We start from the raw sequence: 121,896 nt of genomic DNA, 5'->3' as shown, positions 1-121,896 counted from the left end.
CTTAAAGCTGATGATTTAAAGAACTGTAAGTGTATATGGGTGACACGTGATGTGTCACCTGTATGCCCTCAGCTGACCGAGCTTCAGCACTGGAGGTGTAAATGTGTGCACAGAGAAAGGTCTACACTCACTTTTCATACAATTACAGATGTTGTCTTAAACCTTGAAGGTCTCTTAGACGCAATAAAATGACAATGGTGTGGATCAAAGAATGGAGACTACTTTCTTTGATCCTGTCATAGTCCCCAGGTTGTTGAAAACTGTCATTACGCTTCGTACACCCACATCTTCAAGTGCACACCAGCCTTTCTTCTGCCACACAAGTGCTAACTATAGGTCCAAGGTAAAAATGCAATCCCCGGTTCAGTCTTTAATAGAGGTTATACCACTTCTTACAATTATCTGCTTGACCATACAATGTACCTTTTCATATCACAAGCCGATTACCTTCAAAGACAACTTTAATGTGCATGAGAAGACATGAACAACAGATGACACATCAAAGCATACAAAGTGAGTCAATTCTAAAATAAAGATGTAAGAAATGTAAAGGATGCAAACGATAGCAACAACCTATAGAGACATGCCTGTACCTATAAATATACAGTATCTCTCAGACTAATAATTCTCAATATCTAATCAAATGTCATCTAAATGTTTGGTTTTTGAAAATTAGACAATGCTTTTGTGCAAACTGTACGGTTGTCTTCTTGAAAAGCATTAAAACGCAAATGAATTTCAAGAGGATACAATAAAACATTACACGAGAAGATATACATCAAAGATCAGATCACTGACGTGATGAGCAAATGATGAGAATCATGGCTCCTCAATCCTGGAGGAGAAAAGAGGATATAAAGGAGGAGACCCCCTCTCCCATTTTCCTCTGCTCTTTCTGGGTGGAGAAGTAGAATGAGCTACTGTAGTCTTGTGCAGAAGGAAATGGGTGTTGTCTGTAGTCTTGCAGCTGTTGAATCTTTAGGTGTTCGCCACAAATGGCTCACAACAGCTTTTGCAATTGCAAATCATGATACACGGGTGTTTCCACTGGCCACTGGCTCCAAATTGGGCTGCAGGATTAGCTGGGGGTTGGTTATTGGTCCTTTTCCTGTCTGTGTCCAAATTAAACTGTCTCTTCGGTTCATTGTGTGAACTAGTTGCTCACTTCCTTCCCCTTCATGTCCTTAAAATCATAGGACTGTACTAGGCCATTTGAGGCTCAACATGGTCCACAGGACTTTTTTCATCAGGTTTATTTGACAGTCCTCTCCTTTAAGATGTATGAGGGGAGCAAGGTGGAGAGACGACATGAGTGAGACAATACACTCCAGCCTGCAGATGCTTAAGTCGGAATGTATCGAGAAGTGGAGGCGTATTTAAAAAAAAAAAAAACATGGTGCTGTTTTGGACAGGAGCTCCCATTTTTCTGTAATAACGGTGCAATTAGACAATAATTACACTAATTACACTGATGCTAATTAGACTGAAATTACAGAAACTGGGGGGCAGTTATTTTAAACTGTAACTCAATGATTTCTTTTTTTAGAAGACAGAGATGAGTGCAAAGACCCCATATAAGAGAGCGCAAGGGTAAGCAACCAACAGCTGCTGCCCATCCATGGCCAACGCTGAGATGAAGATCTTTGAGGCTGACAAACTACACCAGCCAATGATTGCAGCCGTTAGTATAATTCCCATCATGCCCCTAAAGAGGACGAAAAGGAAGAATTAAATTAGCTTTAATTATTTTAACCGCTGCCTGTATGAAAGCAGCATTTATACAGATTTATTAAATGTCCAGCTATTTGTGAAACTCCTATCCAACATCAAACAAAAGTTATATAGTCCTACACATAAATATCACACTTTAGCTGAGCTCATATCTTAAAGTTGTACTATACTAATATAAGTAGTGGCGCTATCTATGGGGGCGGCATTGGGTTTTGTGTCTCCATAAAGTTAAAGATGGGCGGCAAGGCCACCCCAATCCTGATGTAAGGCAGGAAAAAGACAGTCTGGTAAAGTGGTCATAGCCTAATGAATTCTACTAGCGTTTGAAAAACTTAACACCTGACCAGGCAACTTTTTAATAAAGTGTTTGCTTGCTTTATAGGTTCAAGTTTGTTATGTTCACTATTTCCTGTATACTTACTGTAAAGAGAGGAGGACTCCAAAGCTGGAGAGGAGGATCATCGGGAGGAGGCAGTATCCCAGCACGCTGGCCACACAGCCGAAGGAAACGCCCGTCATACTCATTAGGTTGAGAAGGCAGTACATGCCGAGGCAGCCAATGGCGCTGATACCATACACATAGCCAAACTGGATCTTACCTGACTGTGAATGGTAAGGACAACAATCCACACAGTCAGACAAACAATAGATATGAAAAAGCATTATTACAGCTGTACAGATATATGTGTTTGCACCACAAGGTCCAAGAAGGACGTCATTGCCTGTTTTTATTATTATTATTATTATTCACCAACATTAACCAAATGATTTACCAGGAGTAGTGTTGCTCCGAAGGCCAAACAGAAGACCATGGGGCCAGCCAGGTCTGTCTCGTTCATGATGCTGCCATCTGCTACCTTCATTGGATGGAGCACCGTCAGAGTCTTCTGCCAGATGTGGTCAAAGTTGATTCCTAATTCTAAGACAGAGAAAACACACATCAGACACGTTGGATACTACAACTATGATCATTCGCAGCTGGAGGGAAAACATGACACAAAATAAGTAAACAAGTTGTATTCATTGTAGGCAGAGATGCAATAGGATACAGTGCTCCTGGGAAACATCTCCCTTCCAGGAATACTCAGACTTTTCTGTCAGCGCTTTGCATAATAAACTTTCATAAAAGTGTGACTTCTTCTGAGAATAGCCTTGAGCTGTGTCTTTCCCTTTTTTTTTTTTTTTTTAGGTCAAATTAATTTTATTCTAAAGAGTGTGAATTAAGTTTGAGCATTTTCATTTTTATGGTCTCGGCACATTTACCAGAGCTCTGCTGCTAATCTGAGACTGAGACATAGCTGTGTGGTGCCACACGTCTTTAGTATATACACGTCGTTGGTCAGTATGAACGCTGATCGGCACAAGCTGGTGTGAATAATAAAGGGTTGTGTATTACATTCGACATTTGATGTGGTGATGTCTTGTAGTTGTATTACCGGGTGCCACTAATTCTTTCATTCTAACTTTTATTATGAATCTGTTGATAATGGTTATGACTAATCAATTGTTTGTCTACAAAATGTCAGAAAATAATCAATGATCACAATTCTCCAGAGCCCAAAATGCCTTTTTGGAATTGCTTGTTTTGTCAGACCAACAGTATCAGATCATCACCCAAAGTTATTCTATTCATGATGATGTACTACAATCGTATGACAAGCTGGGAACAGCTACAGTAACTATTATTTTTCTGTTACAAATAGTTTTAATTAATTAATAAACTAATTATTTCAGCACTCACTGCATGCAACTAAATAACTAGCAGCATTTCCCTTCACAAATGGCTACTTACATGCAATACCTTCGGTCTCAGTTACTGGTATTCACTCTTAGTATCACTCTCTCTCTTTAGAAATATCACTTGTAAGCCCTTTCCTCTAAATGAGCATGTAGCTAAATCTTAAAATACAGTATAGAGAACAAAATACTATCCAAATTTAAGGACATAGTCTCTTAACATCACTCACAGGTGAAGCTCCACCTGATACAACGCACACTTAGAGACAATTAGAGCATCTACTCCATCTGCTCCATTTTTTGAGGTATCAGGAATAAAACCACTGGTTTATTCTTAAAAGGCAATGTATTGAATCTAAAAATATTCTGCTAAGCATGACTATAAACCGAGTGGACAATTTGGCTCCAACCATAAAACCATTTACTGTAACTTCAAATTAGTATTGTTTCCTCAGTGCTGGTTTGTGTGCAACTTCCTGGGATGTCTGCCAATGAAAAGGTTTGTCATGCATGTAAGCAGAAGGAAAAAGCTAAAGTTCAGAAAAGTCAGGTCTGACAATTTTGGTCAGGTAGCAAGCCTTTGATCCGTTACTCCTTTCTATTCCAATAAAATATCCGTGAAGCCATGAGCTCTGACTGCTAGCGACTGCAACAGGCAAATGAAACTTTAATTTCACGCCTTAAGAACAGATCTTAGGTTCATGTCAGTGATACTGCAGACGGATTTCAACAGGAACACCATAACTTTATGTTTTAGGAACTTAACTGGTGCTCTTGTAAAAGTAACTTCCAAAAAAAAACAGTTCAACTTATAATTATTTTTATGAACTGATTAATTATTTATCAACTTTACTCCAAATTAATTGAGCAAACAAAGGAATTCAATTTGCAGTAATATGAAACAGAGTACATAAAGCAAACCCTAACTTTTGAGAAGCTGTGACCAGCTGTGACTTAAATGTTTTATGAAATATTAAAAAAATATATCAATATCAATCAACTGATAACTAACAAAACAATTTAGCACAGTTCACGATACACATAATGAAATGTGCTATGTGTATTGTTGACTGTGGTAAACTGTGCCATACTAGTCAGTTACCATTTCATATTCCTGCACTCCTAAATGAGAAATATTATAAGAAGAGTGAGAGGAGCTGTATAGAGGCCAAAGAGCCCGGCAGAAGCCTCCAGGTTGTGGTTTACCTACCTTCTAGCAGTGGCGGCTCGTCGTCGAAGCTGCTAGTATACAACGATTGTGATGGGGATGGAGTGTACGTCTGTGTGGGCTGGAAGATTTGGCCTGTGTATTGCTGCTGGGGCTGCATCACCCCTGGGGAGGCGTAGCCCACGGGCTGGGAGTAGTCGTACTGACCGTATGGCCTGGGAAACACATGATAATAATTCTCAACAGTGCTCTTTTACTGAAAGGGGCATTACATCACTTCTTAAACTGCCCAATGCTACTAAAAATGCTTCCCGAGGATGTTGTGTCAGTTAAAAAAAAAGTATTAACATTTTTTTAAAAGCATTTTAAAAACACTGCACACTTGTCCTACAACTTTTCCCATGCTTCTTTAAAGAAAGCATTCTCCCTTCCTTGCAACAAAATGCTGAAAAGGCACATATAAGAGTAAAATGGCTTTCTTCACTTACTTGTTGTAGGGGTTTTCAGCATTGCCATAACCATAGCCGGCCTGGCTTTGGTCATCTACACTGTAGCTGGACTGGTAAAAGTCTGTGTTGAAATTGTCAAACCCTGACATCTCTCACTCTGTTAGAAACACAAGGGCAGAAACAGGACCACAACCTATTAGCAAGGATGATTATTCAGGACTACAGCGAGGCGGCACAACAGCTGTCAGTATAAACAGGATACTTTCTTAAGTACACTGAACATCTGCTCTGTGAAAATAACGTTATCGACAGCTGAAATCATGTTATACATTAGGCATCCTCTTACATCTCGTTAACTTACGGGCTGTGGCCAAGATACTAAGGTGAAAAGTCCCTGTGTCCTATAATCGTGTGAACCAAGTATTTAACTTACTGCTCTGCGTAACTAGCGGTGAGCTAAAGCAGCTAGCCAGCTAACGCAGCCCCACACACGACAAAACCAAGATAACATTGTTTATATCGTTGCTCTATGATTATTATTAACGATATAAACAATCCAACTATTCAACGACCACAAGCACCTAAAAAGGATACGTTAACTAATCTTGTCAAAATGCGGTGAAAGCTACCAACCCTTGAGGTGGCTAACGTAACGTTACCGTTAGCTGCTGCTAGCTCTAAGCGTTGTGGAGACCGCGGTGGCTTCAATATCCACGTAACCTTTCCTACATCACCGCTATTCTCGAGCTATGCAAGCATCGCACATGTCAACACCTACCTGTGATGTTTGACAGATCTACCCAGAGCCCTGCCAACTTGGTTCGGGTTGCTACGTGTCAGGAGAAAGGCAAAATCTTCCGGGATGGTACGCAGCCGACGGGAAGCCGTTGTGGACATAAACTGTCCTCTGCAGAAAATGCGGCGCACTCTACAGGCGACTGGTAGTATTACAGTTGGTAGTGACCAACTGCTTTAACAACAAGCTGGACTAGACTACTGTATGCATGTATAACAATAGTAAATATAATTTATTTGCATCGTTGTACAGTTTTCCGTGAAATAATTGCAGTGCAGAATAAAGTCCTCACAGTCTTGTCTGTTTTTAAAACGCGGGTTTTTATATAGGGAATGGGGAGACATTATGCAAGCAGAAATATTCTTATTCTTGAGGTCAAAACACTTGAAGAGCTTAGACCTTCCAGTGTTATTGATAACCCTCATGAAAAAAGAACATTAGCATATAGTACAATTTACAAGATTATGGGCAAATATAAGAGGAATAGGCCATTAAGTGATTTTATAGCGATGCATACGCAATGGAATTAAAGTACCAATAAAGCACTAAAAGGTCACTTGCTACTGTATAAAGATGCATAATAAGTTCTTATTAGAAATATACAGTTCTTATGATAAAAAAATATCATAATGTGCAAATACAATCATTGGAAAAACATGTTGAATTCAAAAATATGGTTATACTCTCAAACTACAGCCTGTTTTGCCCACCGCTGGTAGATATGAGACCCCACTGGGTTCTGACCCATAGTTTGAGAAAACCAGTGTCTAATGGTAACAAAAAGAGACAAAGATGGTAGAAGGTGATTTAATGGGATAAGCGCAGGGCTCCCGGCAAGAACAAAGGTAGTCTCTTTCATTAGGAGGCAAAGGATCAGATCAATCACTAGGCCTGTGAAGGAGAACTGCACCCAAACCAAATACTGCAGGTGGATCCATCCGCTTTGATGATGACAGATAATGAAAAGTAATAGGCTGATGACCTCTGCTGAGAGGAAATAGTGATGGGAGCGGATGTGAGGCAGAAAGAGCATCACAGATGGAAGAGAACAAATGAGGGACAGTAAGAAAAAAAAGACTGTTGCTTCTCTTTGCTATTTAATCTATATATATTAAAAGTAAAGAGAGAACAACAAAAATAGCCACCAGGAACAACAAATTAGATATGAATTCAGATGACAGAGATCATAAATATAGAATGATCAATTTGACTTTTTATAATCCTGAAAAGTTCATATAAATGTCACTCTGTCACATCTGTAAAAACGACCGTCTTTGTTCTACCCAGGGCTTATTAAGAGGTTGTTTCTGCCTGACTGCTAAACAAAAACATCTCTGGCATCCGTAACAATAAAATGTTAGAATTTTAGCTTTAGATTAACTGGTGTGGTGTGAAAAGGAACTAAATTATATAGACTTGGCTCTGCTCCCAGCCTGGAGTTAGAGAATTCTTTACAGAATGAGAAATGGGAAAAATAATAGCAGTGGGAAAATGGCATGGAAGAAAACGTTGTCATTATTCATAGGAGACATATTCAGTCTCTGCTGTCTTTGACAAAGAAACACTGATTGAGTTATGGGTCTCGGGGCAAAAATATAAAGGGAAACCTTTGGGTCAGTGCTGCACAAAGCAGTTGCCTCAGCAAGGTTGCACGAGTTAGGAGGGAAATTTCTTGCCAGGAAACTTTGTGACCATCTGTCACATTTTGTTCCCTGTTGAAGGCAATGCTTGCAACAAGATTCCAGCATTTATGTTAAATCACTTGTTCCACGATAGCTCCAAGACAGCACTCTTACATTTTATGTTGAATGACAGACAAATGCAACTCATAACACATGAAACGTTGGGATGGGTGAGCAAAAAATACACACAAAAAAATAACCCCAATAAACAAACAAACAAACAAGCAAGCAAAGCAATTAACGAACCTTTCAACTGTGCAGACCCGACATGGATCAATCATCTGCCTCATGATAAACAAAATCAATTTACCCAACATGAATTCCTACAGCACACACCCATGACTAATTATAAGCAGAAATTAGTCGCCTCCCCTCCATTGCCTCTCATCTTCCTTTAGGCTTTTAATCATTTCTAAACTTGAAGAACACGTCTTTCTTCTTAATCCACTTAATGAAAGAAAATTGAAAAGTGCCAGAGAGGGTAATTGAATTTAGGGCAGTGTATTGCCATATACTTTCATAATTGCCTTCTTTTATATAAGTCTCTACTGTAATCCTGCTGTCACTGCCTGGGTGGATGAGTGGATTAAAACTACTGAATTTCCTATTCTGCAGCAACCCCTCGTCTCCAACCACCTACTGTAGCCTCAATTAAGATTTTTCTCCACCTCTCCAGTCTCAAGGAGAGAGCATAAAACAAGGGATCAAGCTATCTTATTATATGTTCTTCTTGCAGATGGGAGATAATTTTGTTCCCTCTGCAGATATCAAACATGTGAATGAGCACAACACACACACACACACACACACACACACACACACACACACACACACACACACACACAGCTCTATTCTTAGCAGAATTGGATGCGCACATTTCCTCAGCACATTTACAAGATTAAATAAATTCCTTTAATTCATCTAATTCAATTTCCTGCCACCCCATTGATATGACTGCTGCACAGATCGTAAATTAGTAGGCATCTGGTACTTGCAGGGTCCTTTCTCTGAAGCCGCTTTCTTCCCTCTGTGAGTGAGCTACATGAGGACTAAAATAACAATCAGCAGATGAAGAGTTTGTGAAGTTTGTTTGTTCCAAAATGAGATTTCCACCCACTTGATATTTAGCAGCTTCTGACAAAATGATAGTCAACAAGAAAATACATCTTAATCTGAAGTATTGTGATACTTGTAATGGAAAAGCACTTAAATGTGACACAAATATAATATTAGGGTGCAATTGCTCTTATGTAAAAATATTTTGGACTGCAATCAGCAGCAATTATGAATATGGTTTTGTTTTCTTCAGGAATGAAATTATTTTGAGCAATTTGTACTGGAATATAAGTAATTGTATATAGAGTATATGGTATAGAGACAAAAACTGTAAACAAATACACAATAAAGTACATAATATAAATTATAAAATGTGCTTTACTGAGGTGTCAGTGCTTCATTTGTTAGTCTTTATTTTATCTAAAATGAACAAATGCACCATTAAATAAGTGTCATTTCATCAACCTTTGATTCGGAAATGGTTTGGTAAGGAGTACCCTTATACAGGACTGCTGCTTTATGACAGAGAGCACTGTGGAGTTTTGCCATCCTTGTCTTATCTACTTCTGGTTGGCATCAGGGACAGCACCAGTCAACCCACGAGTGTTCTACCTGTCAAAACAGATTTAGAGGCTACTAAAATAAGTCTCATATTATAAACAGTAGCATGGCCTTGGCTCTCCCTCTTCTTCCATCCTACCCTAACAGTCACTCTGCCAAGTTTCACTTCCCAGCTCCCTTAACTTCTGTTACAGGCTTTGGCCATACCGATTCTATTCACTGCAAGATATTTCATACTGAACACAAATTAGTTTTGGACCAGTGGGTTAACACTGCAGTATTATTGCAGATCAAATGGAAAAAAGTCAATATTTTTTTTCCACATGACAGCATCTTGGGAGTTGCTGTTTATAGCATTTCTAGAGTGCAGAATCAACATCTTACAATTAAAGTCCCATATCATTCAAGTTCTTAACTTGTTGATGCAAGGATCAATTGAGATTGATCTCGCTATCAAGGTTGATGCCGAAATCAATTTGTTTGGATTGAGAACTGCTAATAAGCAAAAGGAATCAGTCTTCCCCATATTTTGTCTTTGACTTCAATACATGTACATCTACAGTGCTGCTATTGCAGTTAATGAATTCATATTCAGTCAAAGAGAGCAGGCTGATAAAAAGGCCAGTATCATCAGCCTAATTATGAAGCTCACAATCTGAAGTATTCCCCTCTTCTTTAAGTGTATTATTCCACCAAACTGAAACTAATGATTTGACAGAAAGAAGAGTGGGTCCAGGACAAAGAGGCAGAGATTTCTTTTGGGACTTGAGTGGAATTGCCAACTTACATTATCTGATCGTCAGACTGGCCACTCAGTGCCAGAAAATCCTCCCTCAGATGCTCTCGTATGGTTTTATATCATCAGTTTATCCTTAACGCATTTCAGAAGATTCAGAAGTTATGATGAAGTTCTGCAACTTCTTTTGTGTATTTTGTAGGCCTACCCACTTTTCCTTCAAACTGCCTCCTCTGTTTCTTCATCCTATATTTCCCAGAATGCCTTTTGACAATCCTTTGAGAACAGGTAAGATTTTGCCTTCAGCTGTGTTTTCTTCTCTTAACCGAACGTTAGCTAAGAAGAGATGACAGCCATGTGTCTCTTTCACTAGATACACAGTGTTCTGAGGCTTCACTGCATTGTTGCATTATTAAAATGACTGCCAATGTAGGAATAAATACAAGTTGTTTAATGATGGATTTCTCCCTGAATGACTGCTCTGACTCTTTGGACTGACAAAAAACCTGAAGTTTACTTCTTTTATTTTAGATAACTGCAATACTTTCTGCCTATAACACCAAAACTGGTAATGAGATGGTATTTCATTATTAATGAAAATTAGATAAAACAAGGAAATTAGCCCACATATGCAAAAAACTCAAAATGGGAATGCACTGGAAACACAACCAAAACTTGTATTCCTGTCAGCTGTCATTCTTCTTTTGGGGAGATGCCCCACTGGACGTCCTGCTTTCCTGATGGAATTACTGATGGCAGGAGTGAACAGAGACCCACCACATGCTCAATTATACATCTTGGACTCACTGTCACCCTCACTTTCTCACATAGACAGATATTATTAATTTCCACTGTGTGTGCAGATAGCTCCATACAGCCCTTGACTGTTTATTTCATTCATCTTACTTTATACTGTGCTGTATCTCAGTTTGACATGGCTGAAGTAGATAAAAAGGATGCAAGTTGTGCAGATACATTCTATGAGTATATAATTAGATAAGGAGAAAAACTGTTATATTATTTTTTCTGGTAATTCAGCAACACATTTGCAGCATTAATCATACAGTATACTGAACATATTTTAAGGCATTTAAAGCAAATTGCTGATGGTATTAGCTGAAGAGTAAAATTGGATACTACACCTTTAAAGGGGTTTTACAGTTCGAAGGACTTTTGGAGATTTGGCCCCATCAAGAGATTTGTCACACATTGAGTACCTGTGGAAACCACCCTTTAATCCCAAGAGCCAGGGAGTAAAGCACGGAAAATACCAGAGGGAGGGAGAGAGAGGGAGATGTAGAGCCGTAACACACACACACACACACACACACACACACACACACACACACACACACACACACACACACACACACACACACACACAAACCCTCTCCTACACATTCACAGAGACAGAAACACACACTGCAGGAGAGCTGACTGTGGCAGTAATAGCACAGCTATCTACCCCTTCACAGTGTTCCCACATGGCCTTTACGCTGGCAGAGGGAGAGCGGGTGCTTAGCAACATCTCATCTGCATGGTTTGCCAAATCAACAGGGTCAAGATCCCTTTAGGGTTGCAGAACTTGACTCTGCAGCCGTGGAGTGGCTTCAGAGATGGAGAGAATGGCACAGATATGGGCTGACTCTTTTTTTTTTTCTTGGCAAAAATCCCTCCTTGAGTTGTTTAGTCTCAGTCTTTAGCCTTCGGGATTTATTCAGATAAAAGGCTGCCAGTGTGAAATGATCTGTACACCTGTTTCAAGTGCAGTTTCTCTTGTTTCAGGAAGTTTGGTGTCAGAATTTAGATTCTGAAGCAGATTTCAGCCTGTATGAATACTTGAATACTTGGATCAATTAAAAAGAAAATGGGACTTCATGACTCATTAAAAAAACTGGTTAAGATGTTTTTTTTGCCCAGGTAGTGCTCTTCCTATATATGTTTATTTATTTTTATATATTTTGGAGGGAGGCGGGGTTAGTTAAGTTATGTTCAATATGAATGTGCTTTCATATTGTGAAATAAATCCTAAAGCACCACTTTAATATTAAAGCATGTACACTGTGTTTTATTTTGTTACTGAAAAGAAAACCATAAAATGCCACAGATGTCATTTCACCTTTTGGCAAGTTTGTCCACTGAGTATATACGATTTGACAAGGACCTGACTGAATGGTTACTCTGTTCATGCTCATCACGGATCATCTGCATCTGATGCCATCCGGATAGAAAGATGAGTCAGTATACACTTACACACACTCTGACTCAATGGAGTTTTTTTTTTTTTAACAAATAAGATTTTTTCCTTCGCTGTAGAGCTGTCAGATCCTCCGCCCCCTCCCATCCTTTCACTACACCCACATCTTGATCTCGGCCAACTGCTTTCTGAGTCCCACATAGTGCAAATTGAATCAAACGCCAGATACAGTAAGATACATAAAACCTCCTGGTTTTAACACTGCGTACAAGTTGGATTGTCTCTGTGTGTGCAAATGGCCTATTTCCTTTGTATCAAAGTGGAAAAGAACATTAGGAGAAAGGTCTGGCTGTAATCATCCCTTTCACCAATATTATTGTTTGTCTCCATGTGGAAATAAAGACTTAGTTTCCTGGTTAATCAGTTCTGATTTATTTCTAAAACGCACAATTATCATTTTACTAAAAAGCTGCAGAGAGAAAGAGTAAATCGGAACGACTGATTCATCAACTACCACTTATTATAACATTTGGCTGATACTTTAAACCCCTGGAGACCAAATCATTGTATGACAATCCATCTTTCATGGGCATGCAGTCATTTCACATAATCACATTACTGTTATGTCAACCCAGTCATTAACAGTCCTAGATGTTTTTTTTAACCCACGGCTGGTAATCTTAAAAATTATAACATGTATCTAGTTGTCATTAAATTATATGCTAAGAATTTTACATTTTACTTTTACATTTCTTCCTCATCATGGCTTAAATACGAGGCATAAAACATTTTAGAACTTGTCTGAACTTTTTACATCATCATCTTGTATCGTCCTTGTTGTCAGCTCCACAAATTAGAGGTAACATATAAACGAGTAACCCCTTCCCTTAGCTGGCTGCATCCAAAATAGCTTTGGATCCATATTTCCCTGTTCTGTTTAGACTCGGCTCCTAGGATACAGCCTCTTTCTTGATGCCTTCAACAGTACACAGTACAACACACACACACACACACACACACACACACACACACACACACACACACACACACACACACACACACACACACACACACAGAGACACCTGCAGAGTCAGTGTTAGTGACTGGTATGACAGCTCTGCTGCTGTGTTGCTGGCCATAAGACGTTCAACTTCCAAGCTCTCAGTGGTGTCTTGCAGGGTTGTACTTATCCTGGCTCTAGGAGTCGCTCATCGGTCCCTCCCCAGCCAGCTCTGCTCCAGCTGCCAAAGCCCTTAATGTTTAGTGGGCTTCCTGTTAAATAGCCTTGTCTCCAGGGAGAGCAGTGGACCTAGTTTAGCAGGGAAAGCTGTCTCGGCCTGTGCAGAGAGTGGATGAGGAGGGGATTGAGGGGCAGAGCAGCGAAGCAACACAAACCAAGAAGGAACTCAGTTTTTGGACCCGCTGAAATAGGCAGAAAATCTGAACTTTGGTAATTTTATTGCTCAGTAGCCAAGAGAATATCGCACCGTAACATTCCCAAGAAATATGCCCCCAATTTGTCACTCTGCTGGCATCTAGTCTGTGTTTTGAGCCATGGAGAAAATTTATTTCTAGTAGAAACTCTTTGTAGATCATAATATTGATGCCATCATTTGAGATGTGATGATTGTACAATGAAGCAACTAGATATACTTCCTCAGTTCAACTGACTCCTGTAGTAGATCTGAGTGAAAGTGGTAAGAGGCTCTACATTTGCTTGGATCAGCTAAAAATATCTTGTTTTGATACCAAATCTGGGGCGTTGGGACTAGCTGATTTCCACAAGGACTTCATTGAGTTTATATCTAAAGATCAATATTGCAAGGATCCATATCTTCCATATCAAGCTGAAAACCTTGCCAAGCAGTCTTTGAAAACACATTTGAGATTGATGACTCATTGCGTTAGTAGCTGGAGGTGTTGAAGTGTACCTGCTCAGTAGGACAGTAGGAGTTCAATCCGGTCACCAGCCTGCTAAGATGATCTCATGAAACACTGAGCATCAGCAGCTATTTTTGTATTCATGCAAAACTGAATAAATAAATAAATGTAAAAAACAAAAAAACAAATGTATTTTTCAAGAAAAATGTGCGGTTCATTCGTGGACTTACTAGAACAGTATATAATAGTATATATATATATATAGTATATATTGAAATACAGAGCACTGGCTTATTGTTATGTGGTAAGTAACTGTAAAATCTTTAATGATTATCTAAATATTTATTCATTTTGTTGTTTTAATCAGTGCTGGAAATGGGCCAGTACTCACCAGTACTGAGTACCGGCACTCTTGATTTTTGTCCACATGAGTACCACCACCTCTGGTGAGCATGGCTGTACCCACAATTGAGGTCACTGGTATTTTTAACAAGAGGTATACACTAAAAGTAATGAATCGTCTAAAAATAACTACTTTGATGCTTTGATGCATGCCCCAACCTCCCCCCAACAAGACCTCTGTATTTCTAAAATCCTGCGTACTGGTGAGGTACTCCTAAACAATTGGCTCTCTGTGCAAACACGGGTTAGGGTTGTGTTTAGGGGTAGGGTTGAGCTGAATTGGGGTACTGGCCCCTGTTTTGGTCCAGTTCTTTCACTGGTTTTCATTGTTTATTTTGCTTTATTGTATTCTTACACATCTTACTGGTTTTCTTCGAAAAGTTTCCCTTTTGCAGGACTGATCACGCACATTCACATTTTGAACCTGCTCAGTACAAACCCAGTCTGATTTGATGGCTCCACTGGAGAAGGAGGAATTAAGCCTCTAGCTCAAGGGTAACAAAACATGAAAGAAAAAGTGTCTGTGTGTAGTTCATAACACAGTATAGTGACATTTACAACAAAGGGGTAGTGAATAGGTATACTGTACACTGAAAGTACTCTGAGTCCTACAGAAAACACATTACTGTATGGGATTGGTTTGATTTGGATATGATGGATATGAAGTATTTTAGTCACTATGGACACCAGAGCTGAATGTGCAGACAAATATGAAATAAACAACATACTGATATAACTGATGACTGCTGCGTGATGTCACGGTCCTCATTATAGGCTCCCTCTCTCTGCTCTCCTCGGAAAGCTCTTATGCAAACCAGGCGCGCGTACACACACACACACACACACACACACACACACACACACACACACACACACACACACACACACACACAGAAATACAACCCTTCCAGCTTGCCTTCAACCTATCTAATCACACAGTGACTCACTATACTTGATGGCTCCCTATTGGCAGCACTGATGTGTTTCAAAACAAATACGCAGAATGCTATCAGCGATGTCTTTTCCATGACACCTGTAATCACTTAAATAGCATATTCCAACTGTCAAACTCCATATTCTGCCATAGTCTCTTCCCTCTGATTGGGTTTATGTTACATATTGTGGTTTCTCACAGAATTTGTCTACTTTTTACATTCAAAGTTGCAGCCTGACGAAACTTTTGAAAATTATAAATAGCTGACCAAGTTTAAATAAAAAATAATAATCTTCCAAGTTTGGGGGATAGCTGAGGCTTACATAGAAAATCATTTTGGTAAATACTCTCTGAGTCAACTGAATTTATGCATTGAATGTCTGCCTGCTGTACTTGCAGATTTCCCATCTAAGGCCTGGCATCATTCAGTGTGGCTGTAATGAGAGATGGAAGTAGTATGCTGTTTATTTCAACCATCTGTGACTGGCCTGAAAATTCCCTTTAACAGTTTTCCTTGCTCTGCACAGGAAGAAAATGACTGTGCTGTGAGTTGATCTGTGACAAGGAAGTAAAGTGGTTGTGATATTACTTGGAGTTGAAGAAGTGGATTTCTTTTGCAAGTGAAAAATTAAAACTCTCTCTGATATTGTGTGTCTCTTGGAAGAACGATCAATTATGAATGTTGCTGCTGTGCTTCTGGAGTAAATATTTCATCATATATTTTGTATTGACTAATATGAAACTGAAATGAATTTTCAGCAAAAGAAAAAACAACCAATAAATTACACCAGATGTCACAGCCTGTTTCATGTAAATTGTCTCTTTTTAGTTCTGGGATAATCTGTCACTGGCTGAATAAATGGGAATTTTAAAAACATAATTTCTTAAAAGTCTTTTCTAGAATTTCGCTCTTACATAACCACTAACTACGATGTTGATATATTTGGAAAAGCATGCATAGAACAAAAACCATGAAGGAATGTGTCGCCTGCTTTGGTGATGGTCCTGCTGTGTGTTTTGCACGCTTTTATGCCATTAACTCAAGTGCTCTTTGGGGACAGAGAAAGCTGAGTTGAAATGAATTATGTCAGCCCAAACAGCTTTAACTCCTTACAGGTGGTCAATCATCTGGTTTTTAAATAGCAGCGCAGCAGGGAGAGGTATAGTGGCTACATGCATTTATGATGAAGCTCCCAGCATGGCCTACTTCTGGGTGACTGCTCAGGTCCCAGCCAGGCACACCTCCTCACTCTCTCTCTGTCTCTTATTCAATTTGTTTTATATCACTTACTCTCTTGTCCCATTTATCGCCTGTAGACACCACAGAGCTCTCTCTGAATGGATAGATGGACTTGACGCTGATTGACGCAGACTTTACAAATTCAATACAGTGCATGCTGCGTACTGTATTTAATGGTGTAGTCATTTGCGAGTTAGTGTGCAAGAATTTACTATATGTATTGTGCATTATGATGCGTGTGTTGGTGGGTGTCATACTGAGCTGCAACTTTTAAAGTTGAAAGTGTCACCAATAGCAACTAAGAGAATGTTTTTCCTGCCTTTTTATGTTTCTCTGAAACATGACATTCCAGATAAGATTCTAGGAGGCATATTTGGATTTTGTCTTTTTTGGGGGGTTAAATGTATCCAGTGTGACAATATTCACATTAAAAATGCGGTTAGAATTAGTATTACAGAAAGTACAAACTTGGGACCGAAGTGAGGAGTTTTTTATAATTCAGGCTGCATACAGGCAGAGCTGCTTGAGAGGCTACACAGGAGTTGTGATCTTGCTTGCTGATTTACCAGTAGCCTACAAGTGATGCAAAATATTGATGAAGTGCCTCTGAGCAAGAACAACAAATTTCTACTGATTCCTGTACTTATGCAAAGCAAGTGACTGCCTCGATGTAATTCTAATTTTAAAGCAGTGGCATCACATCTTCAGAGGTAGAACACATATAGTGAAGGAATGCTGAAAAAGACAGTTTTGCTCGAGGAAAGGTTGGTTAAGAGTGGACGGATGAAAGCCAAAGGAAAATATAAGAAGCATATGCGTAGAAGGCTGTAATAAGAACACTGGTTGGTACGAATACACTTTCTGAAATACAGCAGACTTTGTATATTTTATAAATTACTACACTATTTGCATGTAATACAACCCTGATTTGGCCCTGCAGCTGGAGCATGTGCAGATGGTGTGTGTGATTATACTGGGCACTGGTTGTCTTGTTTTTGATTGATTCTACAGTAATGTATCCTGTACCTGGTACGTCAAGATCATCATTACTTTTGTCTAATGATCTAAATGAGTGTTTATTTTTATTTTTGGATGTGAAGGATGCTTAAGCAGGGGGAAAAAAATCACTCTTAGTTCCATGGAACAATTAATTGAAAAATCATATAATGTTTTTAATTGTTCTCATTCTAGCTACAATGCAAATTAAACGCCAACACTTGAACACACACATACACACAATCTCTCTCTCTCTCTCTCTCTCCACACACACACACACACACACACACACACACACACACGTATGACGACTGTATGAGAATTAACGCACCATTTCTATCGCTGTTCTGTGTGAGGATCTGTCCATGGTGCTAAAAGAAGTCTAGGCTTGTTGCAATACAAACAGGGGGAGGCGCTGTTGCTCATCTTACAAAGCCCAAAACAAAATCTCACATAATGTAACAACTCACTGGCAGTTAGAGCTATTTATCTGGGTCTTGAAGATAGCATTGTCATGAAGAGATTCCAGAAAGACAACAAACATGTTGCTATCCAAATGTAAAACTGGGAATAAGGCACAGTTTGTACCGTGGAAACCAACCATGTATCTTACAATTATGTGTTTAAACTACAAAGTCATGCACGTTGTTCAAGCAGTGGGTCCAATTCAACCCTTGAGATGGATGCAGCAATTCTACGAGCATGCACTGAAACCGTTGTGAAAGTCTAAAACTTATTTTTTTTTAAACAGGGGCATGCGGCTTTTGCAGCCCCATAAGCCTTCAGTAGCCTGTGTGTGTGTGTGTGTGTGTGTGTGTGTGTGTGTGCGTGTGGAAGACGGGGGAGCAGCCATGAAGACACCACCCAGCTCTGTAGGGAAGGGAGGCGGTACGAGAGTGTGGAAAGGAGAGGGGGGTGGGGGGTTGATGAGATGCTCGTTTCAGCACCGCGGACAGCTCCAGCAGCAGCGGGTCGCTTTTCTCCGCTGCTCTGGGAAAAAAAACATCCAGACTGAGATTATTATTTATTTTACATCTCTCGAAGACAGCAAATAAGATGTGTTTTTTCTAAGGCGGGGTTTTTGTGTTTAATTCAGTCCGGAACATGCGACATATTTGTAGTGGCAGGCTTACAGACAAAACCACAGGACTCCCGAGGATTGCTTGTGCAATCTCTGCGAAGTTTTTCGCCACTGAAAGGCATTCAGCCTCCTCCTCCTCCTCCTCCTCCTCCCGCTGGTCTGCACAGCCTGCAAAAATCTGAAGGTGTTCAGGGAGAAAGTTGAAGAGAAAACTAAAGTGACAACACCGTTTCAGCACCTTCTTCTGTTTGGACTATATCCTAAAATAAGTTGTGGACTTGTGGTTGTGGGCAGAAGGATTTCTATTTGTTGGATAAAACTCCAAGAAGCGAAAAGGCGAGCAAGACAAGTTTATTTTCCATTCGGTGCTAAAGGCTTCTTCTTCCAGCCTCGAACCACCCCCTCTTCCCTCCCCTCCACCACCACCCCCTGTAATGGTCTTACATTAGCCACTGATGCAAGCCTTTTATGCGCCCGGATACATTTCTCCTCTCCCGCAGCACTGATTCTTTCCATCTCAGTCTTTTTTTGTAAATGTAATATTCACAGAGGGACGCCCCGGACTGCTATCCCCCCCCCCCCCCCCCTTACCCGCTTTCACATTTTCGACAACTGCTAAAGACTGGTAGGTGATAACGACCATGGATCGATGAAAAATGCTCATCCACGTTGTTGTGAGATGAAGTTGGAGCCCCCTGCGTAAACGCAGAATAACCGATGACACAGCTTAGCAACTTTTGACACTGATCATCGTTTTTTTTTCTTTCTTTCTTTCTTTTTCGAGACTTGCTGTAGAAATAGGTGTGTAGCCTGTGTGTAGCTGTTTCATGACGGAAACGATGGCGCTGAGTGGTAACTGTAGGACTAACCCCAAAGAGCAAGCATCAGTTCAGAACAGTTTCCCAGATGTGGTTGAATTAAACGTAGGGGGGCAGGTATACTACACGCGTCACTCAACTTTGGTGAGCACCCCGAGTTCATTACTCGGTAAGCTATTCTCTTCTAAAAAAGACGCATCAAATGATTTGGCGAGAGACCCGAAGGGCCGGTATTTCATCGACAGAGACGGGTTTTTGTTCCGGTATGTGTTGGACTACCTCCGAGACAAGCAAGTCGTCCTCCCGGATCACTTCCCGGAGAAAGGGAGGCTCAGGAAAGAGGCGGAATACTTCCAGCTGCCCGATTTAGTGAAGCTCCTGACCCCAGATGATCTGAAGCACAGCCCGGACGACTACTTCCACAGCGACTATGAAGACGGGTCCCAGGGCAGCGACCACCGGCAGTGTCCGCCGCCGTCCCTCGTCCCCGCGGACAGAAAGAGCGGCTTCATCACGGTTGGATACCGGGGGTCGTGCACCATGGGCCGAGAGAGTCAGACCGACGCAAAGTTCAGGAGGGTACCTCGGATACTGATATGCGGGCGGGTGGCCCTCGCCAAAGAAGTTTTCGAGGAGACCCTGAACGAGAGCCGGGACCCGGACAGGACCCCGGATCGTTACACCTCCCGGTTTTACCTCAAATTCAAGCACCTGGAGAGGGCTTTTGACATGCTGTCGGAGTGTGGTTTCCAAATGGTGGCCTGCAACTCGTCGGTCACAGCCTCGTTTGTCAACCAGCACACAGAGGACAAGATCTGGTCCAGCTACACAGAATACGTATTCTACCGTAAGTGACAACGCCCCCCTTTTTTAAAACTTTTTTTTTTTTTTTTACAGCAGGTCAACTTCACGTGAACACGCACACGCACGCACACGCGCACGCACACGCACATAAAGTTGGAGTTACCGCTAGAAGGCGCACTTGGTTTACTCCTCCTGTGTGTGTGTCTGTGTGTGTGTGTGTGTGTGTGTGTGTGTGTGTGTGTGTGTGAGAGAGAGAGAGAGAGAGAGAGAGAGAGAGAGAGAGAGAGAGAGAGAGAGACATCTGGTTATTGGGATGGATGGACCACCCATCTTTTGAATGATGTGGGTGTGGTGTTCAGAGCTGCTTCCACCTGTTTCCATTACATATAGTTCCGGAAAAAATCCCACTTGGACAGGGTTAAACAGGGTTAGACATGGTACACACAGAGACTACAAAGCTGCACTGTAGGAGTTCAACTTGTCCCCGAGTAACCGGCATCACCTCATGCAAGCACAGAGTCAAACTGATACGCTCTGTTAATGTCTGAAGTTTTGTCCGAGCCCTGTGGAACAAAACCAATTAGAGATCACTCCTGGTAATTGGAGGTTAATCCAAGGTGTTGCCGTCTCTCCCTGGAAGCAATGCAACCTTAGCAGCAAACACACAACTGACAATCTAGTTCACATTTTAATCTAAGCGTGTTCAAGCCTATTACAGCATGTTGCAGCATTCAGTGCAATCTTGCAGGCTAGTTTTATATTTCACAAGATTTAGCCAGATTTGAATAATTTCACTCCCATCTGAGCCACGGCAGTCGTCAGAGCAATGATTTGTCAATGCTTGCCATTTCTCATCTTGGTGCAATTTTCTACTCCACCTCCTCTCAGCTTTCATCCATCCCATCCTTTCAACTTCTTGCTTTTCCTTCTGGCTCTCCCATTGCTTTCCTTAGATTGCTCCATCTTTGCTGTTCACTGGCTGGTGTGAATCTGGCAAGAGTGGATGTGAAGGAGATCATCATCATCATCACGACTTTTGTTTTAGCTTTCGTGAGAAAAAAATCAATATTCTCCGATCTGACAGTGTATAATTTATCCCAAACTCTTTGTTACCTGCCACAATGAAGCTGCCATAAAGGAATCAGTGATAATGTGAATGTGCTTAAATTCTTAGTACCTGTATAAAAAGGTAAAATCTACTCTGAAAAAAAGTCCCTAAAAATGAAACAAAACTATTTATTTTCCATGCTTAGAGTAAAGAGAAGTTAAATTTTTGGAATTCTGATTGGTGTAACCAATAAAACTGACTCAGATTAAAAGTGTCTGAACACATACTACAATGAATAAGTGCCAGACATATTATTTTGAATTGTGAATCACAAAAAGCAGAATAAACTTTTTTTTCTGTAAATATGACCTTATTCCCACTCCCACACTCGCCCTTTGAAATGGGAATTTCAGGAAGTATGCCATGGCTTTATGAATATTTGCAATCACTACTGGACCCTGTTTCAGTTGTAAATATAGTTCTCATAGCTACTATAGTGATACAATTTTAATACATGTGAAAATCTGTTAGTCGTTTTCTATGTTAAAATCCCAAAAGATTAAATCGAGGCTTGTTACATAAGTGAGATACAGTATAACAATGCACAATGTGCTGCAAATACAACTGAAGATGCTGCCATCAGTACTGAGTTCAATGTGTCAAGGCAGCTACCATAATATTCCCTAATAACACAGAGTAAGAGTGTCTACTCTTATAGTGGAAAATATGGTTTATTTGTCCCAAAAAAGACTACAATTAAAAAAAAAGAGCCGTGACTTATCCCTCTCTTGTAACAGTTAACTTTTTTTCAAGCGTTCAGTACTGAGTAGGTTTGGGTTTCATTGATATTTGAATACGATATAGACTTTATATGCAACATCCCTTGTGGTCCATCCTCATTTCCAAATTATTTATGATTACAGAGCAGACAATTTTGGTACTTTTGGCGCTCATAATGAAGCGATCGACACTGCTACATATTCATAGGAAACATTTTTCAGTTCATGAAAAAGGACATCTAACCCAGTTCTTGTTACTGCTGGCTTTGCTGTCTCATTTCAGTGCCCAATCGTCCAGATGTTTGGCAAGTAAAAACAGTCATAGACCGATATGCAAACATCCTTAAAAGGCAACATTTTTAGTTTTTGATGTGATTTAAAGAAAGCTGAAGTTATATTTTATGCTGACATTTTTGCATTATGTGTAAAATTCTTTACATCCCAAAAATATCTTTTATTCAACTTGTTCTAAGATTTCCTTGTAATGACTAGGGATGGGGGCCAGGACCACTGGTTAGAGACCAGTGAGCTGTGCATCCACCACCACCATAGGGAAAACCACTGCCAGCCCCATAAATCACATAAGTCAAATGAACACATAGGAGTAAAAAAATAAATAAATCACATGAGAGGGATTTGCTGGGCTTGTTCCAAGCTAAATGAGCTCTGCATTAATGGCCTGCATGAAGCAGCTACAGTGACTGGATGGCTCTTGGCTCTCATAACCCCCAGAAGTAGCACTAACAAGCCAAATCAAGTGCTGGTGGGGGCTGCTCAAACACACACACACACACACACACACACACACACACACACACACACACACACACACACTCACACACTCACACACCTTGCTTATGCCATACAGTATCTGGCAGTGTGTCTGTGGGCTGCCTCTGCAGGCCTCTTCTTGCTTACTGACAAACAACAACTGCTTCCTGGCTTTGTTGACAAATGTTCAGCTTGTTAAAGGGCATACACTCAAAGGCAAGGGCACAAGTGGTGGATGGCAGATGTGTTGGGCCTATATCTGAGCACACACACAGCCACACAAAACGCCGACATGCAGCCGCACAAATAAATACATGCACACAAGAGGCAAGAGCGTGCATACACACACATGTAACCAGGCATAATCACAGCGGCAGGTGTGCACACTAACACACACATATGCACACAGGTTAGCATCCATACACACACAGTCATGCAGGGAGTTTGTTAAATGCTGCAGTCACCCAGTGGATTAAATGTTGTCACTGACAGTCTCTTGTTTATCTGCCTGTCACATTTTTGGCATGCTCATTTTTCCCCTCTCCCCATCCTCCCTCTTCCTCGCCTTGCTTGTCTTTCCTCTCCCTCTTCTCCTTTCATGTCTTCTCATTTTGCTCTAGTCAATCATACCCGGCTTTTCTCTCTTGTCTCACTTCCCGCCCTGCTTCTCTCCAGCTTCATTTTGCTCTATGCGCCACAGGGGCAAGGAGAAGTGCGGCGGCACCAGTTGCCTTTTCATGCCTCACTGCACCGTCACGCCTCCTGTCTTGCTTCTTATTCATATCTCTGTCTGTCTGCCTGTGCATCTCCATGATTGTTTATTTACCTTCATCTTTGGCTGTCTCATTCTACATTTTGTCTGGCTTTTTCTGTCTGTGCCTTTTCTTATCACACATATTCCAGCAACTCTGTCTCTCTTATTTGTTAGCCCTGTGTTGACCATATTAGAGGTCCCAAAGTCTTAGGGCAACAGCAGCAACTGATTGTGCCTCTCACAGCTCAAGCTCAACAGCTTGTAGTATATAACAAAAGAAAGTCCACATATTTTGTGTACTATTGGTCTTGGGCTGTTTCCATGTTCTAACATTGTACCGACAGTTTAGGGAAAGAAAGAAAGGTCCATAAAGAAATGATTTTGCCAAATTGGTGTGGAAAAACTAGCCTTCAAGGAGCCCTGACCTTAACCTCATTGAACATATTTAGGATTAATTGGAACATCAGCTGCGAGAAAGGGCTTATGCTGACATCAATGGCCAACCTGTGGCTGAATGGGAGCAAATCCCTGCAGCCAGAGTGGAGGAATTTAAGCATCATATTAATGCCCATTGTTTTGTAATGAGATGTCCAACAACCACATGTAATTTTTTTGGGCCCACATACTTTTTTGACAAATTTCTTGCACATTTCAAGGTAACATTAGCATTAGCAGGGGTTTATGCTAAATCATTTGCAATTAACCCGGACATCAGTGATAGAGTTAGCAAACTAATATGACCAAAACCTAACTGTAGACTCTTGAGTACAGGCTAAACTTTACAGAGAAACACTAGTTCACTATCCATTCCCAGTTTGACTGACACAACTTTGGCTTCCACTTACAAGCTTTATGTTTTTCTTGCCAGAAGCCTGAACCTCCTTTATCTCTTTCAATCCTCGTTTTACTTGTTATCTATTGCCCTGGATTCTACACTCGTCTGATTGTACCTATCAATCTCCTCTCTCTTTGTGGCTATTCAAATTCTGGATGGCCTCTGAAACCCCAGAAGGCAAATATATTTACCAATTTGTTGCATGGCTGGAGTGACTGATAATTAATCATCGGTGTTGACAGTTGGTTCTGTGGTATTCACCGCAGGGCCTGTCAGAGCCTTCGCAACAGAACCATCCCACAACACAACATCCTCCGTACAGCAAAAAAGGAAACATTTCTAACTTCTGCTGAGAGGATAGGAAAATCATATTTTTTTGGTTCAGGATGTATTTCCCCAGGCTTTATTTTTACCTCAGCTGAACATGCCAGAGTGAAGTGGGTTTCATTACAAATGGCCATTTTCCTATGACCGTGTGTGCTGGCGTGTGACACACTGTGCCATTAGCTTGTTACACACAGATGAGTAACTTCTTGTGTAGCAAATGTGTTTTGGCAGGTGGGAAGAAAAAGGGTTATGGTAATGGTTATGGTTTCTGTGTGTGTGTTAATGCGTGACCCATGTTGCACTACCGGAGGCATTTGCACACCCGTTGAGCCGCTAGCTAAACACACCTGCACTCCCCCTCACAAACACATGCACCCACTTGCAGACACACACACTCATCACCATATGAAACTACATCACGCTCACCCTGCGAGCGTCTCCCAGCCCAATCGGTGACGACATTAGCAGCGGCGGTCCCATGCTGCAGGCCTGTAGGAAGTGATTAGCTGAGGAGCAGACAGGCCGTGACAGCTCTGAGGAGAGTCTTGATAGGGACAGCTGCTACCCTGGCCTCAGCTCCACAGGGGAGTCCACCACCACACACCTCAACTCTACATTATTCAGACTGAGACAAAAAGGAAGGAAAGAGGAAGCAGGTGGAGATCACTGTTTGATGTATGAAAGAAGAGAAAAACACTGCTATTGTTCTTACTAATGCTTTTGTTCCTATGACAACTGGTGATGCTACTGACTACCAGTACTACTATTACAAGTTCTACTAGGACTGTCACTGGTATGAAGCTGGATGCAACTACTGTACAACCAGTAGTACTTTGTTAATCCAACACTATTATATTTAATACTACTACAGACACTAGATTGCTACAAGCACTGCTACAGTACCATTAACAATACTACTGCTACAACCACAGGCTACTACTTGTCTTTATTTTTGTTGCACTTTTCAAGCACACTTTAACAGCACTTTAGAAGAGAGTACATGAAACAAAGCCACATAAATTCAACAGAAAATGCAATCAAATCAAGGCTAACAGGATTAAAGCAAGGCCAGAACCATAAAAGCGACACCATTAAGACTTTATTTCAAGTTATTTACATTTCAGGAAGGCTTCACAGAAATTACAGTTTGAAGAGATGACACCTATTTCGCTTTTTTAAGTGTTGACCCTATCAAAGGTGCAGAGCTCTCAGCTGCAGTTCCGTAGTCTCTGTAGTAGTCTTAAGCAAAATAAATAAATAAATAAAAGAAAGAAATTCTGGAAAAGATCTGCACTCAATAAAAATCTTTTTTTGCTTCTTGCTGCCTTAATATAGCTAGGTAAAACTGGCGCAGGCTTTTTTTTTTCAGTACAAGTTGGAGCTGCTGCTTTTGTACAAGCTGTTGTCCAGACAGTTGTAAAGAAATTAAAGCACAGATGAACCTTTCCCTACCTTATCAAAATGTAAAAAGAAATAGCCGCTTCACACTGGGAATATTCTTCGGTTAGAAGAAACTAACATTTATAAAGTAACTGTCCTGTTTGTCAAAAGAGGATGACTAATTTGAGGCAGCAGTGGGGAGGGGATAGGAAGAGAGTGAAAAGAGATATGATCTACTGGTTAAAGCAACTGAAAGAGTGAGCGATTGAAAGTGAAACCCTGGATGTAGCTGAGGGTAAACAGAAAATGAACTCAATTTTCACTTATGAAATAGAGTTTGCTCACCTTTTCAAGATGACTGAAAATAAGTTACAGTATATGTTAAAGGCAGTGAGTTTGATGATAATGAGTTGTAGGAAATAAATATAGAGTAACCCTATCCTGAAACAATATATTTATTTGCATTTATATTGCTGGTTTTTGATTGATTGTTCGTAAAAACCTGCAGTGGGAGGTGCAGGCGGGGTTGAATGAAAGTAAGGGGAGGACAGTACAGAAGAAATGATGGATAAAGGGCAAGCGGGTCATATGGAAAGAAGATAGACTTTCTTGTTTGTCTAGCCTCCCCTTGACCTTCTCCCCTGGAAGCTTAGTGTAGCTACGTAGTGTAGATTCCCATAATACCCAGCCTCTGGAGGATATGGGGAACTACAGAGCTTTGGGAGAGAGAGAGAGAGAGAGAGAGGGAGAGAGAGAGAGAAGGAGGGCAAAAGAAAAGAGAGTGTATACTGGAGCGTCAACAACAAGCTCCCCTAAGCCCCCTGTGACTCCCTCCTCTCCTTGCCGTCTATCAGCCCATTTTCTCCTCCTCTGTGACTCTTGACACTCCATTCTCTCTGTGGTGGTAGGCACAGTTGATATAATGCTGATGCTCTTTCCCTGTTGTGTTGGAATAAGTGCTCTGCGGTGCGACGAGGTGTGCAGCGTTGCCATAATGACAGAAACTGCAGCTGGAGAGCCTCTTCACTTGCTCAACCCACCGGCTGGCTGCTGCAATGCATCAATGCTTTAATAGCCCCGCTACGTACGAGTCCAGATTGGCTGGAAACACAATGGAAAGCATGCACAGGATTCCTATCACATCAGTAATTGCATTGCCTAATCATACCAACGGCTTTTTCCACTGCTGGAGTGCATGTCACAGTTCAGATTAATGGCTACTGCCATTTGTTAAAATTTCTCAAATAGATGATCTGATACCAAAGAGAACCTACTTCCTGTTTGAGCAATTCAGAAAATAATAGACAAGTTCCAAGACCTAACGATTGTAGTGCTGTTCAGTCTAAGGAAATCAAACATACGAATATCGACTTGAGCAGACGCTTGACTATTTGTTTGGGTTTTACCTAATTTAAATACAGTTAGAAACATTTTACCTCCTACCAATGCATCTTAGAGGCAAATGTTGTACTTTTTACTCCAATAGTTACTTTTCAGATTACAATTTTTCATCCCCCTCTTGTCCAGTGAAAACTATTTTTATGGTTTAGAGTGTTCCTGATATATTGACACTATATATACTATATTTTCTTATGTTCTTCTTCTTCTTCTTCTTCTTCTTCTTCTTCTTCTTCTTCTTCATGTCTTTCGGGTCTGGTCCCACAGGACTGGTCCATCCCTCAGGTTGGGTCCCTCTAGTGGCCTGGCGCACTTCCGTTTTGTCGAGCGAATTTGCAGCGTTTCTATCTGGCAGTTGTTTTGGGGTTTTGTGTGTTTTTGATATTTGCAGCATTTTTCTTTGGCATTTGTTTTGTGGGTTTGTAAGTTTGTGCTTCTGCTTCATTTCTGTGATTGCAGCATTTTGCTGTTGCTGCGTTTTTCTGTTGGATTTGTTTTATGTGTTTTTGGATTTGCATCATTCCTGTGTTTGAAGCGTTTTGCCGTTTGCGGTGTGTTTGCCCTTGTAGGCCACCGTAAAAATTATCCTACTTCTGCAGCCAAATAAACTATAAAAAAACTCTTTGGATTAGATGGAAAATGCATTGTCACAGGCTGTTTTTCTGAGCTCATGACCTTTTAGAGATATGTGGTTCTTATAGGACAGTGACACCACAAAGAAATGATGATCTTATAGAATATGATGCAAAACTACCCAACAATATATCAAGTAGTTAGAATTAGCTCAACCTTAAACGGGCACAGCAGTTAAATGTGACATACACATTAAAGCAACAGTAATATTAATCCAAAAATATCCTATATAATAGGGAAACACTGAATGGGACCATTTTTACTGCAGAATGAGTTATTTTACTCATAATTTTGATGATAATTACTAAGGTTTTTAATGCAGAACATTTACTTGTAATGGAGTATTTTCACAGTCCGGTATTAGTACTTTTACTTAAGTAAAGGAGGAATACTTCTTCCACCACTGTGTAAAAGTCAGCATGGCATCATGACAGGCCTACAAATACACAAAATAGACATCCACAGTGGGTTTTTCCTTATGTGCCTGCTTTGGGACAGTCTTCCCTTCACTAGTCTGTGTTTTTTTTTTCTGGTTTTCTCCTCAGTTCAGGTCCTCGTTATAACTCTACCTGCCTCTTCATTTATCTTCTTCAGTCTGAACTGACTGATAAAACAGTCTGTCAATATTCAGACTATTGGTACTTAAACTTTGTGATGAAACTTAACAATTTTTACTGTGTTTTGAATCATTCCTTATTCCTCTGTGCCTCATTAGAATCACACATTGTCAGTCTCACAGCAGTGGTCCACAGCTTGATCGAGCATATGGTCATACCGCTATAATTTCATTCCACAGTGCTTTATGGCTTCGGAGGGCAGAGTGTCAGTGGCATTTCATTTGTAAGTGGCAATGAAGTCTTTATGTCCATTAAGAAAGCCAGAAGCACTAATGTAGCAACTCCAGAGGAAATTAACTCCGGAGGAAATGACTGAAACCACCAATGGCAACTTGTGATAAAAGCCTAATGTATCTGAATGTTTCATAAAAATATAATATCATGGTTCTTGGTTCTTCATTTGTAGGAAAGCAGAGAGGACCTACAATGTATTAGTTTTATTGACACAGGAACATTTAAAATTTTTGCCTGTGTGTAATAGGCAGAAGAAAGAGAATGGAAACAAATGACGCAGAGTTGGGAAGGATTTGTCAAATAATTGATCTCAGGCTGTTGCAGTTAAATTGCGTGCTGGCCAACTGAGACCTGAGATTGATTATTAGTCATTACAGATTTACTTCCAGAAAACAGTGTACAGGCACACATTTTGAATGGACTGAAGGACTTTATACTGCTGTAAAACAGTACACAGTATATATATAAGTCTTTAACATGACATCGGACTATAGCTGAAGCTATGCTACTGCAGAGGATTATTCCAAACTCCAATGCTGTGTCTCATTAGTAATCCCTCTGTGTCATTTCAGAATACTCAGCTGTTCGCTAGAGCATACTGTCATCACCATTTCATTCCTAAGTGGCTGTGAAGCTCCCTGTCCATTAAAACACACACACATATACTTCAGGCATAAGCATGCTATGCAGGCACACTCATGCCCCCTCGCACACACACTTGGAGGTGAACCTAAACAAACTGCTAACTGATGAAAAATGACTCTCATTAGAAGGAAGATTATAGATCCGACTGCTCACTTAAACACACTTACTCTGTCCCCAGATATCTGCAGTATCCATCACTGTTGTGTTGAATCCCTTAATGTAAAGCAGGGAGAGGAGAGAGAGAGAGAGAGAGAGAGAGAGAGAGGGAGAGAGAGAGACAGAGAGAGATAGAGAGCTTACAACCCAGTTTTACCTTGATGGATAAGATGGATGGATAAGATTTTGTTGAATTCTTCTGGATTCCTGGCAAAGTCATTCACATCAAGCCTACAAAATATTAGGGAAACCATGCTATTACTGAGCTGCACCTAAAGCCACTTTAATCTGTTTTCCTCTGCTTTCATCTGTAGCTCCTTTTTAAGAATGACTGCGCAAGTATATCAGAGTTCTTATCTGCGCCCATGACTTCAGCCCTCACTATTTCCTAGAAAGTGCATACACTGCTGTACTTTATGACCTGGTACCTAGGGGACCCTTCACTACATGTCCATGGTGGTTTTTGAAAACTTAGCATGGATTTAAAAAAAATACTCCGATTTAGCATTGTCAGACTCACGATAGACTGTTTTCAAAGAAAGGATCGAAATCAAAGCAGCAGAATCAGATGGTTCCATGCATTATTTTTCCTTGGTCAAAACCTGGTGCTACATTCCATTAAGAAAATGCAACTGGAGATTGACGTGTGTTATGTTAGCAGTGGCTAATGTAGCACCAGTCTCAAGCAGAGATGAGGAGTAGGACACCCCACTTTCTTTAATTTTCAAACTTATAGTCTTCATCCCAAACTGACGTTGCTTCCAGTAACATCATTTGAGACAATTCTTTAAATGTTGCACAATTTACTCTGAGCAACAAAAGGCTTCAAACTACTAATATTACAACAATATTAAGTTGAATAATTTGTGCAAAATGGGAATGTCCTGAAGATACTAAATACCCACAGACAGTACTAGGGTTTTTCACAAACAAAAAATTGGAATGAACCAGTATGTATGATGCACAACAGGGAATGCAGAGTCAGACGAACAGTGCATTTTGGGTTTTGCTTACACAGTTTGAATTCGAAACAGATAATTACAGATAGAATATTTTTTTCCCTCACATTTGAACAGTAGTTCCAATGTCACATCTTGCAAATGTGAAGAACTTAGAGATGCTTCTGCATTGATATGCAAATATGCCAGCACTCACAGGGAGTTGGCTGGACTACAACTATTGTTTCCAGAATAGAGAAGGAAACATCAGGTTCAGATTGGATGGTGTCACCTGGCTGTGCTTCATCAAGCATCCAGTGGATCTGAAGAGTTTGTGGTTAATGACTCAGTGTTTTCTGTCTCATAACGATAATGATTTATACAAATCCAGAGTGTCCGCTCTCTTCCCACTTCCGCATTCCTGTTTACTATTCACGCTGCAATGAATTATTGAGTGCTGTTCACAGAGGACTGCAGCAGCCACACAAAGGGCCCGGCTGTTTGTTTGCAAAAGTAATGGGTTGCTACCTGGGGTTCTATGTACACATACTACCTGTATAATGGTCTCCTAACCACACATGCTTGTATAAGCTGTGTGTAGATAATGATTTGCTGGCTGTGAACCTGTGTGATTATGGTCTGCAGACAGGAGGTGTGTTGGTAAATTGGTTTTGCAGGACAACAGCAAACGCATCAGGAAGTAAGCACTCAACAGTTCACATACACAAACACTCACACGCACACACACATTATGTAGATAAGATCAGACAGCACAGGCTAGCCTAGAGACACACTGTTTACTAAAAGATTAACCTGGCCGAAGCTTTAGAGGGATTTGTAAGCTGTGTGTGTCTCTCATATGGCAACACAACCAATATGACAACACAAACCAACAGTTTTACAATCTTTAGACCTATGTATGTGCATACAGGCTCCAGCCATACCGTACACTGAAAGTCTATATCAGATCTCTGGAGTGCAGGGGCTAGGCCTCATTTGTGCTTAAACATGCTCATGCGTTGGGATGAGAAACAAGCAAATGGAGCAAGACGATTATCAACATCCATCACCTCAGAAACTCATTTAGCCAATTAAAGCCGTTACAGGCTGACATTTAGGCGCAACGATCCCCTTTAATCATTAAGGTTCTCTCTTTCATGCTCACACACACACTACACTTGCAAGCTGTTAAAACGGTGGGATCAGAGCAATAATGTAGTTGTCTCATAATATAATGGCATGTCCTCGTTGAAGAACAAATCTCATTCATCTTGATTAGGACTTTGTGTGTGTTACATGTGTATGCACTTGAGTGTGTGTGAGGTGGAATAGAGGACACTGGCCTTTTCAGATCTCACTCTCCTGGTTTTATGCAACACCCAATAAGAAATGTCACTTTGCACTACACCCTCAGACATCACTTCCCCTTTGGAGAATCTCTTCTACTCTCTTCTTCTCTACTTCATCCTGCTTCACTTCTCTTTCATAAATGTCACTCCAGTTTAAATTCCCCACACAAATACACTATTAGCTATGCTTTGTTGTGGGGATTTTATTCAAAGAAAAAGTTTGTACGGTTGGAGAGATGTGCCAGATTGTGAAGACAAACAAACCAAAAATAGGCTTAAAAACAGACAAAGTCAAAGAAAAATATGCATATTGAGTTAGTCAACCAATGAGACAAAACTGAAGAATCAGAATAAATATTCAGGTTGTGTTTGTCGAAGAGAGTTTGCTTTGGAACTCAGAGTCTTTTCAAAGTTTTTCTGGCTCATCTGTTAATACCTTAACTCCTCAAGGGCATTGGAGGGCTTTGCCTTGTTTGGTTTTTGATTCCCAGCTCGTTTTACTGATCAGGTGGTTTGTGTTCTCACTGTAACACATAGAGCTTCGCAATCCTGTGCCTGTTAGACACAGCACATGGGCCTTCTGGGAATTCGTTAATAAAGTGTTCAACATACAGCATGTAATATATTAAATTACACCAAATGGCACATTATGTGCGATGTGAGAGAAAACATTAAAAAGCGCAGGCTGGAGAACAGGAATGATGGTGAAAGGAGAACACACACACACACACACATACAGGATATCTAGTTTGGGGCACAGCTTAATCGCTAGTGATGCTATCAGTGTATCTCTGTGCCTGTTGGCGTTGCAAAGTTATCAGTTCTCACCATTTTAAACGCTATGGGCAGTGGAGACAGCTGAGTGTGAACAAATCTATAACAAACAGGTTTGTAAAAATACAAGTAGATGCTTAGATTTGGCTCGCTGGCAACACAGAACTATGATTTGGATTGATATCTACAAGTGGGCGTCAAGTATGTATGCCACGAGCATGTTTTTTACGGATTGTTTTGTTTTTCTTCTTGGGTCTCACCCTTCCGCTCTGTATCTGATGCTGCTTTGAGCATTTGATTCTCTGCCAGTTGTGCATATAAGATGTTTTTTGCTTTTCTCTGGAGCATTTAAAGCATCAAGGTGTTGTGCCGAGAGCTCAGCCTTCTGTCTTCCGTAAACAATCCGTGGATGCTGTTTCACTGATTTCAAACATCTCTCCTGGAGTGCACAGAGTGGTAAAGCTGCCAGTGCTGAAGCTGCTGGCAGATGTTTATGATTGTTGCTGCTTTTGCGGCTCCTACTGCTCTGAGCTTCTGTTTCACTCTATAGACCTTTCTCCTATTAACCCTCCTCCATCCCTTTCTGCCTTTGCCTCTATGTCCCTATCTGACAGTTGGAGTGGAGTGTTTGGTCAGCGGGGTTTTTGCTGCTCCAGGCCTTTGTCTACTTCTGTCTGTCCCTCTTTCTGTATCTGCCTCTTCTCTGTGTTTTTTTTCCTGCAAGAGCTGGAGTTGGCTGTGTTTTCACCCTCATTTTTGGCAATGTTTTCAATGCTTTCATTGCTCTGTCTTTATCTTCCTGTTCCTCTTTATTTGGTTGGTGTCTCTATCTCCTTTTCTCTCTAAGCACCTCAGGAGTAAAATCAACAGGAACCAAAAAAACCAGAACTAGTCCTTTTCATTCTGCTGCGTTTTATTTTCTGCTCCTATCTGTCACTCTACACTATTGGCTCCACTTGTTTCTTGACTAGATTCTTCTAGATCTTCTAATTTCTTTTTACTAAAAGGGAGGTTGTAAGAGAGCCTCACACCAAGTTAGGCCGTTTGCTCCTCTTATAAGACTATGTAACATAAATACTCAGCCTAACCGACTGTACATTTTCAGTTGTCCACGAGACCATAAAATAAACCTCTAAAGGTCAGCACAAGAAGGATGAGTGGGACTGGGAGTCATTTGTAAGTGAGGCTGGGTGCCTTGTTAGGTGTATTCTATACTCAGTTAGGAGGCACCGCTGCCGAAGTGTGAAAAGAGAAAAGTTGGGGAAAAAAGGTCACATTTTGAACAATTTCTCAGGTCCCTCTGGTGGCTGTTAAAGTTTCTCTTATTGTATTGTAGCTTATTTGCTCCCTAAGGCACTTTTTACTGCGAAGTGACTTCATCAGCTTTGCTTTCTACTACATTAATCTATTGTTTTGATGGAGAGAAATCTGACCTTATAATCTAGTGACCCCAGTGTGATCTCTGAGCCTCCATCACCCAATAGCTGGTGTACACCCAGCCTACATAGGAACATAGGAAAGATAATTAAAGAAAGCAAGAGGTTGTGTGCCTCTACTACATCTTCTCCCTGTGGAGTTTCTGCTGCAGAAAACAATTCCTTGGCGGCTATCTGACCCTGTAAGAAAGTGACCCCTGCCTGCCTTTGACCTCCAACCTTTGACATGACAGAGGTAATCATGACCATAGGCATCAGTCTTTTCACATGCAAGCATATAGTTTTATACTCTCTGTTATTTCTCTGTTTTATTTTCGATCTCTCTCTCTCTCTCTCTCTCTCCCTCTCTCTCTCTCTCTCTCTCACACACACACACACACACACACACACACACACACACACACACACACACACACACGCACACACACACACACACCTTGTATGCAACTGATAGGCCAAGAAGGCCTAGCATGCATCTCAATATATCCTTCCATCCATTCAGTGCAGCTGCAGCAAACTATGCATGTAACCCAAATGCCCTTTCCCCCACCCACGTCCTCCATCTCTTCCAGGGAGATCATGAGGTGTTTCCAGGCCAGATGGGATATGTAATCCCTCCAGCATGTTCTGGGTCTGCCCTGGGGTCTCCTAACACAACGTGCCCAGAATATCTCCACAGGGAGGCCTCCTACTGGCATCCCAATAAGATGCCCAAACACTTTAACTGGCTCCTTTAAATGTAAGGAGCAATGTCTACTCCAAGCTCCGTTTAGTTTTCTGAGCTTCTCACCCTGTTCTGAAGGTTAATTCCCAACACCCTGTGAAATTAAACTAGTGTGTCATGATGTACTTCAGGCCCACCATGCCTCTGGGGAAAATATGTTGTTAATTGTCAAGCTATATTTTGCTTTTACACATTTTATACATTCTAAGAAAGCGAGTAGGTGGCCTTGCTAGACAACAACAACAATGTCTGTTGTATGTTGTCATCTGAAACGTAAGAGGAACACAAGCATCCCAAGGTGATCAATAACAATTCTTGCTGTCTTGATATGACACATAGCTCCAATATGTACACATATAGGCTCCAAAGCAATGGTGTGGCTCCATAGATCGAAGATGTGCTGATTTTGCAAACTAATGTCTAATAACAGGTCTTAGACAGTACTATTGCATGTGTATTAGTACCTTTTTGAAAGTCGGATAAATAGCCTCAAGTGACTGAGGTCTCAAAAGTCGGTTTGATCTCAAGACTACAGACCTCTGTAGGCTATACTCATCTCTGCCTGAGGCTATTGGCTCGAGGCTACATTAGTCAATACTGGCATAACACACCCAAAACTCTGCCTGGACTTCTCGTGTGGTCAAGTTTCTTTGTGGGTAACATAGGTGCCAGGTCTTGACAAGGAAAAATTGTGTAAAATAGGAATAAAAAAGACAATGTCTCTGGTTTTGCTGGATGGATTTTCTTGCTTTTCTAAACTGTCCATTGCAAGTCCAACATACAAGCACAATGCAAAATCAGTGGAGCAGTATTTGTAATGAAAAAGAAAGGCACAAAATTTAGATTTAATGTTGGCTGTTAGATCTTCATCTCATTCTTCTGGTCACAAGCCAAAGCCTGTGATCCTTGATGATGATTGGAATGTAAATTGATTGTTTATTTAAAATCTTTGCCTCATTCCTGCTTAGCGTGAACAGGTGTCCCACTTTATGTGGGAATACACAGCATTTTTGTTCTAGGGAAAAGGGAAAAGGGAAAAGGGAAAACAAGCAATGGACATTTAGATGTAATATGATGGAAAGTACCCAGAAGAATCAAAATGCAGCTACAACAAAACTGGGAAACTACTTATAACTGCGTGAAGCTGGTGGATGGCGGCTGTCACATAAGACTGTACAAACTGTGAACCTTTGGCTTCCTTTTATGCTTACTGTATTTACTTAGCATGGGAGTTGGGGAAGTTGCATTCAAATAAAATGTCCTTCTGAGAATGCACACAAATGTCAGCTTCTAAAGCACTGGATGGCTGTAAATATCCTGACATTTCTGTTTTATTTTGCTTTGTGGATTTTGTTGTGTTATTGCTCCTATGATTTTTGAGATTTGGATTGTTTAACTTTGTGTGGCTGTTTCTTCCATTCTGTCTCTGTGGCAGTGATTTATTCCTGTCTTTCCACAAACACAGATAGAAATGCCTCCTGCTGTAACCTTCAATCTCAGGATGAAATTGTCATTGCCTGTGTATTTGCATGCAACCGTCTGTAGCATACACCAAATAAGTGACCAGAGATTGTGTCTGTCATGTTTCAGGCCTGTCTGTTTGTATTTTCTACGTCTCTAGTTTATGTTTCTGTTTACATTTGTGCTCGCCTGCATTCATGTGTGTGTGTGAGTCAGGCACTGAATGACCACGGGAGGAGTCAAAGTGACATCCATATATTGAAATCAAAACACTTTACACTGCCATCCAAACATCCAGGAAATGAGGCAGGACATTTGGGAACACATTGCTTTACTAAGCACACACACACACACACACACACACACACACACAGACACACACACACCCTAATGCTTACGGTAAGACAGGAATCCATTATCAATATGGAGTAGCCCAGAGAGAGTGTGAGTGATGTGGTATGAGTGGGTGGGGTGCTAATGTGAATGGATGTCTCTCATATACTGCATGCAGCTACCAGCCAACTGAAGTGATGACTTTGTGCATTCACGCTGAGCGGAGGACTTCCTGTGATCAACTTGGTTACGGTGTGATGAATGCGACTCAGTTCGACTTCATTTTGGGGAGGCGAGGTGCTGGAAGCCTCTGCGGCGGGATATGATGACTTTGTTCTTGAATTTCGATGAGAACAAGTTTGAAACTGACAGGCTGGTTGCAGGCACTTATTTCACTTGTATGAATACACACCACGAAAGTTCAGTATAACTAATAATATCTTTCATGACTTGGTTCAGCTAAAAGCATGAAATTATTTCTGGTTTTAAATTAGTTAAGTTAAAGAGATTTAATCATACAGTGGTGCTTTTAGCAAAAGACTATAGTATTTCCCACAGTGCCTTTAACTCAACTACTCAACCACTAGTTAGTTAAAGGACCAGTGTGTAGGATTTAGTAACATCTATCAAAGTTGCAGATTGCAACCATTCAAATATAGCTAAGCCTTCCAAGCATGTAGGAGAAACTATGGTGGCCGTGAAAAAAAACCCAACTGAAAACCAGGTCTAAAACCAGTGTTTGATTTGTGTGTTCAGGGCTAGTGCAGAAACATTGTGGGGGGAGAGGACCTGCTCACAAAACAGCTCATTAAAAAAAACCTATAAGTATTTTCTGCCAATAGATCCTCTTAAATGTTACACACTAGACCTTTTAGGCCTGTGGTCCATTTGACCTGCTGTCATTCAGCCTCTTGGCCAATAACTTTCCAGCACTGTCGCCTAGCAACTCCATCCAAAATGCATGATGGGATGTTACTATTTAGCTAGATGTGCCTGGGATTTTGTGGCTATTAGTTGTGCACAGTTTTGATGTAATATTTAAAACCAAAGCAGCGCCATGATTAAGTCTTAAGAACATGATGTTCTTTAGCGCGTTTACTAAAAAAAAAAAATAATTTCTCCACATTGCTTTTTGTTTTTGCATTAGCTGCTGGGTGCAAACACTGTACTGCCATTTGCATCTGAGACACTCCACTGGGGCAGTTATACGTTCCAAGCATTTCTCAAAGGAGCAGCAGTGAGGGAGAGAATTACTCATTCACTTCCACCCTTTAGTTGTTTGTTTCCAGGTCACACAAACATCTGCCCAAGCTAACTTATATAATCTGTGTCTCATCTGGAAGTTTCCCCTATGCATCATTCCCCTATGCGGCATTATATGAATCATAAATTGCAAGGTCCCCTATGCGGCATTATATGAATCATAAATTGCAAGGTCATGTGTTATGAAAGAGGGGCTCTGATCTGGTATTATCAAGTGATATTCTCACTCTTTGGACTGACTTTCACTGCTGCCTCGCGCTCTCATGGATCATCAGATAAGGCAGCACTCTGACAGGGATGCTATTGGCTGGCAGTGCCTCTGGAGACTCTGCCGCTCTATAGCTAACACTGGCTGCAGAAATGGCACACATACAGTATGCACACATACTGTATGCACAGACACACACACACACACAGACACACAGACACACAGACACACACACACACACACACACAAGGTATAAATACATTAGAGTTTACATATACAATGTATAGAAAAAGACAGAAATGAGGAGACACATGCAAATGTTATTTGACACTGTCTATATAATGTACATATAAGTGCGATGGCTGGCATATGTCGAGGTGTACTTGACAAGGGAACTGGAGAGACGTGACCTTTACACCTGTGATATCTCATCTGAAACTCCTAGATTCACAGTTGAGACAGTCATCAAATTTGAAAATTACAACTTCATCAACATGCTGCACACAAAGGCTGCTTAGAGATTTCTCCACTTCGTATTGTCAGAGGGTAGACCACATGTTCAGGGACACAGTAGGAAAAGAGAAAATAAAAAGAGCAACTGATGAGTCTTGGTTTCAGTGTTCATTTTAAGACAGAAACTGAAAGCATCCAAAAGAAACTGCATTCAGCATAGAACCTCTGAGAGAGATATGACCTTGAGGTTTGCCTCAAAAAGATTTTTCACAGTTGCTTTCAGGGTGGGGGCCTTTGAAGTCGTGATTGTTCTGGCTGGAGTGTACTGGGTGTCTTTTGTACATTATGATACCAGTGCTGATGGCTCCAGGAAATGTCTGGTCCCAAATGGAATTCTCTATTGAATTCAATTTATGTGTGTCTCAGTGTGCTCTGGGGACCTTTAGCTCCATAGCATACAGTGAAAGAGATATATTGTACGGATGTTTCATCCTGATTTTGCAGCACCCACCTTTGGGGCTCAGAATCAAATGAAGAGAAAGGAGATTGCTTGGTGCATAAGTAAGCACACTGTTAGAGTTGTTTAAAGGAGAATTTAAGTTTTTACATAATTTTAATTGTAGTGTGTCTCATAATATTTAGCTTGAGTGTATTAAACACTGAATTCAAAGAGACAAAATCGGATAATGTCATAGAAGCACTACGAAAGAAAGCACGCAGGAAATTAGTTCCAGTCACACATGCCGTTGTGACTGCATGCACGCTTTCAAATTCCTGAGCCCAACATGTGCTGCAGGTTAGCAGCAGAAATTCATGGAAAGCTGCAAACAGTGCAATTGTGTTGAGATGCTCTAAATACCAGTGAAGTAGCTGGCTAGCAGTCCTTACACTGGTTGATATCTTTTAAACCTCAAGCTAACTCACTCTGCCAGTAATGACAATAATGCTTTCTTGATTTTCATAATCAAGTTGAATACTGACATTTTAAGACAGCATTCAATAATACAATGTCTTTTGCAAAAAAACACATAAGCATCAGCAAACTTTATATAACCGCCATTCTAATAGCACCATAGGGGAATAGGTCCTTCATTATTTATTTGAATAGGAAAGCCTGTTCTGCTCTCATTAATTCAGTGAACCATTTTGACCTGCGGTTTTGTATAATCGATTGCAAGGTACTCTGTAAGGAAAGAGAGATTCAGGGAAAGAGACAGATATTGGATTGAGAGTGCATGTTTTATTGGATACTCCTGTAGAAAAAGTGCAATACTTCATCCTAAAACATACAGCTGTAATCAGTAAGGCAAAATGGAAAGTTATTATGCACTCTGACCGCTCTCATATATTTCCATTTTTCGACACATTTCTTCACATGGAATTTGCAGCTGATTAGGTAGGCCATTAAATTCACTGCTTGTCTCATGAATTAAATAGTTGGTCCCACAGTGAACATAATGTACTGTATGCTGTTAGCCTATTGCCTCTGTCATTCTATGTCATCAAGAAAAATGCAAGCTGTAATTACTGTATGTGACCTCACCTCAGTATTTGGTGATTGTGCAATGTCGGATGAACTAAAAGTTCAACAGACTTCAACTTATGAATTTCATGTGAACTTGATTTGCATAAAAGCACACAATTACACAAGCCACCACCGTCAGTGGACATACTAATTTGCATGTAAGTACATGATTGGATAAGCACTGACTACTTGACATCAATGAGTGACTAGATGACCATATTTGAAAAATGTTAGCCCACAGTATAAGTATATAGTGCCAAGACATGATTGAGACATTTTTTGCAATTACCTGACCATGTTGCCCAAAGTGCTCTCTTACAGACAGAGTCTAACTTTTAACAACACTTGATGAAGGGTAGTTAGACTGAACATGAGGCTGTCTCTTAAAGAACAGCCTAACCATGCTTTCACCCTGCCACCGTGATCAAGATCTTCTGTCAGGCTTTGCAATTAATTTGTAGTTTTGTGTTTCATGTCTTTTGCATTTTACTTCGACTTTGTTATTGAATGCCCTTTTCTGCTTTTCATATAAACATCAATCTGACTCCACCTCATCACATTACTTTTAGTAAGGATTTAGGGGGTAATTTTGCTTGGGAAGGCCAATATAAATTTCCCAACAATTGGCATCTCTCTCAGTGAAGGAGCTGCAGTGCACTGCTCTGGGGGCAGGGACTGCATTGACAAAAGTAGTCAGGTAGAACGTGGAAGAGGAAGATGTGCTTAAAGATGTGCATAGCAATGCAAACCAGCAGTGAGTAACAGCGATTAGTATACACCGATTAGCCGTAACATTGATAGGTGAAGTGATAACACATTATCTCGTTATCATGGCACCTGTCAGTGGGTGTGATAGGCAGCAAGAGAACATTTCCTGCCCTCAAAGTTAGAAGCAGGAAAAATGGGCAGCAGGATCTGAGCGACTTTGACGGGGGCCAAATTGTGATGGCTAGTTGACTGGGTCAGAGCATCTGCAGCTCTTGTGGGATGTTCCCAGTCTGCAGTGGTCAGTACCTATCAAAAGCAGTCCAAGGAAGGAAAAGCGGTGAACTGACGACAGGTAATGGGTGGTCAAGGCTGGCCTGTGTTGTACGATCCAACAGACGAGTTACTGTTGCTCAAATTGCTGAAAAAGTTAATGCTTGTTCTGATAGAAAGGTGTCAGAACACAGAACACAGTTTGTTGCATATTGGGCAGACCAGTCAAGGTGCCCAGGTGGTCATAATGTTATGACTGATCAGTGTATGTATACCATACTCTAAGATATGTATGTACATAATGTATATGTGTATATATGCATTTATTTCCCAGTATGATATGATTCCATGTGACACTTCTTAATTACTTACTTAAAAATAATCCCCTCAGAGCACTCTTTGTTGCAATCATTACCTGAGGAGTTAAGAACCATTTGGCTATAACTGAGTCAGCTTGTTTGCAGACATCATATATTTATCGGCACAGGATATCATCAATTACAAAATGGTGTCTGCTGCCCTTATGGCTACGTATCATCTTCAGACCATCACAAAGGTGAGTGGTGAGAGCAGATTTAGTGAATATGAAAAATAGTCACAATGATATTGTACAGTACCACACAGATTTCAAAGTGAACCCCCAGCTGTTTTTAAAGATGTTGTAGAAAAATACTTTTTACAGTGTTTAGTTTATCATCTGACTCTGCAGCTCCACTCTGCTATACAAAGCTTTTACGTGTCTTTCAGCTCATTGATTTTATTTTATGTCCCGCAACTTTAGTGTTTTGGTTTACCCTCATTGCTCTCATCAATGTTGCCAATCAGCAACCATCAGCGGTTTTCAGCCAAAAAGTCTCTGATTAACCCAGTGTAAGCTACCTGCTCAGCACCAAACCGAAGAAAAACAAAGTTAGCGACTACCTGGTGAATATGAGGAACATTTAACAGCTAACAAGCTGGATATTAGACTATTACACTAAAACTGGGATAAAAGGAGGATATATATTGGAACTATACTTAACAGGTGAGAAACATCAACTCTCTAAATAAATGCTATTGTCATTCCAGGTCTGATCACCATATCAACTTCATCAGGTAATAATAAGTGAGTTTTGTGGCTTGTTGCTGTGGCCCTACGTAGCCAAAAATCTATTACTGGAGGTTTAAGTGTACCTCCACCGCACATTTGCATACACACATGTGCACACGCGAAACAAGCACTTAGCATAATAGACAATATGAAAGCTTTAAAGATGAATTAAAAATATACAAAAGAAAGCAGTTAATGTAATAACTATGTAGCTAATTCACAATCATTTCTCTGACAATACCAGAGAAAATATAATTGCTACAGAGACTTGGCATGACACACAATAGAGAACTCTGGGTGGAAGCAATTTTACAGTCGCATGCTATTAATTAATTAGAGACTGCTCTCAACAAGGAGAGAGACACACACAAAGACAGAGAGAGAAATGTATTTTAAGCAAAATGCCACTGATAGCCTTTGTGACTGGAGGGTGAATCCTCTCTCTATAACAGTGATGAGTGAGCGAAGCCGTTGTCCCTTTATAATCAGCAACCCTCATTTATCCAGGAAATTAATCTTAATTTTCTTCCTCAAGGATGCTCTTTACAGCAATATGCTTTATATTCATATCAGCACCTCAGGGAGTTTTCCAGAACAACAAGTCGTTACTGAGCAGCTTCACTGGAGCAATTTGAGGCAATGTGCCTTGCTCAAGGGCACTTAGAGTGTAACGACCCATCTAACCTTTAGGCTACACCTCCAGATAAAACAAACTACAAATGCCAACTGGGTGGGTGTTATTATGATCAAGGGAAAGGCTAAATGGAACAATGAGCTATTGACAAAAAAACATGCAAATCAGATATGTAATGAAATAAGTCCCTGTTTTTATTATGAATTTCATTGAAAAAAAAAAAAAAAACTCCACATATGATTATGTCTTGCAATCCAAGACTAGTCACCCCCACTTTCACCCAGACAACAGTAAAGCTTTTTTTTTTTGTTTCAACTCATATAAAACTCAAAATTATAAAACTTCAAAGACTTGGACTTGAAAGACAGTTTGAGGCTTTGAGGCTTAATTTGATATATTGCATGTCTTGGAATTTGTTTGCTTTGCTCTAAATGCACAGAGGGAACTTTTCTAGAATGTAGATGAACAAGCTTATAGCCTTTCCCCGATGTGCTTTGCAAGAGACTGATGTTCTGTTGAATCGAGCAACATGTCCTGAAAAACTGCATCTGAAACAATCAAACAGTAGGTCTGATGTCTTACTCCTTTTCTTGCATTAACCATGAGTATGTGTTTCATATAGAGGCAAATAGAGGATTGCAAATTCTTGCTCCCTGAGCCTGAATTTCCACTGCTGCTATTATTAATGAATTATTTAAATTGACCATGTTTGAGACCTTTTCTTTATACATACCACAGAGTCTACAACAAACTGTATGTTTGATAAACAAAGAAACACATAGAAAAAGTCCATTTCAGAATTTTCTGTTCTGCTCTTTATGTAATGTTTATGGAGCTTAGGTCACTGTGATGCCAACAGATTTCAATCTTTTGTAGGCCACAGTTAGTCTCTCGGGTAAACTGGCGTGGTGAGTTGCCAAGGTGAGTTACCAGGGTGGGGTTGTAAGAGCCCAGAGTCCCATTTTGATAGACAGGGATGCAGATTATGCAGAGCATTCTTCAGTGACAGTTCAGTGCTCTCTGGTATGCTGCCTCCAAGCAAATATCAGGTATGGCAAAAGGGACAGCATAATGACACACAACACTAAGCTGACCCAAACCGGAGGAGAGTGCACTGACTCCCAAAGGGGACAAGCACGTTAACTTGTTCCCTGTGTAGGCTGAAGGCATAATGAACTTAGACATATGCGACCTGGCAAAGCATGAAACTTGAAGTTACTACTGGCTCATGTGTACTTCAGAGGGACATATCTGAAGACTGCATTTATTCACTGGAAAGAAAAGATTTAACAACCAACCAAGTGGAGAGGATGCATCCAGAAAGAGTGATCCTTACTATCTTCCTTGTTTATTTATTTCTGAGTCATAGTAGACAAGAATAAGGCACAAGTGCCCATAAAGACCACAATGCTTCATAGCTTTATTAGATGAATGAATAACATAAATATATGGCCATTGTTAAAAATAATAACAAACTTCTGGGAGTACGAACATTTCTATTGCTGTACAGCAGTCAGTTACATTTCCAATTACAATGTTGTTATTTGGATAGTGACACTTTTTGTGTGTGTTGGCTTTGTCCTCCAGAACATTTGATTTGAAATGAGGCAATGACTGTGAAGTAAAAACAACACTAACGGACTACACTGGATGGAAGAACAGAAGCACTACTTTACATAAACAGTGAGGTTTCAGTTGCTTTTCGGAGTTTCTGATGCTTAATGTAAACACAGTGAGGACATCTGAGACACAGTGGGATGGATGTAAGTAATGGTAAAACCCACTTTTTTATATTTTATTAATTAAAAGTAGAGTGGTATCTCATGGGGAGCGGGTTATGTCATCGATGAAATCACATCATCACACCAAAAAAGGTGCTAGTACCCTAATTCAACACAACCCTAATCCTAAACACAACATAGCCATAACCATAATTTCCGTTTTTTTAAATACATTTTAACGAAGAAGCATTGACACTAACAGCTTAAATAAAAGTAATTTAGTGTATACAGTATGTTTATTTCATCTTTGTATTTGAACTATAGAAATGTTGCTCAAACACTGCATAAACTTAACAAAATGTGTGTTATAAAATATTATATTTTTACAATAATACTTTGTTATTACACTTTTATTATGCTAGGTGTTTGTGTTGTTGTTAAATTGAGCCTATAGGTTCCGCTGTACTGTACTAAAGAATACAATATATGAGGTAATGACATGAATTGAATTAGATCAGGTCTATGTTTTTTGTGTTGAACAGCAACATCTATACAGCATCTCTAAGGCAAAGTTATTTTAAGGAAACTTTCCAAATTTCATTACACACCTTGGAAAAAACACCTCAGCGGAGGGTATGGCAGAGGTGGCAGTACGCAATAAGATGTAAGGGTCATAAATCAGAAGTGCTGGTACACCATAGAGTACCTGTTGTGTGAACTATATTACTCTAAACCCCAGTTGAAATTAGGCTATGCTATAGTTTGGAATTGGGTCACGGCTCCTTTAACTCTCTGTCTCTCTCCATGGTGCTGAAACATTCAACAGTCTCTCTCCATGGTGCTGAAACATTCAAATGCTGTCTCTCTGTAGTGTCTAAATATTCAAACCTATCTTTCTTCCTGTGTCTTGGAGTGTCAGAGTGTGTGTGTGGGAAGGTGTATGACCATACATATACACACGTGTATTATGAGACATTTACTGTTTCTTTTAAACATCCTGAACCTCAAGCATAATGTTAAATAATAATAGGTTACAGATGAGCAACACAATTATATCATGGATTTCTCTGCATTTATATTACAGAATAAAAGATCTTTTCACTTTTACAGGATCTGTGCTTCCCACTCACCCACACACCATTAGGCAAGTTTGCCTTCTCTCTCTTCAAACGTTTCTTCCCTTGTTTGGGGCCTTTGGAAGGAGCCAAAGTTTTTTCCTCGGAGTCTCACACACATCAAAGTAGTCAGGTTACATGCAGATAGAAGAAGAGAGAGAAAGAGAGAGCACAGAGGAAGAGATGGAGAGAGAGAATGTGCTGCAGATCTCATCAGTTGGATGTATTTCTGTTTCCACATTCACTTACATGCTGAGGAACGGCACACCGCCTCTTCATTCCACACCATCCACTCCTCCACTGTTAAACACATGAGCACACTAACACACACACACACACACACACACACACACACACACACACACACACACACACACACACACACACACACACACACACACAAAATGAAGCTGTATAGTAGCTTAAAAGAATGCAAAGCCATCAGTAGTAGTGTGGAAAGAAAGTAGAGTATAGCTGAGGGAAAACATGTCTAACTGCCTTCAGTGATTTAGGACTAAGATGATCTTGCTAAAAAGAATAAACAAACCTGCAACTCATTTATTTGTCATTTGTCTTCCCACTTCTGTTAACTTTTCTTTTTTGCTCCCGACCTAGCCTTTTCTCCACTGCCACTCCCTTCTTTCATCCCACTTCTCTCCTCATGTCTGTTTGTTATTTTACCCCGAGTTGGGCCACCCCTTTTCCAGCTCTGTATTACCCTATCATCCTCTCTATCTCTCTATCTTTTTTTGCCCCTCTTTCCCAATGTGTCCGTCTCCTCATTATCCTTTCTCCTTCTCCATCACCCATGATGCTCAAGTTCAGCCCACAGCAGCAATTTGCCCTGACAGTGAATTGTGTTGAAAATAATTCCCATTGCTGAGCGGCCTGTCCTGGGCTGGAGTTCAGACAGATAGGACATGATGGGAAGAGCCGTCAGCCTAGAAATTGTGCGGCAAGGGAAAAGCGAGCGAGCTAGTGCTGGACAAAGAAAACTAATGACACCACTGGCTACCAGAACAATACAATAAAAAAAATACAGTTTTCTGCATGAAAACAAAAAATCAGCTGACTTTATCAACTGTGTATAGCAAACTTTAAAGCGACATATCTGCTTATTAAAAATAACTACCAAATGCATAATGATTTGATGTTTGCTTTGCATTCATTGAGTCTTTTACAAAAATACAAACTGTACAAGACCCCCCTTTGTAATATTAATAACACTGAGCAATGAATAAATTGAATTCTATGGTACTGTAGCTATTTCCTGCAAATTTAAGAACAATGTATTCCACAACTAGCATCTTATCTCTTTTTATACAAGAGCATTACAAATACGCTAAACTAATTTATATAATCCGCTAATCTCACCAACAGCGCTCTCATCTCACAACACATACACAAATACAAAAACACAGAGGCTCACAGGCACACACACACGTGCACACACACACACACACACACACACACACACACACACACACACACACACACACACACGACTGGTTTCTGGGGTGCTCTTCTTGTGTTGTCTGGCTGACACAGATCCAACTGTACCCGGGTGTTGGAGGCTGAGTGTGTCTGGTTGTACTGAAGCCAAGACGGCTTCGGGGCCAAAGTCTAATTCCTGCACATTCAATAGCAATCTGATTAGAGCTCTAAATGGCTTTTCCGCTCAACCTCTTAGCGCTTTCACAGTTTCTCTCTCCCCCAACACCCTATCTCAGTCCCTTTCACCGTCTCTCTTTTTCCCTCAACTGCCTTCTATCTTTATAATTACTGTTCGGCTTTCTATCTCTCTCCCTTTCTTTCCTTATCCCTCTCACTCTGTTACTACTACTATACTGTCTCTAATACTGCTGCGCATCTCACTTCCTTTTCCCCTCTGAATCTTTCAATTTCTTACTCTTGTCACTTCATCTCACTCACATTGTCTTTCTTTCTCACTCCATTTCTTTCTTTCTCAGATTTTCTCCCCTTCTCTTTTATCTTTTTTTTCCCACCACCACTACCTTTGTTTCTCTGGATTTTGCCTTATCCAGTCAGAGTGGAGGCTCCAGTTCTCCACTCTTTTTTACACTCACCCCATTAGCCCATTAGAAGCTGGAGCAAGATGTACATTTACTGGTCTCAGGGGACAGCCTATCACTTTCACTATAGCCAGAGAGCCATAGAGAATGGGGTGTACTCAAGGCGAGGGGCCGGGCATGCCTTGTTAGGTGTGTCTCAAGCTTGAACGATTAGCAATTACACTGTCTGGCTAAACTTCTCGGGACTTGATGGAGTCAGCACTCTTGTCCAATCAGATATCAGAAAGAAGCTGTTTTCCCCCCCAGAGTGACTAAGCATTTGGTGGAAGGCTTTACTGTGTTTTAGCATGGAAGTGCAGTGGATAATGCAGGTTGTTAAAATGTGTTGTTGTTTGTCTGAAGAAATGTAGAACTTGGCCTTGCCAGCCTTAATCCAATTCTCAAATGTAGTGGTGTAAAACCACAGTATGCGAAGGTGAGGGAAGAAACACTCAATGTTTTTATCTGTCTGACAATATCAAATGCCACGTCTGTATTATCTTGCTTTATATGCCTCCTGTCTATGCTGTACAGCACTCCTATTCATTTGTTGCAAACACACATTTCCTAATAATGATTTATAAACCATTTCTGCTTCATCCAGCAATACACAGGTCGTAGAATGGTCAAATGATCACTGTTCTCCTTTCACCAGACGTTCCCCAGCAAGGTCAGAGCTCCAAGTATTCAACAGTACACACGTTTTAGAGATGCAGCTTATAGTAAGTTGTTGGTCCACATCTATACAATCTCTTTGTTTATGACTCACAACTGCCAGAATTTAGCATCATGCTCAAGAACATCTTAACAGTCCTGTTTTACACATAATCTCTGGTAGAATCACTTTGCACTGCCTTGAGCCATTGTTTTTTTAATGGCAATTGCGATGTCGCCAAACCTCTTGGCAGCATTATATAGTGTCACTCTAGGGACTCTAGCTGTACAATGAATCTATAAAAAGATGCTGAGACATTGAGCATTGATGTGTAAGACCAATGTTTGAATGTCTGTCCTACTCTTTGATCTTTGACAGGCATAAATGTATTTTCTGCACAACTATGACAATGTGTGATGTGCATTCGAATAATATTGCAAAGCATTTTTGGTAATGTTTTTTCTTATTATCCCAGATTGTGGGTTATAGAGAACTCTCATCACAGGCAGAAGAGGGAGGCCTGGCTGTGATAATCTCTATCCCTCTTCATCTCTGACTCCAAACATCCTCAGCCGCTGCCTTCTCTGGCCAGCTCAGCCTCGCTTAGCATCATCCCATCACCACACAAACACAAACACGCACACACACAACTTCCTTTCATCCCTGTCCATCCCTCCCCCTGCCTTCGTAACCTAAAGCTCTTCTGCACCCCGGCAGCCCTTCAGCTCTCTCGCCTGTTACCCGGCCAGCAAAGTGATGGATTTGTTTTCATCAGACCTTCTGACCTCCCCTCTAGCCATGCTCTGGCTACACTGCCCAGACTGTGAATGACATTTAGCCCTCAGCCCCCCACCCCCACCCTGACTCTGCAAGGACTGTAGCTGACCTTTAAACTCTCAATCACCACCGGCATATTTACTCTGCTGATACAACACATATACTGGCAGAGCTGGGGGGGGGACTGAAGATAGGGGAGGGTGGTAACTTTAGAGGCAAGGGTTTATGAGCGAGGGCAAGTTCATGCTTTACCCATAGATCACTGTCAGCAGTTCCCTGGTATGATAGAATCAGACAGCTAAGTATCAACTGAAATACAAACAAGTAAAGGGGTATAAGCATAAGTTCTGCATTCATGTGATCTCCATAATTTGCTTTATATTAAGGTTCCAAGGTTACATTAATTCAATTTGGACTGTAACCTTTGATGACTGTGATCCTACAACACAAGTCACCCAGTCCTGGTGTTCTCCCTGCATGTGTGTCCAACTGTGATGAATGATCTTGGGGAGGCACACAAATTGTTTGAGCATCTCCTGTCCAACCAGTTTACTGTAGATGAAGATACACCAGCTTACATTTGTATAATTACTAATGGGCTACAATGAAAAAAATCTGCAGCAATGAAAAAAGGGAACCAGTGCTGAAATTAGCTACAGTTTCTCTGGTAGACAACCTAGTGCAAGTGCAATAAATAAATAAAAAGAATTTTGAAAAGAATCCAGTAGAATATAAAACATACATTAAACATAAATTAAACCTACATTAAAATAAAAAAATAACTTATAACATATAACACAGTAGCCACAGTAAACAGTGCAAAACAGTAAACAGTACAGATGGAGTGCAAATGGAAGTAAACAGTGCAAATGGAGCGCAAATGGATGTGCAAATGGAGGTAGAAATTGTCCTGTTGTCTATTGTCCTCCTTGCCTTGACTAGGAGCTGTTGTACAGTCTGATGGCCAGGGGGACAAAAGAGTTTTTGAGTCTGTTGGTGGAGCTAGACTGGGACAGAAGTCTGCCACTGTATACTACTTCAGTCATCAATTAATTTGAACGGCAATGTCGGTATGAACAGAGAACATTTCAACTGAAATTAGATTCAGTATGTGCAAATCTGAATGTCTCAGCGCACAATACTGAGAAACTGCAGTCATAACATAGTGGTAGGTCAGGACCACTTGCTCTTTCATAAAAGCATTGTGTTCCACAGTTGGGCATGTTGTGGTTACACAAGTATTTCTCAGGTTTTCCTCCTACTCCATGCAGTGGCTACCAGTAGCAGCCATGCAAATTTTATAGCCCTGGTACTGCCCCCTGCAGCGACACAAGATGTGTGCTTCATCATGACAAGCCCTTAGACCCATACAATTGTTCTGCCATCACTTGAGCTGTCTCTTTGTCTTATTCTGTCTCTCACTCTCTCTCCTTTCTGTCTCGCTCTGTTTCTCTGTCTCGCTTACTTGCTTTGTATTTCTGAGCCACTCTATGACAAGTCCTTGCCCCCCTCTGCATGCTTTATTGGTCGAGGCAAGTCATTGCGAAGATGCCCCAAACAAATGTTAAAGAGGGATGTGTGGGTGCATGGAAGAGGAAAGGAGACTTCTTCAATTCCATTCCCTCTAGGTCTCCTCATATAGCAAAATACCAGCTCTAGAAATGTCAGACACACTCACTGCTCTCTCTCTCTCTCTTTCTTTCTCTGTGTGTTCGTCTGGCTCTCTCTGCAGAGGCACATTCCCCACTCTTTCTTTTTCAGCTCCCGGTCTCTCGCCGCCCACGGTTTTGACATGCACCAAGCTTGTTTAGGCCATTGATAAGGAGGCTTGTCGTTGATGTGTGGTCAAAGTGTTTCTCTGTGGAAGTTAGAGGTGGCTGTTTTGACAGCAGATAAGGTGGAAGGTGGGTGTCTGAATGATAATGCATGCCCAAAGAGTCAGCAGCTCCTTTCATCTATGGAGAGAAGGGATGAGGCACAGGAGGTGAGCTGAGGCGTCACAGGGCAAGATTTTCAGGAGGTGTTGTTTAGTTTTTCTACACATATTTCATCTGCTCTTTGACCCATTTATGTCTGCTGTTGCACTGTAACTAATATCTAAGCCTTTCAAACATGTATTATTATTGTATGTTTGTATGCCATGAGCAGGCAAATAAACAACTGATTGTTTTTTTGTGCACATAAACATACATGCAGAAGAAGCATCTGAATGCATCTCTTTGTGTGCCAATGCGCATTACGCACAAAGATAATTACTATTAACAGTCCATTTTGCTTTCTCTTTGTATTTTAGTCAGTTTTCCCATTTCTCTGTAATATTCTGAGAAAGGCAAGCCAATTACAAAGGAGCACTGTTCCAATTACACAAACACTGATATCTAGCTTTGCGGTGGCAGCTGGCTGAATGGTGTTCTTGTTATGCTTAGCTGTTGTTTTATTCCTCTCCTCACTAATTGCATCCCCAGAAAACAGGAAATTAAGAAGGTCAAGTGCCTCCCAAAATAAACCCTAATGTTCTGCCTCTCATTGGTAAGGAGTAATAAGCGTCAAGGCCAGGAGAAAAGGAAGGATCAAAGGGATAGTCAAAGAAACAAATGAAGGAATATGAGGAAAAGGAGTTGGGAATGAAGTAAGGGAGGAAGACAAATAGACAGTGAGCTAAAACCTGGTAAAAAGTGAGAAAGATAGAGACACAAATGGAAAAAAAGACCTGCATGGCTCATCGAGTCGCCCCCAGCAAACCTGCAGGTGTGACATCTGAACACTTACGATTATCACTGCAACCTCGCTTCCCCAGGTCCACTGATAGCTTCTTGAGGGCAGCATATTGGGGTCAAGGAGGATGTTGTACCAGCAGTGGAAGCTGTGTCTGTGGCCGTACCCCAGGTGTGCCAGGCTAGAGACGAGCTCAGGGCCTGGCTCTCGGCAGGGCTGTGGAGAGGTAAGCAAGGAGATGACTCAGGGGAGACAGGATCACAGTGGCAGGTTTACTCAGTCTTATGCAGCCAGTCGATGGCCTCGCTCACACTGATCTATCCAGACACACACACACACACACACACACACACACACACACACACACACACACACACACACAGACATACTCCCTGTACTTCTTTACTGCAGTGAAAACATCATTATAACCAGCAGTACTTGCCTCACAGGAATCAATTTTCACGTTGAAGCCTGGTGAAGGGATAGCTCATTCCATTTCCTAAATGTTCTCATCATTGATCTGGGTCTTGAGTACTTTCTGATAAATGGCATGTAAAGTGAACACACACACACACACACACACACTCTTTCAGACACACACATACTGACATGGAGGTCTTATTTGCCGTCCTGGACCTTCATCAGGCAAATGGTTCATGATAATGAGAAGCCATCTTAAATAGGGAGTGGCTACACTATTTCTGATGACTTCTCATTATCATGAACCATTTGCCTGATGAGGGTAACATTGCTAATAAATATTTGTATTGCATGTTAGACAGTGTGCAGAAATTTCTCTTTTTTACTTTTGGATACTCATCCCACTCCTGTGCACCTGACTCATGAAATAGATTTGCGGAATTTTTGTGTCTATTTGTGAGAAAGTCTGAAATGAAATGAGTGCGCTGAAAGAACAGGGCCCTGTTGTGTAAATCAAACCAGCAGATTTCCCATGAAACCCAGTGGCGCTGTAAGAATGTAGTGGAGGTCACTAGATAATAAGGTAGGAAGAGGTAAAGGAGAGGTAGAAAGCAGTGTGATGAGAAAATTAGAATGGTAATTCCCTACCGGCTTGAACTTGAATTGAAAGCTTCATTCCCACAATTAGTGCTGGTTCATCAATTTTTAGAATTTAAGGACCAATCATGCCCTCACCTGTGGAGGAAAATAACAAAAGCTACAAACTGACAAGACAGCAAACGAACAGTAGTGTTGGTCAAAGTGTAATATATACTTAAGCCAAGCTTCTGTCTGAAGACAAGGTTTCACTGCACTTTCTAATCAGCAGCAATCCATCAAACACAGCTCTGTGATTACATTTCTAAAACTTCTGCTTCTAAAAAGTTTGGCCCTTTCCAGCACTTTCAACTCTCATGGATGCACACAGTATGTTGTCATTTTGTTCAAAAATCCTCCTGTTGATGAGATAACTTGCCAACATTTCAGTTAGTCAGTTTGTTAAAGGCCACCTGCTGTTAGAATCTCAATTCCCACAGGTTTGACCTTTACTTTTGTGCGTACTGGCACTAGAGTTTTGCATATTCAACCCTTGTTTTCCCATTAGAGTCCAGAAAAAGTTGACTCATAATTAACTTTTGAGGGGTGTCCAATAGTGGCAGGCGATCACTGGGGCTGTCATTTATACGTGTGACTGAAAAACTTGATTTTATATCATAAGTTAGTGACCTGCTCAGTCTAACCTACTGTTTGTCCAAACCTGGACTCTGGCTCCCTGCTAGCCTTTAGTGGATAATTGGGTATATACAATGGATGTAAAGATGGAAATTATGGAGACTTATGAAGAGTTATCATTTCAGTTGAAAATTATGAAATGTATATGCATTACATGACATTACATGGATTGATTGGAAATTAATTGCTGCAGGGGGACTTTAATTGTACAGTATGCAGAAATGGAGCTACATTATAAGGTAAATAGATGTACACATACCTCTGACAAACCTTGTCACCAAAAATTGGATGAGCACTAATATCCGCTGTTAGCAGATACGATGTGTGGAAGTCAGTATATGAGGATTGAATGGCCATTTGCAGTGACACTAATAAACACTATACTCATTATAACAGTGCGTGCGCACATGACCGCACCAGGCCCTGTGCTGTATCGGCTACTGTAGTGAAAACACTGCACCACAGAGAACAATGAACTGCGACTCGGATCACAGAACTGACAACTGGGCGAAACACATGAATACACAGTACATCTAAATGGAAAAATAAAAAAAAAAACTTGAGCAATTTAAACTGAAACTGAAAGTTCCACTGTGTCTCCTCAAACATAATATCTGTGCTCTGCCTCCAAGCCACTTTCTCTGTAAATGAACAATTTCAATGCTGTGTTAAAGTTCCCCTTTTTCCCCCTTTTGATTTTTTCCCATTCATTTGCTGGATCCTTTTTTTTTCTACCTCTGTGTCTCCATTTTCTCTTGTCCATTCCCTTTCTCCTCCTCTCTCTGCCTCACGCATTCAGCTTTCAATGAATATGAAAACCTCTCTTCCTCTCCCTCCCTCCTGCTTTCAGGCCTCTGTGTAGCTGCTGAAGTGAACCTAACATTATTTGCATTCATAATGAGTGCTCTTTGAAAGGCACTCTGCTGTAACAGCCCAGGCTGCTTCAATAAAAAATACAATATAAACAAAAACATACATGCCCTGCTCTCTTTAAAGAAGTCCTCTATAATGAGTCACTGAGGGGAGGGGCGTAGTCAGATTATAATCTTGGTCCATCATTCCACCTACATTGAATTACGGTCTCCAAACTCCTCATTTACATCAAAATGCTCTGTGGCAAACAGAGCTGCAGAGGCCTGAAGAACGATACGACTACAAGATGCAAGATGCCAAATATTCACATTGTCCCGGGGGAAACTCAGTTTTCAAGCCTAGCAAAGAAAACAGTGTGTGTCATACACAACAGCAGACAACATACTCCATGCTGAGTGGTAAACAACATTCTAAGATTTCAGTTTAATAATGCCAGCTCCCTACTAAGCTTATTTTACAGGATTATTCCAGACATGGTGAATGTTAAGCCCTGTCTCCTTCCTGTATATTTTCTGATAAACCTTAGCTTGAATGATTTTATAGATGCTCTACATTTTATTTAAATTATTCTCATTATTGTAGCAGTTAAAGGCAAGCTTAACTGCCACAAAATCCTATCAAAACAAGATCCAACTGATGCTGGAGCTGTTGTAGACGTCGAAGCATAAAACCTGCTTAACACCAGATTCTAACACACTTTACTTCAAGGTCCAGTGTGTAACATTTAGGAGCACCTATTGGCAGAATATAATATTCATATGTATGTTTTTAATTAGTGTAGTAATCACTTGAACATAACAATCATTATATTTAGAATGAGCTGTTTTTATCTTCAGACTTTTGCTCAGAAAGTTTTATTACATGTAACTATAGGTCATTATTTTGGTTTTACAGCCCACCACTTTACAGTTTAGGTTGACTCTCAACACTCTCATCGGTGTTCTTTGCAGAAGCAGCTGGCAGCTGATGCAGTGAAAAAGTTCTAAGAACCCACGTGCAAAGAACCTAAAGATAGATTGACAGACAGACAGACAGACAGAGGAGATTGAATACAGGACTTAAATTCGCCAGATGGCCAGAAACACAAATATTAATGTTGCTCCATATGTCTCATCAACTTTGTAAGGTGATATAAAATATGTTAGTGTTCCGTTCCTTGTCTCCGCTGCCCTCGTAAAATCTAAAATTTCTGCAGTTTTGAGTCAATGTCTTCAAAACTACTGTTTTAATAGCACAACTGTTATAATTAAGCCTGTGCTTAGGGCTTTCTGAATGTGTGCAGTACTTTCACAAAACGTTTTAAGCTTTATTAACTAAGCTCTAACAAGTTCTTTAAGACATGCCCTTTATGGGTTACATATGATATTATAATAAGAAAGACAGGAAATTGCATTTAGAGGTATAATCTTCTGTGGTAATGAAACTGGTGACAGACTGTTCTGTGTGAAAAACACAACCATCAATGTATGTAAATAATCCTGGCATGACGAGGTATATCAGTCCTACAGTCCTACATTTTATCATACACTTTAGACAATTTAATCACTCTCCTGCACGAATTCATTATTCACTCCATTTCCCAGAGCCCATCCAACCAGGAAGGAAGCCTTGACCTCCTTCTACCTATAATAAATCAGAAGTGGGTACTGCAGAGTGTATCCACTCAAACATTTTATGCTTTCTAATGAGGGTCTTGTAATGGCCCAAAATATAAAATAAAAAAATATATTTTTTAATTGACTTTATTTTGATGAAATGATTGTTCCTGAGAAAAAGATTGTTCCTTTTCATTGTTTCCCAACTTTGTAAAGCAGTAATATTTCGGTGAGAGAATGGAATTGTCCTGCTGCAATTTGTCTATTTCTATCACCATGCATAATTTAAAACATAGGGCTATTTTAGGGGCATTGTGCAGGCTGGCAAGAGTGCGGGCACAGTGTGAGCCAAGTGAATCTGAGAACAAGACTAATGATGGTAATGGCTGCAATTATATATATGGCCATGTTCTCACTTGGCTCACAAAGTCACTCCCTTTTCCATCTCTCTCCCCTGCCTATCTCCTTTTATCTTCAACTCACTTTGAAAGACAGCTACCAGATCGGCCTCTCTTCCTCCATTTCTCACTTTCTCTACATCTCTATTTCTCCCTCTTAGTCTGTTTTACCATCTGTGTGTGTTCAGACAGGTGAGGAGAGAAGCCATCTCAGTTCTGATAACCCATCTATAGCCACAGAGACACTGCCAATGCAATGACAAAAATCCCAGAGTGCGTGACACCAATCAGATGGAGCTGCACTGTCATCGCCATCAACTGGCTCACTCTTTTGACATCTTTGGTGCGCTTGTTCCAAAGTTTAACAAAGCGCTCTCGAGGCATAAACATTTTCAAATTGTCACAGCACACAAAGAGAGGTTTCATAATGTTTTATATGAACTGGCCCCGAAAACTACACTTGTCAAGATTTGTGTGGAGATATGTTCTAAATTTTAATCAAAGAACTTCACGATCTGATATGCCATACCTTCACAATATCTGCCTGAGCAGAACTGAGTTGTTGGGTATGGTAACTCTTTTCTTTCCTGTTGTTCTTCCCCTACCTTTTCTAGCTTCCTCTTCCATTATAGTAATAGTAATTATTCATATACAGCTTCAATATTTTAAACTGTTATATAGATTCCAATACCCTTATGTACTTATTACCATATTATAGTACTGCATATGCTTTGCACATCAGCCTAGGTTTACAAGTACGCAGTGCAAGCTATCAAACTTTCATGTTTGGCCCTATTACGGTTTTCAACATTCAGGTTTTTCTCTTAAGTAAGATGTTAGATCAACGCTGAAGCTAACAACCTGGGTGTCACAATGTTCTAGAAGAAGCAAATTATTCTCTCTGCACATACCAGTCGCACACACACACACACACACACACACACGTTGTTCATATTCCTCACTCTCTCCTTCAGCAGGCATCACATGCTGGTCATGTTGACATGATTTATAGAGTTCTCTCTGAATAAATAATCCATTGCAGTACTTGGGAATTGGTAATAGGTGATACATAGGCTTAGAGTGTGGAGAGTAGTGGGAATTGGACAGTATAGAAGATGGGATGAGGAGAAAAAAGAGGGATAAAGGTTAAGATAGGGTGAGAAGAGAGGTTCAGGTTGTTTGTTCATTTTTTAAAAGCAGTTTATCTGTGAGCCTGTTACTTATGCATTGAATTCTAGTGAATCAACAATACAATCTTACATGTAATTGGATTGCTTTCTGTGGCTTTTGGATTGGTTTTCCGTCACAACCAATAAAACATTAAGTTAAGTCTGAATATAACGTTAAGCTGCTGGGAACTGTTTAACTTCTGCATGATGTTGTTTGGGTTGACAATCTGACTTCAACACACAAAATGATTAAATTATAGGGAAAAGAAGAACAGAATCTTCTTGTAACTGATGTAAACGTTTAAAGAGACAGAAGATGGGTGGAAGTGACCACACAGCAAATACTGTCTCCAATGCAGCAACATTTTCAGGTATAAAATTATTTGGACATCTTACAAAAAGGGATCAGGAATTCAGAGTATCTTTGGAATTTTGCATTATCTGCAACAGTTGCTGCATGTGCTGTATGGTACTGTAGCCTGAGCAGATGAAATGTGAAGGTGACAGGAAAAAACCTGCTCGACATATGATAAACATGAATATGTGATATGACTGGTAAACATGGTGTGGGAAATGGGAGGAAAGTACAGGTAAATAAGGGTAACAGTGTACAGAGACCGTTTTGAAAGCAGTATGAGAACCATAAAAGAAGAAGTGTGATAAACAGAGATATCAGGTGCCAACTTACATCTAAGAGAAATATATATTTATAGAAAACATTATTCACATGTCTGGATCAACACACACAACTAGTACATAGCCTTAAAACATTTGCAACAGTGAAAAACCTGAAGAAGAGTGAAGGTATACAAAATGAAAAATACAGTGTGTTTGGTACAGAATTTATTTTCATTTTTTCACATAAATATATTAGAGGTATTTCTTGTGTTTTCATGTACTGTACGTCTATTCACTTCCACTGGGAAGATGCAGTTGTTTGAGCTTTGTGCATCAATTATGCATGTTATGAGGGTGTTTGCAAAGCATTTATGCAAATGAGACTCATGTGAGCATCTGTCTAGTTCAAAGGTAGCTAAGGTGAAGGTGATGGTAGTAGAAGCAGCAGAATTGAATAGAGGATCATACAAGTGAGGGAGATGAAAGACACTTTTGTTGATGCTAAGTATCTAATGAAAAGAAGAAACAAAATTGATTGAATGCTGCCACATGCACCTTCATCTTACTCTGAAGTGAGCACTTTGGACATATCTTTGATGTCAAATTGAGCCCTTGAACTCAACAGTAATTTGCATTGCAAATAAACCCAACATAATGCTAGATAGGGTGCATGCAACATATGGTCATGACCAAACAAGGAAAAGTATACAAGGTTTACTGTACAGGTTCATACATATCACTGTCTCAGTGACCTAATAATTTCTTAAGTCTTTATTCCATAGTAATCATACAGGCATGAGCAGTGAACAGAATTATTAATTGAAGGCACTGTCCTCTAAGTCTGAGTGGTGTTTCAACTCAATATTATTTTAAGAATTGTATGCTTATGTTTCTCTCTGTTAAATAGAAATAGAGAAATTATTTGTGTCTCTTTTTCATGCATGAAATGTACAACCGCAAATTCTAAATCAATATTGTTGGGGTCATTTTTAAAGCGACATAATAGATTAATTATTCATTGCTTAGTTAAAAAATTAATATATTACCTTACTTATTATGTCCTAGGATGAGTTATTAATTACACTAACTCAAAAAGCTCTACTGTACACTTGTGTGGAATTATCAAGGAAACTAGGTAGCTCTGATCCACAATGTCCCTGTAGCTGCTTGGTTAGAGCAAGGAGTAGAGGATGCAAAAGTGTTTTTATTTTTTATTTATTTATTAAATTGTTTTTATCTAGGCCAGCTGGATGTGTGTGGGAAGCAATTATGCAAAAAGTAAGTTAATGGAGAAGTTTAGAGAGGGCAATACAACACTGTATTTTGATAGGTAGCTAATATTAAAATAGTGTAAGTAACTGATTTGTTCTACTATTGTTCCAAGCCTTTCCTTTCCCGGGACCAGAAACTTCCTGGAATCCCCTCTTGTTTGTCACATGAACGCCCTTAAGATAAGGGCCGTATTTAAGCTTTGGTTTTGGATTTAACAAACAAGAGCATTAGAGATGCAGGTAGGCAACATTTTGAAACAGCTGGGAAGAGCAAGTCTCGTAGTTTCCCCCCATTTTCAGTCTTTGGGCTAAGGTAATCTGCTGTTGTTTGTGTGCTCATATGTATTGCTCGGACATTACAGTGGTATCGATCTTCCAATCTAACTTTCTGGCATATAAGCATAATTTATATTTGTTTAACCTGACCCCAAGCTTACCTTAACCCCAGCTGTCTCTGTGATATCTAACCTAAGACCAAACTGATGGCACTGTTTGCTGAACAGTATAAACTATTCTGGGTCAGGTCATCAAGTTGTAGGTTGGATATTTATGGCAACATACAGAACAGTCGTTACAAAAATACCAAAAAGGGTGCTGAGCTATTTAAATCATCTAGCTTGTTTGATCCACCGCTTGCTTGTCAAGCTGCATAAACACAAGGACATTAACACTGGGAGGAAGAGCATTTATTTCCAAATCAGCTGACAGATTTTGTGATTAGAAGTATTGCAATCATTACATTCCAGCATAATTTGCAGCAATCAGCAAACCAGCACATATATGTCTATGTGTGGTCACCTCTGGATAACATTTGTGGTTAGAGGCTACATCTTTATCCCTGTGGATCCAGCTGTTTGATGTGAGAACCATATCCCTTGCCTCATCAGCAACTGTGTGCACCTTTCTGATAGAATGGGCAGAAATTATGTAAGGGCTTGTCGTTTAATGTGGCTGGCCCTCTTTTTCCATCTCTGCTGGGACCTTAAAAAGCTCTGTTATAGTCAGAAGGAGAAATTGTCCAACATTCGCTGCTAGTTCTTCAGGGAGCCCAATCAGAGCTGTTTTGGGTGTCTTATAGTCTCTCATTACAGTGATGGAGGACCGGATCAATCTCTCTGTCCCCAAGATCATTATCCAGTCATTCTGATTCTGGTGCTGCTTCCAGACAGACTATTGCTAACAGACGTGTGTAACTCATCTCACCTCTGAAACTTTGGTTGCATCATTATGCCTCACAAAGTCATTTGGTCAGATCAGTGCATTTGAAACAAGTCTGGTCACTTAGATATCTGAGGATAGCCTTTGAAGAAAGTGTTGTGTAATATCCACATTAATATGCAGCCCTGTTAACTGGACGTTGGCAGTTGACAGTTGCTGCAGAGATGTGAGAGGCGGATATAACTTGTAATTTTTATTCAGCAAGCATTCTGAAGTGTACATCAGTCATTCATTTATTCATGCTTTCTTCTACAAAACACACACACACACACACACACACACACACACACACACACACACACACACACACACACACACACAGCACACTACAACAGCTCACAACCATTGCCCACCAATACTGGAAGTGATTTCAATTCCCAAATGGTTTACCCGACCTGTGTTCGAGCTGTTATTGGAGTGGGGCAGTAATGCATCACTGGGAACCAATGATATGTCAACAGAGAGCACTGGAGAGTGTCAAACCAAAACCACCCACACTGACCGTCCCTCAGCAAACCAGAACAGAAAGTCATGGAAACAAACTGTGATCCAGCAGGAATATAATGTGTTCTTGTTGTTCTTTTTATCTCCCCTTCAGAAGAATCCGGTGTTCTCTTTGATATTCGTCCCACATGTTCTTCAGAAGAGCACAAGAGTGGAGTGAGTTTGAGAGCCCTCTGTGATTGTCTGTTCTGCTTTGTCTGACCCACAATCCCCCATGTGTACACGTGGACACACACACACACACACACACACACACACACACACACACACACACACACACACACACACACACACACTCTATCTATTCCACTCGATTGATTGCTGTAATCAAACAGCGGGCTGTAGCCAGGTCGTATGAAAGTGGCGTGCTATTTTCCACTTCTCCGACCCATGCTGGGTGGAATACTCCCATTTTCTGCACAACCAGGTCTCACAGTGAATAAGGTCACAGATAAACCTGGAAACAAAAGGTACAAACACACAAGCATCCATGGGAAAATCAACATTCCCTGTAGTATAAGAGTAGCATATGTTTTGATACGTTTATGTGAGTATAAATGAGAGAATGAAACAGAAAAGAAAAGCTGAAATGTAAAAATTATTAGGCCTTGCTGTGTGTTTATGTATATTCGAATCCATCACACATGCTTTTTCTTCTTTGAGAATGACAAAATATTCCTCCCTGGCATGAGGAGAGACAAGTGACAGTAAGTGCACACAGGTTAAGTGGCTGGCAGAAAGACAAGCTGGCAGACAGGCAACAGATAGGAAGTCAGAGCAGACAAGGTGCTTTACAGCAGAGACAGACAAAGGCTACATAATGCCTGCAAATACCTTCAGGTTTGACTCAAGCACATGGCTGATGCTTTGGCCTGTGTGCTTTTCTGTTTGTGCCTGATGAAACCCATATCTAATACAAAGAAGCAAGTAACCTATTGACCTGTTTTTATACACCTTTTCAAGTTGTCCATAAAATACAATGTAAATGAAAATTCTAAGCAAAAACATCTAGTTAATAATAAAACTGTTTTTTCTTTTTCTTTTTTTTTTTTTTTTTTTACAGTAGGCTAGGGAGGGAAACCTGGCCTATCAATAAAATGAAGTCTAAATGAAAAACATAGGAGCAGATGGCAACCCGATGCATGTTACACACAGACAGAGGAAACAAACTGCAGTAATTAATAAAAGTAACAGATGGAAGCTCCAGTGACATGCCACGATCTACTGTATATAGAGTTACAAAATAATTTGCAGGTGTTTTTTGCATTTAAATCTTGTGGTTGCATTTTGTGGGGCCCTCCTCTGAATTCTGAAACACACACACACATTGACTTGCATTGTTATCCTTATACAAAAGGATTTTGTATTTTTGCTGAAATGCACTTTAAAGCACGAGATAAATAAATATTTTTTTGTTTAATATTTGCTCCTTTTTTTTTTGCCAGTATGGCAGCATCTGACATATTATCACCTTTGTCATGGCAAACTTAGCAACAGTTGCCTACTGACACATCCAGCAGACACAGAGTGACATTAAGATTCATTTTGAGTCATGTTTCTGGGCATGATGAATAAGTCACTTACCTTTTGCTCTGTTTTGTTTTCCACCAACTCCTGAGAGAAATATCCAACTCTTTAGCAGCTAAGTTCTCCACTATGTTCACCACCCAGTTGACAGTCGCTAACATTGTCTGTCTGTCCATTGGTGCTGGGCATACAGTGGGTTTATCAGAGCTTATTTTTCCTGAAGACAGCAGGAGGAAGCAAGGTTGACGAGAGCGAGGTCAAGCAGAATGGGTTCAACATTACAGTAAACCTTTCACATTACATGTAGCCATTTGACCAAAATTATCACCAAATTACCCAAAGAAAAATGTTGGTAAGTACAGCTTTGATGTCTTGCAGACTGGACAAATTATTTTTTATATATATCTATAAAAATAATAAATAATATATATTTTTGGGTAAAATTTGATTGTGATATTGAGCGATATAAATAAAATTGACTAGACTCATTTGAGCGTTTGAACACAACTTCCATCAATGTCTCATACATCTGGGCGTTGACTTAAGTCATATGATATTGAATTATCTATTGCACTAAACGAGAAATATACCACTGGTGTGTGTGTGTTGGTGGGAATATTTTTTGAGTTTTAGTTTTCTGGCTAACGCCTTTCCCCTGTGTCCTTCACACAAAGTAGTGGTTGTTTGATCTTGTGAAATGATTATAGGAATCGGCGTGTTTGTGAACATGTTGGTGTGTGCAAACAAGGACAGAGAGAGTGGCAGCAGAGTTGAAGGGAGAGTTAGAGCAAGAGAGTGCAATCAAGGCGCAGAACAGTCAGAAAACAAAGACATGAGACAACATAAGACCCCATAAGGACATGACGAGAGATGGCCGAGTGAGAGATTATAAAGGAAGAAAAGAGAAATGATGAAAAGTATGAGTCAGAGCCAAACTGAGAAAACAAGAAAGAAAAAGAGAGATGGAAGAGAGGGACACAGAAATGTATGTGTGTGTGTGTGTGTGTGAGAGAGAGAGAGAGAGAGAGAGAGAGACTGAGTGGAGGCAAGATTAGGGAGGCAATATCAGACTGTCCATCAATGTCACAGCGCTTGTGTCCTCTGTAAGCCATTTCATCCATCAGCCTGGAAGGCCTGGCTGTGTGCAGACGGCAGTCCCCGCCTGTTTACCTATTCTACATCGTGACACTTAAATCCCTTTCTCTAATACCTAGTCTAGATTAGGGGCTTTCTGGAACCAAGCTACTGATGCTATTACTGATAAAGTCATGAAAACACTCCCCAAATCCAAAATTAGAATATTTTGGAATAAGTGTGTAGTGTGTAGTCTTATGTTTTGTAGGAAGACAGCTTGAAGCTATTTTTCCTATACAAATAACAGTTTATCCATCCACCCAGTATATAGTTCCAGAAGGAGGGGGCAGCAATGCAGAAGGCCCTGCCGCCCCCAGGTCCGGTGACTCGACCGGGTGCGAGGGGTGAGGAAGTTGGCGGATATATAATATAATCTATATAATCTGTGGTGCGGGAGTGGGTAAGCAAACAGGCAAACTCCCCCTAAAACCATATATTGTCGTTTTGACATTTCTTTTTCTGTATGAGTTCACCAAAAACGATACAACATTAATTAATGAGTTTTAGAGGTGTTGGTATTTTTTTCAAACTTTGGACAGAGCCAGGCGGTTTCCCACTGCTTCCAGCCTTTATGCTAAGCTAAGCTTACCATGCCCTGATTCCAGGTCCATACTTAATATGCAGAGATAAGCAGCTCATCTCATGTAAATATGTATGTTAACCAAAATGTTGAACTATTAATTTGAAGTAAAATATACAGTTAAAAGCTTAACATATAGAGCAAAATAAAAGTAACATTCTTTATTCCTTCATTGCACAACACACACACGTAATCTCAGTTCTGTGGAAATCCAAAAAAGTAGAATGGGGATCAGAGATAATATAATTTAGTCCATCAAATATCAAATCTTGGACGATGTTCAAAATGCAATGTTTAAAGCAGACTGGGCAGTGTATATGTCAACTCACCACCCAGCTCAATGTTTATCCACTTTATCCAAGTTTTGACAAGGTGATTAGAGCTCAAATAACACAACCTTTAATGACTGAACATCACGTCCTGTCAGCAAGTTCTTAACACTGACGCTAATAAAAAAATCTGAAGTGCTTCTGCTACAAAAATCCCCTGTGTACTGCTGTCTAAAAGTGACATTGCTTTGAAAATGGAGTAAGGGCTTTTGTAGGTTACAAGTGCTACAGAGTAAGTCTGGGCTGATCCAGCTTGCTGTGATTGACCCCCACCCTCCCTCCTTAATGCAGAAATACTGTATCAGTATCAGTGTAATGGTATCTGTTTCCTGGCTTAATATGTAAATATCCTCTCCTCTGCCAGACAAGTTTTGACAGAGAGCTTGTCGAGCACAAGGCGAGACTACCTAAGGGGCCCTTCGAGGCCTTTTTGTACGCTGTATTTTAATTGGTCTGGAGAACAGTAAGAGCTTTTCAGGAATATTCACAGATTACCAGGCTCAAACTCAGAAAATGTCCTAATTAAAAGACAACATGCAAGCAGAAGTTTCAGCCGCCTCTTCCAAATAAAGAGCTACTATTCTTAGAGATATTGCACAAGGATCAAATGTATTTCTGGTAGCAAGAAAAAGGCAATACCTATAACACTGGATACATTTGTCAGTCCTAGTTGTGTTCTATTAAGATCTCTCTGTCTGTTTATCTAAAGTTTTTTTCACCTCTGGCTGTTTGTTTCCTCAGCATATGGAGTACAGTCTGTAATGAAGGATTGGTGCTGTTTCATGCCAGGAGATTGATTGACAAAATCTTATGTTGAGTAAATAAGGAGCGGAAAAACTAAATTGTGTTTCTTATCCTGGGGCTCAGCAGCTCCAGGTTGTCCACCTCTATTTATTTCTGTGTTATTTCTGACATATACCTATCAGTTTTAGCATTTAATTTAAACAAAGGTAAGCCAAAGTGTATATAATATTATATGTTACGTTTTCTCTTGACATTACAGACCACAAATGGTTGACATTGACAGATACTGACCATAGGATTAAAGCATTTTTAATAAACTTTATGAATTTCTGCCTCACTCTCATCCATCATCTAGTTTTTTTTTTTTTTGTTTACTGGTATTTGGTCGACCATGACAGAGCTTTATGAAGTTCTGGCCTGCGCTAGAAATCACTGATTGTCACCATTTTCTGGCTCCGCTTAGGAGAATAATCTGGTGGGACCGCTCACTGCAGGCTTCAAATAAGATTTTCAACCCTACATAATTCTCCCCGGGGAATTTATTCATTTTCTGCTCTGTATGCATGCACATATTCGAGAAGCTGAGACGTGACAATGGTCCAAGAAGTACAGTCTATTCACACAGCTTGGAATGAAGGTGCCTTTAGTGAAATAATGTGTGTATAGTGCTGCATTGCAAAGAAATACAGACAAATGTTTACCCACTGCTACTCTGAGAGCGTTTTGTTTGCCGCTAAATGAATGCCGCTAAACTGTCTGATGATGATGTTGATGCTGATGATGATGATAGTCATTTGCTTATTATACACTGAAAAGAAGGATGAGCAGAAACTGGAAATGATGAGAAACACTGAAACATTTTTTTTTTCTTTGTCTGTCTCTTTGTCAGTTTGTCTCTCTCTCCATCTTTGGAAGATGAAAAATTAATAGACCCATCCTCATTTTGCTAAATAGGCATGTGCTATCTGACCCTTCTTTCTCTCTTTCCCAATCGCCTTTCTATTTCTCCAGCATGATTTTCCCTCCATTTACATCTGTCATCAAAGTCCATTAAAGGACTTTTCATCAAACAGGCTGCACTATGTCATGCAGTGACACACAGTGAATAATGCATAATTTGAGACGGGTGTGGGCTGGTGGGGGTGAATTAGTGGCATTGATTGAGAACCAGGTTCCCATTGATTACCTCTAAGCTGATGGAGCATGGAGGACATTTTTTGCAAACCTTTGCTCGCTATTTCACGTGGCATGTGTATGAGATATGGAAAAAAGATGAAGAATAGAACAACGGGGCAGTAATAAAGACAAATTAAAGGAGTGTTCATTTCACCGTTGTGTTGAAATTGAATGGCTGTTGCCTTGGATACCGTGAATTTAAACAGAGAGGGTGATAGAGAGAGCAAAATGGGCAGAGACTGAGAAACAGGCAGAGAGAAATAGAGAAAGAGAGAGAAACAGAGGGACACATCGTTTAGCATTGTGCCTCTTATCGATTTCACCCTGTCATCGCTCAGGTAATGGCCAAGACTACCTACCAATTAGAAGATTAGGGATGTGGTATATCTCACACGGACAGCTGGATGGCTGGAGAGTGGAGGGGTAGTGAGAGAGTTGTGTTTGGAATCGAGGCCGGTAAGAGTCCTCAAAATCCAATCCAACACGAAAAGCAACATATGGTTAACAGAGAAAACAGTAAAAGTATGAGAGACTTTCATTCATGGTGTTGTCCTGCTGAGTCACAAGTATTGCTAAAGGGAGCTGACATCTGGCACATGAAATCCTTCAAGCACACATGCAAACATAGCCACCAAACACCTATCCTCTGCAATCATCATTCAGTCTTTTTGATAAGCCCTAGCAAGCTTCAACTTTCTCTATTATTTATATATCCTAGAAAGCTTACAGACACATATAAACATGGCTGTGTAGTTTTCATCAATAAAAGTAGTGACCCATTTTGTTTCCATCCATAAAACATTTCTTGCAAATTTTTTTACTTTACTTTTTTCTACTCAACTTTGCAGCTGAATGGAATTCAGCCATTAATGTTATTATTTACACCTGTGCTTTTCCTATTATGACATGTCATAATGTCTTCTGTAAAAAAGTCCTTCATTTCAGCCATTGTCAATGAACAGTGAATAGGTCTAAATGTCCTTGCTGTCCTTGTCTATCTCCTCAGAGTATGTTGCTGCCACCAGGGGTAGTATGATATATTGTGAATGTTTTTACTGGTGGCGAGGAGAGGAATGCAGATCCTCCTACTGTGCCATGTGAGCTCATTACATGACTGTATTTGTATGTTATTGAACAGTTGGAGTTTACCTGAGGGAAACTGGCAGATTGTTTATACTGTAGCTGTATGCCATAAATATCTGGCTGTATATATATATATGCATTAGCATGCATTTGCATACACAGTACAGTGCGTGTGTATCTTTTCACTGCAGATCTGATTGGATGCCAAATGACTGGAAGCTACATGAGTAGCTTTGAGGCATACCTCTGTGCTGCCTTATATTCAGTTGCATAAGATTCTCAATTTAATCTGCATACAGAGTATGGCTAGAAAGATTAATTACTAGACTGAAGATAAACGCTGCAAGAGTCATCATTTTCGGCCATGAAATTGCTTTACTTTTTTAAAAGTATTTTGCCTCTATGATAGAGACAGCTGAAGGGGGCAGAGAGAGGGGATGACACGCAGAAAGGGGCCATAGGTCAGATTCGAACCCTGGGCCGCTGCAGCAAGGTGCATGGGTTGCCAGCTCTACCCACTGAGCTAACCGGGCACCAACTTGCTTTACTTTTTAATTGACATGTTTCTCTTGGTGATTTACATGACTGACACAATAGGCTGTTCGATAATGTGTTAAATGATTCTTGTTCTGTTGTCAAAGAAACACTTCTGTTCAGAACCCCAGGAAGACTAAAGGCACATATGTGTGTTTAATAGGGATCCTTAAATAAACAATAAACAAAATAGTATACACTGTTCAGCATGTCTACTCAATAATGATCATGTAACCATTGTGAAACAAATTATTAATTGAGTCAAATCTGTCAAATAAATAAAAAGTGTAACAATTGGGGAGAATTACACACGATGTATCAGTCTTTTAGCTAGCATATCTGAGAGCGAAGATGAACAGGCAGTATATGTGAGGAAGAGCAGATGATAATGTGGGTTGGATTTAATCTTTGACATAGTGAGCAAATGGTGCTGTACACTCATGCTTTAGTTTGATGAGCCAAAAGAACTCCATGTCATATACTAGAAATATGAGAACTTTTTTTTGACAGCGTACAGGAAAGCATGTATTTGCTTACTTAGTTGACATCCCCACCAGCCGTGACGTGTGGATGTGGTCACTTGTCTCTTTTTTGAGTCACCAATGTCAACAATTTTGTTTTTTTTACTGCATCTTGTCTGTGTGTGTACGTATGGGTGCCTGCCTATTAAAAAAGCATAAATCACACATTGTGATGGGTGTATGAGGTAGAAACTGAGAGACACCATATGGAGCTCCGTCAGTGAGCTGTAGAAGAGCTAAATGTAGGGTGTCGGAACACAGCCTGCTCCAAGTATCACACACACACGCACATTGAGACGTACACACTCTCACCAGCTGCGTGAAAAGACGAAGGGCTTAATGACACTTTGTGTGAGATCAACTCTGGAGACGCTCTAAAAGTCACAATGAGCCAAAGCTGTTATAGCTAATGACCCAACACACACACACAGTCACACAGATGTATGTATACACATTCATGGAAACACACAAAAACACATGAAATGAATTAACTAAACTGACAAAATAACAACATTGCAACAAATACTGGGATTTCAATTAGCTCCTTTAGTTAAGAAATTCCAAGTGACATTATCTATTTCTTTTCTTTTCATCTGTCTAAACTTGTTTCTGCCATTTGCATGGCGCTTGGTGTACACAGCAGTCCTGACACATCACTTTACTGCCAATTACTTTTGCACTCTGTCATGCTCTAGGGCTCTCTCTCGCCCCCTGCTATGGGTCTGCATGTATGAATGTGTGTGGACAAAAGAGAGAGAGAGAGAGAGAGAGAGAGAGAGAGAGACTAGCATACAGTTTGTGTGTGTTTGCGTGGATATGAATCTTTTTTGTCTGTGTGTTTGGTAGCTGTGCCCCACTTTCTCCATGTACCTATCATGCATAGTCCCTAATGAGGCCCCTATGAAGCAGTCCAGAGTTTGTGGTTCTCCAAAACCATCCCTGTTCCAATTCTGTTTCAAGGCTATTGTCTTCAAGGCTGCTCAGCCTTTGAACAGCCATGGATGGTAACCTGCCGTCCGGCTTCGTCATTGTCCTCACTGACATTAACACCATAAGATTTGGCCCACATACCATGATGATGTTTGAAATAATGTTATATGCCCATTTGTTCACTATTTGCACAAACTGCCCAGACAGGCAAGCTAACAGTCACAAACTAACTGCTTACAGCCACTTGAATTATGTGGGTTTTATTTGCCCAAGCTCATTTTTTCCCTCATTTCTCTCCAGTTTGTCTGTCATTGTGAACAGCACTAAGAGAATCAGAAGTGACTTAAAACAGAGCGACCACACAGACAGAAAAATAATGTCTCTAGTTTTCACAAAATCCTTGGAAATGACCAACACAATGGATGACAGGCAGGGGAGCAGAAAGAAAATAGCTATTGAGGAAATGAAGGAGAAAGAGGCTGCAGCATTTTCTTGCTGTAGAGAGACAAACAACAAGAGCACATCATCATGTAGAGATTTACAGTAGGTTATGTTAAAGAATGTCACTTCCCCTCAGGGAATAGCCCATTCCTTTTGGTTCACCGACCATGCTTTTTCTTCCACATCCTGTCATGTGCTGTTTTCTTTAAATCCTCCCTGTTGGGAATACTCCAGGTAAAATGGGACAACTGAGATGAGCCATTTACAGATGATGCTCCAGACTGAGGCACTTAACATAGAGTAGATGCTTGGAGTGGAGTGTAAAGAGGGGAAAGCAGTTCTCAAGTTCACATAGTGTTTTGTTATCGCAGAGTTCATGGGGATGAGATGTTAAACTCTCATAAGCATGCACTCTCACAGCCACCTGCACAGCGGGGAAAGCATAGAAGAGAGAGATTCACATTACCAGAGGATGGTGTAGTGGTAAAACCCTGCCTAAACGCTTAAATTGAAAATTATCCTTGCTGGCCTCAGACCAAATCTCTCCAGAGCACGTTGCATCTGTTGCCTCTGTCAGCTTTTCCTCTCAAAACAATTCTCGACCATGTGGCCACACGCTTAAAAAGAGTAAAACAGATCGAGTAAAGAGACAGCGTGATGGAATCAGCGATATAGAGGCCAAGTACAGAGAGTCCTGTCAGGACGTGAGAGGATTTAACACCATGATAAGGTTGTATTGATCAGTTGCCTTTCAGTCTGTATACCTTTCAGAGCCAACAACAGCCTTTCTTAATCTTTTGATTCCTCTACTTTTCAGTCAATCCTTTCATCACTCCAACCATCCATCCAGGACATCCGCATTGATTCTGTCTAAATCCAGAATTACTCATGTTTGCTTTAAACCCTTATTTGGTCTTTGAATTTTGTGATTCAGATGCAAGGATCAAGTTTCTTTGCAGTTTGTTCTCTGAACTGATTATTTTCTGTATCTTTAATATTTCACATGTCAGACTAGATTGTTCCTGACAGTCCACCAGTCCTCAAAGCCCCCTCAGTCATCCACTTTCAGGCATCCAGGCCACAAAATGGACAACACATTCACTGACCAAGCACTTGAGATGTCTGGCTATAGACATCCTCATGGGAAATCTGTGCCAGTCCCATGAATTGTTAAATTCAAATGGTCACATGGGGCTGGGGTTGACTGTTCATGAGCTCCTGGAGAGCTGTATGCACCATAAGGCAGCATGGCAATAGTGCATTTGTCATAGTCATACACTTGGTGCCAATGCGACAACTTGACAACATTGGCAGCACAGAAAAACACATGTTTCACCAGTTAGATTGCTTGAATTAAACTAAGCATCAACAAACCATTATACTGTAATTATATGTAAGTAATACACATTGTTCAGGTATGTTTTATTCCAACTGTTTGTAGTTACAAACAGCTCAGTCATGCAGTCAGTCAGGCAGTATTCAGAGTTTCAGTTACATTACTACGGACAAGATGTGTGACTTAATTAACTGAACATGGTATTATCATTACCGCTCAGAAACAGCCAGCCTCCTGCGATTTTCCTGCACAACAGTGTCTTTAGCCCCCTGAGAATGACAATAAACAAAAACATCAGCAGTCAGTGGCAGTCTTGTCGATGAAAATGTCTGAAGAATGAGAAATGTGAGAAGTGGAAGTTGTGACATTTCCTGCACGCTGTTGAGTCCAAGCCTCAAAAAAATCTGGAGTGCTTGCAGGCAAAAGAGGGTCCTATCTGCTACTAAGTAGGTGTAACTGATACATGGGCCACAGAGCACAGGTGGAGACATGAATGTTTTATAAGTTGAACTGGGTTAGTGCTGTACTGTATGTAGCTGGAGTCTTATAGACAGATTATATTGGATACTGGTGATGGGTTCTAAGGGGCAGGCCAAGGCTGACGCTCGTTATTATGGACACCCAAAAAGGCTGTCACATCCCACGCTGCTGAATCCAGGAAAAACATGAGCGCCATCATCAGTACCCATTGAGGGTATGAGCTATAAAAGACAGTTAGAATGGTAAAAGAAAGAGAATGAGTAACTGAGAAAGATGTTGACAAAAAGAGCTAAAAAGTGAGACTAAAGAAAAAAAGAGATACAGAGAGACAAGTCGGTAAAGGCACTCCATTATGTTGGCAGAAAGGGGTAAAAGGGGTCAGATGACAGATTGGGGAGACTAGTGGTGATTGATTGAGAACAGATGAAACAAGTGGATAGAAACTGAACAAAAAATGAAACTGATAGTGACCAGAGGGTAGGGGAAAAGAGGAGATAATTAGAGACAGCAAGGCTTGATGTGGCTTATGATAGAAAAAAAATAATAAAGTCATCTTTTAAAAGATGAAAAATGGACGATCATTCTTGCAAATGATGATAATGGTGGAATTAAAACGAAATGATGCGCCATTTAACCTCAGATTCCAGAGTCATCCTGATATAACTGCAACCATCATAGAGTCAGCATAGTGTCAGGATTACTACAGTCATGAGGAAACATTCAGTAATCTGTAAGCAATTACATTTTGAAAGTAACCTTCCCAACCTTGTGTGTGTGTGTAACAAACGGATAATGACTGAACGTGTGTGACAGAGGGACAGAGATAGTAGCTGGTGAGCGCTCTGCTGGGCAGCGATAATGCTTGTGCAATTGTTTGCCGATTACAGCCTGTATGTTGGAGCTGACATCATAGATAATTCAACACTGGACACTGTGCCAGAGCATTTCTGTTTGTCAGGAGTAATATGCACTGTGCACTTTTATTAACCACAAATATAACGTAAACGGATTGTATACATAACTGCTGTGTGTACACATGTCTTCACACGTTGTACAAATGTTCGCAGTGTGTAAGTGCTTAGACTTGAACAGAAATAAAAAAAATATTAAAATAAAATAATAATAATTACAATAATTGTTTGTTGCATTTTAAATCATACAAATGAAGCTCAGCGTAAGTTCAAGCAGAAAGACCATGTCATTATGCTCCATCAGGGGGTTTCCTATTCTTATCACAGCTTCACCAACCCCACCAAGTCACAATGAGGTCTAATCGCCAAAGACTTTTCACATTTCTCATCTTCATTCTGCATTAAATAAATATTATTCATTCAAAATTAAGTCTCTCCTGATTGAAATACTCATGAATTTGGCTAAAAAGGCCATTCAGAAGTTGCAACTTTTTCTTCTGTCACTAACCTGAAAACCCTTCCACCACTCTACTGTAGAATTTAGTTGTTTCATTTATTGCTAACGCAGCGCTCTGCTGTATGTCTGGTCAGTATTTTCTTCTACTGCTGACTGCATGGTGCCAACATTTTCTGCTGCTTCAGGCTGCCCGCTCTGTTGATTTCAGATTAAAAACCCCTCTGTTTTCCTCACTGTAAAGAATCACCTCATCATAGGCTCCCATTAATCTGCCATGTTAGCCCACAGGGGACATAATCACATTCATATGTGAATATGTTAAATAATAAAAAAAGAACTGGGCAGTCCAAATTTTATAAATGGAACATTGATGTTATTACTGTCCCAATTTAGTTTCTCCCAATTTATAAACATACAAATGCACTGGATACATAGAAGGACCAAGATGAAAGAAGAGATAGATAGGTGGATGATTAATCAATGGATGGGTCAAAGGTAAAGTGGAGAAATAGTAGATGCAGGATTGATTGACAGGTATGTGGCTTGATGGATGGCTGTGAATAGACCTGGGGATAATATAACAGACCTCCAAATAGCCAAAAAGCAAACTACCAATGTGGAAGTAATACTGCTGACAATAAATCCATATTTTATGTACAGCTGGTTGATGGTCTTAATGGTTCTGACGTCACTCTCTGTGGCCTTTATGTATTCTGAAAGATCACAAAAGGAGAATGCATAAATCTGTTGATTAATCTCTACAACATTTGGAAGACATGTCACAGTTTCTACATCAATTTTTCCTTCTCTAACATGTATTAATGCTCATTAAAATAAAATCACAAATATAAACAGTAACAGTGTGAGCGCTGATGGCCAGGCGTTCAGTCTGAGCTGCAAGACAGACCAGGGTTTCGTGGAGACAGATCCTTAATTGCATCATGATGAATGTTTAAGAGAGCAGTCTAATTTGCACAAGGATTATTGATGAATGCAAAATGAGGATGGTGCCTGTCAAAAAGCTCTAAAATGGGAACTTTTTGAACATTTGGTGAAGGAGGCGTGATTAATAATCAGTAGGACTGGTCTTTGAGAGGAAAGTTTCCCTATGCCTGCATCAGCACAGCTACTGTGAAGTGTTTAAAACGACAATTAGTTTTAGTGTATGAGGACAGGGCGCTGCTGGTCTATGTCAGACACTGAATGGTCATTTCCCTTCATGTTCTATAACTATCTAAAACTTTAGAAGATTACCAGCTCTCTTTCTATATCTATTTTTTCCTTCTGCTTCTTTGCATCATTCTGTTCCCCACCCACCATACTACTACTAATAGTTTCTTCTGCACATTCCACTTGAAATGAGAATAAAAGCGAGTGCCAGTGGTATCACATTTGTTCTCGGACGTTGTGCCAGTTTGCCAAAGTACCTTGTAATCTCTCTCGAAAAAGCCTGCCAGTGTGCTTCTGTAACATATGGTGAATTATACATGCACTGGCATGTGTTATATACATTTTTAGATATGCTGTTTTAGATTACTGTGGCTTTATAATGGACTAACAGCGCATTTACAGTACAGACTCTTGGGGAGAAAGAGTAGAGGAAATCAATAGACAGAAAGAAGATATAAGATAGAAAGAGGCTAAGAGGGAAAGAAATGTGCTGCTAGAAATGGAAACTCCTGTCACCACGTAGTGTCACTCTCTGAGGTGAAGTGTAACACCTGCTTCTAGGCAAGAGAGGCATTTTCACTCAACAGACACACAAAACAAAACAAGAGTGCAGAAACGCACTCGCTGAGGCATACGGCCCTTAAATACAGGGGTGAGAAAGTGCTGGCATAAAAGAAGTGACTGGTTTAAGAAACCTGAACAGTCAATCACATCATTTCACGCTGCCTTGTGAGGGACTAATTATGCTGCATTGAGAGAAAGACAGGGGGAAGAAGAGAGAGGGAAGGGGGGAGGTATACGAAATGCTTTTTTCTTGTTATCTATTATGCCAACCTTGCAAATATAGCTCAAACAAAAACAATCTGCTTAGGAATGCATGCCTCTTACATTCTGAATATGCAGAATTTTCATTAGACAGCTGACATCTTTGTCCAGAACTCATTCCCAGGGCCAGGGACAGTTTAATCAATATCTGACCAACCAAGCTTCTTCCCACAGCTAAAAACCAGACGGCTGAGATGTAAAGCAGGCAAGCCTACAAGTTGTGACTCCTGACTTGGCTTGGGCATGATGCTGAATCACTGCCAACATTAGTTTCTGTTCTTTTGACCTCTAAATGGAGGAGGGCATTTTGAAAAAGAATCTCCTCATAGGGATAAACACATTTTCACATTTTTATTACATTTAACCTGTGATAACATGAGGGTTGTGCTTTAGTGCTGGGAGCTGCTCCGGTAACAATGAAAAGAAGACTTTATGGACCCAAAGAGCGTTTGTCTGAGGTTTTGAACTAAAATAAAATCAATTTTATTGCAGTGATATCAGCCCTGAACCAGAAAATAGACTCACATGCCCAGAAAATCACACAGGGTACAGCCAGCGTCTCATTTTCCCTCTTTTCTGATTGATTCTCTATGGTGCTATACATTGGTCTGATGCTCAAGGGAGGAACAAACTCTTTCTTTCTGTCTCTCACTTTGTTTTTGTTAAGGTAGACTGAGCACTGAGTCACATAATCTCAACTTTCCTTGGGATTGTAGTGGCAAAGCATCCATTAGAAATTCAGTTTTAAATTGGAGTACGGAAATCGATCAAAGCCACTAGTCTTCTGATTGTGGAATACAGTAGAAACTGTACAATTTGAGGCCTATGCACTGAGGCTTACAGAAAGGCTGGTGGCTTATATTTTATTATTGTGGTTTTGTGTTGTTATGGCACCCTTTACAAATACCTTATGTACTGTTGTCTGATCTATTATATCTATTAAAGGTCCAGTGTGTAACATTTAGGAGAATCATTATGCATTTATTACCTTAGAATGAGTCGTTTTTATCTACAGATGCCACGGTCGCCGTCCATGGAGTCCACCATGTCTTAAAACTGCAGATGACTATTTGTACAGACAATTGATATTTATACACAAACACAGACATTTGGGCTTTCTGACAGATGCGCTCAGACATACGGTGTCTTATGGCCCAGTGCCCAATAAAAGCTAACATTTGGTATTATAAAGTGACACATTAGTATAGTGTTTTTACATTTCCTAAATCTTCTTGTGGTATACTTTTCTGCAAATAACCGGATAAAGTTAGTAACATGATATGACATTGAGATTTTTTTAAGCTACAGTGGGTCTTGATTATAGAAAGAGTTATGCAATGGCCTCAAACACAATCCCTGAGACTCACAAGGGCCTTTGTCATTATTTGATGTTTTTTTCCATTTTACACCAGTGTTCAAATGCCCATCCATCACAAAAGTAATGGATGCAGCTGGATGACATTTTGAGCAGAGTGACTCACTTTTTCCTCAAGTGAAATTTTCTTTTATGCAACATTTTTAGACACAATCCTTCTTTCTGAAAGTTTTATGCAAAATGCTAAAATTTAGTAATTGAGTAGTATTAGCTGAGAAGAGGCAGGTTGACGGAAGGTGGATACAAGTGTCTGAGTGCATATAGCTCCCTCATTATTTTGCTTTAATCAGATGATAATCAATGTCAAAACAAATTTTTAAATTACTAAATTTAAATAATTTCCAATCAGTGAGCTTATGCTCATGTTTTTTCTTTTTCATTTAGAGCCATTCTCTCTGTGTTTTCTGGCCATATTGTTAGACTTCCAAGTTAATTTGCATTATTTCCAGAATGTTTTAATAATCGGATTTGTTGTCTGCTTAGCACAAATTCAACTATAATACTGGATTGAATTGCTAAATTATCATGGTTGAGAAGCAGTGCATGAATCGGATGTGCAGAACCTTCGATCAGGGCTGTTGACTTAAATTAAGAAAATAAAAAGAAGAGAACATGAGAGAAAGAGAGAATACATTGAAAAAACTGAGAAAAAGTTACTAAGGGAGAGAGAAAGAGAACGAAGAAACTGAGAGACTGAGAAAGAGACAGGAAGGCAGAAAAATGGGGTGGGGAGCGAGACACAGTGGCAGAGATATGCAGACGGCAGAGCTGAGGTGGGACTTGGAAGAAAAAAAACTGACAGAGAGGGAGTGATAGATAGAAGAGGTTTATTTGCTTTTCTTGAGCCAACATCATTTATCTCCAGTGAACAGCCTCCCAGTGCTGAGAGACTGTATGACAGAAATCAATCAGAGGGCAATCGCCCATACTCTTCCACTGATGTGCCAACCCATCGATACAGGCATTAAGGAGGGGAACGGTAAGGGAGAGATGCATGGGGAGAGGAAGAGTGAAAGGTGGAAAGTGCAGACAAGAAATCGAGAAGGTACAAAAAAAGAAGAGAGGAAGGGAGAGGAACAGAAGAAAGGAGGGAAGGAGACTCTTTACACCAAATTGAATGTTTTGCATGTGTTTTAGCAGTTGTAGACTCTCCCTTGTTTTGAAGCTCTACTCAAGAGGGAAACGTAATTATTTCCCCCCCAGAATAACCTAACATAATGAGATAAATTTCCGAGTCAGCTTGGACTCCCCATGCAATGTTTTGGCAACAAACAATTCAAATCATGCTGCATGAGATGATTAAGCAAAAGTATTTTTACAAACTCCTGCAGTGTTTAATCTCAAATGGGGAAGAAGATAAACAAAATTGCACCCAGTCATTTAAATGTTCCAGAGTGTGTACTGATGTTGTAAAGCTTCCTAAGTCAAATGTTATGTTTGGGCTAATAGATAGTATGGTAAGATTTAGGTCAATGGTTGTTGCTCTTCTGCCAGTCCTATCCTTTGCAAAGGATGCAAAATTTGTATTCTGAATGAGAGTCTGAAATCAAGTGGATAAAGGACCATTTATACAGGTACAGGTATACTGAGTGTGTTGGTACAACATGGTAATAAACGACAAAATAACATTAAATGTATTTTGAGGCACATACTGTCAGTGGTTTGTTTTGGAATATATAAGTCTGTGTAATAGTTACATGGCCGTCATAAAAATGACATAAAATGAACGAAACGGTCTACATGAATAAATTGAATACTACGTTTCACAACTGTTGTTTCAAGAAACTAAATAAACCTTTGACAAGTAGCATATGACAGATGTACATGGATGATAGATAGAGAGGAAATTAGGTTTGTACTCAAAGTGTGTATAGTGTATTTCAGTGAGTGTGTACATTCTATTTCATTGTGACTGTAGCGTGAGTCAGCCAGGTCTTTTTACTGGCCAGAGCTAACACAAGTTGTGGAGGTCCCTGCTGAGATCAATACATCAGAGCCTCGAGCACCTGTCAGGAAGCTTTGTGTGTGTGTGTGTGTGTGTGTGAGTGTGTTTGTGTGTGTCTACGTATCTGCGTGTGTGTGTAATAGCATGTGACAGTCATTAGACTTCGGTCAGACCTCCTGCCCACCTCCCTGGAAGAGAAACAACAAGAGATCACATGAATCAACTGCTGCACAGTGTAAAGCAACACACACACTGACACACACACACACAAAGGCAGGTTGTGTGTGCTGAGTGATGCTGGCCAGAGGCACGGTCGACAAGTCTGACACCTCTGATGACATGAATGGGAACCCCACCTGACATCAGCCTCCTTTTCTCTGCCCAACGGCATACAGATAATAGTTCCAAGGCCAATGTCACTTACACACTGAGGGATGACCACAGGCTTGCACGCACACGCTGTGCGGGTGCAAACCTCACATACACACACTCAGTGTCACGCAGCATGTATGATGTATGTGGAGGAAAGGAGACTGCAGCAAAACACTCAAACTGACCTACATCAGGAGCATGGTGCATCAGCTTACACATGTTACATTCATGCGCACGTACACATGCCCATGTGCACTTACACACACACACCCACAAAAATATACACTTAGCCCTGAAGGAAAGCATGACCTTACTCTCACATGGCAGCACAGGATGCCACATATACTAGGCCTACATTTGTAGACAAATACAAAATAAAAAAAATACAAATACTGTAACATTTATACTTACGCAGCCATACTGATTCATGTGTGGAAAGCAGTTTTTTCTCTTTACTACTGGGCATAGAAGAAACACAAGTCTCAAGCACATTACAAATCGAGTGTACATGCTATAACTAAGCCAGGGAGTGTGTGTTTTAAAGAAAAATATCTTCTTTTAAAATTTGATATTTTTATTTATTGTGTAATCACCTCAATTACAATTTAAATTAAACTGCAATTTGACAATAAATAAATTTAAAAATGTTTTTATAATCTCTAATTTGATCTTGTTTTTAGCCTCCTGTTGAACAAGCAACTAGGTGCAGGAGACAAGATTTAATCATGTAAATGTTAAAAGGTGCCATAAGTTACACAAAATAACATTAGTATTCAGTTCAAATTCAGACATATTCTTGCAACAGTAACTGCACCTCCTACTTGCTTCTTATGAGTTATTCTACACCTTTCTAAAATTACCGAATTTCACGTGGGCGTGATTGACAGGAAGAGGGGACGCCCTCTCCCCAAGACATCTCCTGACTGGTATAAAAAATGAACCGTAGGTTATTTTTTGAGTGAGTGGATCCTTCAGGAGAGTCGCCTACCTGTCACAGAGACATACTGTCAAATTCTTGGCATTTAGACAGGTAATCTATGACAATGACTAGACAGGAGCCAATAGACTATTTTAATAATCATGTTTTTTTTCACAAGAGGAAACTAGGCAAGATCTGTACATACATGCTACCTGTTAGATAGCATGAACACAAACATATCAGGTCAAAGCCCTGACTTAGAGAACTACAATACATGGACAAAATATTGCCCCAATATATGGATTGCTCAGGTTTGTCGGAAATCTATCACTGTTGCTGCAGTTTAAATAGTCTCATGTGGATGAACAAGCAAAACTTCAATTAAAATTGTCCACCTAAAGTGATGGATGCTGGCATCCTTTGGGCCACTCAGTAACAAGATGCATCATTCCTTCCCAGTATAATTAGAATCAGTTTGGATGGCAGGTATAGCCTTTAGACTCTGAAACCTTGACCTTTAATTATGGCACCTCCATCAGAGGAAATTTGGAAGCTCCAGAGCACACTGCCAACATGCATAATTCATCTATGGTTAGGCAAAATTAGACCTGAAGTGTCTCAGATACAAAGTTTGAAGTAAATGTTTTGACCCTTAATTGTCAAGCAGACCAACTGGGGAAAATAGTGGATTGTTTATTGCAGAATAAAATTAGCTGTGTTATTATAATGTTACCTGATATTTTATAAACTTACATATCTTATCTATACAGCCTGAAATTAAGGGCCCTTGTACTGGACCAGGATCAATATATTGGACAGTTTCCTTTGTGATTTTGTATGCTAGCAGGAGCATTTAAGAGTTGAGTTCAAGCAGACAGAAAATTAAAGGAAAAACCTGAATAAACATAACGTAAACAGTGGTTTAATTTTCACCTCAATTAGCAAGACATTGTAAACATACAGTGTAAATATCAATGAAATAATTTTCACTTCAATTAGCAGAGGAAATTGGTTTTACTACTAACATGCCTCAGTGTGCTATGACCCATCAACACTACTCACTGATATATCCTTTTGGGAACATAATTACAGTATCACTGTGTAGATGAGGGTAGAGACACCACAATGACTTGTTTTACAAATCTGTTATCAGTGCTTAGAAGTCCCTGGAAGTGGTGTCCTCAATTTAATTATTTACCCGCCAATTTGTCATGAAGCTAAAGGTTTGACAGGAAATCCAACTGGTGAAAATAATAAATCAGACCCCTCCCTACTAGTCTTTAGTGTTAGCAAGGCTAATAGCCATTCACAACACCTGTAAATAAAAGCAGCATGTCACTGTCAAGACTTATATGGCGCTTTATGGAGATGGATATAATTATTAAACCAAAGTTTAATCTGATTGTCATATATCAAATGTACAGATGCAAGGCCAAGCACACACACATAACATGGCTCTTTAAGACATTTGTTACAGCAGCTTTACCCGTCTCATCGCATTAATTTTATTTGGACAGTCAGACTGGCTGCTGGCAGATTTAGCTATTCACCACAGTCTGGGGCCATTTTTCAAAACACCAATTACAAGTCTGCATCTCATCGATCAGGGCTACCTATTCACTTGGTGACATAAATTAACTCGTGTCCCTAAACAAAGGTTGGGAGAGACGTAATTGGGCCTAGCATGCATGATGTTACATTATCTATCCTGCAATTGTATAACGAATACAACTTTTTATCTGAGGCTGATACATTTCTAATTGTTTGTGTACCTGCAAATTACACTATTGTATTATGATAGCATATTCTCTTTCTTTGTCTGAAGCCAGTGTGTTTGTGCATAAAGGTTTGTGCATGTGAATGCTGTAAATGTCACCCAAAGCAGCTCTGGATCTCTTTAATTACCGCTGACAAAGGGTGTTGCGTTCCATTTCTGTCACTGCCTTTGATGGGTGATGTTTATTTCACATACAGTAGGCCGCCATGTGTGTGTGTGTGTCTGTGTATTAGTTTCTTTACTGAATGTTAGTCCTCCTGCAGTTTAGACTTAACAGTGGGAGTCGGTGTCAAAGTCATATTTCTTCTATTTATACTCACATAAATGCAGTCACGATACGTAGCTGTTTATGAGTTTTACTCAGAGGAGCAAATCTTGGTTGGATGAATTGATTTCTGTTCTGCTGTCTCTTTAAAAATGAGCTAAAAATGCCGCTGAGGACAAAGGGAAGTAAAAGCAGAGGGGCATTTATTTTAAGCAGTGTTATTTATAGTCTTTTACTATCTCGTTTGAAGCGAAATGCTCAACAGCACATGAAAAGAAATGATGGTACTATTGAACTCGATGCGGAGGCTGTGCTTGTATGTGTGTGGTACTGTCAATGGTAGGGGCAGGCCTCAAAATCAGAAGGGGTGGAGGGTGGGGGGTGGTTTGTGGGTGTATGCGAGTGTTTGCCTCAAGGGTTTTGATCTTGCTCCTCACTAAACAGAGATGAGTCCATCAGCCACAGATACCCCTTCAATTATTCAGGAGGTTAGCATGAAAAATAAATGGCTGCTTCCTGCAGTGAAAGGTGTGGTCTTTCGACCTACCGTATGCTCATTCAGAGGCTAGGCTGGGCAATTGATTCCTTTCAGCAATGATTGTGGAAGATCTGGGTCAGGTGAAAACAGTGGTGCTCAAATCAACTGATTGTATGTTTGTGAGGAAAGCAATTCAGTAGAAATCCTCCTCTGACATACCACTTCACTTCTAAGCATTGCACAGGAGGAGGATGAAAATACCAAAAGTTAAAAAAAAGCAAAAAGGTTGCAAAGTATGTTTTTTTAAATACTAAATCAGCTTGTTTGCCAGTAAACTCTTTTTAGATGTCTAGATTATATAAAACTTTTTTTCAATAGTATCAAAATGATTGATGAATGGTGACTTGCAATACCTTTACTCATATCAGTTCTGCTGAAACAATGTATAACCTCAACATCTCTTGACCTTATAATCACAAAACCAATGCTTACTGGGTTTTCATTTAAGTTTAAGTTTCAATTGAATCACAACATTGATTATTTGTCTAACACAATTCTCCAAATCATTTTGATTTTAAAGTGGTTTTTGGTGTTTGATCTAACCATGAATGTGTGTTGTTCCTGAGTTTTATATCCCTTGCTAAGAACTGCAGTGAGAGATTAATCAGTTGGCTGGTGAACAGCGCAGCAGACTTCAGAGAAATCAAGCTGCACATACAGTTTGATCTCTATTCATCTTTGAATTGACAGACTCCAGTTTACTAGATTGTTTTTCTGTACCAGTATTGATACAGTTTCTCCTCATGCACCTGATAATCTTTGAAAAGTTACACATCGTTCCATTTTTACTGCAGTGGCTCCTCTGAATGTTATTGCCATCAGTGTTATACTGTAAATACATTTACAGCATGTAAATCTGGACCTTCATTGTGTTTTTGCAAAGCTCTATGTGACAGCATGGATCTACGAGGGTAGTTCTCTGAACAATACAGGCTTGTCACACAGTCAGTCAGCTCACTTCCGTGATTAGACTGGAAACAAGCCAGTTGTCCCTGATGCCATGTCACTTTGTTCTAGGTGATGGCCATTTGGCGTTAGCTGACTTTCCTCCTTTGTCAGTCTTCAGTGCTTCTTACTTCGCCTTTCTTCTCCTGTCAGAGTAATTTGTGGCTCTCTTTGTGTCATTGTCTGGTTTTTCTCTTCATGATGATTGGCCCTGAAAGAAAGAAAAGGTGGAAATAATAGCTCTGCATAGACTCTAATGTTAGCCCCTTCTCTGGTTCTATTTCTTTCCAGGTGGTCCGTCACGTTGGTCCTCCCCTCCATGTGACTGCTGCTGCAAGAACCACAAGGGCGATGGCGAGGGCGAGAGTGGCACCTCCTTCAACGAGCTCTCCACCTCCAGCTCTGAGAGCCAGTCAGAAGCCAGCTCTCCCCAGGGAACTGTCATCTGTGGCCCGGTCAGCCGCCAATCACACCCCCACGCCAACGTCCAAACCCTGGACAGGCCATTGAAAAAGGGCGCCATCGCAATGCTCCAGCAGTCCGAACAGCGGCGGAAGAGTGACCTGCTGCGCACGCTTACAGCGAGCTCCCGCGACACCAGCACCTGCAAGAAAAGACCGGCGAAAGAGAAGCTGACGGTTGAGGAGGAGCTGGAAAAGTGCATTCAAGACTTCCGTAAGATCAAGATCCCAGAGAGGTTCCCTGAGAGGAAGTACATGTGGCAGGCCGACCTGCTGAGAAAATACCGCCTTTGAGCCAGGAAACAGGACAGAGAGAGCAGACACACGAGGCCAAGGATCAGTTTACAGGTTTTTTGATCATGACTTTTGCAGCAAAAGAGAGATAACACTAAACTCATTTGAGTCCAGTTTATAGGGGGAAACTTCACCTTTATGCCATGTAGGTTGAGAGTCTACACAGAAGCTAGTAAGAAGCATACAAACCAGACTCTTCTCTTATGACATATGTAGTATGTATGTGTGTGTATGTAGTTTAGGACTACTGTATGTACTGTAAGTATGTGCTGTACCTTGCTGAATGCTTCAGATCTTTGAATAATTTATCCCTGAGGACCAATCCAGGTGGACAAAAGACATCCTCTGTGAACCCATCAACCAACCGAAAGATTGCTAATGGCTACACTTGGGGTTACTGAGGGTTACTGGACTGCACACACTGTCATCTGTCATCATTTCACTGAAAAACCACAAAGACAAACACTGATTTAGTATGTGAATGTGTGTGTTTGTGTGTGTGTTCGCACCCAGGTGGCCTAGAGGTCACAGATAAATCTGCATCAGGACCCATTAATAATTCATGCTGTCCCGACAGTGCTCTCACTATAAATACATCTAGAGCTCTCTGCTGCCAGGGTGGCGTAAACAGCCAGGTCGATAACTTAACTTTTAGGAAACATTTGGGGACTTCTGAAGCAGGAGGAGGTACAATTTCATCAGAACCACAATTAATTTTCTTCTTGTAATATCAGTTATATTGTAAACGTATCCCAAGTGAATCTAACTGCCCTGCATTGCATTGATTTTTTATCATGTTGGCTAGATGTGGAGCACTACCCAGGTTACTCTGTGAAGGAAAAGAATGATTTGATGATCAGACCATGAGGAAATACAGAGCTTCAAAAAAGAAAAGTCCACATTTAACACACCTTCACACACACTTATAATGGGAGATTTTGCCAATTGCATTAATAGAATGAACAGAACATGACACTTGTAAATATTCATTCCCACATACAATCACACAGAACAATCAATCTTGATGTTATTTAAATTGTGCTCAATTTAACACCTACAGTAAACACATACAGACCTTTTGCTATTTAAGTTAACCCTGTCAACACATAGATTGATGCTTTCTACCCTGACTGTTGACATAGTAATCAATAATTATTGGTCTGGTGATAGAGCTGATAGACGTGATTCATGTTTACAGTTATTAACAAAGCCCCTGTATTACTGACAAAGACAAACTGTTCATGTGTTTGATGAAAATTAGCCATTCTTCATGTATTCATTTATATACTCCTGGCTCTGTCAAAGTCAATGGGATGTATTGTGATGTGGTTACAAAAACAAAGATGGCGGACAGCTGTTTTTAAAAGAGCACAATTCAAGAACAATTTTGTTTACATAGTGGGTTGTTATGAGTTAAGACTCTTAATGGATGACATGTTACTGACAGCATGATGTAGAATTTATTTCAATGTGCAAAGTAAATTTTTGACCACAGCAAATGAGAAAAAAAGCACACAGACATTCAGTGATGTTGTAAACATAAAACATTTCTTTGATGAGTTGATGGTAATCCAGATGATAAATGCTATTCATTCATTTAACACAATCATTGTCAGATTAGTTTTTTATTTTAACAGGTAGTGTTATTAACATCACATATTCTGTTTTAGGAGAGACGTATATAAAAAAAGGAAGGATTTAAATGAAAATTAGAGTTCCAGATGTTAAAATCTTGTATTGGTACAAAAGAAAATAACTTATATGCTCAATGTACGAGACAAATTTGATAAGGTTTAGTTTAGGTATTCACAAGAGGAAGTAGATGGTACGACTGATAAAGAGCTGCTTGCAGTGACATATGTTTCTTGTTCATAGATTCAGGTAAAAAACAAGGTATTTATGAATAGTGTGACAGAGAGCTGTGATGAAAGATTTAGTTTGGGTTAGGAAGTTAAAGATATTGATGAAATAACTATAGATGAAGTTCAGAATTACCTTCTTGGTAGTAGAAAGACAATAAAAACAGAGGAGACAAAGCAATTTCACAGAGGAACTTGATTAAAACTTCTCATTATATGTTATTGCAGCCTATGAAACTGCAGAGGAGTGGGCTTTATAAACAATCATAGCTTTTACAAAGCACAAAGTATAAAGTTGAATTAAGAGCACACAAATAGGATATGCATAGTATGAATTTATTCAAAGATCAGTTTATTTAAAAATAACCCTATGTTAATAGAAATTAACAAGTAAACAAATATGTTCTATTATACTTATTTTTCTATCTAAAGGCCTTTAAATTAATAGATTATCAAATGCCCTTATGTTGCCCATAAAATGTATTTCATGTAAGAGAAGTGATTCATGGGTAGTAAGAAATTTCTAGTTATATACAGTGGTGCCCATATGTCTTCTGTGGTTTATTATAGTATAAAGTAATTCGGTTGCAATAGGTGCTAGATAAAAAAACCAACCATTTTCCTCATGTCGATACTATGAATATGACTTATTTTTCTACATTGCTGGAATATTACATTTTCATTTTAAAATCATTTATCTTATCAGTTGAAGTTGTTATATGTTAATCCAGACTACATATCATATGTAAATAAACATCATAAATCATACCTAACCAGAATAATGTATTATACTCTCTGTATATAACACACAAATCCATGAGGTGTGGCTGCTCCGCTGTTCTTAGTGATGCAGTAGAATGACGCTAATGTAATACAGCCATTCTTGTTTTATCATTTAGAGTGTTGGGCCATCAGGGACGAGGGAAAATATAATACACACCTATAACATATATATTTACCACTATAACAAATGATAAGCTACTCGCTTTTCAAGACAACAGTGTCATAAACAGATTGTCAGCACATTCGTCTGACAGTGCCACAGAGGCACTGACATTTCAGCGATGCTGAATTTCAATCAATAGATCTGAAAACATGTTAAGGCCTTAAAAAACAAACAACCAAAAAACAAAAAGGAATGTTTGTTCAAAACTCAAAAGGTACAAGCTGTTCAGCTGTAACCCTGAAGCTTTGTTACCGTACAGTGCAGTCAGAAAGTGTTAGGACAGTGATATGTTTTTTGTTTCGGCTCTGTTCTCCAGGACATTGGCGTTGAAATGAAACAATGACTATGAGGCAAAAGTGCTGACTTTCAGCTTCTAACTTCTGTTTACATCCATTTTGGGTGAACAGGCAAGGCAACAAAGCTTTGTTGACTGATCAAGTCAGTCACTTCACCTCAATCTAACTGTGTCCATGTGTTTTACTGCTGAATACCAGACTGAATGCAAAAAGCCGATAAAACCAGCATGAAGGGACAGCTGCAGTATAGGCCTGACAGATTGGGCAGCATTGACTAAAAAGGATTTGCAACCAAATATTGAATAAGACAACTTAATTTGGGTGCGACATTTCAGCATTTCCCAACCTGTTATCCCCTGTGAATGTAAACATTCTCAAGTTAAAGCTGAGAATTAGTCAGCTTGTTTCATTTCAAATCTCTGTGCTAGAATAGAAAGAGCCAACACACACCAAACTGACTGCACTATATATACATCTTTGTACAGGTATTGTATTCCTTGTTAGTTTTCCTGGTCTGAACCAAAGGAAAAAATTTATTTTCACAGATTTCTGTTGGATTACATGCAGTACAGTAGGTTCACACCGACCAGTTACAAACAATGAGGGCTTATGATTAAAATTCACATGTCTGCAGCTTATAAATACAGGAGGAAATAGCTTGGTTTTGAGCGTTAGGCCAGACAGTAGTTTGCCTCTGGTTGCTTTCTGCTTGGTTAAGCTTTCTGAGAACAGATACTGTATCAAGATTTTTCAGTTGCTGGTACAATTATTATATGGCCAAATTATACAAACACAGTAAACCATTTGAATAAACTGGTGCACACATGATTCATGTGAAAGGGAACAGTCTCTGATTGCCGAGAGAGAACAGTTATTTTTGACATCTGCAGTAGTTAGCCTTGTGCTGTTCATATTCAGCCCTGTTTAACCATGAAAGCAAGCTAAAAAAAAAAAATGTGTTGAGTTTGTATACCTTGAGATAATTCAAAAACAAGGTTGATCAGTTACAGAAATGAGAGCATTCTCAAACAGATTTGTCATGAGACGGGATTAGAAATGCTGTTGACCAGACACAGAGTGAAAATGAATATCAAGACACCTGGTGGCCTTCTAGATTAGACGACAGCTGTTTTTGCACAATGTATAAAGTTAACTAAGAAACACAAACAAAAAAGTATTTGAAAAAGAGATAAATATGTTAATATTCACCTTACATGCACACACAGCCACAGATAATGTGTCTGTCATGAGAGAGAAAGATTATAGATCATTCACATTCAGAGCACGTGAGATGATGTTTAGTTCTTTGGGCCTGAAAAGAACAACAGATGATGTAAATCTTATTGATAAATGACTGAAATTTTGTTTTAAGTCAAATGTGATGTATGAAAATGAAGAGAGACTGTGAACTAATGTTGAATTTGTCAGTTGTTGTTTTGGAGTGCCCGACTACTGTCTGTGATTTTCTTTCCTTAAGTTATCGTCATGCCCTGCTAGTGAAGCCTGTGTACATGACTCCAGGCCCTCTTTATTTTCCTCCTGCCTTTGATGAGCCTGCGAACCACAAAGAAAATCACATTATCCTGATACCACCATGGTAGATCTGGCACATACTGTTCAAAACAAAAGGGCGTCTGTTTTGATTATTGTTGTTCTGACACTAATAAGAAAAAGAAAAAATGGTTCAGAAACATTGTGAGCATGTTGGTATACAAAACGTATAAACAGATTTAAACTTAGTCTGTTCTTGTGAAAAAGATTATGTCAAACTGATATTTAACAGAAAAAAGAAAACTTGCAAAAAAAGAAAAAAAAAGATAAGCACAAATGTGTTGATAGTGTCTGCTGTTCCTCCACAAGTGTATAACATTATCAAATAAAAAGTCAACTCTGCAGTGTGACTGAGCTCCTGCAAGACAGAGTGATTCTCACCAAGGGCATATCAATATAGTTCATGAAAATACTTGTTTCACCATGTATCATTCAGAAAATATGAAGTACTACCTTGGCGATTCTGGAATTATATAAAGACCTGTGTGTCAAAGTTTTTTTGATCTTAAACTTACTTTCAGAAATGAAACTGAGTGTTATTTGTCAACAGCCAAACATCCATGGTGAGAGTTGCCCTGTATTCCAGGTGTTGCTACGTCAGCCTTTAGAGACAGTACAATTCATCTGAGAGTCTTTAGATACGAAGCATATAGTAATTTTGAAAATGTATGACAACAACCAATAAACAAGACATTCTGTACAGCGCCTATGACTTGTATTTATTTTCAGCTCTCATCAGATTTTTCTTTGGTGGTTATCTATCGTCTGGGGCCCACACATCGTCAAGAAAAACAATTAAATAAAATGGATAATTCATTTGAGATTAGTACTTTCAGATGACTGATCGGCTCCACCTCAGTTGCAAAATGGCATCACGCTCATAATGAACTATTGTTTAGCGTTTATGTTTGTAGGATGTGTGACGGTCCCCTGAGTGGCTCTAATGTTTCCTCTTCCTTTTAAGGCAGCAGGTACTTGTGGGTTGGACCAATCGGCATAGGCGGAAGCACTTGGGCCCGGTGTTTCTCAGCTATAAAAGCCCCGCCTCTTTGGCTGACAGTTGCTCTCTCGCTCTCTCTATCTTATTATCATTTCTGATATTCGGAGTAGTTGTGTTTTAACATCCAACATTTACTTTTCATTATACATTACACTCATGCATACACACACTTTCACTACTGATGTTACTGACAAACACACCTCATCCTCTATTTAGTTCTTTTTCGGGTTGCATTTAGGTTGTTATGTTTAAATAAATTACTTATAATTTGTCCTTTCAACTGCGTCTCCTCGTTTTTTTCACGGTCCAGAGCCGGGACATGACAGATGGTAATATTATTGGGCAACATCAGCCTTTGTGGTTAGATCCTAGCTGAATAACATACAATTCTGCATCTATCAGGGTTTACTTGAAATAAGATATCCTCACATTACATTCAATCACCCAAAGGAAAAAAAAAAAAATTTGCATCCAATACACAGATGTAAAATGTTTTTAATGAGTTCAGTGATGAGTTGAGTTTCATGAAATAAAACAACATTAGTATTGACTTTATGATGACATGCAATCTACAGACATGTTTAAAATTTCTTGTTAAGGTGAGTTGTTGTCCAAAATCACCTTCTATTTATTAAATATATGGTAGTACTATAGTGGCATTCATATACTTATGCTTCTCATTAAATTTTGATGAACTTTTATATAATTACTCTCAAAGCCTTTTATTTTAATGTCCAAATTCAGAGTGTGAAATACACACTGCCTCACAAATTCTCACAACAGAACAAAAAAAGGAGTGCCATGGTATATGCACTATTTTATGCTCCCACAATGCAGTGCTTTCCATTTTATGCATACCTCTACAGATGACACACAGTGATGATGACTACAATCTCAATTTACTGCTCACTATAGAGTAAAATACAGACTGTTTATTATATAGAAAGTAATAAATAAGTAAACAGGAAAATGGTAGTAAATTAAGATCCCACAGTTCATATACAGTCCATATGTGTTCTTTGTACATAACAAGCATCTCATTAATTGAGCATGGTGGGGGGTTTTATGTCACGAGTTAAGACACACAAGCAGAATATCTAGATAAAAACGATTATAATTAAGAGGCTTTTGAAGGTCAGGCAAGCTGGCAACAAGCTGCAAGCAAGAAGCGCCACAACAAAACAAGAGACTGACAGGCAAAACATACAAGAAACCATCAGTTAAAGCAAGTTGAACAATCTGAAAAACAACAATGGTAAACTGCCCGCTATATGTACTGAGAGGGTAATGAGGAAATGAGAGCCATTTGTTCAGGCAAGCAGTTGAATCAGGTGATCTGCAGAAGGGGAAAGCTTGACAACGCTGTCTGCTGGGTAGGTGAGCAAGTGCAGAGTTGGAAATGACAGGTGAGTAAAGCACACAAAAAAATACAAGCTTTGTCTTACGTCCACACCATATATTCACACACTCCTTTATTTTCTCTTTGCTTTGCACTCTGAGAAAAAGTGGTGTCATCAAATTCAAATGTCCCCATTGTGGGACAAAATAAAGGAATATCTAATTAACAGGAGAAGTCAGAAATGATAAAACATACATATTGAAAGAGCTGGCAAGAACACAATACACAGGAGAAGATATGTAGCAAAAAGTGCTGTGTCTACTCCCGTGTAAAATAAAGATCTGACTATGTTGACTAATAACATAAAGGGAATTATTAAATTCAGAAAGAGAGCAACAAAGAGAAGGAAATATGACTCATGCCCTTTCCTGGCCAGGGAAAGGACTCTGCCCCAGATAATTATTTCGGACTCTTCAGACTCAATCTTCATAAAGAAACTTATTCCACTTTGGGCACTTTGACCGATCATGCAGATGATGTCAATTAAAGTCTATAAGGGTTCAGTTTTCAGGGTGCCTAGTGGGACTCAGCAAGAGACTAATCAGTTATAGGAAATTGAGCAGGAATCGTGATGACATTTTTTATCTTGGTGAATGACGCAGACACACACACTGTTAAAAGAAATCCACATTAACCATAAAATAATTGTCTTCTACCTTCTCCAAGTCCTCTGACAAAACTTCAAGACAATTAAATCATCTATTTTGCAACAGCATATGGAGAGAAATCTGCTATTTCTGTCAGACTGACTCGTCCCCTGACAATGCAGTTAATTATACTGATTTCAAAGTCACAATCAGGAAGTGAAAGTCTGGTTGTGAGGGAAGAATGCATGTTTCATGTCCCTCTTTGTGGCTGCCAGCTCTCCGTGGAAGGGAAGAGGAGGGGGAGTATGCATGACAGGCTTAAAATAGCATCAGTGGGATCAGCTATCTTCTCAAGATCAGGCGATGGGGGCTACATGCGGCTCTTAGAGCTGGCCCGAGCAAGCGATGAAGAGACTGATAAAACAAGAAATGAATGGATGCAGGGTGTGGATGGAAGTGTAAGGGAGAGGTGAAGAATGGTGTTGAAAGAGAGAAAGGTACTGAATTAGTATGGGAGGTGAGAAAAGGGAAGGATTTTAGGCAAGAGCGATGGATGGAGGGAGGGAGAGTTTAGAGGATGGAAAAGAAGAAGATGTGAGTAATAGGCTGGGTAGATGGAAGCAGCAACAATTGAAGGAAGGGAAGAAATAGGATCGAAATAAAATATGTCACAGAAATCATGGGTAGGCACTTTACAGGCAGAGAAAGAGTTTAAAGACATTAAGAAGCAGGTGTAGAGACAGGTTGAGGAATAAGGGAGGGGAGAAAGGAGCAAAAGAACAGCAATTGGGAGAGGTGCAGAAGAGGAAATAAAAGATTAGGAGCTAGGAGAAAAAAAACTGGAGGAAGTGCAGGGAGCCTGTGTTGGCTGTCAGCATCCATCACCGAGATAAGAGCTCCAGCTACATGATCTGTTTTCCAGCATTACAGATGAAAGCGAACGCTCCTGCACTGCAATCAGATCAGCCGTGTGTATCGCCATTGTTGCCACTAGCCGGGATGATTTTCTCAGCAACACAGCTGAATGATGTACACTGCCAGGCATTGTGGAGCAAACAATGGTACAAGCCTTTGTGCAATAGGCTGATCCAGCTTCAGCTGTGTCCTGGAGTCACTATTGCATTGACAAGATTAGTAAAAGGACATTTAATGCATTATCTCTCTTTCTCTGTGAACTGTGAACCAAGTCAAACATTACTTGAGGCCCTGTTGTGCAATGGAAGTCACACAATAGATACAAGCAAGCTTGTGAATATACAGTACAGCAGACATGCCAGCTAAGGGCTAACACCTGCAATGATACCATGGGACACTTTGTGACATTTGAGAGCTGCTGAGCTATTTTTCCATCTTTGCAGAGTTGGACATCAGAAATAATTGATGATTATATTTTCTTGACATCCTCAGTCAGTCTGTAGCTTTTAGGTGTCCCTGCATATGGTTAAAGTCCAACAGAAACTGTGCACACATTTGAGAAAAAAATCATTGCCCAAAAGATAGATAAGTGTTGCACCTTGGCTTTGCACTCCAAAAAATACTGTACTGCTAACATCAGCTAGAAGGCTAGATACCTATTTAGCTATTTAGCTGCAGCACATTACAACAAAAGCTTTAAAACCTGTAAAACTCGTTACCCTTTAATAACAATGCTAACAAAATGCCCTCATCCCATGGCTTGTAAGCTAGCATTTCCAACACAAGTTTGCTTATTTTGTCTCTTTGGGCCCCTGACGAGGCTCAGCATGCCAGCTCTGCTTTTGCAGACATTAACATGCTCATTTCAACATGCTCAGGCCAACATTTCTGATATTTCCCCAATTTTCTTTATTTCAATGATTAAAAAAATAAAGTAAAATTAAATTAAAATTAAAATTCCTCTAATTCTACGGAGCACCCCTGGGGACATTGGATAAACAAAAAAATGCATACGAGATAATAATGCGTGGCCACAAGATAATAACGCGTGGCCACGAGATAGTTAATGCGTTAATTTGGTAATTTATTTGGTATTATAGTCTGCTTTTGTATTCAAGAGTAGCTTTGTTATTATTATCATGGTGAGTGTAATGTCAATAATAATGCTATGATGGGCTGGAGGAGCTTATGTCTAAGTGAAGCCTGACATGTCACTGTTGGTAATGCTAAATGCAGTCCCTCCAGAAAAACGTGATTATGCGATCGCATAATTCAACGCATAATCAGCCAAAGTCCGCACATTTATTTATTTTCAAATGATGCATATATGCATGATTTCATAATCTCAGATTTTCGTTGCAAAAAAGTCACATATATCTTGGCAGAAAGTTGAAAAATCTTGCGTGTACTTCACACAAGAACAGCAATTTTCCTCCTGTTGCCATGGGAACGTTATGAAGTGACGTCATCAGAAAGCTGCAAACCCCGCGAAGAAGACATAATGAAGTCTCATTTGTGTGTTGTGTTGTGTTGTCTCTTGCTAAGAATTACTCCATGCCTAACCGCAAGTGACTGAAGTATGTCATTGTAATTCATTCCTATATTAAAGTAAAATTAAATTAATTCAAACTTGTCCATGTTAACAATCCACAGTTTCTGCATGGAAATGATGGCAATAATTATCTTGTGGCCACGCATTATTTATTTTATATCCAATGCCACCAGGGGGGCTCCGTACGTTTGACTGCAACAAGGTATGACTAAATGTTTTCTATTGGACTTTGTGACCTTAATGTTTTGAGTCCCTTGCAACCAGACCAAATTGACACACATAAAGTATATTCACAAAAGTAGGCAGGTGATGGCTTCTGCCATGCAAATGCAAATGTGTAGTGGATATAAGATAAGAAGATAAGAAAACCTTTATGTGTCCCGCAATGGGGAAATTGCAGTTTGCAACAGCATATAGAAAGGGCAGAATAAAAAATAACAAGAGCACAAAGAGTAGCTTATAAAAGATAAATAATGAAATAGAATAGCAATGACAGGTTTATATCAGGTTTCCCACTGTTCCTAGTTGGTGGCAGTGTTGCTGTACCAGTAAAAAGCAAGGACAAACAAAATTAATAAAAAAAAAAAAGCAGGGTTCCAAATATTTAGTAATGGAAAGAAATGCATCCAATATCTTTGTACAGCCTTAATAATTCACACAGTGCAGTTTAGTTAGAAACTGTGAATGTAAATGATAACATGTGTATGTCCACATTGCCCTAACATTGGTGACATTGTTATTGAGCTGAGACATATTATAAACAAATACAACAAGAGAACAATTTATTATGTTCATCTATTATATTTAGCTGATATCTAGTGATATCTTTAGTTATGATTAACTACAGGCTGTAACATGGAGTCTTAGGTATGTTTATAACTGTATAAGACAGGGATTATAGAGCATTTTTAAATTGGGTGTGTTATGTTATCTACTCTCCTCCCTCACTACCACTTGTGTCCTATAGGGACATATTTCAGAGAAGTACATGGTAACACTAAGAGAAAAGAGGAAGCATAGATAGATTATAGCAACACATTACAGTTTGCCAGATACATAGAGCTCCTGTTGCTGCTCTGTCGGTTTTAGATTTTTTACACATTGCTTATACATCTTTAAATTACAGAGAGCTGTATATACAGTAAAGCCCCGATGAAATGGAAACTACTGTAACTGTTAAAAAGGAGGCAAATGAATATAAGACTGAATTTGATAAACAAGGCAAGGCAAGATTATTTGTATAGCACATTTCATACACAAAGTCAACTCAAACTGCTTTACATAATGCATTAAAAACACTGACAAGACAAAAAAAACTGTATGAAAACATTAAAATGCAAAGAATAAAAAACTAAAGTAAATTAAAGCACTAAGAACAGGGACATAAATACAGAATATGCATGTACATAAAATAAATGCAATGAATAAAGTACATTTAAAAGCCTTTCCAAATGGATTTTTACATCCCGTTTTAGTTAGTTTAGTTTTAATAGTTTATCATTGTTAAGCAGAATACAAAATAATTTTTTAAAGGTTTTTTTTTTCCTTTGGGTTTTTTAATTAATCATTTAAATGCAAATTTAATGAATGAATTTATCGATTCATTATAATTTTTTTTTAAAGTCTGTAATTATTCCAGTGGCACATTCCTAACTGAATAATCAGTTAGATATAGGAAAATAGGCAACTTTTAAAAACTTTTTTTTTTTTTTTCTAAAAGCCTTAATTTAAAGCCTTAATTTAGTGATGAGATTAGCACAGACGTTATATTTCCTGATGTGGCTCATCATTTTCATTGTGATTTGCTTGTGAATTGCCAATACTTCTAATGTTCCTCGCAACTCATTGTCAATCCATCACCATCATTTACTTCAGTGCCTGCTTGTACAGTGAGTTGTCACACATGAAGGGAATGCCATTTCCAGTTAGAGGAGTCACAACATCACTCCATTACTTACTCCACTGTTGTTCGGACTGATGTGCAAATTATAGGGTGAGATGTGTTAAATGTATCTGCAGTGTTGTTGCAGTGTAAATGTAATGAATTTCTGTCTTTATTGACATTGTGGGGAGAAAGAGGTGGACATCTTCTGGGGTTGCTGGATGTATCTCTCCAGTGTAGTTCTTTTTTCACATTTGTATCTCCTCATGGTCCATCTAGTGATCTGAGTTAGACCAAATCAATACATTTTAATTTACAGCTTAATCTGACTAAAGAGAAGATACTAAAAGATCATGCTTACCCTACCCCTACCTCTGCTGCCTGTATGTTAGCCAGCTAGCTAGTCTGACTGGTTCATGTGATAACATAATATAAGTAGGAGTATACACTAGACCTGATCTACATGACCTGAGGTATGTTATGATTTGGCAATATATAAAAAAAACTGAATTGTCCTGAAGGACATGTGAAGATTTTTATTCACACGGCATCCCATTGATTATACCATTCATCATTCTATTGTTAATCATCCCCACACCTTTGTCCAGAGCAGCAGCTCAGCCAAAGAGGGCAAACGGGCTGTTGCTTGGGCTATGTGGTGCACAAGGAAGTTGAATTTGTGCACATATCTTTTGATGGTTTGAAGATGAATGCAATTGCATTGTTCCCTGCTGTAAAATTATTATTATTTTCGTCAACATTCAAAACAACAAATTTGATGGTTTACAGCTTTGCAAACTTGCATTGAAAACACTTATGGAAACCTGGTTACTTATTGTAATTTATAAGACACTACTCTGTTGCTTAAATAATGTCATTAAGCTGTGTCAGCTGTGTAATATTGGCATTCAGGTTTTACTGTATTGTTTCAATGCTTTCTTGAGAAGATGTACAGTTTACAGTAAAAAAATAGTTTAATTACTTTAACCTGAGAGGCAGGTGGAAAAAAATCACTGCAAAAGCACACACAGTCATTTCTCCAGTCACACTCCAAACTACTATCTATTTTTATCTCATTGTGACCATGTATATTCTTAGATATGTTGACTCATAATATTTGGCTGCGTCTGCTGTTAACAGCTTGTGTATCTTTGCTGCTGATGCTGGATCAACGGAGCCAATCAGCTCATGACAGCTCAAGGAAAACGTGTCATTAGTGCTGTTTGAAGGCCTTGGATATTGGACCGTATTGTTATTCACAGAATGTTCTCCAGAAGCGTCTATTATTGCATCCCAAGACAGAGCGCCAAATTTCACAAGTGCCAAAGTAAAATAAAAAAATTAAAAAAAATTAGACACCATTTCTGCAGTGCTTTTGACAGTTGGCTGTAGATGTTGTAGACGTTTCCAACACGTCATTAGTTTGAACAATGAAAGAAATCCTCAAAAGCATTTTATGTACAAACACACAAAATCATAATCTATGTACACGCATATAAACAAAACACACACACACACTCACATACACAGTCAGTATTTATGCATGAACTATGAAGAAGGGGGGGTAGCACTATGTGTGAGAAATTAATATTGCACAATGTTGTAATATTTAATGTGTTAATTAAAGTGCCCCGTGGGAATAGAATCTAACATGCTTCATCGACTTGGTGCAAAATCACCTTTAAATCTCTTCAGTCTGAAAGGTCTGCACAAACTTGTGTTTGTGTGTGTAGCCATTACTGTGTATGTGCATTATTGCATGATGAATTTAGTGTTAGTTTTACACATTGTGATCAGGCCCTGTTAGCTTCGCTACAAGGCTGTGACTATTTATGTAACACTCTGTCGGATTAATAGAGGATGCTCATTAATACAAGCACTGTAATTAATTGTGCTATGCATGGCATGGCTGGAAAGCAAATACAGTATCACACAGATAAGTTCAGTCTTGTCTTGCATAATAAATCATGTTTGATGTGTATTGTCAAAGCTCTACTTTTTTTAAATAATACCCTCAGTACTATGCTGTATGTTTCCTTCAAAATATCTTTGATACCATTTTCATTCACCAAAAATAATTTGTATACACTGTGTTCCAAACTATTATGCATATACTGTTTTTGTTCTTTTTCTTACTAAACAGTCGATATAATTGGCAGTCAATAGGATTTTTTATTCCTCAATAATTATATCGTAATCTGGATTTTATTAAACACAATTACCAATGATGACAATGGCATTTTTTGCAAAATAGCTCAAAATGAAGTGTTCCAAATTATTATGCAAAATAGAGTTTCAAAACACTTAATAGTTTCTAAAGGATTGAAAACCGAAATCTGTCGTATTTTTTGCATTAGAGGGGATCATTAAAGCTATTTAAATCAAAAACATCTTTAAAGTTACATATTAACATAGGAGCCCTTCTTTGATATCACATTAACAACTCTCTTGTCCATTGAACTCAGGCCCGGCCCTAACCAATTTGGCGCCCTAGGCAAGATTTGAGGTGGCGCCCCCTTGCATCGCAGTAAATTCCACTGCCAGTTATATACATACATATACTCACGGAAGAAATTGAATAGCTTTGTCTTTGACATTTTACAATAATAAACTAGAAATAAATAATACAAGAAATGTAATATGAATAGCCTACACAAAGTGGACCTCTGTGAACTAACCCTGTTTGTACGCCATCAGTTAGAGGAGATGGCCAGTCAGCAGGGTCTATTGGTGCAGTCTTTATTCCTGATGCTGCATCACTTGGTTCTTCTGAGGTGGAGGCAACAGGAGGATCACTTGATGCTGTTAAAAAGGCGATGACTGTAGATGGTCCAGGATTTGCAGGAGGTGGATTTAGATATTTCAACAGCGCATCCGAGGAGAGAAGAGGAGTAAGTGACACCGTTGGGTGTTACAGTCTAATAATAAAAGAAATGATTCCAAGAATAAAATTAAATAATAAAAATAAAAAACCTAAGAGATGCATTACTTTCACTGTACAGTACATGAATAATATACAGTGCAATATTTTCTGATATGCAAATTAGATTAGATTTAATCTTATTGTCATTACAGTGAAATGCTGATTAGCACTTTAACATGGATGTAAAGTTTAACACTATAAACACACTGAACTGTAACACAACAAACAACAAGGCTTGCAACTCTAATATATAAAGGTGTGTGAAAGGAATAGCATTTGACTGACTGTTACAAGCAGAGCAAATGTTAGCTAACCAATAATAAATAAAAATAAAAATGTAGACAAATGTAAACACCTGCTGAATAGATCTAATGTTTACAAATGTCCCTGAGAAATATAATTTTAATATATAATTTTTTTTCTTTTTTCTATAACAGCTGTTAGGCCCCTCCATAACATGAACTGACGTTAAAACGAGCTAACGCTATTTATTGATTAACAAACCATGTTAGGCTAAAGGTTACTATCGTTCTGTAACAGACAAATCATTTCATGACATTATCTTTACTCTACCTCTGTCTTTGTCCAGTTTTCCTCCTCTTCTTTTCTTTTTTTCCTTCCCTGGGCACCGGAAAGTTTTGGTCGTTTTGACATTGTTAATGGTTTCTGGGGTCACGTCAGAAAACTCAACCATCTCTCAGAGAGCAGGTAGAGGAGGAGGAGGGGGTGGGGGGCTTAATAAAGTCTTATTATTATTTAATAATAGGCTTTGCTCTGCAGTTAAATTAATGTGGGCTTATTTTTTTCATACTATAATATCACCAACTAGTTTTAGTATAAAACTAATGAAAGTTGCACCTTTTTTTTTTTTCCTTCCCCCATTGTGGCGCCCCCTAGATGAACGGCGCCCTTAGCATTTGCCTATACTGCCTATGCCACGGGCCGGCACTGATTGAATTTGTAAGTCCATGTACAGTTTCTGCCTGTATTTCCTTTGAGGATGCCAGAATTGCCTCCCAGAGCTGCTGTTTTGAGATAAACTGCCACCCACCCTCATAGAGCTTCCTTTTAAGGAAGCTCCACAGGTTCTTAGTAGGATTGAGGTCAGGAGATGATGGTGGCCACACCGTGATTCTTTCTCCCTTAATGCCCATAGCAGCCTAGGCCTCAATGGCATTTATTGCAGCATGGGATGGTGCGTTGTCTTACATGAAAATGATTTTACTCCAGAAGGCATGGTTCTTCTTTTTATACCATGGCAGGAAATGGGCAGTTAGGAACTCCACATATTTTGCAGAGGTCATTTTGACACCTTCAGGCACCTTAAAGGGGCCTACCAACTCACTTTCCATGATTCCAGCCCAAAACATCCCTCCACCACTTCCTTGCTGATGTCGCAGCCTTGTTGGGACATGGTGGCCATCCAGAACTCCATCCATCTGGACCATCCAGTGTAGCACGGCATACATCAGTGAATAAAACTGTTAGACAATTAGTCTTCATGTATTTCTGAGCCCACTGCAATCATGTCTCCTTGTGGGCATTGTATAAGGGTGGCCAAAATACAGCTTTATGCACATCAGCAAGGCACCAGCAATTTCAAATACCCTTTTTACTACTCATCAGTGGCTTTTTCACAGCTGCTCACTTAATACGATGAATTAGCCCTACACGCCTTTATCTGCACGAACCCGTCTGAGCTCTGAATCAGACACAAATCTTTTCATAGGACGATGATCTCTCTTAATATTTCGTAAAATATCCAGTGGTATTATACCTATTGAAAGATACTGCACTATTTCATGCTTTTCATCTGCAGAAAGATATTTTTTTCCCCTATATTGCATGAAACCTGTGACTTGCTTATTAATGTGGAACAACATCCTTAAGTAGTTTCCCATTAATTAGGCTCACCTGGCAAACTAATAAAGACAAACCTGCCTGAGATTGATGTCAGTGATCTAAACAGACAACCATCAACATAGTTACTTTAATTCTGTCCACAAGAGTGTCGGTACCAGTTTATATGATCCTGAGTCTCGCCTCATGTCATTGCACTGCAGCAGAGCATGGAGCCAGGCAGTTCCACAGTAAAGTGAGTAAGAAGACAAATATTTTCTTCTGTTTACAGAACAGTTTGCTTAAATAACCTTAGTTGTCGTCACCTAAATGAATTCCCTCACACGTATTGTCCCCACAGCTGATAGTTGAACAGTATTCATGCATCAGTTGCAACAGTGAAGTTTTCCAGAAAGCCCAGACAGCATGGATTTAGATTTTGGAGGATTTAGGGGAAAGCTTGTTAGCTCTCAATCATAAGGCAGCTCTTTCCACACCCTCTCTTTGAGTCTGCAGACACAACTCTGTCATTCTCACTGAGTAGTAAAGAATTTACTCATCTGCATACATATGGATTATGCACCTAATCAACTGTGTTAAAAGGTCATTCATATATATAGAAAAACAGATTATTATATATATTATATTTATCTTACTTATTATTTAAACCACTTAATTTTGATAAAGTCCAACATTTCCGAATTTTTCAACCAGTGAGAGATTATTATTTATAAATTATTACCCTACTTCACAAATATGAGCTAACTTATTATCTGTTATCTATTTTGTTTCTGAAGTTACGCCAGAACAAAATACTTAATTGAGGGGCTCAGAATGGCATGTAAAAAAAAACAGGACCACTTACATAAAACTTGAACAGAAAGGTTGACCAGAATGCAGAATATTCTTGAGTTCCAGCACTGACTGGGCAAAATATTTCCTTTTAGTGAAAATATATAGACGTAGAAAAAAAGTAGCAAATGTTAAGTAAAAACAAGCAAAAAAGCAACTCCCAGAGGCTCATTAGTCCTCAAAATATGAAAGTGCTGCATGCAATAAAAATACTGACTGATTTGTACTATTTTTAGAACCTCAACTATAGTATGGGAACATGGAGGCGCTCAGTAAATTCACAATACAATTGCACATTAAACTTGGATATTTGGATGTTAACTGTTGTGTCCGACCAGATATCAGCATTAGAGATCATATGATCACCAAATCATGAGAAATCCTTTTCCATGGAACATGAGATTCATTTCTGGGGACCAAATCAGTAGCAGTAGTTGTCAAGACAACTGGTTCTGCACCAGGGTGTTGGAAAGACCAGCAGATCCATCAAACAACATAGTCACTCTGCTAGATAGGCCATGTTGCTAGCAGGGCAGATATACATATTTTATATAAATGTTCATTTGTACATTTAGTTAAAATATGATTCAAAAGTTCCAGAGATTAAAAATACTTCTAATTGCCATTAGCAATTGCCTGATTCATTATTTACATTGCCTGATCCATTAGTAGGCTTGCACAGCTACATTGTACAGCTGCCAGTTGTATAAAATCCACAAAAAGCTTAAAACTCTAAAATAGACTATTTTCCCCTTTCCTGGGCAGAGTGACAGCAACATCAAATGTAAGTGTGGCCAATGATTACAAAGTGTGAAGCCTGAAAGCCAACATTTTATTGAAGCAGTAGAGATAGTCCGACTAGAGATCTGGAAACAGCCTTTATGTGGATACCTGTTAACCACTGCCAGGGAGGCCACTAGTGATTTTAATGGTGGACTACTCTAGAGCCTGCCAACATAGCAGTCCAGTTATTATCGTGTATGAAGCCTGAAAGCTTCAGTGTGGCTCTGTGGAGAGCATGAGGGGCTTGTGTTAGGTTGGCAAGGTGAGTGCTGTTGAGATTAAGAGACGCTCAACTCCCCAAGCATCAAACCAGGGTCAGCAGCTCAGGGCAGACAGGTGCAAGGAGACAAATGAGTTACTTCTTCATGCGTAGAGCTCATTAGTCTAGTTGGTTCCCTTACCTGTAATAGCATTAAAATTTTGAGGGGCCAGACAGAACTATGATACTGATATTGAAACAGTAATTACTAACTTTTTTACTATATAGCATTCGTGAGCTATACTTTTGCACTTCTGTGCTATTCAGCAGACATAATATAGCTACTACTTAAATCTTAAAAGTCTAAACTCGCCAGCCTTACGTCATTTCAGCTTGCCAGCCAGCCTGCACTTCAGGTATCATACAATCCTGAACAAGCGAAGAATGAATTACACTACCTGATAATGGAATCAGGTCAGTAGTTACTGTGAGTAAGTGTAAGTGTGTGAGAAAGTGTCTCACTGAGAATGAGGATGAAGCTAGTTCACATGAGCTGCAGCTACACTTCTTTAGATGCCACAAAATCCTACAAACTGATTTTTGAGGTAAAGACAAAATAACTACAGCAAAACCAAGCAGGGTGGAAGCCAGAGGAAAGGCTGATTGCCATCCGTCCATCCATCCAAATATCATTGTATCCCATCTGCAAGCTGTCAGTGGATCTTTTGCATCTTCTCAGAAGCAATAACCGAATAGAAGTGGGAATTGCTTTTGATTCAGTTCTGATTTTTATTTCATTGAAAGTCAATATTAACCTAGTGACTGGAATAGAAAGTCTTGCAGTGCTCTAGGCTTTCATAATAAGATAAGCCTTTATTGATCCCCAGAGGAGAAATTCAGGTGTTGCAGCAGCACAAGGACAGAAATAAGTAGGCTACAGATAAATAGAATAAATATAGGAAATATAAATAATAACAAGTATGCAAAATAAACATAAGAATAGAAATGAAAATAATGAGTTTGTATGTACTGTAGCTGGAGGAAGTATCACTCTTGTTCTTGTGGCAGAGCAGGTGTCTGCCTTTAGAGCCCTAGGGGAAATTATATTATGTCTTGTGTTAGCTTGCAGATAGTATTTGATTTATGTCATTTATCATGCTATAATAGAGAGACAAAAAAACAAAACAAACAAACAAAATAAACTTAAAAATCAGTGTGGTTAACTGCACTTAAATATCTGCAGAATGCATGATTCTGCAGCCCTATTAAAACTAACATTAAAAAAGATTTTAATGTTAGTTGAAAAGAAAGGTTGAACCTGCTGTGTTTTCTGATATGGACATCAAGGACAGTGTGCTGTGGCAGGATTACTTGGAGATGGCAGTCAAATCCTTTCAGCAGCAAGACAGAATTACCAGGCAACAGAGAAATAACAGAACAGCAAAAAGACATTTTCCATGCAATAATCTGACTGTAAAATGCCCCATAAAATTGCAGGGCCATCCAGATTCAGAACACCTGGAACTGAAAATGGAAAAAGTTTGTTTTGGCTTGAGAGAAAAATTCTTTGAGAGTTGCTGTGAATGAAATAAATCAAACTGCTTTCATATTTTCTGTCTTTTGGTAATTTCAGACCAAGACTGAACCTCAGTTCCCTCCAGGCTTATCTATTTTTCAAATCGAACCTCAATGTCATTTGTACAGTACATTGAGGTTCGATTTGAAAAATAGATAAGACTGGACTGCCACAGTGCTACACAGTTTGGCCTGAAGATTCACCAATTACATTCATTCCATTCAGTGATTACACTGGCGAAGCTGGCAGGAAAAAGGAAGATTTTTTACTCCAACCCCAGGCACCTCTAACATGTGATGCTTTCTTGCTGCCACTGGGTGATAAATCAGACATAATAACTTTAACTATTAGGGTACTGTGGCAGAGCTCTTGCTTTCATCCATCCAATTAAATCAGTTCAGTCAATATTGGAATGAGATATACTAGAGGTTAGATGCATCAGCACAACAGCCAGCCAATCACATTTAATGTATTCACTGATTAGGTCTGTACCCTAAAGAGAGAGGGATGGATGGGACAGACATGTCTGTTGACAGGGCTTTTATTTTCCAGGAGAAATATTCTAACGAGACCCAACCCTATGATCTCTATCTGAATGCTTGGTTCGCTGTCGTGACATCATTGTCACGGCTCTGACTTCATTTCAAGCCATCACAGAGGAAGTTCCAGTCTTTCTGCTCCAGCAAATCTACTCCTTTCAACTATTGTTAAAGACTAATGCACCATGCCACACAGAGAATACCCCCGTCTTATACATCTCTCTATAAATAGCCCACTACTTAAATCTATCCAAGATTTCATAGATTTATTTCAGATAGATATGCCTCCAAGCAGCTGAATTACGGCAAAGGCTGTGAAAGGTGCGCACACACACTCAAAGTGTCTGAAAGTGAATGCATGCAGTCCACTCATCCGTCATATTTAACCTAAACCTTATTTGAGGTTATGATTTCACTTTGTAATTGTTTTTTTTCAATCAGATTCAACTATTGTCATACAACAAACAGTAAAGTGTATATATATTTGTATATGTATGCGGTAATAACATATGTACATACCCCATTAGCAGCTTTGTGCCGTCTTGCAACATGGTATCCAGCACTCTCTATACATCCATAGTTTACAGATATAGCTTGAGTCATATTTTTACTGCTTGCCTTTGCCGTCTCTTCCAAATTATTTTAGCTAAACTGTGGTTTGAGGGTTGGGGTTAAAAACTGCTGGATTGTCTGACTACATCTGTTTCTTGCCATGTTCCTATCTCGCTAATTAACTTGGTGAGTACAGTGTTATTGTACAGTAACAATGAAAACTAGAAGGGCAGAAGAGCAGATCTCAGTCAAGATGTATTGTTTCTATATTGATATTTGAAGTTGCTGTTTTGTTGTATATTTAGTCACGGCACACTATGCACTTTAATTATGACAGGTTCAAGCATGCGTAATAAATTCATTCATGTTAACTAAAGTGAAAAATGTTGTGTATCTGACCCGTGATTGGGATCCGCTCCAAAATGTTATGGGTTCTTCTTAAGCCCATGCTACACCATTGCACCAAGTTTCATGAAAATTGGGCCAAATTGTTTTTCTTAATCCTACTGACAAATAAACAAACCAACAAACAAAAAGCGCTGAATACATTATTAGGAAGAACCAAGTTGTGATTAACCAGAATTATCCTTAAAATTTTATTTTTGATGTTGAAACTGAAATGTAAATGATAACAGTGTACTTGTACTTCTGGGCAGGAAGTACATTTGTCACTGTAGCTCATGTAATATTGAAACTTTATTATGTGTCTTGCCTCCAATATGATTTGATTTGTGTGCCTTACTTTTTTTAAAACATCATTGCAGACCATTTTAAATTCATAGGCTGGACATTCGTGAATGAAAACACTGAGCCAATTGTTTCTTTAATAATGGGTTTCAGTTTTACCAAAGATTTCTGATTTCAGATCCGTATATATTCCCCTACCTGCCATGGGAAAGTAGGACATATTTTTGCTTTGTTGTACAGAAAATGGAACACAAAAAGATGAACGGTGGAGTGTATGGCGTTTGGCAGTGGGTGACAAATACATTATTGCTTTGCACACAGCAGCAAACAATCCAAGTGCTGCTTTGGAGAGTGAGCTGTCACAGTCCCAGCGCCCAGACAGCATCACACCATAAATATCAATAAAAGAGAGAAAGTGAGATGTCCTCAGGGAGACTGCAGCGAGGTACATGAATTAGAAATGTCACCAATAAGTTTGGGGAAAGGGGAGCAGGTCTAAAGCATGGTTCTCAATTCATTCCTGCACAAAACAAATTTTACCTTGAGGGAGATAACATCAAATGATAGCAGGCAGTGGACTCCTGTCAGCTGTAATGAGAACAACTAGATAACCATCTATCAAGAGCCGATATAAAAAAAAAATACATTTAAAAATGAAATAAAAGACACTGATAGAGCACTACTATAAATAGTATAATATATTATATATAGTATAGTATGTTGGGCTACAGCTAATAATTATTTTATTTATTGATTATTTTTCAGAATGATCATTTAATCATAGTGAAAGAAGAATGTAATAAACTGACACAGTCTCTCACATGGAGATGTCCTCAGATTGGCTGTTTTGTCCAACCAACATTCCAATGATATTTATTTTCTAATCATATTAAGTAGAAAAAAATACAGCCAATCTTCACATTTGAGAAGATCAATGTTTGCCATCACTGCTTGAATACCTTAAGGGATTAATCAATTATCAAAACAGCTGCCGGTTAATTTTCTGTATGTCAGCTAATATAATAACTGACCTATCTTTTGTATTGCAATACATTTGAAAGCTCTGCAGGAAGCTAATTCATGGACTTTGAATTGGGATTATTATATCAACTAAATATATACTTCCAAAATATGAGAGGATTTGTGGAAAATGGAACTAGATGTATGGGAAAGTAGAAATTTCATAACAGCACCTTTTTCTTTTGTATGTTTTTACTTACAAATGTATGTAGCACCCTAGTATAAAGGAGGTGATGTGTACGAGCGAAAAATAATCATCAAATTAATCATATTTAATATTATCTAAGGAGTACTGTATTGACAGCTGAGCTCACAGTGAGGGTTCATACAGAATCCAAATTCAGATGCTGTACAAAGTTCTAACGTTCAGTTTGTGTCTTGGAAAGATTTTTTATCAAAATGCAACCTCGCTGTAACTCCACAGCCTGTTACATTCATTGACTCAGGTTTGAATTAATTGCATGTTTTCCCCACATCTGTATACTGAGTAAAAACACATCTGTACTCATACCAAAACCTACTGGGATGTAATAAGCGTTTGAAATCGAAGGTCTTATAAAGTAACTGTAGCACGAAATAAAGAGAAATTATGAGCCACACCTGGCAAGACAGATGTCTGGATGAGGGTTACCTGGAAGCCTTTTGTCCCTTCTGGTGACTTTACCTCTGAGGCATACTCATAACTGAGATGGTGCAGCATATCAGAAACTAAACTTTAACCTGTTGTGCTTTTGAGCTGGAGACTGATGCATTCTTGTTTTGGCTTGTCCTGGTGTAGAGCTCGCTGTGTTACTATTGACACAAATTGGTAATAAAAAAAAGTAGACTATTACTTGGCTGGTTGTTTGTTTGGAAATGTAAAAGGATAAATATCTGTGACTTTTGAATAATTATTTAAATTTTAATAGTAGCTTTGTTTCATTTTTCTCTAAGTAATTATAGTCTTATTGTAAAATGGAATTGGCAAAATACAGCTGATCTATCTAAGCCATCTCTCTTTATTTTCTCATTAGCTGCTTATTTATTAGCTCTCAACAGTAAGGAAGTTAGCCACAGACCTCCTGATCTTTGCACATTAGTGTGGTGAACTGCCAGGCTTTTTCCTTGCTTCTTCACTTTTTCCAGATTTCACCTCTGGTTAACAATTCATTTATTAAGCTCTGTATTGTCACCCACTGGGAAAGTACACCGCACACCTTCTGACCTGCAGCTCATTTTGGCTCAATGGTCTCCGCTTTTAAAACAAGCCTGGGATGCAAAGAGTCATAACAAAGATGGTCTGCATAGCTAGATGGCCATTTATTTGGCTCTATTGTTTTCCACACAGGGATACTTGGAGGAACACTCTTCTGACCTGCAGCAAGTTTTTGCTTTGCAGTGCCTTTGCATAAACAGTGCTGCAACTGAAAAAAAGAAATTACAGCTGGTTAAAATGAAAAAAATTAAGCTTAAGTTCTTTGTTGTAGAAAGAAAAACAGGTGGGACCAGTGTTTTCCTCTAATAGACATTTTTTCCATTTGAAGATTATTCCTGCAGTGGTTTAATCTGCTGTCTGACAGCTCAATCCTTTTTTCTTCAGCCCAAGGCAATGCATTGTAAATGATTCCCCCTATGTTTCTATTGAAGGTAGGTCGTTTTGCATATTGAGAAATAACAACCTTACAGTTTGCATGTTTTCTTTTGTTGAGACATTTTTGAATTTAACCTTGAAATATTGGGTAGAATTTGAGCTTATTGCAACCATTGTATATCCCAAGTGGTGAACATTTCAAATGCCAGAATATTTTTATTTATTTTTACAATATTGTTTACATTTGTGAATGCACTTACTTAACAAATTATATTAATTACTTATCATCATTAATCCAGTTTTATTTAATGACATTTTGTAATAGGCAATTCACTTAAAATGTTTACTTAAAAACACTTTGCTAAGTGTTGCCAACCACATTCAGATCTCATTTAGTGTGGCAGTCACACTCACCCACTTCAACTGATGTGTAGCAGCCAGTTTCTGGCATCAAGGTGCGTAATTATCTATTTTAGCTGCCCTGGATAGACGGATCAAGACAGCACCAGCCATCTGGCTGTGTGAGAACTCAAGTCTCTGCTGGCAGAAACACAAATGTGTTTTCACCCTCCCTATTCAGACACCCACCATAAAAACCTCCGCTGTTCTTGTTTTACAGATTGCGTATTTGTCACGGTCACTTGGACGCTGTCTCACTGATTTCTTGTGCTCCTTTAATCCAGCTGCCAGTCAAATGACCAGCCTGGCTTGTTTTACTCCTCCTGGCCTGACAAGAATTTATAGAGCATCACTGTAATTTTCAGATAAAAGCCGACTTCTTTCAAATCTGCGTAATGCTCAAAGTGGAGGCTCTTTGTTAAGCATGAGGAACAGGGAATTTAAATGCAGGAACAATGTGGTACATTGTGTAAAAGTCCTCTGTCTAGAATTATACACTCATCTGTTCATACTGTTAGGTCACTCTGTCTCTGTCTGTCTTTTTACATTCTGGTTTTAGATAAGTAGGATGTAAAATGTAGGTTTTCCTTGTTAACTAAAAAAACAAAAGCATGCAGCCTTTCTTTCTGAGTCATGAACTCCTTCTTTAAACTTCTTTAATGTATATGTTGCGTTTATTTGAGCATATAGAAGCAAGTCAATTACCCTAGACGAGAGCCACACTGACTTTAAGTGACCTTGTAATAAAGCCCGCTTCACAGCATTTGCACATGTAAGCAATACATCACCAAATAAACCAGTTTTGTTGTGTGTAATGTAAAGAAGACTTGGTCTTAGGGACATATGCATAGGTCATAGCTATCTTCAGTTGAGACTGAAGACTTTTTGCAGTTGTTATCTGTGTAAAACAGGGCCAGATGGGGCCTAACCTTGGCTCATACCCCACTGGGCATTCATCGTAGCGCTAATTAGCTGCTTTTAGAAGCTTGCTAGGCTAGTTATATTACTTTGGACACAGACACCTCTGCCTCTCACACATTGGCTCACAGTGGAGCCCAGGTCGTGTTCAGAATAAGAAATCTCAACCATTTTGGAAGTGATGACATTCCCTGATCAAACAGAATGTTAATGAATGTGATTGCCATTCATTACACAGTTTAAATGGAATGTAAATGCATGATTTATTATTTAAGTCAATGAAACCCAAGAGGATGTTCATACTGTACAGTAATCTGACAGGTTGTTGAGTGTTACGTGTCTATGGATAAAAAGCAGTAATTTCAGGTCTGTGAAGGGACATCGTTTTCATTCTCCTGCGTGACCGTCTGATACCATACACACACCACCATGATCTGATCAACCTCTGCTAAAGCTAAGTTGTCTCTAAGTCGTGTAGAGTGATACTAACAGCGTGATATTTTGAAGCGTTGACGAATTGGGAGTGAGAACTAGTGGCACAACACATCCTCCATTGGCACCGTACATTGGTATTGGACGTAAATCCTGAGATGTGGAATCATCCAATATTAACGTAATTCCTAGAGACACTGGGCTGCAATACAACAGCCCTGCAGTAAATCCTGTGAAGCTTATATTGTTTCTGTTTTTGCTGATGTCAGTGAGGTGTTGGGTCAGTATTCTAGTAATTGTTGTAACTTCTGTCTGTAGTCTGTAGGGACTGCTGAATTGATTCAATAAAGTCCTGAATCCAAGAGAATCTCATTTTTCAACAAGATATTGAGGTCCTCTGATGCAACTACATTAGGAACACTGGATCTGCAAGTATTTTTCCTACTGTAACTTACAACATAGAACAAAACCACCTCTCAGCATAATGCAGTCCAACATAACACCATCACAATGTGCAGCCTCAAATACTGCTATATGGAGTTGACCTCTCTGACACAGTGTCAACAATAATTCAAACTTTACGAACGATTGACTGGTGGCCAGCTGTATTGAGAGAAAGACTAAGGAGGAGGGCTTCAGACTGACAGTTCCTAAGAGGGTATACAAAATAAATAGAAAAGAAGACAATGTTACTATGGATTCACTTGATATGAAAAGTGTCACACAGGAGCACTGTTTTGCTCTATTTACACTGAAACATCACTCTCCTACTGGATGAGCTGATATGAAGACGATTTCCACACTGGAAAAGCAGCTTCACATTTTCTTGTTATGCAGGTGAAAGCACATGCTTTTAGACGCAGTATGGACTTTTCAGTCACTCAGAATCACTTGATTTACCCCACAAAAGCTCAAACTATTTTAATTAGGTTACAGCCATCAGCTGCGGCAGAATTGATCGCCATTTTTGCAGCTGATGACGGATTATAGATCTGATAGATTTTAGCCCTCAGACAGGCAAGACATGACAAAGTATTCTGTTAACACAGAGAAATCCATACTAACATTCAATTGGACACCTACCTCCCTCTCTATCTCACTCCCTCCATCCATCATCCCCCCTCTCTTTCTATCGCCCGTTCTCCTTCTCAGTCTCTCCATCTTACCCCCTCCTTGCATCTGTCTCATCACCTGTTCTCCATTCTTTTCTTTCCTGGATTTTCTCTTCATGCCCGAGTGTGCCTCCATTTGTTCTCTCCATCACATCATTCTCTCTGCTTCCTTTTCCTACCGTTCTTTCCTTCTTTTCCAAATCTTTTCTTTTCCCTTTTGCATGAAACTGCTGATACCTAAAAACAAAATCTGAAATCCGTTTCAATTGATGGACTTCTCCTGGATGGACCTCTGACCTAATGTCTTTCTATGGGAGACTTTTTTTGTTACAGTGACATCAGTGCTTCTCTTGGAATAATATAAACCAGTTCATAAGATGTCACCTTACTTTCTCTGTGTGATGTTGGCTTGAAAGAGGAAAGAAAATGATCATATGCATGTGCTTTCTTGTTCAAATGTATACTATATGTTAGTTAAATTAATTAGTTAATTAAAATGTTCTTGGTGAAAGAAAGCATAATGCAGAAACTGTGTAGGAAATTTATATATGCAGAACAACATGTGTGCGAGAAGGAAAAAAGAGGCCGGTTATCATTTCATCTCTCCAGGATTCAGATGAGACCAACACATTGCTCGGCACACAGCTGTGCTGCAAGGAGGAGAAACCAGTCATTTTCTGTAATTTTGAACATGGCTGGATTGGTCATTGATCCATAACCTTTAATAAAGGGTAAAATAAATCACTAAACGAATAGATTTCATCTGGGTCATTGCTACATTGCTGTGCATTTACAATTAGAGTATAAATATAGAATGTGAATGTGTGTGTGTGTGTGTGTGTGTGTTTCTGTGTGGACAAAGCGTTTTCCTTCAAAATGAAGTCTTTTCTTTCTGTTGTATTACATTGTTTTCTTTCTTAATGTTAAACCTTTTATTTATAAAGTTATATAACCAGAATGGTTTTCTGTTTATAAAGACTTAAGATGTTCAATTCAATTAAATTTTATCAATGTTAATATAACTGTATGCCATCTTTACAGCAAAATTCAAATGGTACTCCAACAGTGTCACTAGGACAAAAGTTCCCTGTATTTCATATTTCAACGTAATCCGATTTTAATCACTACAAGAACTACAACATGAAATATAATTGTTACTTTCTCATAATATTCTCCTGACTGTGGAAGTGAGATGTTAAACAAACATCTCTAACAGCCAACACTGAGTAAATTCCAACATACTTTAAATATAGATCGCATATATTCTCTGACATTTAGATAGGGACTTCCCTGCAGGGAACCTTTCAGTGTTATTACAGCTTAGTCCAAAGGTGAGCTAGTCCCAAACCAGTGCAATGTTTGTATTCTTCTCTTTAATTAGGCTGGCTTAAATTTGCTGTGCTTGGATAAAAAAAAAAGTGGTAGGGCAGTTAGATAACCCACCAGAGTGAATTTGCAATAGGGGATAGAGAAAAGGGATTCAATTTTTAGGATGTCCTCACAGGAATCTTATCTAGATTATCTTGAATTCCTTTTGATGGTTTGGTATGTTTGAACAATGGGAGGATCCTTTAAAATTGTAGTCTTGTTACACCAGATGATTGAAGATCTCAGTGCCTACCAATCGTCTGGGGATTCTAAATGCCAAGTTGTTGCTTGAGCAGTTGCAGAAAACAGCCACTGAGAAACCCCATTGTCATCCACAGTAAAACAAACTGGATATATAGGGAAACTCTTTGTCTCAAGCAACATATATATAATATATATAATACAATATAATACCATCCCTACTTTACTTATTACTCCATGCTAACAATAATTAGTTACACTACTAGTTATATTATTTTTCTGCTATTCCCCGCAAAATTGGTAACTCTGTCCCTTCTCCCAAATATTCTGACTTAAGACGGGTAAAATACAGGTTTGTTTGTTAAAATCAAAGTAATGGAATATTTCCAGCTGCTGAATGTCTCAATCTCTGCTCAAAGCATTTAAAGACTGGCGCGGGAGTCTCATAAAATGGCAATACAGCAATTTAACAAGCAGAAAACACAAGCAGAAAGAGAAAGAGAGAGAGAGAGAGAGAGAGAGAGAGAGAGAGACTGACTCAAATGTCAGTTAGCTGAAGCAACAAGTCTATATTAAGACCTGGGAAACAGATGGAGGTTTCAGCAGTCCTATCAACTTCACTGGGAGAGTAAGACCAGAGGTGACAAGGTCGCTGACAACATTTTCACAGCCTTTTACTTTAAAAGAAACTCATCATGCAATTTTACACATTTCTGGCTGAAAGTGAAAGAAGAGACTGAGCAAGTACGCAAGAAAGATATAGATAATATCAACATGTAATGGGGTCCTATACATTTTTACATTAGTTCTTATCGCCTTAAGGAGACGTTCAGGAAGGCTGGGAAGTTTCTCTGAGGGCTTTCTTCTCCAAGTAATTTCCATAGGGAATCTACGTTCTTTGTGTCTATAGTAGGGGTGTAACAATCAACTTTGGTATCAAAAGTAAGTGTACTGTTAGCCAAAGTAAACAACAACCTGTAAACAAACTGGTTATAGGCTAAGAAAATACTTTCACGTTAGATATTAACACACTCAGCGAGTTTCCCTTTCAATATTTTTTCATCCCTTTTCACCAGATTTGTTGCGCAGTGCCGGTCAAGATAAAGCTCGACTGATGTTCCACAGGTGTTATTTTTACCTCATCCAATACTGAAGCCAGACATCTTCTGCAGCTTGGCAGAAAATAGGAAAATGACTAGCTTATTTTATTTTATTTTTTTAAGCTTTCTCATTTATTTAGTAATTTTTTTGTCATAGACGTTTCAAAACCAACATGATTTCCCTCTGGACCTCTTCCCATTATACACAAACTGTACTTTTAAAGAACACACATACAACAGTTAAAACCTCATGTTCTGTTTCCACTTTTCATTTCCACCCAGACCATAAACTTAGCTTCAAATAGTATGTTCTTTTGTGTGCAACCAAACTCATATGTATAAATGACAGCATAGAAAACATTTAACACAGAAGATTATGCAGTTTAAACAATTTCTAATAACTTTCAGTGTAAGTTCCCCTCACTTTATATTTGAATAGATTGATTTGATAGATATTTTTGTGAAATAAACAGATACAGGTACAGAAGGTGAGTTTCTTGTGTCCTATTTTCAGCCAGAAGAATTTGTCTGCACCTGTGTCAAACTCGACTGTTACCTTCTGAACTTCTCAGCAGTGTCTCTTTACCAAACGTCAGGAACTTTAACGTCCTTGTACCGATGCAGAAATACCAACATGTTCACTTGTTTTAAGAGTGAGAATGGATGTTAGATAGATGTATAAACTGTGAAAATGTAGGATGTAGATGATCATGTCTACTTTATTAATTTGACACAGTACTTGGCACTACTGCATCACTTACAGGAAAATAAAGTAGTATATGATTTTCATATAAAATCACACACGCTGACATGCATACTCAAACAGTCGACATTGACAGTACCTTGAACTGCAGCAGTACCCATAATCCCTCTCTCCAACCTCCTGACCAGCTTGAACTCCCAATCCATGAAACCATGGTGATTTACATAATAACAAGAACTCATCTGACCTGCTGAAAATGGTGTGTCATCACACTGTCAGGAAATGATTTCCATCTGAAAGACCAATAATAGGGGAAGGCGAGAGGCAAATTATACAAAACCCTTTGGAACTAATTGCAAAAGAAGTCCTGCTAAAACAATCGGCTGTACTGATTTATGCTAGATAAAAAAAAGGTAAATTAAGGGCAGGAAAACCAACATGATGACTACTTATCATAAACGATGTCATAGATTGCCACTTTTTAGAGAAATTTGTAATTTACAGAAAATTACTGTTCTCACCAGAAAACCCTACCCTAGACCGTAAGCTATTTTTGTACCTACATCTAATCAAACTTTTAAGGCACTGAGAGGTGTCATATAAAAGAAACAACATCTGCTGTTTAATTTAGATTTTTGAACGTGGCTGGTTAAAAGTCAAATTTACATTATCGAGGATAAACAGAATGTTTTATTTCCTTGATCAGTTTGGCTGTCACTATGGCGTCTTTTGTTGAAAGTTTCAGTTGTTGGCTCTATTTTTTGACTTTATAACTATATAAAATGGTTGCATTTAAGAAAGTTAATTTTAATTTATGAAATCTCTGCCCAGACTTCCTGTTTGTCAGAGAATTGTTTGTAAAATGTGACCAAAATAGTTCTCGGACCATCTGTTAGAATACAAACCATCTAGACTTTTGAGTTTCTTTGTTTCTTTTCTTTCTTTTGTTCTGTTTTAACCTTTACTTTATTCTTCTTCCAATTTACCAAATTCATTAATTTCACATTTTATCTCCTATGTAGCTTAAGGCAGGTAAGACACTTTGAATTACCTGTGTAGAAAATATGCTTGATGTTGCCATCTTTTGATTCCCATGCTAATACCTTACAGCCTTAGAGGCCGTTACCACAGTCTTATCAGTATGGATGGAGGGGTAAAAGGCAGGGTTTTCCAGTGAAAGACCATCTCAGACTTGCTGGATATGAGGCTGAGATCTTAGCCAGACATCCAGCTGGGGACATCAGCAAGCCACACTGGAGCTGTGCACCAAAACTTGAGTGTAAAACTTCACACAACTGACAGACCCGTGTGCATTCTGGTTAAATCTAACTGTTATCCCTGTGATTAGATGAGGGCACTGTTTGCAATGGCACTGAGTCCCTGAGGTTACTGCTGCTAATGACTCTGGTTCAAAAGGAGCAACACTTTCATGTCTCTTTTGATTAGGCAGGTTAGCCGTGACTCAGAGCTAGGAAACACTTTGGAAACAGAGTAAAAGTGTAATGGCATTGTGACCTGGATTGTAATGTCCTCTTGGTTTGGCCTGAAAAAACTGTCTGCAAAGATTCTTCAAAGTCACACCGGATTGCTGAAGTTATATGTGTCCGTCCCAGCATTAATAAGCATTTTGTCTCTTTTGTAGATACTGATCACATCTATTTTCTCATTCTTCCTTCCTGCATTATTTTTGAAACTTCAAACCCAAAGGATCACATTTCCATCAGTCTGAATCTTAATAAGCTTCCAACATGAATTATTTGATAATTTCATTTTTTGGGCCAACGCTTGGGCCTTACTTACCCTCTCTCTGTCTCTGCCTCATCTTCCCTCTCTGCACTTGCTCTCTCTTATACCTTGCAGTACTCTGCAATATCAATTAAAATATCACACTCTGTTAAAGAAAAGAAAAAAGTTTGTATTCACTGTTTATTTGTATCTCTTCAAATAATAATAATTTCTCTTCCAGAGAAAGTGATCTGCCAAAGTCAATACTCACACCCTTGAGAGAGAGGCACAGATGAACGGAATACTAAAAATGTCCAGGTTTGTTTCGCCTTGTGTAGAACAAAGCTAACACTCACAGTGCCATCACAGTGCACAGTAGGTGTTGTTTGAGTGGTTGTTGTGTGAGTAGTATTGCAGTTTAGCTGGACGCATTTGTGTTTAAAAAGTTAAAGTTAGGAAAAAGGGTTCAAAATCTGAGTGGGTAGAGAGATTATTGCTCCAGAAAACTGATATCAGACTGGAAAAGTGAGTTAAATAGCCAGAAATCTCAGTTCAGCTCATGAAATACTCACTGAGTTGGCAACATGACTACTGAGAGATGACTATTGCATTAAAACCTTTACTGATTTCCCTCATTAGTTTCCTGCACAAGGGCATCATGGCTGAAGTACTTGAGGGAGAAACAGCATTATCCATTCTGTTTTTGGTTCTAGACCTCTACCGCCACAGAGGTCTGTGTCTGCTTGTTGGTCTGTCTGTATTCCCATCAGAGTCAAAGGTCCATACTGTACAATGAGAACATGCTCAAAATGCAGAGCATCAACCGTGTGCTATATGTGAGTTGCATTCTATTGCATCCTACAGTCTGCACTGTCAAGCAGTTTACAGTCAGGGAGCACTGTTTGCTAGCGCTACGCATCAGCATAGCAAGCATACAAGATGGGCCTGCAGGCAGAGGCTTAAAAGGTATAACAGGTAATGGCAATTCATTTGGAGCTCTATTTTGATATTTTAAAAAGGGATACTATAAAGTACCAGGCTTTGGGTAACAGCACCAAAAATGTTACATTTATGTGCAATATAATACTGTATGAATTCAAGAAATGCTTCAATCATAAATAATAACAGCAACCTAACTAACTTCTAAAAAACAGCTGAGTGTTTCTTTTGTTGCAAGTCTTCATTGCAACTAGGTTGAGGCAAGTGGCTGATTTCTTGGGTTGGAAGTTCGGGACAGATCAGAGGGAATGAGGACAGACAAGATGGTGTGGGCAGTGGAGAATGGGAGGTATCCTGGCTGGCTGTCTGGAAAAAGGCAAATGGAGGTCAGGGAGACAGAAGAAACACTGATTAGGAAGCACAAGGAAGCAAAAAGTCTTAACAATCTTAACAATCTGCAGAGTTAGTCAGAATTTTAGCTACCATTGGGTTGAAACAACAATCTGGTGATGAGTGGTTGACGAGTCAGGGTAGATATAGTGCTGGTTGATAGCATGTTGAGAGGCAGGTGAACAGACTGGGAGTTATGGTGAGCTGATTGAGACCAGGTGTGTAGTTGCAGCTGAACTGGGAGAGTGAGGCAGAGATGACTATGCACACACCATCATATTCACAGACAATAACAAACACACGGAGAAACAGACAAAAAAGGGGGAAAACACAGGAAGACGTCAGAGGTCAGGAACCTTTATTATCAAAAGAAAAAAAAAAGAGAAGAAAAATCTGTTTTTTTTCGCAAAACATATTTGAGCCTTGTAGTGCAATTTTTCTGACATAGATCAAGCATATCAGTAAGCCAGCAGTGTTGGTGGTGAAAGCAGACAAATTGGTCTACACACTTAAATTCTCTTTGACTTAACCTTTTGTTTTTACCTCTTTTGTATTTGGAATCCATAGCTACCAGCTAAGGAGACTCAAGATTAGTAGATACCACATTTGAGGTTTGGCAAAATATAGAGGTAAAGGTGCCAGGTCAGGACATAATGTATGATGCATATTTTGAAGAAATGTTAAAACATTTTTTTATTTGGCGTCGAATGGCTACACATTGTTACTATTGGAGAATGTCCAAGAATAGGCCAACAATAACAATAAATGACGATGTAAAAAAAATTAAATAATGTCTTTTTGTCAAAGCCACAGGGAAAGAGACTTAAGAGCCGCATGCAGCCCCGGAGCCGTGGGCTGCCCTGCACTAAAGCACAGTCACAGTCTTAATATTTTGAATGTTATCATTGCCATGCAGAAATGATTTTGATAATTTCCTCTCCACAGAATCTAACAAACACGACAGAATCGTATCAGAATAAATTGATTGTTCAAAATGATACTGCCACTGTCCCTTATGATCTCGTAAGTGAAAATAGTATAGCTCCTTTTCTTTCCCCCATGTGTGGGAATAATTGCTCATTTGGCATTCTAACTCGTCAAACGGGAAGTTCATGAATTATTTTTACACAAGATTACTCCATTTCAGAATTAGTGCCACCTTGATAAGAACACAGTAGGTACTATAACTCAAGGCCTTCTTTAATTTTCTTATACAGACGTGACAGCGTGTTCATTCAATACTACTGGAGAATGGAATTTCATGGACAGAATAAATGGAGATTGAATTATTCGTTATTACATTTTATCCTGAGATTACATGAACTAGCAGAACAAATACAATATTTAATAGTGTCCGATTCATTCTCCTCTGGGCGCTGACATCGCGCTGATATTAGAGACTACATAATGTGATAGATTCAGGCCACAGCACCGTAATTGGTTTCTCTTGCAATGAAAATACCAAAGGAAGAAAAAGGCAACGTATAGGGAATACGTAAGAGTTTACTTTTAGCGTTAATGTATTTGTGTCATTGTGGGTGGGCAGAGTTCTCCTGCTCTAACTCCTAATTGCTATTTGTAGATGTGGCAAATGCTATTTATTTGACCTCTAGAGCGAAGGTGCATTTGTCTTACAGCTCTTTTTGGTCATTAACTTGACCACTGGAGTGCAGGTCATGACCTTCTCACTTTGTTTTATGTCTCCTGAGTTGATCGTTTTCCTCAGCCAGATTTTTCTCTGTTTTCTGTCTCCTTTTTGTGTAAATTTTCAATTAGTGCCTCTTCTAAGGACTGCCCAGCATCCAAATGCCACAGCTAATCACAGAGCAGACCATCTTGTTTCATTCTCTCTGTCTCATTTCCCTCATCTTATTAATGTACAGTTTTTGTACGTGCGTTTTGTAAGTGTTGACTTATTTTAGGAGTCAAATAAGGTACTCTCACACACAGTTCTTTCTCCTGAAGATGGCAAATACTTTACGTGTGATATACCAACTGTATACAATTTGAGAAATACAAATACAGAAATCTCTCACATTTAAATATGGGCTTTCTAAGAAGGTATTGTGGACGCATGTTTACACAAAGCCACACGGATTCAAACTCAGGCAGATGATTCTTTTCTTCTTTTCCCATCAGTGTTTTTATTTTATTTTGAGGGGCCATAGGTTGCATTCCCATTACCTGCCCATATTTCCATCATGGTAAGCAATGAAATGAGCAGACTGCATGTTTCTTTGGTAGTTTTGTCAAATGAAAGTATAACTTTTGGATTTTTTACATGCCATATCATAGAAAAATTAAAAACAAACAAACAAACATGTAAAAGTAGAAGATAGACTATAGATATTGGGACAGAATAAATCTTTAGTATAGTGCAGGAAAGAAACAAAGAGATAGAAAGAAGACAGATGTCTGGAAGGATACTTAATTCTCACCATTCTCTAATGCACTTCCACTACTTCCTTTCCACGCCTTCTTAAAGTGGATTTATCTATACAGAAGGGCTTAACGGGAGTCCTGCCATAGATACCTACGATGTAGGTTTAGATTTATAATTGGATTTCACTCATTGATAGCACCACCACAACACTCAGCAGATATATCATATGTGATCAACAGTATCACATATGACGTTAGTCATGACGTTATTAGTACGTTAATTATATTACACACAGTAACTGTGTTTACTGACTTTCATTTAATTTCTGATATGACATCCATGCGGTCTCTGTGAACTTAACTTTGTATAATTCTTTGTGATAGAGAGCGGGGGTCATGGTGAGCACATGGCTTGCATTGGAAATTCTTTTTCTATGTGTGTGTTACTGAAAGGAGAAATCAGACAGCTTGCTTTTCTTAGACTCTGTTAATTGTGCTGTATTGCCTATAGAGAGAGGGAGAGATATTTATAGCTTTTTTCACCATTGCAGTAGAAAACTTGGAGGGAGATAGCCAGCATCTTTAACTGTCAACTCAGAAGTCAATATTATTGTATCCGTAGAACAGGAACAGGCAGTTTTTAGAGTAAGGTATGGAAACAGATATCCAATTGTGCTAAATGAAGATGGTGTAGAAGTGGCAAAACAAATTACTGCAAATAAATACATCTAGCTGAACTGAAGCACAAGCCAAACTTCAAACATACATACATATTCCTTTGGTATAGAGAGCTAAAGGGACATTTCTGGAGAGGTACTATATAGGCCTTTTTCACAGAAGACATTGTGACTTGTCACAATAGGAAAATCACAGGTGTAAATAATAACATTAAGGATGGCTGAACTATTCCATCTTGCTGCTTCAGTTTCAGGTTCCTGCAGGGTCCTATTGTGCACACTGGCTAACTGTCACACAGTCAGATCTTACTGGAACACTTGAATAGAACACAGTCATTGTTAATGTTGTATTAGAAATACCTGTGCTGTTCCTACTAAGTCAAAATGTCTGTTATAAAAACTGCTTATTCAATATAATCCTTTTCCTGGAACACCTTCAATGGTTAGGGTTTTTGTCAATTTCTATAAATGATGTACATATAGAAGCATTGCTTAAACTTTACATTATTTTTCAGTAGTTTGCAAGACACACTGTACCACTGTGTTTCT

At 39.3% G+C, this 121,896-nt stretch overlaps 2 protein-coding genes across 3 annotated transcripts; one reads left to right on the top strand and one right to left on the bottom strand.

Annotated features, from left to right (window-relative positions):
* Positions 1-443: 443 nt before the first annotated feature.
* On the bottom strand, positions 444-6,005 carry yipf5 (Yip1 domain family, member 5). Of its 2 annotated transcripts, none has more exons than XM_051402346.1 (6): positions 5,864-6,005; positions 5,125-5,242; positions 4,679-4,851; positions 2,505-2,650; positions 2,153-2,334; positions 444-1,705 (listed from the first exon to the last, which is right to left on the bottom strand). In XM_051402346.1, the coding sequence occupies exons 2-6, from the start codon at positions 5,232-5,234 to the stop codon at positions 1,543-1,545; spliced, it is 774 nt and encodes a 257-aa protein (XP_051258306.1). In that variant the 5' UTR covers positions 5,235-5,242; positions 5,864-6,005; the 3' UTR covers positions 444-1,542. The 2 variants fall into 2 exon arrangements, with proteins under 2 accessions (XP_051258306.1, XP_051258307.1); XM_051402347.1 differs by lacking the exon at positions 5,864-6,005 and adding an exon at positions 5,719-5,853.
* Positions 6,006-18,467: 12,462 nt separating this feature from the next.
* On the top strand, positions 18,468-89,826 carry kctd16b (potassium channel tetramerization domain containing 16b). Its single transcript, XM_051401906.1, has 2 exons — positions 18,468-20,312; positions 84,011-89,826. Exons 1-2 carry the CDS (start codon positions 19,475-19,477, stop codon positions 84,472-84,474), a joined length of 1,302 nt encoding a protein of 433 aa, XP_051257866.1. The 5' UTR covers positions 18,468-19,474; the 3' UTR covers positions 84,475-89,826.
* Positions 89,827-121,896: the final 32,070 nt, after the last annotated feature.

Source organism: Dicentrarchus labrax, unplaced genomic scaffold (genome assembly GCF_905237075.1).
Source record: "Dicentrarchus labrax unplaced genomic scaffold, dlabrax2021, whole genome shotgun sequence".
Lineage (NCBI taxonomy): Eukaryota > Metazoa > Chordata > Actinopteri > Moronidae > Dicentrarchus > Dicentrarchus labrax.
This window is presented reverse-complemented; position numbering and strand designations above follow the sequence as displayed.

Coding starts and splice junctions, on each gene's coding strand:
- yipf5 (XM_051402346.1), bottom strand. CDS start 5,234: ATGTCAGGGTTTGACAATTTCAACACAGACTTTTACCAGTCCAGCTAC. Junction 4,852..5,124: donor GCTGAAAACCCCTACAACAA/GTAAGTGAAGAA, acceptor TGTGTTTCCCAG/GCCATACGGTCAGTACGACT. Junction 2,651..4,678: donor CGAGCCGCCACTGCTAGAAG/GTAGGTAAACCA, acceptor TCTCTGTCTTAG/AATTAGGAATCAACTTTGAC.
- kctd16b (XM_051401906.1), top strand. CDS start 19,475: ATGACGGAAACGATGGCGCTGAGTGGTAACTGTAGGACTAACCCCAAA. Junction 20,313..84,010: donor CACAGAATACGTATTCTACC/GTAAGTGACAAC, acceptor ATTTCTTTCCAG/GTGGTCCGTCACGTTGGTCC.